Source organism: Natator depressus, chromosome 6 (assembly GCF_965152275.1).
Source record: "Natator depressus isolate rNatDep1 chromosome 6, rNatDep2.hap1, whole genome shotgun sequence".
NCBI lineage: Eukaryota > Metazoa > Chordata > Testudines > Cheloniidae > Natator > Natator depressus.
Genome location: NC_134239.1, coordinates 25441208 through 25574903, shown reverse-complemented (window position 1 = coordinate 25574903; position 133696 = coordinate 25441208). Strand labels below are relative to the sequence as shown.

At 49.3% G+C, this 133696-nt stretch overlaps 2 protein-coding genes across 4 annotated transcripts; both read left to right on the top strand.

Annotated features, from left to right (window-relative positions):
* The first annotated feature begins 4516 nt into the window (after positions 1 to 4516).
* IFITM10 (interferon induced transmembrane protein 10) lies at positions 4517 to 25352 on the top strand. Of its 2 annotated transcripts, XM_074954836.1 has the most exons (5): positions 4517 to 4836; positions 7037 to 7264; positions 11702 to 11873; positions 13232 to 13655; positions 24307 to 25352. In XM_074954836.1, the coding sequence occupies exons 1-5, from the start codon at positions 4701 to 4703 to the stop codon at positions 24454 to 24456; spliced, it is 1110 nt and encodes a 369-aa protein (XP_074810937.1). In that variant the 5' UTR covers positions 4517 to 4700; the 3' UTR covers positions 24457 to 25352. The 2 variants fall into 2 exon arrangements, with proteins under 2 accessions (XP_074810937.1, XP_074810938.1); XM_074954837.1 differs by lacking the exons at positions 4517 to 4836; positions 11702 to 11873 and having other exon boundaries at positions 6517 to 7264; positions 24307 to 25346.
* A 21303-nt stretch (positions 25353 to 46655) lies between these two features.
* On the top strand, positions 46656 to 125119 carry DUSP8 (dual specificity phosphatase 8). 2 transcript variants are annotated; one of them, XM_074956906.1, is made up of 7 exons: positions 46656 to 46984; positions 66146 to 66524; positions 82273 to 82411; positions 118242 to 118408; positions 121758 to 121917; positions 122533 to 122656; positions 123298 to 125110. In XM_074956906.1, the coding sequence occupies exons 2-7, from the start codon at positions 66294 to 66296 to the stop codon at positions 124433 to 124435; spliced, it is 1959 nt and encodes a 652-aa protein (XP_074813007.1). In that variant the 5' UTR covers positions 46656 to 46984; positions 66146 to 66293; the 3' UTR covers positions 124436 to 125110. The 2 variants fall into 2 exon arrangements, with proteins under 2 accessions (XP_074813007.1, XP_074813008.1); XM_074956907.1 differs by lacking the exons at positions 46656 to 46984; positions 66146 to 66524; positions 82273 to 82411 and adding an exon at positions 107385 to 107585 and having other exon boundaries at positions 123298 to 125119.
* The last annotated feature ends 8577 nt before the right edge of the window (positions 125120 to 133696 follow it).

The following is a 133696-nucleotide window of genomic DNA, read 5'->3' as shown; positions in this document are numbered from 1 at the left end:
AGTCCTACTGGCAAACTGATCAAGTGCCCAGAGCTCTTTAAAGTTTGAAGTTAAATCCTTTCTCAGCTGAAGAATTTATCCCATACAGTGACTTAAACGTAGAACTTTTTTTAGATGTCCGTTAATTAGATTTGGTGGAAGGTAAAATCTCTAGCAGGGAATTGACTGCAAGGTTAGATTTTATTAAGGATCTATTTTTAACCCCTTCCAAAACAGGCAGAGTGCATTATATGAAGGAGCCATTACATTAGTTGCTGTTAAACATATAATGCCCTAGGACGTTTATACCTGAGGGAAGAATTTGATCCATAGTGTTGCCCTAAAAGACACATCTTAAGACAGGCTGGGGGGAGTGGTTTATTTGATGTAACACATTTGCAATGCAAAGATCGTGGCGCTTCTGAAATCAGTCTCTTTCCCTTGTTGTTTTACTTGTGTTTTTCAACCGGAGCTTGAAATGCTTTTTGACTTTATTTTTGGGGCAATCTGACGTGCTGTCAGAATTCCTGTCTCTAGATTTATTATAGAAAATTGAAATGAAAACGTCTTTTCTCCCCTTTACCGTGTTGCTGTTTTCTTTCAAGTGGTTTGGAATTGCCAAGGTGTAGTGAACATTTCACTTAGGTCAACAAAAACCCACTCTCCTGTTGGTAATAGCTTTAGATAAGCTATTACCAACAGGAGAGTGGGTTGGGGGGTGGGGGGGGAGAAAACCTGGATTTGTGCTGGAAATGGCCCACCTTGATTATCATACACATTCTAAGGAGAGTGATCACTTTAGATAAGCTGTTACGAGCAGGAGAGTGGGTTGGGGGGAGAGAAAACCTTTTGTAGTGATAAACACCCATTTTTTCATGGTCTGTGTGTATGAAAACATCTTCTGTATTTTCCACAGTATGCATCCGATGAAATGAGCTGTAGCTCACAAAAGCTTATGCTCAGATAAATTGGTTAGTCTCTAAGGTGCCCCAAGTACTCCTTTTCTTTTTGCGAGTACATTGTGTGTATGTTCAAAATATGTTCAGGTGGGCTTCTCCGGCTAGGCTCCCCATGCTGGGGGTTGATTGTCCCACTGGGGTCTTCAGGCGTGGCTGCCCTTTAAAGGTGCTCAGAGGCCCGCCTGGGCTTTGCTCTTCCCCTCTGACCTTCTAGTTCCACAGGTCAGATTGGGGGTGAGGAGTGGGGCAGAGGAAGCTGTGATAACTCCACTTGTGGCACTGCTATGAAATGTCAATCTGAGCAGATTGTGCAGAGCATCGCAATGAGCTCCTTACTCGCGTTCCTTACGTGAGTTCAAGCAGGAGTGAAATATTTAACACTGCTGACATTTATATTATCTTCACTGGGAATCTGAGGTAACACGCTTTTGAGATGCAGGGGCCAGTGCACATCTCAGACCTGTTGGTTCAGGCTCTCTGCAAACAGAGGCAGGCAGAACGGTGTCAGTTACAGAAGGTTTACCTCTCAGCCATTAGGGATAGAACCATACTGTCCTGAATTTTTAAATTATTAAAATGTTAGGTTAAGATTCTGTAGAACAATATGCTAACCTCCTATCGCTGAACCAATACAACCTAGCCCAGGGGTGGCCGAACTACGGCCATGGGGCCTCATCCGGCCCTTCAGATGTTTTAATCTGGCCCTTGAGAGCTCCAGCTGGGGAGCGGGGTTGGGGGCTTGCCCCACTCTGCGCGTGCCGTGACTCCATGCAGCTCCCAGAAGCAGTGGCATATCCATCCTCCGGCTCCTACATGTAGTGGCAGCCAGGGGGCTCCACATGCTGCCTCTGCAGCTCCCATTGGCCATGAACCGTGGCCAATGGGAGCTGTAGGGGCGGTGCCTGCAGATGGGGCAGCGTGTAGAGCTGCCTGGTCATGCCTCTGCGTAGGAGTCAAGGCGGGACGATATGCTGCTGCTTCCGGGAGCTGCTTGAGGTAAGCACCATCCAGAGCCTGCACCCCTAACCCCCTCCCACTCTCTGAACCCCTCGGTCCCAGCCCAGAGAACCCTCCTGTACCCCAAACCCCTCCTCCCCAGCCCCATCCCAGAGTCAGCACCCCCACACACACACCCCAACCCCCTGCCCCAGGCCAGAGCCCCCTCCTGCACCCTGAACGCCTCATTTCTGGCCCAACCCCAGAGCCCTCACCCCCTCCCACACCCCAACCCCCAAATTCATGAGCATTCATGGCCCGCCACACAATTTCCATACCCAGATGTGGCCCTCAAGCCAAAAAGTTTGCCCACCCCGACCTAGCCAAGTTAGAGCTCTGAAACCACCACAGTAGGCACCGTTCTGCTTGACATAATGCCTGCTTTAATTTACATCCGCTCCCCCTGACCATTATAACACTAACAGCTAGCTCTTAGCAGCAGTAGATCTCACGGTGCTTTGCAAAGGATGGCAGTGTGGTTATGTCCATTTTACAGATTGGGAAACTGAGGTGCAGAGTGGCGATGGGCCTAGCCAAGGTCACCCACCAGGCGAGTAGTAGAGCTGGGAACAGAACTGCCATAATCCATTTCTTGAGCCTCTCGGTCACATAACGGTCAAGAGGAAGGGAATGCCCAGGCACCCCGACTGTGTGGTCCTCAGGAAGAGGGGCAGTACAGCAAATATTACACAGGCAGTACACAATGAAGGAGCCACCTACCATAAGATAATCCTCTCGTGACCAGCTGTACCAGCGTTAGGACCTAATTGTGCTGGAGATATGTCATAAAGCAGACCCACACAGACACACACACCCCCAATGGCCACAGATCAGAGCCCAAGTTTATAATTCTGGCTCTATCAATGAAGCACTGTGTGCCTATAGATAAGTCACACACCAACGTCTTTGTGCCTCAGTTGAACGATGTATGAAATGGGGATGACACTAAAGGATTCAGATCTAGGAAGAGCACTATTCATTTTTTCAGCTTTATAGAAAATCCAACCTATGATCTAAGCCTCTTGCCTATATTATTACTTTTTGTATTATGGTGGTGCCTAGACACCCCAACGAAAAATGAAGCTCCTCTGTGCTTGGTGCTCATACAAACAAAATAAGAGTCAATCTCTGCCCTGAAGAGTTTATTATCTAAACAGCCATGACAGACAAAGGGAAGTATTATCCCCATTTTACAGATAAGGAATTGAGGTACAAAGAGATTAAGTGACTTGGCGAAGGTCACATAGGAAGGCTGTGTGCCTTAACCACAAAATCAACTTTTTCCCTAAATTAGCATCTATAGTATGAAAGGAGTCCCCATAAATACCTACCAAACACCCAATGCTCAGCCCAGGAAAAAAGATGTACTCAATTGCCAAATGTTTATTAATATAAATATGAGGGCAAGGTACCTGCCTCAAAGACCTTTTAAAGCCCTAAGCCTAAAAAGAGCTCCTCAGGTGAACTCATGCAGAACTGGGGCCAAAGCAGTTTCATTTTGAAGGAAAGATGGAAGCAAGTGACGGAAGTGATGTTAACATGCCTTATTGGGTCCATGGTTTCGTTTTGATCTTTCTCCTACTGGTCACCCTCTACTTAGTTAACATTAAGGGGAGAGCTAGGATTGCTAGGCCTTGCTGAAGAAAATAACTCACCTAAAAAGGGACTGTCTGGCGAGTACTTTAAGAATAGGCCCAAAATTTAGATTGAAAAAAAAAAGCGGAAACAAAACCTAATGTGACTAGAAATGGTTTCCTGATCTTTTAAGCCTTTGATGAGAGCTAAATTACAAAACTAGCTATAAGCAAGGTTGGAACTGATCCGTTGGGGATTAGTACAGGCACCAGAGCCTGCTTGCATGGATCTAGCTGCAGAATCTGGGCCTAAACTCATTTCAGAGTCTACATGGCGAGAAATGGAAAAAATTAAACACACAGTAAAGGAAATGGGGAATTAGATTTATTTTATTTTTATGGGGATTGGTTCTTGTTTTGGTTGGGTGGTTGGTTTTAATTATTTCTGGTGTAATTAGTGACAAAGGGAATGATGTTTGACTTTTGAAATGGGATTGTCAAGCTGGTGGAGCCCTTTGCTACAAAAGAGATTGTAAACGCTTTGAGGTAGGGACTGTCTGTTTGTACGGCGCTGAGCCTAATGCGGTCGTGGTCCTGGTCCTGGGACTCCAACGTAGTCCCACAACACAAATAAATAACAATAATTGATAAAAAGGATGAGCCAGTGAAAAACAACCTAGCCAAGCAGCACAGCTCCTCCTTTTCCCTTTTTTCTGCCCGGCTCATCTTTACCCCTAGATGCCAGAGTGTATATGAGCTAACAGGCTCCATTTGGTGGCCACTGGGTTTTTGCAGCTGTCCTCTGATCAGGCTGTTTATTCCAGGCAGCTAGGCCTGAAAACACAGGTTTTCCCCACAGCAATTTGCTCATTGTGCCACTAGGAGATGCTGTTTTCACTGCGGTAGCCTCCAGAGGCTGGCAGTAATTACTGCTCCCTGGCTGGTTGTACTGCTCTGAGTGCTTTCTCCATCCTCAGCAGCTAGTGGGATTTCCACTTCCTTCAGGGAAGTGGGAAAGGGCAGAGAAGGAAGGGGAAGAGAAACGCAAGACAGGAAAGGACGAGGGGGGCCACAGCTGGCTGAGGGAGAAGGGAAGGGGAGTCACAACAATGGCCTGATTTTCAAAGGTGCTCAGCTCCCACTGCCATCCCATTTTCAGCCCCTCTGAAAATCAGGCCATTAAAGTGACAGGATGGGGAGAGCAGAGGGGAGGGCTCACAAAGCTATAGGAGAGGAGAACAGGCCTGGCCTCGGATCACCTTGGAAGGGGCCAGAGGGCCGCTGCCTGTCTCACGCTTGCACGCCAGCCTGCCTTCCGGAGACAAGAGGTAAGAAGGAGATGGGGCCTGTTGCGGGAGGAGATGGGAAAGTTGTGCAGCCTGGTGCCCCCCCAGCAGAGGTTTTTGGATGTTTCCTCACCCCACTGGGGTGCTCCCAGTTGTAGTGTTGTGCCAGTGGCATGCTGAGCTCATGCTTTAAAACATGTGTGCAACTTGCATTGGGCCACAGCACCAAGGCAGCGGAGGAGGGTAGGGTTAGTGCAGTTTTGGTCTTGTAGAGGAGCCAGCCTTTAACAATCACTGCAGCCCATCACTGGGAGGCCCTGATCATTCCCATATTCATATCAAAACACCCTGAAATTCACCAGAATGCCCACACAATGTCTGATTCTCCAGTACTCTGCACCTCATTTACACCTGGGGCAAGGTTCTCTACCCTGCTGGCCAGGTGGCTCAGTGCCCACCACCACTCTCAACCTGTGTCCTGCACTGCAACATTATTTCATTAATTTCTGCAATGCAATTTTAACATTAACAACCTGCTTCATTTGCCCTTCCCCTGCCACCTCCCTCCACTTACTGCATTGTCTCTCCACAACTAAATTCATTTGACTTAGTTGATAACTTCATCTGTATTAAAATTTTCCACTTAACACAGAGGAGATAAACAGTACACACAACATGTACAGAACAGCAAATATGATACTCTAGCTCCAAGAGTCCAATTCTCCTCTTGTTGACCCTGCTGCAAAGCAGTGAATTACTAAATACTAAGCAACGAATCAGCTGAAGTCAATGCAATTACACCAGTGTAGAGCTCATGTAAATGAATGGAAGATCTGGCCCCATGGTCATGGAGGCAACACTCTCAGACACTCAGGCAGTATCTAGAAGACAATCTCTTACTTTTAGAAACTCTTTTTACTAAAAACAAATGATGAAGCACTTTTGTCTTGGGGTTAGTTGTTTTCTTTTTCCTCTGATTTTTTTATTTTTATTTTATTTTTAGGTTCCTTTGGGAGGGGAAGAGAAGTGGAATGCAGCTTAAAAGCTAGAGGACAGGAGAGAGATAGCATGGGAGAGGAGGCCTCACCCTTCCAAACGTCAAACAATATTATTGTTCAGCTTGCTTCGCATTCAGTAGGGAGAATTTCAAAGAGTGGGGCTAGGAAAGGGGCGCCATAGGATTGCTGCTGTTTCCTCCCCTGAAAAGTTGAGCAGTTCAGTCCTACATAACTCTCTTGGGCAGAGTTATGAAGGACTGAACTGGTCAAGTTTTCAGGGGAGGAAACACAGCAGTGGCTTCAGTGGGCTTTGGCTCAGGCCTTGTTTACAGGACACACAGCATCGTTGAAAAGCTGCCACCTCTGGCGTGGGATGGTGGCAGCCAGCTGGTGCTAGTGTACTATACAATAGTGACTAGGGTGATTTTTTTGGCCAGGAATCTAGAGCCAATGAGCAGACGTATGTGGTGCTGTGGTACCTAGGCAGAGCAGATAGGACCTTGGTTTTTAAAGTCTCATCTAAAAGAGCCACATGTATGTAGTAAACTCCATTGGACCCCATTCTTAGGTGCACACTGGCAGCATAAAGGGACCTTACAGGGGATGGAAAGAGCCCTCTGAGAATACCCACTGTGCGGCGGGGGGGGGCGCCTGGCATCAGAGTTTTGCTGCTGTCCCACTCCCAGCTCTTAGTGTGGAGGGCAGGGAAGGGGAATGGCCAAGGTGCACTACCCTCTCCGGCTATTCTCTGCTTCTCAAACACCACAGAAGGCCCTGGGAAGCAGCGGTGTAAGTCAAGCAACCCTGAGGCTGCTCTGACTTACGCTGGTGGCCAGGTAGGCCCCAGAATAACCCTAGAGGACCGAGTGTGTGAATACAGCGTAAAGCCGCCCATGCCCCTTCTCCTCCAGCCCTGCCTTAAGCACAGGGACAGGGTAACTGAGAATCAGGCCTATGGAGTCGATGGGAGGCATGAGTTGATGCTGCTGGCAATTGGACCTGTGGTTCCAGAGAGCCTATAGAGCTTTATGCATCTTCTGGCACAATGGCACATTAGGGACTCTTGTAAAATGTGAACGTTCAGTTCCATAGCAATAAGCAATAGATTGTTGAAGGAAACCTAACTCTCTGAGGGAAACATGCAGGCCTTTATATTAGTGCAAGGAGGAAATGAGAGCTGCAGCAGTGACAGAAGAGGAGATTGCAGCTCAGGGGCTGCCATGACTCAGACTCTGCTCCCATAGTTTGTGACGGCATCCACACCTGCTTCGGAACGGAAATACGGCCTGATATTCCATGGCTGCTGTTCGCTGCTTTCTCCTTGTGTGGCTTTCCACATAAATCTCAGAGCATAGGTCAGCTGTCAACTTTATGCAAAAGAAAACCAGGGAGGTGGATAGCAAAGGAATGGAGTCAGATCTGGACAGGCGGTGTCACCCCACTCCTCTGCACACCTTCCCAGCCACACCCAGGTAAACATTCTCTCTTGCTGTTGTCGTAAACAGTCGTGCCATAATGATCCCCTAAGTAGGCTTTCCCAGGCCATGGGACTGAGTCCCCCTGGTGGGGCCTGAATTTCTTGCCTTACTTTTTTGTTAGAATCTGGAAAATAAGAAAATGCAAATGGCTACCTGAGGAATATTTTTTGTCAGATACGAACATACGTATGTATGTACGTACGTGTGTGTGTCTCTGTGTGTGTGTGTTCCAGCTGCAGCTGGTTTCTCGTGCACCCAGTTAGGGCTGCAGGGATCAGGGATTCCCTGGCAGTCACTCCTCCCTGCTAGTGGGGACTGGCCCTGAGGGCAGGGAGACTCTCTCCTCATCTGCCCTCAATGCTTCTCCCACAGGTGCCCACCCAGCCACCAGGGGCAGGCGAAAGCAGTAGTCTCCAAGCCTTGCCCGCAGGCAGCACTGTGGTGAGGAGCTCAAGGGGGAATGGAGGCTATCTCCTTGAGCCTCTTCCTCCCCTGCCACAGCCTGTAGCCACCTGAGCCCCGGGGAGATTGACAGGTCACTGTCCAATCATAGTCTGGCTCAGTCCAGTCTGGATAATCTCTGCAACCACAAACAAGCTCCAGCGTCCCTCTGGAGTGCGCCAGGGTAACGCTGAGCTGCTGTAGCTACGTGCACTTCAGAATTCTCCTTCCTCATCAACAGCTGCTCTGTATGAACGTTGTCTCCAGCGCACGGGAACACTGGGCCTAATCTCCTTTGCTGTGATCACACCTGATAGTGCAACACCTGAGAAGCCCTGCCTGGAGGGGCACTAACTCATTGCCTGCCAGGCAGCATAAGGGTTCAGGCTGTCTGATGAAGGGGTGGTAGCTGTGGTTGTGGAGCGTGGGCGGCTCGCACCCCTGTCTTGCAGACCTCAGCCCTTTCTCCATCTAGGCTTTTCACAGAAATAAACCGGTTTCCTTGATTTACCTTCAACGTCACATCAGACTCGCTTCCTTGGGGGAACCAGCCTCGGCTTCTAACAGTATCCAGCTATGGCCCAGAATATGGGATAACGCAAACAGACCATGATATTTAGACAGGAGATCCTGTCATGTCTCCCTAGCTGTGCTCTTTCCTCTTCTTTCCTTTTATTCTTCCTATTCATTAGGTTTTCTTCTCCATCTCAGGTTTTAATTCAGTAGTTCTCAGTGCCCGTATTTCCGTTAGTTGATTATTTTTGATTAAAGGCCCATCTTTCTCTCCCTCGCTTTCTAACATGTTTGGATCTGGCCTCTCTTCCCCAGTCCATTTTTCACCTTCTGTGTTTTTTTTCTTTCCACCTATTCTCCTTTCTCGGTGCCAGCCTCTTCCCCTCTCCCTCAGCCCCCACACTTTTGAGTCTCTCCTCTCAACTTCTAAAGCAGTCTTGTTGGTCCTGTCTCTGCACCAGTCCCCTCTCCACAGCACTATCATTTCTCTCCAGTTTTCTTGCCTCACCTACTTACTTGTTCCTCAGAACAAGTTCCAGGTTTCACAGGATGAGTTGGTGATGGAGTAATTTTTGCTGTGTTGCACTCCAAATGCAGGTGAACTGATGGCCCTGTCTGTATAGAAACATAAGGACTACGTCACCAGATCAGAGCAGTGTTTCATCTAGTCTAGCACCCTGCCTCCAACAACTGCAAGTACCAGCTGCTTCAGAGCAAGGTGCAAATAATGCTATAAAGGACAATTATGAAATGGGAAGTTTCATTTTAAGCCTTGCCAATTTATATCCCGTATAATTTTTCCCCATCTAACGTGTCTGTAGATGTTCTCATTAGCCATATAAATGTCTAATCCTTTTATGAATCCTGCCTCAATAACATCTTGTGGCAGTGAGTTCCGCAGTTCAATTGTACATAATATGAAAAAGTATTTCCTTTGATCAATTTATTCTGTATACTTTTAAACTATCCTAGTCTTTCCAGTATTTTCTCCTACTGAAGTCTCCCCATATGGCAAATAATTTTCCTTGCCTGTATTTCGTCCCCTTCTATTTATACTTTTTGAGATGGATTGACCAGAATTGAGCACAGTATTCAAAATGAGGACATCCCACTCATGTATATAATGGCACTATAATATTGTTGCCCTTGGCCCAGTATTTGGGACTTTGCAGGTGGTTTTCTATTAGGGGGAGAAATTGATGATAGGACTCGGGTATCGATGGAGCAATCCTGTTTATTTACAAAGAGTGTGCACAAAAGTCCTGTTCCCCTGAATACAGAAGGAGCAACCCCCAATTCACATGGCTTAGCTCTGACCTGCCTAGTGCCTTGGGTGATTCCACCCCTAATAGTCTGCAGTAGTTTTTAGTACATAAAGCGGCTTGATTGCTCCTTCTGTTGAGAGTACTTGGCACACCCATTGGCTTTAATGAGGTCTGTGATTGCCTTTGGATCTAAGGCTATGGCTATACTAGAGAGCTTACTGAGCTGCAGCTGTACCTCTGCAGTTCTGCCACTATAAGGTCTCCCGTGTAGCCACTCTATGCCGATGGGAGAGAGTTCTCCTGCCAGCATAATTAAACCACCCCCAACAAGCAGCAGTAGCTATGTCGGTGGGAGAGCGTCTCCTGTTGATGTGGCACTGTCTACACCAGTGCTTTTGTTGGTGAAACTTATGTTGGTCAGGGGAGTGTTTTTTCCACACACACACCCCCCCGATCGGCAAGAGTTTGGCCGATAAAAGTGTTGGTGTAGACAGAGCCTGAGACTCACATGGTGGCAGCCATTAGCACCTTTCAACATAACAATAGCTTGAATATTATTTTTCACTCCTTTCCTTATACATCACAACATTTTGTTTCCACTCTACGTTGAGCAGAGGTTTTGATTCAACTGTCCAGTTACCCGCAGGTATTTTTCCAGGTGTCACGTTAATTTAGAACCCAGCAATGTGTATGAGTACTTCAGAGTATCCCTTTCTATGTACAGAGTTTCCCTTTCTATGTACATTACGTTGCATTGAGAGACAAGGTGGGTGAGGGAATATTTGACCAACTTCTGTCAGGGAAAGAGAAGCTTTTGAGCTTACACGGAGCACTTCTTCAGACCTGAAAAATCATGGGACCAACATAGTTACAACATCGCAAAGTACATGACATTGGTCAATAGTGGTAATCATCTGCCCATTTTCCTCGCTTTCTAGGTCTCAAGTACCTTCTCTCGTCTTGACTTACCTAAATAATTGCGTGTCACTGCAATATTTTCCCACCTTATTGTTCATTCCCTTTCCCACATCATAAATGATAATATTAAAGGCACAAATCCTTACATGGAAAATTGTGGCTCCCTGCTGTTAATTTTTCACCATTTTGAAAATAGACTATTCTTTCTCTTTGTTTTCTCTCTGTTAGCCATTATGTTATCCTCAGGAGAACTTTACCTCAGAAGCCGTGCTGGTGAACCACTCTCATAACCTATGACAGGTTTCAGAGTAGCAGCCGTGTTAGTCTGTATCCGCAAAAAGAAAAGGAGGACTTGTGGCACCTTAGAGACTAACAAATTTATTTGAGCATAAGCTTTTGTGAGCTACAGCTCATTTATATACACAGAGAATATGAAACAATGGGTGTTACCATACACACTGTTTCATGTTCTCTATGTATATAAATCTCCCCACTGTATTTTCCACTGAATGCATCCGATGAAGTGAGCTGTAGCTCACGAAAGCTTATGCTCAAATAAATTTGTTAGTCTCTAAGGTGCCACAAGTCCTCCTTTTCTTTTCTCATAACCTAGCCACTCATGTGTCTTACAGTCCTTTCTTTAATTATCATTTCAACACAAGCATCCCCTCGTTTTTACTGCTTTCCCTACCCTACCCAGTGCCACAAATTGGAGCCACCAGCCTTCCAGCCAAAGAAGACCGGATGCAATCTGTCTTCATCATGATCCACCACTGCAGGGGGCCGTTAGTGGCCTTGTTGGGCACCACCTTTAGGTTTGTCCCCTCTGGGACAATCTGAAAATTGTTTCCTTGCTGCATTGGCCACCCCACAAAGTGAGGTCGTTAGGTTGTGAAGTTGGGTGAGCTGGGTTGTTTCAATGTAGCTTTTGGGTTAGGTAGAAAGCAGAGATGGGAACCGTTTAATTGAACCCCTGCCAAAAACAGGGATGCGCAGAAAACCAGACCCAGATCCCAACCCTTCCTGGCTTTTCCCACCCTTAATGACGTCCATCCATCTCATCCTCTCTGCAGCTGAGCGTACTGTTTCCTGTGTGCTTCCAGCCGCTGTTGGCCTGGGGGTGCTTCTCTCTTGTTTTGATTGTGTGTGCATGTGTCTCTCCCTGCATGCAGAATCTCTCCATTCCCCGTGACTGGAGCGCAAAAGCCGCTGAACACCCTCCCCGCATTAGACTTGTGCTCCCAGCGTTTGGTTGACCAGACAGCCCTGTACGGCGTGTATATGTTTGGTCTAGGTTACCAAGGCCTCGGCAGCGACTCCATAGTTAAGGCTGCATTGAAATCTCTCCTTCGGTATCTCGATGGGGGTTGTGGATGGCATCTGTCTGAGGTGATCTTCCCAGCGAGCGCGGGCACCAATGCCCACGCCCTTGAGCCATGCACCTGGGAGATGTGCCTTCCTGGCAGGTAGGTGCAAGGAAACGTGAACCAGAAGGTCATGCTCCTGGGCCGGGAGGGAAAAGAGCATCGGTGACTGAGATTACGTGGTGCTCTCCTGCCCAAAGGCTGTAATGAGCATGTGCGCCTTGAACTGTTTGTTTCAGGGGGACGCTAGTTGACCTCTTTCCTCCCCAGCCCCCCCCCACTGTCCACCCCCTGCTTCCCCTCCTTCACCAACTCCAGTTATTAAGAAAGAAGAGCCGGAGGCAGTCCTGAGCCAGAGATGCAGCAACTCCCTGCGTTCCTCCTTGTGAGTATCCCTCGCTCTCTCCTCTTGCGCCTTTCCCAAGGAGACGGATGGATGGACAGGCGGGTGGCTAGAGGCAGATGGTTCCTGCTAATTACACAGCTAATGGGGTGGGGAGCAGCAGACAGCCTCTTCCCAGCCCACCCTCTGTCCTCGCCCGTTCTTCCGCCTCTCGCCTCGGGGTTGGCCAAGCAGGAAAAACTGCTGACAGACGAAAGGAAATGGGAAATTCAGTTACATCAGGAATCCCAGGGAGATGAGGACTCAGCAAAAAAAAAGAAAGAGAGAGAAAAGCAGAGAGAGAAGCTCTGCTGCGGCTGAACGGCCAGCTGGATTGACAATCATTTAACCTCCCCCCAGCAACCAGCTTCGATCCTGGAATGGGACAGAGAGCAGCAGGGCCCGGATAGATGGATGGATGGACGGACAGGGCTGGGAGGGAGGGAAACGCTGGAACGGCATCTGTTTGGAAACTCTCTTCGGAACCTCCCCTCCCCTTTCTTCGGACGTGTTGTTCTTTCTTTCTTTCTTTTCTTTCTTATAAAGAGACGAAAGCAGCCACTGTCTCCCATTCCAGCTGATGGGGGGGAGTTTGGGGGCCAAGTGAGGCAAGAGCCACATACGTTATTGCTGGGGGTTTTGGCGGCGATAATGTAGGACAGTGGGAGCAGAGGAAGAGGGTGACAGATGTCAGAAGCTCCTCGACCTCTCCGGCTATTCTGCAAGGGGGGGAGACGGAGCATGCTGCAGGAGCTGGGACACCCAGCTGCATGGAGAGCAGGGACTATTCCACTGCTGCATTCATTACAGACTGCTCAGTGTGCAGGAGAATGCTCCTTTGTGGTACACGAGTGTAAATACTACTCTCTGTCTCCTCCCCCTCCTCTACCCTGCCCTCCTCCCTCCCCTCCACCTACTCCCTCTCTCTTCTCCCCAATCTCTCCTCTATCCCTCTGTCTCTCCTCTCTCTCTCTTCTCCCTCTCCTCCATTTCGCCCCCTCTGTCTCCTCCGTCCCCCCCTGCTTTATTCCATCCCCGTCATTCACCGTCTCCCCTCCCCACCCCCAATCTTTCACAGGGGATTTCACTTTGCCAGGATACAATCTGGTAAATTTGCAACAGCCACCACGGAGAGAACACAGGAACCCCCGTTGGGCCCACCGTGTCCCTTTGACGGAGCATTCTGGATTCAGAGACCCCCCCAGCAGGGTTGCTTTGCTGGCATTCCCAAGCCCCCCGCCATCCCGCAAGCTTCACCTGCCCTATCTCCCTCTTCTGCTGTTTGCTTCATGGAGAACAAGAGCTGCAAAGGGGACAGCCTGCGGCCAGCTGTCCAGTGCAAACACTCTGTCGAGAAGAAGACAATGACTAACCCTACGACGGTGATTGAGATCTACCCAGACACCACCGAGGTGAACGATTACTATCTCTGGTCCATCTTCAACTTTGTATACCTCAACTTCTGCTGTCTCGGCTTCATCGCCTTGGCCTATTCTTTGAAAGTAAGTACTGATTGCAAGCCACCCTGTGGGGAACGCACTGAGCCAGAGCCATAGCTGGGGTAAATCGGTGTCGTGGCTGTTGAAGTCAGCAGAGCAATGCCAGTTTACCCCTGCGGAGGATCGGGCCCTGTCATGTTAATACGCATTGTCAGGGGAGATCTTGGGAATGGAAATGTTGTTTTGTGCGTGGTGTGGGTATCCATGGCACTCAGATACCAAGGTAATGGGCACCACAGAAGAACTGAGATAGAGAGATGAGAGGAATCAGTGACAATGGCTCTGAATTGGCTTTTATTGTGACTGGAGATTGACAATTCTCACTCATCTGGGGGTTGGTTATAGCGTAATTCTGAGAATTAGAAACAGTTGAATTTTCTAACAGGAGGACAAACAACTTCCTCCCCAGGTAGCCAGAATCCCTCAGCATCTGGAGACCTGCGTGGGGCAACCCCCATCGCCATAGGAGAGGGCTTCAACTGGTGCTGGGGAATCCTGAATGCATAGGCTACTGAGGGCTCCCAGGTGTATGATGATGATAAGCACTTTACATCCTCCCCGTACTTTACAAATCAAACTTAATTCAGCCTGGCAATGTTTCTGCGGGGGGGTAAGGGGGAGATAGTATTCTCCCCATCTTGCAGACAGGAACACTGTGGCGACTTGGTGATGGTCCCAGAAGAAGTCCATGTGAGAGCTTGGAATAGACTCCTGGAAATCCTGGCTGGCAGTCCTGTGTTCAGCGCACTAAAGCCTCTCACATCAGTCTGGTACCAGCATGCTGAGGCTCTACGTAAGGTGGTTTAGCTAAAGGCACTAGGCCAGATCCTCAAATGGTGTAAATCAGTGACTCCACTGACTGCGGTGGAGCTCTGGTGACTTATGCTAAGTCAAAGATCTGGCCCAATACTGGAAAAGGAAGTCAGTCTTTTAAGAAGTCCTTAGGGGCCTGATTAAATCTGGACTCAGTGGGAGTCCTTCCGTTGATTTCAGCAGACTTTGGATCAGGTCCTTAGTGAGTGCTTTCTGGAGTATGGGGATAGTGAGGGCTCCAAAGAGAAGGAGGGAAAAAGAGCAACTGTGCAAACTGGAGGACCTGAGAGACTGATGGGACTGGCTTTAAGCACAAACACACCAAGCAGCCACTTGTGTCCCAGCTCTTTTTGTGTCTCCCCCCATCCCATCCTCTACAAGTTCTGCCACTCAGAGCACGGCCCCACCTCCTCTTCTAGCAGTGGGATCAGAAAGTCATGAAACAACTTGTTTCCTTCCTTGGCTCTGGCTAAAGCAGCAGTGAGGAAAGCAGCTCATGGCCTGATTCTCCCCAGGGTCCCCTAAATCATAAGGCCAGCCTTGGAGACCTGCCAGGAATGTGAAAATAAGGTCTGCTAACTAAGGTGAGGGAAGACCGTGGAGGGCTTCATAAGGGAGGAATGGAAATAGATGCATGAATGAACTGGGAGCCAGCATGTAGTGTGTGCAGCTCATGGAGAATGGGACCTGTGTAGTTCAAGGGTGTCCAGCCTGTATCCTGCTCTCTGTTTTCTGGATCACCCTCGAAATGGAGTCAGTCTGATTCTAAGAGGCCAGTTGCCCCTGTCTGCTACTCTTCTCTGAGGGCTCCAGACCTCTGCGTGTCTGTAAGGTAACACTCTCATAAGGTAACGCTATCCTTTGAGTCCATGAAACCTTCCGTAATTATTCCCTGTAACTGCCGATCAGAACAGACCAGCTGGGCTGCAGGATTTCATTGCTGGTGAACTGAGCCAGCAAGCAGTATCCAATCATCTGTCAAGGAAGAGAGGGTCTGAGGGTTTGGAGGGGTTTTTTTGTTGTTGTTGTTTTTCATAAAAGCAATTAGATAATTATATATGTAAATGAGACCAAGCCCCAGGCTCCTGGGTGGCCCTGAATGTGTCATCGTTTGGGTTGCCTCAGGGACAGGAATCTAGTGGATGTGTTTTGGCAGGCAGCATTTACAGGAAGGCCAGTGTACAGAGGGATTTCATCACAGAAACAGATCAATTAACCCCATCTAACTCCAGTGACTGTGATTTCCACAAGAAAACAAGGAGGCTGTTTCTGAACCAGCCAGGCCCTGGGGCTCTGTTATAGCAGAGGTAGTGTGGCCTAGACCACTGAGCACAGGGACTCTGATTGCCACTCACTGGGTGACCTTGGGAAGTCCCTTACCTTCTCTATGCCTCAGTTTCCCCATCCACGAAATGGGGATGAGAATGCTCACTCACCTTCCTTGCAGGGGTGTCAGGAGGCTTAACTCACTGCTGTTTGTGAAGTGCATTGAATGTAAAGGACTATGCAAGTGCTGAGCATTACCATTGCCAGGGCTGTCCCAAGGACATTTAGGGCCACTGCCAACATCAAGGATGGTATGGAAGGCTCGCTTACCACATAACACTCCGTGGGATGGGCATACCAGCATAGGGCAAGAAATAGGCTTTTCCCCTCTCCCCTGCCCCCCCCCATGTGTTCATTAGCTTAAATTTGCTTTAATAACATGGATGCTTCTCCCCAACAAGGGAAACATTGGTGGGGCGGGGAGGAGTGACTAAGAGAATTAGGCTGAACTCAGGAAAAGGAAAATATAAGCTGAAGATCAGGAGACGGCACTCTCTATTGGAATCCATGGTCTATCAGTCTGTGGAACAGTCTCCTGCTGGAAGTGGGGTAATCCCCATCACTTAAGAAATATACAACTAAACTGAACCAGACAGTAGTGAATTAGCTGTAGGGCACAGTCCTGCTCCGGCAGGGGATGGACTAGACCAGGGTTTCTCAACCTTTTTGATACCAAGAACCAGCTTGCTGCCTTCCTAAACTGTGTCAGGGAGATCTTGGAGACTGGCGCCAGTCCATGGACCAGTCATTGAGAAACACTGGACTAGATGACCCAACAGGTCTTTCCTATCTCTGCTAGCTTCAGTTCTTTGGCAGAATAAAAACGGCAAACATAACGTTCCTCAGAGATACAGGACAGAGTCAGGGAATGGCAAGGAGAGAGTGACCACGATATTTCAGGCCATGATGGGGAGGACAGCATACGAGAGAAAATGGGGGAATATCTGGATATAGCAAAAGAACTCCCCTAGGAAAGGCCTGTAGAATGGAAGAGAAAATGTGTTCATTTCTGTCGTCTTAACCATCCTATAGAATTTAATAGAGAATTATATCCCTGCTGTGGAATTATTTTGAGTGTGTGTGTGTGTGTGTGTGTGTACGCACGAGTGCGTAAAAGACCTACACTCTTTATTAGTTGCTGTAGGATGTTAGTCATTTCTACAGAGCCCTATTGGTTTCATCTCTATCTCTGTTACATTTTGTAGGGCTTTCCCATAAGGTAAGAAAAGACTGGAATGAGGAAAATATCTGGGAAAAATGTCCTGTTAGTTAGACCTTCTTCTTGTCCCCTGAAACAAAGTTTAGCAACGCAGATTTAGGCCCCAGTCCTTCAAGGAGCACCATGCTGAGTAGAGACCCAGTGGAGTCAATGAGGCTGCGGGACCAGGGCTGCTATTATGAATAAAACCAAGGTGTTTCTTCATTGGGAACCGCAGCTGTGTGATTTCCTGGCTAGGATGCAGCCAATGCACTAAAGGCTTTAGGGTCCCCAGATTTTGTTCTTTAAACTTACTTCAAATAGTGTAAACATTTTTAAAACCCTAAGAAACATTGTTTTAAATAACAAAAATGCAGCGTCCCATTGGCTTCATTAAGACTACTTGTCCTGAAAGCTAAGCCCATGTTTAAGTACCTTGATGAATCAGGGCCTTTAGTGTGCTTTAATATTGCCTTTAAAAATGTTTCGAAAATAATACACTCACTTCTGATCTTTCTTTGTCTTCATGCCTCCCAGGGTGCATGTGGAGAGAGAGCTCTATAGATCTCTCGCTGTGTGTAGATTGTTAGACTGCAATAGCAACAAAATGTGTATTGGTCCCTGCACCAAAGAGCTTACATTTTCAGTCAGAGAAACGTACCAAGTGGGGAGGGGGCACGGGCTACAACGTACAAGCCAAGTATTTGATAAAAGCTTTGTATCTGCACACCTGGTCTTTACTTATACCCCCTCCTTCTAACCCATAGGGGGCCAGATCCTCAGCTGGTGTACTTCGGTCTAGCTTTGTTGACCGCAATGAAGCTGCACCAGTTTACACCAGCTGAGGATTTGGCCTCAGCACTCCTTGGTCTGTAGGATCAGCGAGATGGAAAGGGAAACCTGTGCCTCGCTGTGAATGGACGTGTGTGTTTGGAGGAGGGTGGAGGGAATGATTAGACATGGGTGCAGAGAGATTTGAAAGCCCATGTCAGCACTAGCGTTAGTACAAGTCCAGCACCGATGCCAACACCACCTGATAAACTTGGCGAGGAAGACGAGTTTTGTTTTGTTTTTTCAAAAGCAAATTTTGTGGCCTTGACTTTTGCCCAGGATATTCAGCTTGCTTCCCCCCTCTCTCCTATTTCCCAGCTCTAAGCACTAATAAATGATGCATCAGCACTTACTGTTAAGAGATCAATCACCAGCAGTTTTATCACAAGAGACCTTTGGGGAAAGCCAAATCCTTCAATGTACCAATTACACAAAAAGGCAGTAGATCAGGGAGGCCGGGATCACAGTCCATTTTTATTCTAGAAGTCTAATTTCAGGATGCATATATGGACATCAGGAAAATGAGGAACCTAGACTCCTTTCTGTGTCAACCCGTAGTTCCAGGGTTTTACTGATTTAAAAAAATATCTTCCCATGTGTGTGTTCCATCAGGTGATCCTATGCTACCGCCAAAAGATGCATCACACCGAGCATGTGGGAGCTACAGGGCATCTGAGATCCTTGCATTTATATAGCCTGTTTTCCATTTTAAATGAACATAAGTTCTGCATATGAGTAATGTATGTGTTGGAGCCATATTGATTGTACCTTTTACTGCTCCAACTCTACTAATGGCAGTTTAAAGTGGAAAGGCAAATGAATAGAACAACAGTGGTGCAGCAACACCTGTGTCTGACAAAGAGCTTACTTTGTGGAGCCTCTTTCCTTCCCAGTGGAGATCAGGTCTTAGTGCACATCTAAGCATAGGGAGGCAGTGAGGTGTAGTGAGTAGGTACAAGGCTGGGAATCAGGAAACCTAGGTCTTATTCCTGGCTCTGCCCCGGTGGGTGATTTGGGGCACTTCCTTTCTCTGTCTCCCCTCCCACATTTTGTCAGTCTTGTCTATTTAGAGCGTAAGCAGCTGGGGATGGGGGTGTGACTGTTGCGTCTTTGCATTTGAGGGAAAGGCATTAGAATGGCCGAAGAGGTCTAGCTCCTGGGATTCTGTGGAATGAGGGAGGTTGCAGCTCCTGAGTTCTCAGGCAGGTGTATGGAAGTACCGACTCCAGGAGAAAAGACATCAGCCTCTCTTATTCTCTTAGAACAGTGTTTCTCAACCTTTTTGACACCAGGGACCGGCTTGCTGCCTGCCTAAACGGTGTCAGGGAGATCTCAGGGACCAGTGCCTGCCGGTCCCGAAGATCTCAGGGATTGGTCGTTGAGAAAAACTGTCTTAGAAGACCAACAGCTTTCAGGAATTAAAATTAAATCCAGCTGCTTCCCAAGCAGTACCGTGACAGAGTGAGCCAATGAGACAAGATCCTAGTGTTAGTCCATGAGGAAAGTCTGTACCAGAAGTGCTCATGAGCTGGAAGTCTTACAACCAATTTGTAGAGCAATCCAAGACTCTCCCTCCTTTCCTACATGGGAAGTTATTTGTGTGCAGAGAAGCAGAAATTGATGTACTATATGGAGGAGATGGGTCTACAGGCCCCCCAGCCAGTGCACACAGCCTAGATGCAACCAGCAGCAGGTTGGATAGCAAAGCCCAAGCAGCATTAGATACAGTCATATCAGAATTATTATTATTAAAATGCATGTATCTGCATGATATGCTAACACAGTACTTGACAGCCGTACAATGTGACTTGTCCCCTGCTCCTGAGGATCTGAGGGGGACAAGGCCTGGCCTAAAATCAGGGAAGGGAGTTTGTGGAGAGAGTGTTGCTGAGGAAACCAAGGCAGGAAAGATCCCTGGAAGAAAGGGAGTGTCAAAAGGAGAAGATAGTGGACACTAAGCAAAGAAGTAGACAAGAGACTTCCAAGTCCAGAACACATGAAGGTGCAAAGCCTGAGTGCAAGAAAGAGACAAAGGGGAGAGATGAGGAGAGAGGATTGGGAGGCACATAGGAGAAAGTTGGGCAGTAGGAGAAAATGAGATCAGAGATATTGGAGCTTGGAGCTGATGAACTATGAGACAGGAAGCCAGGAACAGGAGTGGAAGAGGACAGATGGTGATGTGGTCAGAACAGCAGAAGAGGAAAATGATTAGTGCTGGCATTCTGGATATGCTGAAGGGAGAGAGGTGAGCAGCTGCCTGGGAAGGCGGTGACAACTGTCCGGGGGGAAGTTGGCCAAGGCAGGTACAAGTTCCATTAGTGGAGCTGAAGAGGAGAACCTGGATCTGGTGAAGTTAAAGTGCAAGACTGGATTTAACAAAAGGCTGGCTATGGAGGTGTGGGGAGGAAGGAGAGAGAAACGTAGGAATTGACATATTGGATCAGATCTAAGGCCCATCTAGTGCAGTATCCCATCTCTAACAGTGCTAGCCACCAGATGCTTCAAAGGAAGGAATAGGGACCTCGCAGCAGGTAGATGTGGGATAATCTGCCCCCCACATTAGGTCTTATCCGAATCTCCAATAATTAGAGGTTGGTTTAAGGCCTGTGGTAGAATCCCTTCTAGAATTGCTGTTATCATTCATAAAGTGACATGGAGAAGGGATGGACTTGTGATTAGGGAACTGGATGGGAACAAAAGAGCTCTGACTTTAATTCCTGTCTCTACCCCCAGCCTTCCTATGTGGTCTTGGGCAAGTCACTTAGCATCTCTGTGCCTCCGAGATGCTGTTCTTCTGCCTTCCAGAGGGGTTGTGAGGATACAAGCTTTAATGTTTGTGGAGCACTGAAATATCATCATAGTAATGGTCATGTGAGTATTGAGAGAGACAGTGGTGAGGCTGGGATACAAGGAGGCTGGGCAACTCCTTACTGGTGACAGAGAAGGGAAGGGGAGGAAATGTCCATCTACTCTTAGAGAGCCTGACTTTGATGTGCTGCCAGGGGCCATGGCCAAGTGGGCATTGGAGATGTGAGCCCAGACAGAAGAGGAGAGGCCAGGACAGAAAGCTGTAGGAAGCTTAATCAGACTATAAACAATTTGGGGCAGAGACTGTCTTTTCATTATATGTGAATATAGTGCCCATCCCAGTGGGGCCCTGACTGTTGGTTGGAGCCTCTCGGCTTTACCATAATATAAATGATAATGAATAACAATGAATCGTTTGAATAGAGGTGCTAGCTGATGCCACAAGAGCATATGGGAAAAGAGGAGGGGACCAAGGACAGAACCCTGAAGGAGTCCAACAGACAGAGGGAGAGGGGAGGATGAGGTGCCAACAAAGGGGAGGCCAAAGCAGCCATCAAAGAAGTCAGAAGAGAACTTGGGGAGAAAGCAGAAGGCAAAAGAAAGCTCAGATATTTCGAAGGCGGGAGCGAGCTCAAGCAAAGTATGGCTAGAGAAGACTCCCTGTGAATTTGCTCGGAGAAGGTAGGTCATATTATGCCACCCCTCAAGACATTTTTGGTGGAGCAGAGAGGGCACAAGCCAGAGTGGAGAGAGCAAGATCATGGGGCACGCTGGCGGAGTTTTCAGGAGAAGGTGGACATTAGAGAAGCAGCTGGGACTGTAGAATCAATAGTACTCTGGGGGAAGGAGACAGAGGGGAGAGTGTGATAAGGGAGGGAATCAGAGACGTAACCAGGGTGAAGAGGACTAGATGGGGACAGGAGGACAGGCTGTGATCAAAGGCACACTGAGGGTTAGACATCAGAGTCAGAAACAAGGGTGAAGGAGGAGAGTGTGGGACGGGTGGTGGAAGGGTTGGGGAAGGTGGCAGAAGAGAGTCCTTGATGGATATTCTCACTCGGAACACATGTGCAAGCTGGTAAGATCCGGGGCTGAGGATGAAGTGGAGGAGGGAAGGTGCTGGGAAGAGGGGTCCAGGAGGGCGTTCCTGGTACAGGGGAGTGTGAGGAGAGGGGCTGGGAGCACAGAAATTGACAAGGGAGAAGAAGCAGATCTTGTGAGCTGGGAGGAGGGCAGAGGTGGAAGAAGAGCTGTAATCTGTGCAGTCATGGGACTCTTTGTGAAAGTGCTCAGCGGTGCAAGAACTGGAGTGGAAGGAGCGAAAGCAGGGAAGAGCCAAGGGTGGGGAAGAGAGGAAAGGGCAGCTCTGGGTGAGGGGGGAGATGGGAGCTGAATGAAGGAGAGAAGTTAGAAGGTGAGGCAGGGGGGAGGGAAGGGCAGGAAGAAAAGGAGGAAAGAAAAAATGGGGAAAGGGAGGGGAGGGAGAGGAGACTAGTGGGAAGCATCTGAATGGGGATAGGGGGGTGAAGAGGAAGGAGACAGAGGCCTGGAGAGAAATAGAGAAGAATGGTGAGGGGAGGCCAGTAGGAGGGAGGTGGAGGAGCACAAGTGTCCCTGGAAGAGTTTGTCTCAAGCAATGAATACTTGTCCCCTCTCCCCTTTGGCCTCTCAGGAATGTAGCTCTGCCTGGGACCTTCCTTGAATGATTTTCATTCTGGTGAGCGGGGCTGACCCCGTGGGATACTGCCCAGCTCCCTTCATAATGGGGAGATCCCTGCTGGCAGCTTTGCCAACAGATTAGGATTGTCTCCGTGGCGGGCTCTGGTGCTCACTACATGGTGTTTTGGGGCTTGATTCCCACACCTACTCCCTTCTGCCCAAGATAATGAAACCTGTATTCTTAACCTGCACAATTCTCCCTCCCCAGACCTCAGGTGTGCAGCGACTAGGGCTTGTCTGCCTTAAGCCCCACACCCTGATTTTGCATAGGGCCCTGCACTGAAAAGGAGGAGCTTTCTTGTGCTTACTGTGCTCTGCACGGAGAGCAACAGGCCCCATGAGAGAGTGGCTCACTTCCCAGCTCTGGCTGCACCGTTCTCCATCTGGCTGCTGCTGTTCTCAGTTGTTGCTGCTGGGTGTGGGCGACAGTCCGGTCGTGGCACTGGACGCTCTCCAGGTCTAGATGCACCATGGGGGGTGGGGGAGTAAGGTACAGAAACTTACCATACATGTGCCACGTGTTTGACTGACCGCCGCGGTAGGTTCTCGCATGCACCCTTATGTCAGCGAAAGACTCCTTCCCAGAAGCCCGGGGAAGCGTTATAAAAGCAGGGAGTGCGTTCGCAAAGGACCCTCCCCTCCAGGGCAACAGAGTGGAAGCGTCCACATATTAGAATGCATGGGACGTTACTCCAAGGTCTGGAATGAGCTTCAGGCCTCCGTGAGCTGGAATCACACAGCAATTTGCTGGGACTGAGGAGGCCGTTACCGCCTTGTGTCCAGTGAGTCGTGTCAAGCTCCCAGGACAGCGTCGGGTTGTAAGTGCTGCAAGCGTTACAGAGCAAATCACTGAAAAATGACTTAAATCAATCCTGGTATATTTTTGGAAAACTCTTGGTCGATAAAGGCATTAGATTCTTTCTAGGTAGGACTGTGGTGCAGGCTCAGGGGTTTATGTGGCTTGCCAGCGACATCTGGTGTTCAGACAGGAGCACCGTAACCGTGTTCACATTTCTGAGAGCAAATTTAGGGTCTGCCGGAAACAGCAGGCACTGGAGGCTGAAATCCTCCATCCACAGAACAGGTGCAACAAGGACAGCGTTCCCATGCTGCCCCGCTCTGACCACCTCTGGGAGTGAAGAGGTAAATCTCCAGGCCCATTCTGTCCCTATCCTGTTTGCTGAGACTGCCGGCCAGGGTCTAATCAGTGTCAATTGTGGTGGTGGTTTTGTGGTGCGGACACGCATCTGCTACAAACTGGACTGAGAGCACCAGCATATTATAAACTACTGACCAGCTGCTGGGCGATAACACCATTCGGTCACTATCAGCGTGGACTGTTGTCAAACTCAGGAGTGTACAAGGTCATTACCAATCTTCAGAGCCATCCTGTCCTCCCCCAACATGGACATGTTTAAAGTCACGACCTCTGAAATAGGGTGCACATCAGACCATGACATTACAGCTGAAAACTGCCAGTTGTAGCCTTGGTAGGTGTAAACTGCAGAGGACCTGCCAAAGGAGAGCGTTAACCCAGCCATATTAATAGGCTGTAGGATTGTGCATGGCTTTTAACTGCAGTGGGAGCCAATGCCAGATTTCACACTCCCAGCTTCTGAATGCAGTAGAAAGCACATTCACAACGGAACAAGTGCCAGCGTTCCCACTCTAAAGGCAGTGGGACCCGAACCTCAGCACATCAGTGTTGGGATTCACACTCCCACCTTCGGAATACAATAGGAAGCATGCACTAGTGCTAGAATTCACCCTATAGTGCACCCAGGATCCATACCTGAATGCACGATAGTGCCAGGAATTACACTCAAGCTCTGAATGCAGTAGAAACAGGTACAAAGTGTCCACATGCACTAACCCCTGTTTATATCACTTTTAAGCTGGTTAGTTTGCTTGTCTTTTTTTCTTATATATATATGTCTCTCCAAATTCTTTTTGTCTCAGGTCCGGGATAAGAAACTCCTCAATGACCTGAACGGAGCTGTCGAAGATGCCAAGACAGCCCGGCTTTTTAACATCACCAGCTCGGCACTCGCCACTTTCTGCATCATCCTCGTCTTCATCTTCCTGCGCTACCCGCTCACTGACTATTAGAGCAAGGCCAGCAGCCGCTGCCGAAATGCCTCAGTGCCAGAAGTGTCCACCGAATTTCCTCCAGCAAGGATATGAAACAACAATCCATCTTGATTGCAAAAAAATAAATACAAAATAGACCCCACCGAGCAACCCCCACCCCTCCAACCCTGACTGGTATTTGAACTTCTGTAGAAAAAGAAATTACTTTTACATTTTTTACAGAAAAATATTTATTTTCATGATAAACAAAAGTATGTGATAACATGCAAAGCTTAGAACTAACCACAACCTGAGCCAATAGCTGCGTAGCTAGACACGGCAATCACGGTGGCGGCCGAGGAGTCAGAGAGAACGTTGTGTCATCGACGAGCCGCTGATGAAAGTTACATAAGCAGCCCAAGCGCTGAGCTGTGTTTTAGATGGAAAACAGCAAATAGCCCTATTGGGAGAGGTGAACTGCAGATCTACCAGGAAGCATGTGCACTGATTTAGAGCTCAAGAGAGGGAGGAAAAATGCCTGCTTCTGCGAGATAAAACTGAGGAGTAATGCAGGGCAGATTCAGGACATATCAAATGTGTTCAGGCTGCTACCACGTCCTCTCTCTCTCTCTCTCTCTTTTCCCCTTCCCCTCACTCCCATGGATATTTTGTTCTTTTCCTCTTTTTATACATTTTTTTTCATTGAATTTCATTTGAAGGCCAGAATAGCTTACCATTCCCCGTCCCCAGAGAGCTTTATCCTTGGGAGTTCATAGTGGAGAATCCTGAAGCCTCCCGATAAACCCCAAAGATTTAAAACAAAACAAAACTCCTCCATGGAATCTCCTGCAAATGCTGAGAACGTAGGCAACCTTTGGAGAACTTGCATATATCCTGTATACCGACTCCTACCGTATTTCTGTAAACTTTCAATAAAGATGATAATCTTTATTCTTAATCTTAATCTTTCAATAAAGATGATATCTCTGCCCATCCGATGCCATTCTGGTTACTTTCACAGATTGCCACAGATTAGGGAGTTTTCCCCCTTCGGTCCCATATTAATCCAATGAGGGGCAGAGAAGAGAATTAAGACTCCTGCTGGACACTATAACTTGCCTCTACAGCCATAATCCCCTACCTTTGACGGCTACGTGGATGGGCCTGGAGTAATGGGCAGCCTCACTTAAAGTGAAAGAAAGTTAAATAACAGGCAGGGAGCAGCTCGACAGGCAGAGCAATAGGGGACTGATACACAAGCAGCAACCTCAGTGGCAGGCATGGGAGGGGATGGTGCCGGTTAGAACCCAGTGGAGGTAAGAATTCCCACCTTGTGTATCAGCAAAATGTCGGGACTGGAGTTGGGAGAGGGGAGGAAAGAGGTGCCAGGAGCTAGGGGAAATCTGGGGGCTTCTAAATCCCCTGACCAGGCCCATGTGAAGTTCATCGCCATCCTAGTGAGGACACGCCGCTCCGGAGTACATGGACTGGAACATGTCGTCATACCAGTGATGGTGATACGCTGCTGAGAGTTTAACAAAGGAGCTCCCTTAAGAACATTCCACCTTGCTCAGCTGGAAATGTTACATTCCCTGGGTCAAATGTGCTTTCCACTGAAAATCATCCACCTCTCCGAACCCATCAGTCCTTCCACCGCCCACCCCTTTTGACCCGTGCCCTTCCAGCACGTCATAGAAACACGAGCACCACCAAGTGGCATCTCGGACTAGCAGCTGTTCCACACAGCAGCAGCCGAGGCAGGCAGCTGTCTTGCCATCTCTGCCTGGAGTGGAGATGGCGGGTGAATTATCCTGTGGGCATGCAATGATTGGCTGGATGCACAGTGGGTTCCCTGGGTGGGAATGGATCCTCTTTGTTGAGAACTATTCGAGCCCTGAATTGAGACCTAAAGTTGCGGGAGGGGGAGGAGATTATCCCACATCTGCCTACTGCAGGGCTCTTACACCTTCCTCTGAAGTATCTGGTGCTGACCGCAGTCTGAGACAGGCTACTGGACTAGATGGACTTTGGAACACAGGAATTTCTATATTGGATCAGACCCAATGTCTCCCCTGTTTGTTTCCAGTCTCCGCTAGCCAGTGTGGAATTGGAGGGAGTTTCCCCATGATGCTTGTGGTGGGGCTCAGGATGGGGTTCCCAGCTCCAGGCTGCCCCCCCAGTACCAGCTCTTCAAACTTCAGACAGGGACATGTGCTGCTGGGGAGATGCAGCCTGCAAGGCTCCCACTCAATGCTGCCACTCCTCAGTCCTGTCTCCTCTGCCTCGTGCAGTGGCTGGTGGAGGGGACCCATGTGATAAACCCCCATGGACTGGTGGGAGGATGCAGGAGGGGTATTCCTTTACCAGCAGCTGCCCCGGCAATCGTGGCTATGCCCATGGCACTGCCCCAGCCTTGGAGAGAGCTGATCATTTTAACAAGCAGAGCCAGTCTTAACATTCTAACTACTGTACATTCCAGCAGTGCAAAAATCCCTAATGGAGACAAGATGCTGATTCAAGCTGGGAACTAAGGACCCATGGGCATCTGGGTCAGACTCATCATCGCCAGGAGCAGGAAATCAAGGTACAACACGAATTCACGCCTGCACGCTAGGTGCCCAAGCCACTAATGGGATGGGTCTTTCTTTTCTAATTGTTCAATCATATCAGCACAATGCCGCTGCTGTGCTATTAAGACTGAAATGGCCAAACCAATAGACCACGAAAGGGCACCTCGCTGAAAACTTAATTAGACCACCTTCATTAGCCTTCCTCAGCAAGAGTGCTCTGTTATGCTCGTAACAATGCCGTGTACAATTGCTATCAAATGCATTCTGGCAGAATCCAGTCAGATTACCCATAGTCTTTGCATGAATGATCACACCAGAGCCCCTTCCGTGCAGCTTCTTCTCAGACAATTCCGGGTTCTGGTCTAAACTGACTGTATCACTCTTTTAAAGGCACCAGATTGACCAAACTGGAGAATAAAGTCTAGTTACAGCTCAGCTCTTCCAGCTTCTCTCTAATGTCCTGCCAGTATGCCCCAGCTCTAGCCTGGGCAGCATTTGAATGGATAACCTAGAGATGGAAGTCCATTAGTAACCTGAGCCATCTACCTTCCTGCTTGACAAGAAGAAATTGGTGATACTGACTTAGCCCACAGGTCCATCAACACTGTTATCCTGTCTCTGAGAGAACTTGGTGAACTTTTTCAACCCAAAACCCTTTTTCACCAAAAAAAAATGCAGATTGAGGTGAACCGAAACATTTCACTGATTCCTGTCAAATCTGCCAAATTGTTTCACACACACACACACACACATCTGAAAACGACAGCGCATTTCATTTCAACATTTTCCAAACAAACCGTTTGATTTTTTTTCTATTTGAAATGGCTTTTTATGTCAATATTTACTTCAGGTGGTTTTTTAAATTTATTTTAAACCCTTTAAAAAAAGCTCAAAAACAAAACAAGACGTTTCACTTTGGGTCGAACAAAGTGTTGCCTTGGACCCAATATTGATTCTTTTTTCCTTTTTGGCTTGCCAAAATATTGTCTTTAAAAAGCATTTGGGGTTGACTGGAGACAAAACAATATTCAAAACAGCCAGAAAAACTGAAAAATGTGTTAGGCTTGGGTTACACTCAAACAGGGGTTCTCCAGCTTCATTGCACTGCCATCCCCTTCTGACAACAAAAATTACTACACGACCCCAGGAGGGGGGACCAAAGCCTGAGCTCAGCTGCCCCGGGTGGCAGGGCCATAGCCTGAGCCCCACCATCCCAGGCGGGGGGGTGGGGGCAAAGCTGAAGCCCAAGGGCTTCAGCCCCAAGCAGGGGGCCTGTAACCTGAGCCCCTGAAGCCCTTGGGCTTTGGCTTTGGCCCCATCCCCAACAAGTCTGAGCCAGCCCTGGCGACCCCAGGGATCCGACCCACAGTTTGAGAACCACTGCACTAGAAAATTAAGTCGGCTTAACTACATCTCTCAAGGGTGTGAAAAATTCATTCTCCTGAGTGGTTTAGTTAAGCCCACCTAACCCTGGGTGTAAACAGTGCTAGCTACCTCCTCTCAGGGAGTACTCCTCCCATCAGCACAGGTAGCATCTACACTGAAGTACGACACCAATACAGCTGTGCCACTGTTAACATTTCACGTGTAAAGTCCTTATTCACACAGCTCTGGTCTCTGACAGCCCAAGGCAGCACGAGATGCCTCAGAGGAAGGTGTAAGAATCCCTGTAGTGAACAGTTATGGAACAATCTGCCCAGAGCTGATGTTGCTTCCCTGACCTCTGTCATTTCCTAGTTGGCTCATTCCCTGAAGCAAAGCCTGGGGGTTTATAGCCTTCATCCTTTTTATCCTGTCTAATGTAGTCACGTGTTTCTGGTGTCCTTGGAGTAGGGAGCATTCTGAGGGCATGACAAGGATCAGCTGGGAGTGTGGTGAGAGTGACTTGCACTCTAACTATCCTAGGCTGCAATCGAGTGGGCTGTTACCAGCCAGTGTAAATTAAAGCAGCCCTGAAGCTGTTCCAGCTTAAGCCAGGGTATGAACTGGCTCCCCCTCATCTTTGCCTAGGCTCAGGGGAGCAAAGAGGTGGAGGAACATCACCTTTACTCTCCTCCTGGAGCCCTGCACCAAGCTCAGCTCAGCTGGACTCAAGGTTCTAACCCAATATTCTTTATCCAGCCAGGGCAGAACTATACCCCTCTGACTGCCAAGGCCCAAACATAGAACGCAGTGTGTGACAAAGATCCAAAATGAGGCGCATAAATAAATCATTCATGCAGGACACTGACGGCTGTGTCCTGCATGAATCCCTTCCTTTAATATGAATGACTATAACCTCGGAGTTCTGCATTTCTGATGTAATCCATTTACCACAACAAAAGTGAGGAGACACCAAGTTGGTCTGGAATGTAGGTAACTGTGGGATTGACTGGAAGGAGGGACAGTTGAGAGGAACACTACTAGCAGATACGTGCTTTTGTGCTTTGGGACTTGTAGTGCCACAGATTGTACTGCAGGATGCTTTCCATTCAGAAATCATATTGCATTACAGTCTATGAACTCTTGCAGGAATACCGCTACCTCCGCAGCTGTCTTCATCTTTAGGTTTGGGCTTTAAGCACCGGGTGACAGGCATACTTTGTATAGGGAATGAATGAAACAGTTCAGATAAAATAAAAGCTGACACAACATTGGAACTAACCCAAACCAAGCTTTTCCTTCCATTTAACAAGTGCACCAAATGAGTTATGATCGTCTCTTTCTGCGACGGATCGTCTTGTCTGAAAGACAAAGGATGGTGTTTTAATGAACTACAGGGAATAGTGAACTGGCTTCTCATCTTTTCTCTATGCATAAACTGTTGGGGCCTGAGAGGGTGGATTAGTAGTAGTGGTAATAATAGTCATCAGATTTGTTATTTGTTTGCAGTAACATCTACACTGCGTTTGGTGTTTTCCATACGAAGGATTTGCCAGCCTGGATCAGACCTGAGGTCCAGGCTCCAGCCATGCCAGTATCCTTTCTCAGACAGATGCTTCAGAGGAAGGTGTAAGAATCACAAAGGAGGCAGAGCTAGAATAACCTTCCCCACAGTTTAGGTCTTACCCTAGAGATCAGGTGAGCTAATCACAATGGTCCCTTCTGGGCTTGAAATCTGTGACTGCTGAGCTCTACTAGTTCTGGATTAACTTTAGCCTGGAAAAATTAGGTTTAATTAATATCCCTTCTAACATTTTTGTTAGCATTAATTACAACTCTGGTGTAACAGGGTGGTCAGCCCTTTAATGGCCAGGCAAAGGGGGTAAGGGGGCCTGGGGCCAGCCAACCCTGGTCAATTATCAGACCCAGCTGGGCAGGGATGGAATGATTACAAAAGCCAGCACACCTTAGCAAGTGGCTCTGTTGGAGAGGAGCTACAGAAAACAGGTGGGTTGTGCTGAAGTTGGTGCCTTCCCTGCAGCACTGAGAGAAGTCAGGGGGAAAATCATCTGGGAGCTATAGCACACAGTGAGTAGAGGGACTGGTCTGCGTTTGAGTTAGTGACCTGTGCCCAGAGGGAAGTGCCTGAGAAGTGAGCACCCCTCCCAGACCTTAGGAAGAGCTCTATGTGGCTTGAAAGCTTGTCTCTCTCACCCACAGAAACTGGTCTAATCAAATCTGTTACCTCACCTGCCTGGCCTATCTCATATACAGGCTTGCCAGTGGCAGGCAAGGCCCTGTTACTTCAGTCACAATGTGCCCTTGCCACACTGATTGCCCAAAGCGGTGTTCTAATGTCCCAGTTGAACCTCTTGTGATGTTCCAGCCCTGCACCAAACTCCTAAGAATACGCAGTTGAGACCTCACCACTAATAGGATGCGTCAGTGAATTCTACCCCAGTCTAACAGCCAGCAGGACAGCTGCCTCTTCCTGCAGCTACCTTCTGTAGGGTGGCTTGACTCACTTTACACAACAAAGAAGAGCTCAGGGACTACCTGCTATCCACCAAGTTACTCTGTGTCTTCTTTCACAGTTTCATAGAATATCAGGGTTGGAAGGGACCTCAGGAGGTCATCTAGTCCAACCCCCTGCTCAAAGCAGGACCGATCCCCAATTAAATCATCCCAGCCAGGGCTTTGTCAAGCCTGACCTTAAAAACTTCTAGGGAAGAAAATTCCACCACCTCCCTAGGTAACGCATTCCAGTGTTTCACCACCCTCCTAGTGAAAAAGTTTTTCCTAATATCCAACCTAAATCTCCCCCACTGCAATTTGACACCATTACTCCTTGTTCTGTCATCTGCTACCACTGAGAACAGTCTAGAGCCATCCTCTTTGGAACCCCCTTTCAGGTAGTTGAAAGCAGCCATCAAATCCCCCCTCATTCTTCTCTTCTGCAGACTAAACATCCCCAGTTCCCTCAGCCTCTCCTCATAACTCATGTGTTCCAGTCCCCTAATCATTTTTGTTGCCCTCCGCTGGACTCTTTCCAATTTTTCCACATCCTTCTTGTAGTGTGGGGCCCAAAACTGGACACAGTACTCCAGATGAGGCCTCACCAGTGTCGAATAGAGGGGAATGATCACATCCCTCGATCTGCTGGCAATGCCCCTACTTATACATCCCAAAATGCCATTGGCCTTCTTGGCAACAAGGTCACACTGTTGACTCATATCCAGTTTCTCGTCCACTGTAACCCCTAGGTCCTTTTCTGCAGAACTGCTGGCGAGCCATTCGGTCCCTAGTCTGTAGCGGTGCATTGGGTTCTTCCGTCCTAAGTGCAGGACTCTGCACTTGTCCTTGTTGAACCTCATCAGATTTCTTTTGGCCCAATCCTCCAAGTTGTCTAGGTCCCTCTGTATCCTATTCCCTACCCTCCAGCGTATCTACCTCTCCTCCCAGTTTAGTGTCATCAGCAAACTTGCTGACGGTGCAATCCACACCATCCTCCAGATCATTTAGGAAGATATTGAACAAAACCGGCCCCAGGACCGACCCTTGGGTCACTCCACTTGATAGCGGCTGCAAACTAGACATGGAGCCATTGATCACTACCCATTGAGCCCGACAATCTAGCCAGCTTTCTATCCACCTTATAGTCCATTCATCCAGCCCATACTTCTTTAACTTGCTGGCAAGAATACTGTGGGAGACAGTGTCAAAAGCTTTGCTAAAGTCAAGGAACAACACGTCCACTGCTTTCCCTTCATCCACAGAACCAGTTATCTCGTCATAGAAGGCAATTAGATTAGTCAGGCATGACTTGCCCTTGGTGAATCCATGCTGACTGTTCCTGATCACTTTCCTCTCCTCTAAGTGCTTCAGAATTGATTCCTTGAGGACCTGCTCCATGATTTTTCCAGGGACTGAGGTGAGGCTGACTGGCCTGTAGTTCCCAGGATCCTCCTTCTTCCCTTTTTTAAAGATGGGCACTACATTAGCCTTTTTCCAGTCGTCCGGGACTTCCCCCCGATCGCAATGAGTTTTCAGAGATAATGGCCAATGGCTCTGCAATCACATCCACCAACTCCTTTAGCACTCTCGGATGCAACGCATCCAGCCCCATGGACTTATGCACATGACTTCTTCCCTCAGATTCTAGTTTGTTTGGTTGCTTCAGGAACAATCCCCTTGTCTGGTGTAATTGCTCATGGGAGTGCTAGTTGGGGGAAGAGGTTTACGGGGGTGGAGGGGTGGGAACTACCAAATATATCAATGCTGCAAACCTTTTTTTTTTTTTCTTTTTTTCATTTTATTCTGTTCTAACCGCACAATAAGCTGCACTAAGGTGTGTGTTACTAGGCCTAATATAGACTGTGAGTAAGATCCACCAGTGGAAATCACAGCTTTCCTTGTCTACTCCATGCATCTGCATGGGTGTGATGTTGTCCACCAGTTGCTGGAATCTGGACAAATCCCCAGTATAGACATAGTCCTAGGGCCACTTCCTGATGGGCTGAAAGGCCTCAGACTTTGCCCTTGTGCCTCCTGTGGCACCCGAGCCTAGTTATGCTCCCCTCCAACAGTGCCTCAAATGTCTATGTTTAGAAAAACCAAACAAACCTAAAATGAATGAGAAACCGAACCCCATAGTGCCCAGGTAGCCAGGAGCTGCTTCTCCCAATGCTTTTATTACTGATCGCAGCAGCAATTGCCAGGCTTTGCAATTGTTGAGCACAGTGAGGGCAAAAGGACCATTTTGAATTGTTTCGTACTCTTTGGGCTTCTGCAGAAGGAGGGAAGTTTTGCTTTATCCAGAGAGCCAAAGTCTAAAAGACCCAAATTGCCCCTGCCCCCAGAGGAAGAATGCAGATCAGAGGGGAAAGTGAGGCCAAGACACGCCTGATGACAGAAAAGTAGAACCCATTATAAGTCTGTAGGTGATCTGTGGCTGATGGAACAGACTGTGGCTCTTAAAGCCAGAGCCACGCAGGGGTGCGGAGTGGTTTGAGGACATCTCATTTGTAATAGTAACTTGAGTCATTCTATCCAAGGTATTTATGTGCTCCTCGATAGCACAGTATCTGAGCACTTCATAATTCTTACTGTATTTATCCTCCCAACATGCCTGTGCTGTAGGCAAGTGCTTTTTATCCCCATTTTACAGATGGGAAACTGAGGCACAGGGAGCATACACCCAAATCCTCAAAAGTATTTAGGCACCTAAATGCCATTGAAGATCTGGGCCTAAATGACTTGCCCAAGAGCACAGAACTCAACCTGGGTTTCTCAGGCCAGGCCAGTAACAGCTGGACCATTCCTTCTTCTGGTTGTAGAGTACTGGGTCAGGCAAAATGCCTCTGTAGGAGCAATTCCATCACTTTCATTTTGAATGTTCAGCATGCCCCACTCCATCCTCACCTTTGGATCTCCAGCTGGTGTGTTGAGACGCATGAGGCTCTGGCCATACCATGGCCTAGCCGGGTACCTTTGCTGTGTGACCAATTCATATTCAAGGGGTGACATTGGCACAGAGGGTCAAAACAAGACCTATGTATCCCTTCAGCCTTCACAATGGGGTTTAAGTGAGAGGGAAGTAGTGCATAGGCCTCTAGGGTCCTGGCTGCCCTATACACAGACGTGTGAGGGTTGGAAAGGACTTGCTACACACAGATCTCTGGTGGAAAGTGTGCCACTAGGGAGATCTGGAGCACAGATTATCTGCCCTGGAACAGCTACATGACATATGCATACATGTGTCCGTTGTGGATTCCAGTATCTCTGTTCACAGGTCCATATCTTTAGTGAGAAAAGTGATGTGGTGTTAATGCAAAGGATCCCTCAGTGTAGAATTCATGTGTTTTGCATTAACCACATGTCCCTGTCTGGGGGGACCCTAAATTAAGGTCATGCCCCTTAAACTGGCAGCACTACACTGCCTGAGTGTGCTGTTAAGAGAAGTACAGAAGAGAGGTTGCTCTCCAGAGCTGTTTACAGGGCTTCATCAGTGGTCTAAGTGTGAGGTAGGGGTGGTTAGGCCCCCACCTCTCAGTGGAGGTGCTCAAGGTGGTTCCCTTCAATTTAAATGAGAGGCCTGCTAACAGGGCATTCCCAATAAAGCCATCTTGCCTTTGGAACTTGCTTCTGACCCTTGGTCTGCCAGACCCTAGATTTGCTAACCTTCCCAGATTTGCTCTATCTCTTAGCAGGCCTGCTGCAGGAGATTCCCATTATGTCTGGAGTGGAACTGTGTGGCTATTGTATCTTAAACTGTATCAAAGTGCCCAGAACTAAGGCAGAGGGGGAGGGAAAATCTATGCATTGAAAGAAATAATAATTTAAGCCCTTGTGCTTAAAAGGCAGTGTGGTCTAGTAAACAGGGCCTTAGACCAAGGGTCTTGGGTTTTATTCCAGGTTCTGTCATTAACCTGCTATGTGAAAGGGCAAGTCACTTAACCACTCTGTGCTGCTTTCCCCCTTTGTCAGCTTAGATAGTAACTTCTTTGGGGCAGGGACTGTCTCTTACAACGTGTTTACACAATGCCTAGCATAGTGGGGTCTGATGTCTGCTGAGGCCTCTAGGTGCTACCCTTATAAATAATATGAACAGGCCTTATCGTTTGTTTAGTACAGATGAAAATTGCTACCCAGTTATTAGAGCTTGTTGGAAATTCCTTTTTAGGCCACAAAAAAAGTCAACCAAACATCTTTTTTCAACTTCTGTTTGTTTGCTGGGTCTCTGGGGTTTTTATCTTTATCTTTCGCTAACTGGAGTTAAACACCTAGCAAAAACAAAGTGGGTGAGGAAATATCTTTTATTGCACCAGCTTCTGTTGGTGAAAGAGACAAGCTTTTGAGCTACATAGACCACAGACCTGAAGAAGAGCACTGTGTGGCTTGAAAGCTTGTCTCTCTCACGGACAGAAGTTGGTCCAATGAAAGATATTACCTCACCCGCTTTGTCCGTAATATCCTAGGACCGACATGGCTACGACACTTCTAGCAAAAACAAGACATTTTTAATTTATCTTAACCTGCTAACGCTTGTGAGAGCTACAAAATGCCTTGTCCTTGCTAGGATTTTAACTTACTTTTTTCCTAGTGAAGACAAGCCCACTCTGGCTATGTCTTCGCTGCCGAAAAAGGTGTGTTTTACAGCAAGATAGATAATGCAAGTTAACTATCTTGCTGTAAAATCCTAGAGGAAACAAGACACAGGTAGTTCTTACCTTGATGTAGCTAGTCAAGGTCAACAGTATGCTCCCTCCACCTGGGGTTTATCTCAACTACCAGCACCAAGATAAGAGCTGACTCAAGTTAGTGATCTCTGTAAAAACCTGCCTTATTTGGCAGTGAAGACATGGCCTCTATTGCACTCAGTGGCACAGATAATAGGGAGAGACACAGAATTTCAAACCTTTGAAAGGCTTTTGGTTTTTTATGTACATTGTTTTGAAATTACCTGGAGGGGGGTGGAGCCACCTCAGAAGCACTTTGGCTGAGAAACTTTGGCCAGTTCCACCAGTTAAAAATGATGTTCCGTTCCTGTTTTCAGTGGAGTGTTTTCTACTGTCAGCTGATTTCCACTGAGTTTCTGTGTGGACCTACTCCACTCTCACTGGCTGTACGGTGCCACAGAATGACCTGCATGTTTCTCTGCAGAGACTCTGTCCTGGAGGGAGGATGAGATTAAAACTCCAGTGTGGGCTTCTCACTGGTGGAGAAGCACCAACCAGACAGCTGTTCTCTGTTGAACAGACAGAGGGCCCCCTCAGCCTGCTCAATGTGCACACGAGGAACAGAACCTGCTCTGGATTTCTGTGCACACCTTGAAAGGCCGCCAGCCTTGAAGAGCTCAGGGAAGAACGTGACATTGATTTTTGCTCACCTGGCACAGACTCAGAGTATAGCCCCAGCCTCCAGCATTTAACATCCTTCCCATCATTGTTTACATTATGCTGAGGAGCCCACACCCCCTTGTGCTGTTCACATGTGATTCCTCCTCTTGTTCTGGCACCTGTGTGTGCAGGGAAAGCACATACCCTGGGCCAGAGAACAGGGAAAGCTTGTTGGCTGAGCGAAAGGCTTGTGTAACTGGCAGCTATTGGAATGGGGCGGTTCTCATGTTGTGCAAACATCCAGGAGTTGGCTAATATGTGACAACTGCAGCCCCCTCCAACGACACTGACTTCACATGTTTGTACTGAACACATACATGTATGTATTGATGTCGTCATGCACCCACTAGGACAGTGTGTGGAGTTACATATTAACCCCTTCGGGGTGGGGACCGCAGTCTCCAAGGCCAACTAGAGCACAGGGTATGTCAGGCATGTGCACAAAAACACATACCACTGTTATGCAATGCTTGGCTTGGCCACTTCCCTGCTGGCTCTCTGCCTTCCTCCTCCCTCAAATGCTCAGTTCTTGATGATGCCATGGTTGCTGCAAATGCGGTCAAGCCAGCTTCAGACCCTGGGCCAAATTCTCTCAGCTAATGCAAACTGGTTGAGCATGGTTGGAGTCAATTACAGTCTGTGAATCTGGCCCATCGAGTCTAGGTCCCATAGTGGGAGGGCAGTGCCTACCCTGGAGCTGGTCAGAGGCCGCAGGTGTGCTGTAGTGCCAGGGAAAAGCTTGGTGAGTCAAGGGACGGGCAGCAGCAGACTTAACCCTCAACGGCCTGAACTCTGCACTAGTTGAGGCTGGCCTGTCTCGGTAACATAACGTGTGCATCTAATTCCTGTTTTCTGGGTAGTCAATAAACAACGCAACCATCCCCCGGCATCGTAACCGTACGGCCTCTCACTAAAAACATTCCCCACTGTGCCATCAGCTCCACCATTGCTCGGTGAAGGATGTTCTGAGAGACCCTTAGGCAGCAGCACTTAGAGGCCGTGTGGTTGGATAGGCAGGGCTGGGGCCTGGGATACAGGAGCCCTAGATGCTATTCCTGACTCTGCTACTGCCCTGCTGTGTGACCTTGGGTAAGTCACTTCACCTCAGTTTCTCCTCCCCCACTTTGTCTTGTCAGATGACACTGTAGGTTTCCTGGGGCAGGGGCTCTTTCTTTAGAGGTCTGTACAACTCCTACCACTGGGCCCTTATCTTAGTTGGGGACTTTCAGTGCGAGTGCAAAACGAATAATTGGAAATCAGTGCAAGCGTTGCAGCCAGCAACAATACAAGTATTGGCGGAAGCTGCTTCTGCCTATGCCTGGGCAATGCAGGGTGAGATTTTTGTATCCATTTTAGTGGCGTTTTGCAAATCCATCAGTATGGGCTGAGGACCAGGGCACCGTGCTGCATTTCCGTGGCTATCTTGGAGAACGCAGAGCAGAGACGGGACAGGCTGGAGGGTGGCAGACACTTTCAGCATTGAAAATGACAAATCTGAGATTTGAGGGGGGAGAAAGGCCAATAACTTGGCTATTGAGGTTCACCCAGGGGTACAAATGGGCAAGGAGATTTAAAGCCATTCTCAGACATGCACATGGTTAAACTGATTGCTCTTTTGTGGGGGTGAGAGAGAAGCTTCCCCACCCCCAACTTGTATGTGGGCAGAGACCCTGGTGAGTGGAGGGAGGAAGGATTTGCTTTGCTCTGCAACAGTGAGCAGGGGGAATCCTATATTATGATTTGGGCATGGGGATCCCAAGGTTTTAGGGTCTCTTCCCCCTCCCCAACTTAATTAACAGATAAAAATGTTCTCAGGTGGCCTTTATTTACAGGGGAAATAAATCGCTCCTCTGATCCCCCAACTTTCTCAGGCAAAGCTACCAAACTGACAACTGGCCCTTAAGCTAGGGCTAGGTACCCTTGAAGGATGAGGCTAGCATGGGCAGTCTAGCAAGCGAATTACTGCCATTGGATTAGAGTGGTGCCTCTGCGTTGCATACAAAGGGTTTGGACCGGCATTCTGCAGATCAGCTGTGTGGCACATTCTCTTTCAGCCTGAAAGTTGCCTTGCAATGGTACGGGTGGCTTGTCACTTGCCTCCAGCATGGTGAAGCTCTTATATAGCCTTGTGATTCCATTCCAAGGCCTGCTGCTAGGCTGGAAAAGTGAGCCCCCCGCCTGTATCTGTAGACTGAAGTACACTGAAAACCTCCAGGTAAACAGGGAGTCAGTTAACTGGGAGAGTTGGCTCTTCTAGGGCCTGATTCAAAGTCCATTGTAGTCAAGGAGGGTCTTTTCCCCTGACTTCAATGAGCTCTGTTGTGGGCCCTTAAAGGGTGCCAGCCAGCCAGCCTTAAAGAGAACTGCACTCCAGTGGGGCCATTCCTGGCTGATCTGCCATGTGAGCTAGCATTCGCTGAGCTACAGGAAGAGGAAACCCAGAGCACTGCTTACGCTGACACCTCCCCATGCTGGGCTGGCCTGCTCTTCTAGGACTCTACATTACATCTATTCAAGTCAATGGCAACACTTCCTATTGACTGAAACGGTGCAAGACCGGGCCCTTATTTTGGAGACTTCAGAGCACAATGAAGACTAGAGAACAACTTCAGGGGAACTGATGGAACTTTCTTTAACTTTGTTTGCCCTAATTTCAGCCCTAGTATAGCTGCAGTGGCACAAACTAGTGTAGCTAAAGTACGGTGCTATAAGCCCCAAATAGTGCTGTTTGCCAGCTGATGTAGGCAACAGCTCTGCTGACAATTCTAAGTCCTTGCACTGCTGGCTGCAACTGGGCCACTCTCCTGTAGTTCAGGGTAACTACAGTTCAGGTTGAGAAGTAATTCCTTTAAATCAGGGGTCTCAAACACGCAGGCCGCATGTGGCCCGCGGAGTTATTTCTTGAGGTCCACCATAGCTCCTCTCACCCGCACCCCTACCCCCACAAGCGTACTGCATCCCCGGTCCTCTGCCTACATCCCAGCGCTTCCTGCCGCCAAACAGCTGTTTGGCAGCGCTTAGGACTTTCCAGGGAGGGGGCATGAGTGGGGACGTGGCGCGCTCAGGGGAGGAGGCGGAGAAGAGGCGGGGCTGGGGTGGGGATTTGGGGAGGGGGCGGAGTTGGGGCGGGGACTTTGGGGAAGGGGTTGGAATGGGGGCGGGGCCAGGGGCAGAGGTGGGGGCTTTTGTATCTTTGTATGAAAAGGTGTCAGTGATGCGGCCATCGGACCAATGTACTAGTCCTCATGTGGCCCTTGTGGTGGTTTGAGTTTGAGATCCCTACTTTAAATGGATGAGGAATTCCTGGCAAATCAGCTTTCTTTACCTAGCTTTCCAAATGATCAGGTTGAGGTTTTTATTAAATGTAAAAATAATAGGTGACCCACATTTCAAGTTGTACATTTGAATTGAGATTAAATTGATAAAATGTCTGGAATCATTGGAAGAAAAGGATCGCACACATAAGTGCATAACCTGTATTCCAGACATACAGTTCACATGTAGTCAATATTCAGACATGCCTGAAATTCGGGCAAGAGGAAAAATGGGGGTGGGGGAACGGAAAAGTAAGGTGGGGTGCTGTTTGCTTTGGGGGGGGGGGGAGTTGTGTGTTTGTGTCTGTCTGAAACAAAACCCTGCCCCTGCTCTCAAGTAACAAACAATCCGCCTCATAAACAGTTTTGAATAATCTCCATATGAGTATGCTGGGGGAAATGGAGTGAGGCTGGCATTGTGATTAAGATAATAGACAATGATTTGAGAGTTCTGGGATCACCTTATGACACTGCTCCCTCATTCTTGTGGGACGTTGGCAATGTCACTTATTCTCTCTCTGCTTCCGTTCCCCATACTTGTCTATTTAGATAGCAAGAGACAAAAGGGGCCTACGTTTGTATGCACAGTGCCGAGTGCAAGAGGGCCCTGCTGTAGTTAGGACCTTAGCTACTAATGTAATACAAATAGTAACTATTACAGTCACTGTCCTGTAACATGCCCGAGTCAGAGCCATGGGTCCAGGGCCAGCCTTATGGGTGGGCCACCTGAGTGACTGCCCGGGGCACCATGGTCAAGGGGGCGCCGTGCAGCAGTGCAGAGGTGCACGCTGCTGGTGTAGAGGTAGAAACTGCTCCCAGGTGGCAGGACAGGGCCACAGGGAGGGGCACCCAGATTTCTCTCTGCTTCCTCCTGGAGGAGGAACATGTGGAGGGAGGGGTGAGCGGTGACGCACAGATACTGCTCACCCTCCCAACATTCCTCATTGCCCCCTTAGGAGCTGTAAGGGGGGGAGCAAGGAGCAACACCAAGTGCTCCGAGCATCCAAGTCATTTCCCCCACCTGGGCTGCTGCTCTCCTGTCCTCCCCTTACACAGCCCAGGTAGGGTTGCCAACTGTCTAATCACACAAACCCAAACACCCTTGCCCTGCCCCCCTCCCTCCATCGCTCACTCTCCCCCACCCTCAGTCACTTTTACCGGGCTGGGGCAGGGGGTTGAGGTGCAGGATGGGGTGCGGGCTCTGGGCTGAGCCTTGGGGTGCAGGAGTAGCTGCGGGGTGCAAGCTCTGGGAGGGAGTTTGGGTGCAGGAGGGGGCTCAGGGCTGGGGCAGGAGGTTGGGGGGAGGGCTCTGGCCGGGAGGCACTTACCTCAGGCGGCTCCCGGTCGGCGGTGCAGCAGGGCTAAGACAGGCTCCCTGTCTGCCCTGGCCCTGTGCTGCTCCCAGAAGTGGCCAGCATGTCCCTGCAGCCCCGGGGTGGGTGGGACTACACGTGCTGTCCCTGCCTGCAGGCACTGCCCCCACAGCTCCCCTTGGCTGCAGTTCCTGGACAATGGGAGCTGTGGAGTTGGCTCTGGGGGCGGGGGCAGTGCACGGAGTCCCCAGGCTCCCCCTCAGGGACCGCACGAATGTGCCGGCCGCTTCTGGGAGCGGTGCAGGGCCATGGCAGGCAGGGAGCCTGCCTTAGCCCTGCTGTGCCATTGGCCTGTTAGTTCCTAAAATCTCCCGGCGTGGCTTCAGTAGCCTCTGGGAGATAGAGCCCGATTCTGGGAGACTCCCAGAGAAACTGGGAGGGTTGGCAACCCTAATCCCAGGTAGGGAAAGTCATCTGGATGCAGGGAGCCCTGACACTGCTCCTCATTCCCCTCCCTCACAACCCCCTAGTGGGATGCGGAGGAGCAGTGTTGGGGGGTGGGGCGGGGGGAGCGAGCAGCAATGCCAGCTGCTCCATGCATCCAGATCAGTTTCCCCATGTGGGTGCAGGAGGGGGGGCAGGGGTTAGGAGTGAAGGAGGGTGCAGGGATTAGGGGCACAGGAGGGGAGTGTAGGGATTGGGGCAAAGGGAGCACAGTGCAGGGGTTAGGAGTGAAGGGGGTGGGGAACCTGAGGAGCCCATGGAGGCCAGGGAAAAACGGGGGGTGCCACACCCACAGGGGCCAGGAGCACCAAAATACAAATTCGCTCAGGATGCCATTTTCCCTAAGGCTGACCCTGCATAGGTCCAAATCTCCTGAACACAGAAGGTTCCGCTCTAGGGTGTCAAACCCTCAACTCGATTGACCAGGTTTTACAAGCCCATGTCACCATCTGGCTGTTACTTCAGATGTCCTGAGAACAGGTTAATGTCTGTGAATCATTTGTTTTGGACTCTCCCAAGGGTGTTTTTTGCTGCGGTGAAGTGGGCGGGATCGTGGACCTCATTCTCCAATGCCTTGTGTGACAGCCCTATTGCCACTAAGGAGCTTCCCCGCCATTGCTCTGGCACTGGCCAGGCATGCTAATGCAGAGCATTGGCATGAAACTTTGGGAAAAGTATCTGTGATTGCTCTCTTCTGCTCCACCCCCTGCTAGCACCAACTGAGCCCCAGCGCTAGGCGAATCTCGTCTCCCAAGCGTTTGTCCTCTCTAGTGATTTAGCATGAGCTGAAGCATGAGTGTCCCTGTTACTCTGACCCCCCTCCAGACGTGCCCACCAGTCATTTATGTGCAGGGATGGCATCACCTGAGAGAGCTAACACATCTGGAGGCAGAGGGAAGACATTGAGTTACTCCCTCTCACGACGTCCAGTGCAGATGTAGCAAGCCAGTACCACAACAGAGGGCCACTAGCCCTGCAATGCCTTCTCACAATCCCCTAGGACCCTTGCCCCATTGGACTTTTCTTACCATCTCCCTATTCCTTCTTTTCTGACCCAAAGCCACCTACCACTGCAAATAGGATGCCCAGCGTCCTCATCCCCAGCTCACGCAACTCTGGTTCAGATCAGAGTGCCTGCCATGATGTCCTCATCTCAGCCAGCTGTATGGAGAATTCTGATCTGGATAGCGTCGTGCTAGAACTGATTGGAAATCATGGTTTAATTTTTTTCTATAACATTTTTGAAATCATCTTCCTCAGATTTCAGAAGTCAATGACTTTTCATCTAGTTGAATTTTTCACACTTTTTAAATCCAAACTCTTTGATTCAAACATTTTCAGATTGTTCTTCCTTCCCCTGCCCCCCTGCTGCCTTTTTTTGGTTTTGGTTTTTTTAAAATTTACCGCTGGAAAAAGGTGTGGAAGAAGGAAAAAAAGTGGGGGGGGGGGGGGGAGGAAACCCAACCCAACCCAACCCAACCCAACCCATTTTATGACAAACTCATTTGGTTTAAATTTTCTGAGAACAACCTAAAAAACCTTCATGAATTTTCATTGACGAGAGAAGGCCATTGTTGGTTTGAAACGTTCGACTCGCAGTGTGCTGCGTGGACTTTAACCAGGTATAAAGGGCTGCCTTCACAATTGCAAGGCAGTACAGAATTAAACCCCATCACTTTGCTGCTGGAACGTGCTACAAGGCTGAAACTAGGCGGACGGGGAGAGAGGATATATATAAATTCAGCTTGAAATGAGGGCGTTGGCTATACTGGGGATTTTAGTTACCAGTATAACTACACCAGGGCAAACCCCTAGTGCAGACAGTCAGGAGTGTTGCCAGCCATGATTTGCACCTTAATAGCAGCTCTGCCTATTGGTGCTAGGGGTTCATACCAGAAGTGTGACTACAATGGTCTGGCCTGCAATGATTGTGATGCCTGGTGTAATCAAAGCTGTAACTAGCACAGTTATGCATCTTCGGTTCATATAAAATGAACTTTCCTCCATAACTTTGCCCCTGCTACTCCCAGTGATGGTTTCTCTGTAAAAGTGCCCTGGACGTATCTCCCATGATCAACTTCTTGTGGCTGTAAAGGGGGACCTCAGTCCTTCCCAGCTGGTGGTGGTGGTGGTTTGCAGCATGGAAGCACCTAAAGGCCAGGACTGCGCAAATGTATAAACAAAATACGATCCCCTGCAATCTAAGTAACTGTAATAGTCTGAAATCCTGATTTGGCCAGCTGATCAGTACATGTTTGGAGAGGAAAAAGTTAAAAAAAAAAAAAAATCCTTCCCTGTCCTTGTAAGGAGGCAGGAAAGGGGAGGGAGTCTTTCCTTGATTTCATAAGTATTAGCAAAACCTCAGCTTTTAAAATGTAATCCCTCTTTAAGCTGGAGTCTGTCAGGCCACATCCAACGGCACAAAGGAAATGACTGCTATTTTTGCAGATCTCTTGGCTGGCTGGTGGTTCTGTGCCCACTACGGTGGCATGGGGGTGGGGCCTTCCATCACAGCATGACACTCCCTCTGCAACATCACATGATGATGTTAGCTCTCCAAGGGGCCCATATGTATGCTGACTCTGAGGGCTGGCTTTTGGGTTTGGTGGGCCCTCACAGAGGGCCTTGAGAACGGATATCTTGACTCTCATCTCTCTCCCAGCCTTGCCTTCGTTTTCTCTTTCCCCGTCCCTTCTAAATCGATGCAGTCAAATGACAACAGGCCCCAGAGTCTGTTCCCCTCACATGCTGGTTTCATGGCTCCTGTGTGGTGCGTTCACTATTTACATAAAGAAAGTAATTCATGGCATAAAAATAGTAATTTGCCCCTGAATCACATAGGGCCCAATCCTGCCCTCACTTGAATAGGGTTGACTCTGATGGACTTCCATGGAAGTTGCACCAGTGTAACTGAAGGCAGAATTTGGGCCCACAGGGCCAGATCCTGTCCTGAGCTCCCTCCCATTCACACAAACAAGGCAGCTGGGGATTGCATTTCTGCCTCTGCACCCCTCCTACCCAGGAGTAGGAGGCATTCCTGAGTTGGTCAGAAGCATGGCTGATGGTGGCAGGGGTCATGGCCAGAGCATGCTGCACTTTAGTAATTCATATGGAACTTTTCTTAGAGATGTAATTTAGAGCAGCCAGGGGGCTGCTCTAAATTAATCTAAGTGGTGGTTCAGATTCAAGATCAGCAAAGCAGAAAGGTAACGAGTAGAATTGATCAAAAAATGGAAATTCTGTCTTGTGGGAAAATTTGAGATTTTGAATTTTGGTTTTGTGCCAGATTTGTCAATCTCAGAAATATGTACAAAACACCCCAAAACATGTCAACCTTATCAAAACATTTTTCAACTTTATTTATTTAACTCATGTTATAAATTATAAAATGGAAAAATCAAAGCAATCAAGCTGAAACAAAACGTTTCAGTTTTATCAATTTTTATGGAGAGACTGTTCTGTTGGAAAATTCTCAAATAGCTGTAATTGACAGCCGCCTTCCTCTCTCAACCCTAATTCCTACAACAAGCACATCTTGGCCAGGCCTGGGAAGTTGGTCTAGAGTCTTCAGTGCTTGTAATTAGAGGTTTGTATGGGCATATCTCCAGATTTCGGGGGAGTTCAGATCCAAACCTGAACGTTGCAGCTTGGACCAATCTCTTTGATGAATGTTCATTCTATATGGTAGTACCTAAAAGTCCCAATTAGGGAACAAAGCCTCATTGTCTAGGCACTATTGCACGCATATGAGGAAAAAAACAGTCCCTGCCCCCAAATAACTTTAAATCAAAGTATATGATGAGAGAAAGCAAGTGGATCAAATAAATAGGGGGAGTAGAAGGTAGATGAGACAGTTTGTTCACTACACCAACCATAATGTGGTCACAGCACCCCAGCTGCCCAGGCACTGTACTGTGTGTTTTAGGCATGCAGTACAGGAGAGATTTAAAGGAGGCAACGTAGTGGCTTTGCGGAGAGTCACTCCTGTGCATTTGGAACAGCATGGGAGGAAGGTGAAGGTGCTTACTGGAAATTTCCCACAGCTGCAGATGGGGGAGTGATCGGTGCTATCCTGTGCTTAGGGTGAGATGGAAATAGCATGCTCTGCTCGGCCAGCATGTTGCTTGATGTGGGGGAAAGCCTCTGAGGCGTGGGGGACAGAAATGCTGTAAAGAAGGGGAGTTGGGGAAGCAAACACCAAATTGTCCTCTTGTCTTTTTAACACTGCCCAGTGTTCCCAAGGCTGAACCATGGCGGGTAGGAGAGCAGGGTACCTGAGCTGAAGGGAGTCCCCATCCCATAGTGAGCGCTTCAACAGGCACACTAGTGTTATAGCAGCACCACCGAAAGAATGAAACCTTCTAGCTCCCTGCTGCGTGTAGCTGAGCCGTTTAGTGGGCAATAAAAATAAATGCCCAGGAGAAAAACACCCCCGCCCTACGGGAAATAAATTAGATTGTAAGGGAAACTTTAAAAAAAAAATAAAAATCAGGCCTTTGTTTCAGAGGAACTCCAGGAGGCAGAAGTCTGGAATTCCTGTACAGAAAGGGATGGATAATCTCAGCTTCTGAATTACATTCCACCCACAAAGCAGGGTCTCCTTGCTCCCCTTTCCTTTGCTATTTTAAGGGCTTATCATTTAACTGTACTTTTTCTTTCTCCCAGAGCACCATAAACTGAGCAGGCAGCTTTGGGTCACTCCCTGCATGCAAAAAGGAAGGCTCTGGGGGTGGTGGGATTTTTTTAGGGTAAAATCCCCTAGGAGGACACTAGGTGCATCGTTCCAAAATGAAATCTGATTTGAAAATGTAAGGCTGCTGCATGGAAGGTCTAGTCAATAATATACTCCCCTCCCTTTGGCATTGGAAAATGTTTCCCAGTTCCTCTTTGTGAGCAGCAGGGCATATCTGTGTGCTGATGAAACACGCTTCCCTTCTAACAATAAATGCCAACCTGATTTTAGCATGAGTGGCTTGCGCTACACCGCTGCCTAGAACTCCCTGCACCGCTCTCCCATCTCCTTCAGTGGATGGTAAGACAGTGCATTCCCCTTTTAAGAGCTTACAGCCTCGGAAGGAATAAATAAAAGGAAAAGAAAAAAAAAACTAGGCCATTACCCCTTTTAAACTGCAGCTCTGCCTGCCTGTCTCCCTTTAATCTGCACCCAAAGCTCCAGGATCAGAGGCTGACGTCACCCTGCCCCTGAGCCTCCCTCTCTGATTGGCTGGGGGTGACGTCAGGTGCTTTTTTTTCAAGGCATGACCTCATCCTCAGTTCATTTTTAGTTCTAAAGTGCAACCTTCTGTCTTCCTGGATCCCTTCAGCCCTGTTAATGCTTATCTGTGCCATCCACCCCCACCGTACAGGGACATGCCTGCCCCTCACTTACTGGACTAGTATTATGTCTACATTTCAGTGTGGGTGCCTGCATGTGTTTGCAAGAGGCTAGAACTTGCATCATCAGCACTGGCACCAGCCTTGCAGGGCTTCTCATTTGATCATCCTGTAATTGCGTTTAATTATCCTGACGAATGTGCAGAAATTTGCAATCAGCTGGAGAACCTCAGGAGCTCTGATTCCCCCGGCTGCAGAGGAAGTACGGGAGGGTAAGTGTTTATAATGTAAGGAAAGAAGAAGGGGGTGGCCTAGGGCTTTTAATCATGCTTTGTATTTGAGTGACCTGCAGATTTCTGCAATAGATCCTAGGGGCTGGAGCTGGGGAGAGAAGTCTGTTGCAGAGGTGTATTTTCATATAGCTGCGTACTGCATCTTCCTGAGCCTGACACCAATTATCTATAATGCAACACAGAGATACGCTGTGCGTTTGTATTTACATGCGGGGTAGGATCCCGAAGATGCAGTAAGGGGTGCATGAATTGGTGATTACAAGGCATGCGTTGGAGGGAATGGTTGGAGATGTAACTGAGTGTGTGGTGTTATTAGCCAGAGCTGATAGACGTTTTAAAACCATTGTTATTTTGCAAAACGGGCTGGAAACTCACCTTGCGCACGTACACACACACATAAAAACCAAATCCCGTGCTGGGTGATATAATGCATGCAGCTGCTGACAGGGAACTGCATGCTTATTACAGCGTGCTTATTTAGACAGGAGTTTAAACGAAATCCTGCTCATGCTGGGTGCAAAGAAAATGACATGATCCTCCCGCGTGAACTAAAGGCATGTGTGTGGCGGGGGCGGCTGCAGAGTGGGGGGACCATATGTTTGCGGTTTGCTATTCTAACGCCGTGGGGTGTGAGGGAAGATCTGGGAAATAGCCGGGCTCCAATTTGGCTGGGCTTTGCAGGCAGTGTCTTACCAGCGTTCTCCGTCCTGGGCTCAGGCTCAACGTTTGGGAGGCTGCTGGTGTTAACAGCCCTGCGGTTTCCCAACGGTGCAAGAGTTTGGTGTGTCGCCTTATGCTCTTGGCGTTTCAAGGAACCCAAGACCAGGGGCGTGTGGTCAGCAGGAGGGGGGGGTTTGCAGTGCTTCCCTGCCATTGCTCGAAGGTAGCTGCTAGTGATCAAGGAGTTAAGCTTGCCACTTGAAATGATTCCCCCGCATTAGCACGGATGGAGCATAAGCTTGCAAGCATGGGGGTGTTTGTGCAGTGATTCAGCACTGCAATGTCCCGAAGAGTTTAGATGAAAGATTCTTGGGTTTTTTGCTTATTGGTTAATAAAACCCCTTTAATGCTTGGTCAATACTTAAAAGCTGACGTCAGGGCTTCAGCCTACATGAGGGGAGATGCAGGGCTGTAATTTGTGGTTTTTGTTGTAAGGAAGGAGGTGCTGCAGCACTGTTTTCTGTTAAGGACGTTTGGATTTGCTGGGTGCGGATGATGATGCATGTTTATTATTTGTATTGCGGTAGGGCCTAAGTGGGATCCGGGCCCCATTGTCCTAGGGGGTGTGAACATACAGGACAAAAATAAGATGTTCCCCGTCCCAAAGAGCTTACAATCAGAAATACACTGCAGGCTTGTAGCCGGCGAAGAGGTTTCGGGCAGGTAGACAGAGTGATAAATGAATGAGGCTTTGTTAGGCACATAAAACAAGTGAGGTCTTAAGTTCAGAATGCTAAAGATTTTGATTGGCCTTGTGATGCACTTTTGCCCCTGAATAACAGGTGAGGTCACTCCTGCAATGAGTTTCAGTATCAGTTGACTTACTTTGGCCTTAGTTACTTTCATATAAGGCAAAAGCTTAGGCTGTCTACAAATTAAAACAAGCCCTGCTGGTAAACGCAGTAGCTCCCACTTAAAAGCTTGGCCTTGTCAACACCAGAAAGGGTTTCTTGTTGCAGCTGTAGTCCTCCTAGTGCAGATGCAGCTTACGCCAGCAAAGGAGTTTTTGCTGGTATGGGTTATGCAGGGTACGGTATAAAATAAGCTGTACTGGCAAACTTAGACTGGAAGCCCTTTGGAGTAGAGACTGCCTTTTTTTGTGCTGTGTTAGTACAGGTACTATGTTAATACAAGTAATTAATAGGACTTTTTTTGCCAGTGTAACTGCATCTAGGGCTTTTGCTGGTATGGTTATGTTGGTTGGGGGTGTGATTATTTTTTCACACCCCTACAGACGCAACCTATGTTGGTAAAACTTTCTAGCATACACCTGGCTTCAGTCTACACTTGAATTTTGACCTAAAGTTAACTCAGGGTGGCTAATGTTTGTAAAGTGTAGTCTGGACACTCCACCGGATGTTTGTTCTAAGACACCAACACTGAACCCTGGTAGACTTTAACCCCCTGCACTTATCACATCTGACGGGCTTGTCTACACTGGCACTTTACAGCGCTGCAACTTTCTGGCTCAGCAGTGTGAAAAAACACCCCTCTCCCCCGAGCGCGGCAAGTTTCAGCACTGTAAAGTGCCAGTGTAGACAGTGCACCCGCCCTGGGAGCCGCGCTCCCAGCGCTGGGAGCTATTCCCCTCATGGAGGTGGGGTTTTTTGTGCTGTGCCACGACTACACAAGCCGTGGCAGTGCTTTAACGTTGCTGGTGAAGACGTGCCCTTAGATTGCTTTGTCTTTGCTAGCCTGCTAACTAACTATAGTCAACACTAACATCATGCCTTTAAATCCTAGCCTACACAAGGCCTTAGGTATGTACATAAGTAGCCAGATTTTTCAAAAGCACTCAGCAAAGGGAGCTGCTGGGTGCTGAGCACACCTGAAAATATGGCCCTTAATACTTACTTACACAGCACCCAAGAAAGGGTGCTAGGTACCCTGCAGACAAATAAAGCTTGGTGCTTGCCTTGAGAGAGTTTATAATCTACCTTTAGACACCCCACACAGCTACTGATAATAAAATGCAATCAGCGTTAGGGTGAGACTTCTTAGTCATCCATCTCCCTTATTCCCAAGCTACCTCTCAATAAATTTGAGAGTCCTAGATCTAAAAACCAAACAAACCCCTGGGAGACTGAACGTATTCCTCCCCGCAAACTGAAGAAGCTTGTCTTGGTATGAGTGGGAAGGAGCAATGTTCCACCTCATTTCCACCCCATCAACAGACTGTACACATATGGCTTGGTTATAGGTGGCACCCTCTGGGTTTTTTAGAAGGCTGTTTGAGCCAGATCCTCAGCTGCTGTAAAGCTGGGTAGCACCATTGAAGTCTGGTTTCAAAAGTGGGGAGTGGGCAGTGTTAAGGTGCATGTGATAAAGGAGCAGATCTGTAAGGAACTAAAGATCCTGAATGAAACTTGGAAAAAGGCAGTAGTATTCTGGCTCTCGGTGCCTTTGATTTATGACATCCACTCCTAGGGCACCTGTCACTATTGTATTTGAACAGCTATTGGAAACTGAAACCTATTGAGAAGGAGGAGGTGACTGAGTAAGGGAGCTAGTAAATAATAGCTTATGCTGATGAGGGGTGTGGCGGTGGTGGATGAAAATAGTCTAAAGCCTTTGTAGATCTTTTATCCTTGGCTGTGAGTTTAATGGCCACAGTAAAAGGTGATAGCAAGAATCAACAGCAATGAGAGGTTTTCTCGCTTCCTTTCTGTTTAGCAAAATGCTGCACACGAAATGCCCAGGTGTATTAATGGCTTTGAAACTGCTGAGTGTAAAACCTTTGTAGTGATTGCCTTTAATTTTGGGAAGAAGTATGCATTGATTGAAAATGCTTTTTGCATCCTAATGGCTGCTGGGTTTTAAAACCTGTTTTTCAAGCTCTGAATTTCTTCTAAGATGCACCTGTCACGCCTGATGCAAAGTGGGAAGAGATGCCTGATCTAATCAAGCAGCGTGGGGAAGGGAGGTGAACAGGCCAAGATAATTCATCTGATAAGAAACTAAATTAGCTCTTCCTTAGAGATTTTCTCAGGCAGGCGTGGGAAGTGCCATGTATTTAGGAATGTGGTAGTAATTTATTTTATAACAGTGGTTTTCAACCTGTAGATCACAGACCCCTCGGGGTCCACAGACTATGCCTAAGATTTCCAAAAGGGGTCCCTCCATTTGAAATTGTTTAGGAGCCCACAAATGAAAAAAGGTTGAAAACCACAGGCTTACAGAGCATCTACATTGCAAAAGACAGAGTACCCAGGCACTGTGTGATGATACGGTAACATCACGTCTCTGTCCTAACACAGCTTGTTCCTCCATGGGTGGACAGAGCTAGAGTTGGGGTTGGGTTGCGTAACATAGTTATAACCTAGTGCAGCAGTGCCACGCATGCAGGCGAGACCAGATGCTCAGGCCCAATTGTACTGTAATAACATAGCACACCGGCATAGTAAACATTATGGTACTAATGGTCACGGAAGCTAGAATGCTTTTCTGAGTGCGCTTCTAACATGGCTTTGTCCTGTCCACATGCTCGAACCACATTAGACGCTAGTTTGGCTGCAGTGCAATGTAACCTTGGCTTTTTTGTTTAAACCTGGCTGGCAAAGCCATTATAGAGCATGGGGGGGGCATTATTGAGCCATGGCTGAAGCACACAGTTTTGTCACCAATTCTTTTATTTAACATACAGTTTTGCAAGGGCCAACAGCTTATCCCGTTCTGCTCCAGGAGCTGTGTATAGGAGTTCACCTCCTGTGGAAAGTGCTGCCAATGAGGGTTCTCAGGCTTTCAAACCTCCAAGCCCCATGTGGATGAGAAGGACCTAAACCAAATATAAGGACTTGTCTACTTGGAGAAATTGATCAGCATGGCTATAGCAGAATAAGTGATTCTGGTATAGCTATGCCACAATGTCTCTGCCTAGACAATCCCTAAGAGAAGAAGTAGTCTGAACTAATGTGAGGTTCCCTGCTTTATCGCATATGAAGTTTTCTACAATCTCACTTGCAAGACTTTGCATTTGTGAGTCACAGTTGTCAAAAGTGACCAGAGGCTTTGGGTGCCCAACTTGAGATGTCTTGAAGGGGCCTGATATTTCAGAAAGTGTGAGTACTGGTTCTTTCAAACTCTGGTCCTATGAAGGTTCCCCAAATTGGGTTAGGGGGTCCAGAACCACTAGTCAGTTCTGAAAATCTTGCCCCATTATGTCAACAGTCTTACAAAAATAAACAGCAAGAGATGAAGTTAGGGTTAATACTAGGGTTGTGTGGCATGGAAGTGAAATTGGGTCTGAAACAAGTAACAGAGGCTTTATCGACCCTAGCACTTTTGTCGGTCGGGGGTGTTTGAAAAAAACACACCCCCGACCGATATAAGTTACACCAACAAAAGCGCCGGTGTGGACAGTGCTATGTCAGCAGGAGAGCGTCTCCCGCTGGCACAGACCGGCTACACAGGAGACCTTACAATGACTCAGCAGCACCGGTACAGCTGTGCCACTGTAAGGTCCATAGCGTAGACGTAGCCATAATGTATTAGTTACTGGGCTGATGCTGGAAGCATTTCCTTGACACCCTCTTTGTTTCCTGTTCCCACTCCCGTTGCATGTCTTCTTTCAAGTGCTCCCTAGGCACAAAATGCCCAGATGGTTCCTGTTTGCCAAGCCACTACCCTCTCCACACTCACATCCTTGCTATGCATTCGCTTCCTCCAGGTTACCTACCAGGAGAAGTTTGGGTCATACCCAGCCCATACTTACGTGGCCATCAAAATGTGCACATGCCTAACCTAGGGATGCTGGGCTCTGATTGTAACTCATCTTTCCTCACCTTAGTGTGTGTGTGTGTGTTCGCTCATCTCATCTAAAATAAACCTATCCATTCCTTGGGGCTGGGACCTTTTGTTCTTTTGGAACGCCTGTAGAGCACTTTGGGGTCCTGTAACAGTAATTGGCAGGAGGAATTCTCTCCATTTCCAAGTGATGAGCTCAAGGGATTTACATCCTGAGTTCTAAAAGTAAAAAGGAAGTTGCTGAAGTTGTGGAAAGACTATAAACTCTCATGTTCGGGCATAAGCAATCTCCAGCTGGAGGTTAGAAGGCAACTTTAGTGTAGGAACAGATTATTCCACAATTGCCTACTGCAGCGTTTCTTGTACCCTCCCCCGAAGCACCTGGTCTTGGCCAGTGTCAGTGATAGGGTACTGGATTAGATAAACCACTGATCTGATCCTATAAGAGCGCCCTACTGGAACTCTTGACATCCGCCCTCCTTCCCAGCACTTGCCCCTGAGCCTTGCTGGTGACCTTACCAAATCTTTCCTTTTAACCTGTGGTAGCAGTGAGAGTCATCTGGCTTGTAGGGTTGTGGCATGCCTACATCCACTGTTTATAATAAATCTTTTAAAAAACGAATTCTTTGAGGAATATTGCTGCTGCAAAAAGTTAGCAAATTATATTTCAACTGCGGTTACAGAGGCTCTGGCAGAAATTGTGGTGAAACTTATACCAAGCTTTCAATCTGTTTATCCAAGGGCTTGTGGTCCCTGTGTCAAGGCGAGTGAAACAAGAATGCATGTAAGTCTGGGATTTCATAAGCTGCTCAACTCCCATTGACTTCCAAACCCTCTTAGATAGCTCTTATACTTTACAGCTGAAGTGAAGAGGGTCTACTGGTCTCCAGAGCAGTCAAATAAATAAATAAATAAATAAAGGAGGGAAAATCAGTGGATGGGCTGGATTTGAGTAGTCCTTGTTTCTGAACTTCTTATTAATATGACTTGTTTTCTTTGAGTTGTAGCTGGAGTGTGTATTTAGTCCAACTTCATTTGTCTTGGCCAGCAGCCCTCCTTGGAATACAGTTGTCCGCATGCTGAACCCCCAAGCTGTTGGGTCAAGAGATGATTCAGAGATGGTGCCAGCACTGCTGACTTCAGGCCACTAAACTAATGCGTGAAAATTATACGTACGTGGAAACCCAAAACGCTTTGCTTGTTTTTCTTTGTTCAACTTTCCCCACCTCGATTGTGAGGACGGGGTTGCACTCACCTGGCCAATGCCTAGCAAAGTTCAGGCACATGCTGTGGACCTGGTCTTGTTTCCATTGACTTCAGCGGGGCCACGACTGAGTCCTATACAGTAGCCTCCCACAGCTCTGCCAGTCCACCTTGGCTGAGACCCAGACCTTGAGCACAATCTCTGTTATGCCAAAAGGGACTGAGTTCTCCTTTACTTGTTGCCTGCACACGGATGCTGTGCTGATCCTGGTGGAATGCAGCTGCACAGCCAAATGGTCAAAAGGCGCTTGGGACTCTGGTGTTGACCTGTTTAGGCCCAAAAATTGTTATACATTGTTGAGTGGAAGGCAGGAAAAGGGCAGAATAACTGCCGAATCCTAAGTTACGCTGAATATCCCACAAAACTGATACATCCCGTTAGATGGCTGCATCTGGTTGCAGATTGTGCAGAACCTCACTGAATGTACATTCTCACAAAGCAGTTGTGCTGTACCATTAAATGCAGGTGCAGGTGGGTTTTCTGTTCGCTCACTAAACAGTGACACATGTAATTTCATGTCTCTTTGTATTTTGGCTGCCTTTGTTTTCTTTCTCAATTTCCATGTGTCTGGTGCCAGCGCAATCCTTCCCTAGTCAGTAACTGACACAAAGGTGGGCTTGAGCTATGGCTAAATTCGGAAGGACTCTGGTAGAGAAGTGGGGAGGAGAGAGAACTGATCTTATTGGGGCGGCAGCAACAGGTCCGAAAGGACAAAACTTCGTAAATGCTTTTCATTACGCTGAAGCACTGATGTTGGAACTGGCCAGATCATGATGTAGAATCAGGTCACTCTTCTATTGCTCACCTTGTTATCTGAAACAATATGGCAAATCATGTGTGCCTTGAAAAGTAAACACCCCCTGGAATTGGGAGGGGATAATAGAGGTGTGTAGCCCCCTCCTTTTTTTGCAGGTGAACTGGTTAATGAATGAAACACATTTTGCCAGTTATTACACTAATGGCTCCTCAGGAGATGGTCTGTCCTGGAAAATGTGCAATATCTAGCCCCCCTTTCAATGGGGCAAACGATGAGATTTCTTATTCAGGAAAGAGAGCCTGCATGACAACAGCAAGTCCTGACTGTGTGTGGCCACTGCCCATAAATTGGTCTGGGTTGGACAGGAGAGATGGAAGAGATGAGAAGTCACTTGGTTTGATCTCATGACTTGAGTCACCAAACAAAACCACCCTATAATAAATTACAAGCCCTAAGCAAAAAGGTGAGAGCAGGATATCGTTGCATACCAGATGTTCCTCGTCCTACCTGGTGTATTCTTCTAGATATAGATGAGCCACTCAAAATCTAGGAGTGGTGGCTTCCTTTTGTGGCTCTAATAGGAGGGTAGAGCCTGAAATGACAAGTACTAGATTGTTCCCCTGCATTGGGGTAAACTTTCTTTTGGTCTACAAGGAGTTGGGCAGGATGTAAACAGAGCCAAACTTCTTACATGTGACTAGGTTTGTGGATCTGCAATCCCTTGGAAGGTTAGTAGAGCATCTTTATTGGAGTTGAGTTTAACTTCTAGATTTTATGATGCCTAGAAATGGAGGGCCAGATCCTCAGATGACATAAAATGGTGAAACTCCCTTGACTTCTGTGCTGACTTACACTAGCAGAGAACCCAAGCTGAAGTCCATTCATATGCCAGAGTTTGCAATGGGTGTCATTAGAAACTGTGTAAGGGAGCAAGGCTGTTAAACTGTTGCTTCTGCTAAACAATGGATTCAATTTTTATCTTTTTCCTCATAAACTTGAGGAGCTAATGACGCTGTACAGTGCAAATGGGCTACATGTATCACTGCACCTCGGTCTTAACCTGCTGCACTCCCCTCTCTTTTTTTCCAGTCCCCAGGTTCGCCAGTGACTGTCACTCATTCTGAATAGCTCTGATTTAGACAACGTACATTTGGGACTTGGCGGAGACCCCCAAACTCAACTCACCTGTTCTTCTGTGGTGAAATTGCTGAGGCATTTACTCACCTACATCACCCAACCCTGAAGAGCTTCCATCTTCGACTCCTGCAGCTCAATCTTGTGCATCACCACCTCTCGTACAATAACATTGTGGGGAATATTCTTAGGAACAGCTATGAACAGAACTTTGTGCTTTTTTTCCCCAGGAGGCAGAAAATTTATCCAGTGTATGTTGAGGGTGTCCAGGACCCCTGAACAAAGAGAAGTAGGCCAGTCCCATCACAATACATCAAACCATTCCCATTGTGACATGGTGATCAAGCCACTGAAACCCTCCAAGATGAACCCTCTGGTAACATGTAACCCAAAGAAGATGCAGGGAGCTTGTTAAATATCAAGCAACGGGAGCCAGTACAGTAGAAGTGACGAAGTATGAGTCTGAATGACTTTTGTCCCTCACAGTGCTATGTACAGGCACAGAACAAATACTGCAGCGTGGCCCATTCCCTCACCGCAGCTAAGGTGTGTGACTAGTGGGTTGGACTAGGAAGTGCTTGCAGCTCTGAGACATGGGAGCTCACTGTTCTGAGTGCGGGGAGAACCTTGTGTTAGAAAACATGGAAACTAGCACAGTGTTCTAGGAAGCTTTGCCCTGAGCCTGGGCAAAGACAATTGTGGTTAAAACATGGCGGCTGGTCATGGCAAACCCTAGGGTCTCTGCTGTCACATGTTTTAAACATGAGTGTCCTGTTCACACGAAGGGCTTTTTCCATTCTAGACAGTGCAAGATCATGACTTCTTTTATGGCCACATGTGGGAAGGGGTATGTTATCTAGGCCCCCACTAAATACCCTGTTCTCCCTGCAGCAGCTGATCCCGCACCCTTCTGATTTCAGTGTGAACTCCACATTGGCCACTAAGGGGCACACATGGAAGATGTTCTTATAGCCTGGCTAGAGAGGGTTCATCCTCCTCCTGTTGCTCCCCTTGTCTGCTCAGTGGTATCTGACAATTATGACTGTCTGCAGTTGAGCTGATCTTGAGGTGCTTGAGGCAAGCCTGCGATAGTCCATAAAACCCCCAGTCTCAGACCAAAAGCCTGCACCTATGTAAGTATGTGCCAGAGTTTTTGGCAGGCCTCTGTGCCACTTCTTTATGGTACTTGATGCACCATTCATCGCATTGAGCAGATTAGGACTCCTTAGTGCATGTAACATCCTATGACGAGAAATACCTTTGTGCCTGTGGACTTAGGGGCTCAATTAGACTCTTACAGAAAACCCAGTGTCCAAGAATGCAAATGTGTGTGGTTCTTGGTGCACAATTCAAACCTTAGAAGTACAGATGTAGATGGACCATGATCCATTTGCAGCATAGAGTGGCATACGTAAAGCCTAGGAGGTTTCTGTTTCCCACCATGAGTTCCTGCCAGCATTAAAACACCAGAAAGAAATCATTATAAGACTTGGGGGTGGGAATTAAACTATAAAGCAAGAAGAAATGCAGCAGCATAGAGGGGAGGTTGGGGGCGGGGGGGGGGGAAGAGATCCAGCCAGCAGCTGGGCCTGTGTACGTTCAAGAGATGCGCCAACTGCCACTGAGCTGCCGTGCTGGGCCAAAAAAGGGAGCTCCCCTTCCAGACTTCTTAAGGTGTTCTGAGATTTGTTTGCACAGGTGGTGTGCTGCAGTGAGAGCACTACAACTTGTGCTTGGCCTTGGTCTTAAGGTGGGGGAGGTCAGGCAGTACAAAAGACCAAGTGAGAGAGAGTCTCAAGTGAGAGATAGTGTGGTGGTTTCTCCTTTCTTTATTGGTTCCTCTGCCCCTCTGTGTATCTGTCTGTCTCCTGGGAGAATCCTCTCCAAGGTTAGGTAGGGCATTGGACTGTGAGACAGATCTCTCTCTTCTTTCCCCAGATCTCTCTCTGATCTGCAGTGTGACCTTGGGCAGGTTGCCTTACCCCCACCCTTTGTCTGATCTGATCTATTTTGATTGTAAGCTCTTGTGTTATATATATTGTACAGTGCTTAGCACTATGAGGCCCTGAGCTGGGCTGGGGTCTCTAGGTCCCACTGTAGTACCTACATATTCCTGTATGGGGATTTGCTCTCTGGTAGATATCCTAATTTTTGAGGTGGAAAGGCAATTCCCGGCCGTCAGGCTTCTTTTTGGTTTTGTTTTTTTGAGGGATCTGTCCCTTATGCAACCTTGAGGCAAGTCATTTTATCTTGTTGGGAAAATTAGAAACCCACAGATGATATTTTATGGCCATTTGTTTTCATTACCCACCTTTCCCTTGAAGAGGCTAAGAGGATTTTTGTGCCTGAGCTGACAGATCTTGGTGAGAGTGTTTCAAGGTTCCGCTAACGAGGATCCTCGCCAGGGATATGTTAACTAAAATGCCTCTCCCCTTCTGAGGGGAGATTCCCTGAAGTGATGCTGAATCCCTTTTTAAAGGGCATCGCAAGTTGGCTGCTGACAAATCTCCAAGGGCCATCCTAGCAGTGGCACTTGATGCTGCCTCCTCCGATCACCACCCCATAGTCCTAACATGCCCCATCCTAGCTGCGCGTTTGGGTGTCTTTCTCGGAAGCCGCAGCTGCCATTTAACCTAGGTTGTACGTGTTTAGCCTCGGTAGCAAAAAGGGAAACTGCAGATAGGCAAAGGCTGTAGGCTGGTGTGTGACAAAGGGGGTGGAAGCAGCCTGTAGTCCTCTCTGTGAGTTCAAGTCTGAGTCATGGCATTCCTTTCTCTTTCGCTCCCCCCTGACCCAAGCAGATTGTTAGACTGGTTGGAGTCGCCCAGGCAGTGCCAGTGCAGTTAAGACAGGGCCAAGGCTCCTGCTGCTTGCTGGGTGCCTTCACTGCAGAGAAACCCAGTTAATGTCTCCGTGGGGCTTGAGATGCAGCTGTTGCCTGGCAGCTACATGGTTGCTGTGGAAACCAGAGGTGCTAACTTGTTAATGAGCCCCATATCTCTGATTGCTGCTGCAAAATACTAATAATTAGTAACAGTCCCATGATTTAGGGATCCCTCATGTAGTGTGAGCTAGCAGAGGGGGTTTTCTAAGTGCCTAAGTACTAGGAGGGATGGGGGGGGGGCGATTCTTGGCAACCGTGCCAGAATTTACATCTTAATAAGCACCTGGAGAGCTCTGAAGCTTAAACGCTCCTGCCAGTGTTTCAGGCCATAAGCTGACAGTTACTTTCTCAGCAATCCTTCCGGCAGATAATCTCCTGCCTTCCCCAATGGCTGAGCCAAGAATTACTGACAAGTTCTGTGAACACCTGCCCTGTGTGCACCTTGAGAGGCTGCGTAGCCCAGTGGGTGGGCGCGGTGCTGGCCAGAGGGTGAAAAGACCTGAGTTCTGCCACTGTGTGATAGGCAAATTGCTTGAGATCTCGGTGCTTCAGCTTTCCCAACAGGGATAATGATGCTTTCCTTTCATTGTAAAGCACTTTGAGGTCATGGATGGAAAGAACTAGGTGGTATTCTCCTTGCCCCTTTGCTTCTTTGCGTCAAGATGTGCACTGACCGTGTTTGATGGGGAAAACTATTCGCTCCATCACTTGTTTTCTGTCTAGTCCACCCAGTGCAGGGCTGTCCCCTATAGTATATTCTCCAGTATTCACTCAGCACTATATCCAGGCTGGAGTTATCTGCTTTTGCTGCTTATGCCCAAGCTAACCACTTTAAAGTCATGTCCAATGTTTAGGCTTGATCCTGCCCCTTTCAAAGTCAATGTGAGTTTTGCTTTTGATGGGAGTACAGTCGGACCCTGGGTTGTCAACAGTCTCTGGCATTTCAGTATGGTTCTCTAGCAAGGGAGATCTCTGGTAGAAGGTAGAAAGCAGCGTGTGGATGAGCCCTTTCCATTGATGGCCCTTGTGCTTGCTACTGGCTGGGAAGGGGGAAGAGAAAATAGAGGGAGAAACACGAGCTAGTCGTTGGCCTTGCGAGGGAAAAGTTAACCTTCTATCAGATTGTTTCCGTTTCTCTGAGCCTTGGCTGCTTCCATCTATATTTAGGACTTACGGGAAAAACAAAGGGGAGCAGAAAACACCAGGGAAGGGAGCAGGAGTAGATGGGGAGAGCAGGAACAAAAGGGCCAGAAACAGGCTGAGGCATGAACAGTGTTGAACCCACCACTACTTGCAGCGCAGTTGACTTGCCAAAGGTAGCAAGAGGGGCAGTTCCTGAGTTAGACCAGTGTACTGAAGGGAAGAGCCATCACAGAGGCACAAGTGCTAGCGCAAAGCAATGTGGTGACCTGAAACTGGCTACCTGCGGCCTGGTTAATGGTTGCTACACCAGCACATCTGCAGAGGTCCCTTCATTAACACCCCCCCAGCGTGAGATCCTCTGCAGGAGCCAGCTCAGCACCCTTCCTAGGCACACATCCCCAGTAGGAGACCTAGTGCAGGGAGCATTCTGAGGCAGCCAAGGGGGGTGAAGTATTGAGGGCAGGAGCGGGGGTGGCCAGGACATTGCTATACCGAGTAGGTTCTTTTTTGTGCTGCTGCAATTGCCCATTGGTGCCTAATTGCAGCCAGGGTGCAAGGTAGGGCGGACCTGAGAGGCTGAGCTCTGTCTCTGCAATGGCACAGGGATGAATTCAGGCTCTGTTCTTCTCCAGAACTTCCTATGTGCTTTCCTAGCCTGCCAAAACAGGTGCACATCTGGGGCGCATGAACCTTTGCCTGGCTTCTCTAAGTGTGTAGAACTGTGTGTGTGGAACAGGTGCTGTGCTATATTATACGCAGGGGGGCATGAGATGTTGATTACTCCCATTGTGGGGAAATAATCTGATTTGGATGTTGGGGCGGGGGCCAATACTGTCTGAATGGAGCTGGGTGTTGCTAATATTAAATACCTGCCCATGCATTCCCCCTCCTTGAAGAAATGCCTGTGGGCCCTTTATGGGGGGAGAAGGATTAGGACAGATGGCTGCCTGTTGGCCGTTGATCCTCACCCAACTCCACGTTCGGAAGGCCAGGTACCGCCACCTCTGGCATTCTTCAGGATTTCCCACAGCTCTCATCTTGAAGCTTCCTGGCTGGGTGCCTCCCCCAAGAAACCACCTGTAATCTGTGAAAGGTGTTCTCGGGAGGGTCCTGCACCAGCAGCAGGAAAAAGAAGCATTCTGAGCCCTAAGATAATAGAGGGGATATGAGGGCTGATGGGGGAGTTGGAGACCTGAATGGGCAGTGAAAAACCCTGGGCCTGATTCTCCATCCCCCCCCCCCCCCCCACCGGATATGGCCATTTGTGCACCTGAGCAAATGAGCACCCAAGGTTCAGGGCAGCACAGTTCAGGCCCAGGGAGCTGAGTGTTTCCAAGTTATTGCATAGAAATGTTTGGCCCCCACTTTGGGCTTACATTGAAGGACACGCCCTACTGCGTGTGGTTTAACTCCTGGTGCTGACCCCTGTGCAATTCTGCTGATGTGTATTTCAATGGAGTTGCATGCCAGGGACGAATCTGCCCCACTGTCTTGAGATGGGGATGCGTGGGGAGCGTAATGCACACACCAAGCTGTCATTCTGTCCCTGAGTGGCAGCATGGTGCCTCCTGCTTTGCTGTCCCCATTCAGCTAAACTTGTGGCCCATCTCCTCATTACAGGCACTCCAGGGAGAGGTGGGATTAAAGGATTATGGTAATGTTCTTCAGGAATGCTCAAGAAGATTAAGGCAGCTTTAATAAACTGATAAGAGAGGGACACAGCTTTGTTTCTGAAACCCAAATTTAGGTTTCAGGTTAACCTTTTCCCCTCCTTTTGGAGCTTGTGGTCTCTTGTCATGGTGGTGAGGTAATGGGAGACCTCTCTGGATCTTGCTCAGCAGCATCCGCCATCTGTTCCTGATTCTTCACTTTGACCCAGTTGGCAAGAAGGAAGAAGACACTTCCCTTATTTCTCCTCTCTGGGTATCTCCCCAGTTAACTTCATGTTAAAGTTGGTTTGTGCTCTTAAGATTATCTCTAAAACACAGCACTGCAGGGTGTCAGGTTCAGTGTCTTTCAGTGACTGTAGACCAAATAGCCTTCATTTACAAATAAAAATGTTTCTCTTCTAGCTGCCAGCCCTGCAAGCCAAGCCCAGCCTGTGATGTGAGAGTCAAGCTGGGCTCTGTTGACCTTACCTCCACTAGCTTTCCCTGCATCTCTCCCTCACAATTTCCTCCAATTGCTGTCCCCACTGGTTTTGGCAAGGTTGGGAGCAATAGCATCGAGCAGATAGCAGCAGCCATTGGTGTTTTTACCACCATGTCACCAGGACACGCTCTCACTGTGGCTGCATAGTGTAGTGATAAAAGCACTGACCGCCCTTTCTGCTGCTTCCTGGTTGACTCCTGGAGCAGGAACTCTGTTCTTTGTGTGTACAGTGCCTAGTACAACGGGGCCTTGCTTGCTGATCAGGGTTCCTGGGTGTTTCTGTAAGGTGAATAACTAGTGCCAGCAGCTTATGTCTGTGCGAGCGCTACTGCTGCTGTTACCATCCGTACAGCTGAACCAGGTGGTAGCAATGGTGGGAAGCTTGGGGTTGGGGGAGACTAGTGAAGAGATGCAGCATTTTCTGGTTCCTGCATCCCCAGCAATAAAGATTCTGCAAGTGGAACTTAGTCTGATGTTCCAGCAGGACCAGACTTTAGCTCGCTCTCCCTTAGCAGACCGCTGCCTCGTATGATGCTGGCTGGGGTGGGAGTGCACTAGAATAAACAACTCTCTTGGTGTCAAGGGATCGTGGATTGTCTGGACTGAGCTGCTGGGCTATCCTTGCAGCCTTCATTTTGGAAGAACTAGTGTGTGGGGAGAGCACACCACCTGAGTACACCAAAGTCCTCTCTGGGGTAGTGGGGGTTATAGGTTGGGCCTGGCTGCCTTTCTCTGCGTCACCTTCCCCACCATCTCTGGCTTTGTCCATCTAAATGCTTGCTTGCCTGTCAGAATTGAACACTGCACAACCTCTTCCAAACAGGCTTTTCTTTGAGCAATTAGGAGATAAAGGGGCTGTTGTCTTCCCCAGGCCCCTCTGATTGTGTTTGAAAACCCCAAAGCCACCCCTTGTGCACAGTCTGGAGAGTGAGGGGAATGGATCCTATTATCTCCCTGGATAACAAGCTATCTTTCTCCCCCTTTCCCGTCTCTGTTGTATCACCCTTCCATCCCACTCCAGCATTTCATACTTATCCCTCAGTCTGAACCTTCTCTCCACCTCTTTGTCTGTCTCTCTCTTCCAATTCCTATTTTTCCTGGCTGGAGTTTGGGGAATCAGGAGGGGAATTGGCAGCTTGTATTCCCTGATGGAGAGGGGACAGGAGCAGAGAGAGAGAAACATAGCAAAAGCCAGCTAATTTGCATCCTTTCTGATTGCCCATGCTCTATAGCCCAAGTGCAGTGGGGGGTCTCAGGCGAGGCTGTTACTGCATAATGAGGTGTGTCATATCACAGCAGGAGCCAGCCTTCCCTCCTCCTCCCCGCTCCCTCCAGGCCTCTTAATTAGAACTGTTTCAATTTTTGAAACCCTCCCTAGAAGAAAAAAATATCAGGAGGGAGGAGAGTGCGAATAGCAGTGGTGGGGAGGGACTGGGAGCTGACCACAGGAAGGGGTAGCTGAGCTCCGATTGGAATCCTTGTGCTGAGATATAAAGCGATACCAGCACACAATGGGGCGGGGAATGTACAGGGGACGATTGCACAAAGCTGTGAGAAGCTATCTGTGCTGTAAGGGGGCCACAATCAGTTCCTGGTGGGTTTTAAGCTAAATTTAATATGGTGATGGGTGGTAGGGGTAGCTGTGGGTATGTGGCTTTTTGGTGTATTGTTTCTATTATGTCCCGAGGCTGGGAGCATGAATCTTGGCACTGGAGGTTTGGGTGTATAGATTCTAGTGCTTTGAGGTGTGGATCTTTCTGTGTCCAGAAGAGGGGATTTATTATTGTAGGGTTGCTCATCAGCAGGGCTAACGGAAGCCTTCCGATGCTGAATAAAGCCCCATGTTCTGAGGATTTATGTCCTCCTGGATGTTCGCTGTGTTCTCTAGAATCACTTACCTTTCAAAGAGCAGGATTTCTCGCTCCCCCTGGCTGAGGAAGGGCCTTCGCCATATAAATGGATGTGATATTGAGCTTGCACCCTTTGTCCTGTCTACTGAGATGGAAAGCTCCTTGGGGCAGAGATGCTCTCGCCATATGTTTTTAGTACAGTGCCTCGCACAATGGGGCCCTGTTCTCGCTTGGGACAACTGGAAGCTACAGCTAACATGATACAAATAAACAGTAAAGACTGAAATAGCAGCAGCAGAATGATTTTTTTCCCCCTCCTTTTGGCTTTAAGTGGGAGTTGACATCAAAGCTGGTTATTACTATTAAAATGATGGCAGAGTTAATGATTTGGCTGCCGGGACTTAGATTGGAAGTCTACATGCTTCTCTTTGTGTGTCTGGACTCACGTACCAGTTGTCATTTGAAAGGCTCCTCTCTTGGAGTAATGCTATGCATGGGGAAAATGTGAATAGTCTGATGCTTTATGGATTTCCAGCTTGGGGCGTGCGGGAGAACATAACAACCCTTGCTCTGCCCTTTCTGAATTGCTACATGAGTGTGTGTGTGTGTGTTTGTGTGTGTGTGGGATCAGAATATGGAAATGGCTGAGAATGACCGGCATCCTTTGAGTGATTGAGATGCCTGCTACTGTCTCTGCAACAAATCCTGACTCCAAGGAAGTCAGTAGGTATATTTTTTCAGAGTAGCAGCCGTGTTAGTTTGTATTCACAAAAAGAAAAGGAGGACTTGTGGTACCTTAGAGACTAACCAATTTATTTGAGCATATGCTTTCGTGAGCTACAGCTCACTTCATCGGATGCATGTATCTTGACATTGCCTGAACTGGCCCCTCTAGAAGTGGTGTTCAATTTTCCCAGCTCAGACACATTGGGCTGCCCTGGTACGGCCAGTGGGTTTTCTATACAGTGTGGTCGGCACTGTAATAACCTGGTTACTATTTCTAAATGGCTCTCCTTGTGTCCTACAGTGATGCCTGGCATTAAAACTGAAGAGGCCTGACCCTCTCCCCTGTGCCTGCCAGGCAGACATCCTGCAGATGTGAGCAGAATGCTCCCAGATGCTGAGTTCTGGGGCTTTGTATAGCACTTAGCAGTTCTACAGACGCTTCCATGGAGGATCTCTGGGCACGTCACTAACACAAATGAGCCCCTTTCCAAGACAGCCCTCGGGGAGAGTGAAGTATTATTCCCATTTTGCAAATGGGGAAACTGAAACACAGAGCAGCTAAGTGACCTGCCCAAGGTTACACAGCACATCAGAGCCAGGAATAATGTTCAGAGTCCAATATATTTGGAAGCTTCTAGTTATTTGTGGGTGCACAGAGTTTAGACACCTGAAAGGGCCCCATTTTTCAGCAGATGTTGAGCGCCTACCTTCTAAAAAGGAGGCCCCTTTTAAGGCACCCAGAATAGCTAATCACTCTGGCGCAAATGCTGGGTTCAAACCCCCTTGATCTCCCCAGTTAACTTTGTGTTAAAGTTTTCTGGACTGCTGCTTCTTCCAACCCAAGGGCCTCAGGGCTTAGGTAATGCAAAAGCTGCTCCTGCTGTGTGCTGGCCTTCGGCTTATGCTGGCTGGTCACTGCAGGGGTGCTCCTGATGAGAGCTGGGCTGAATAACTTCATTTCCTTGGAGGAAGGGAGAGCACTTGCTGAGAACCCAGCACGCCCTGGCAGCCAGGTACAGGGTGGGGACGAGGGGGTCATGAGCTAGGCTTTACCAGTCCACGTCCCTGTAACTTCTTCGTTACTCTCACGGTGGTGGGGGCCCCGCGGCTGCTGCCCTTCACGTGGCACGGGCCCTGCCTCTGACAGTGTGCTTCAGTGAGCTGGCCTGGGGGGGACCACCGCCAGACTATCAGTGATCGGGAGAGCAGAAAGATTCTGGTTACGGCACTTAACGAGACTGCCCCCCAATATGCTGAACCCTGCTCCTTTGAGCCACCTCCTTCCATACCCTCGACTGGTGGGGGAGGGGGGGTGTGTGTGTGTGAGAGAGGGATTGAGGAGGAAGTTGTGTGTGTTTGTGAGGGGAGAAGCTGTTGTGTGGTGGTAAGGCGGGCTGTGAGAGGGAACGGGCCCTGAGGAGGGATATACTCAGGTAGGGAGGGGATGCAGCAGGTATGGCAGAGACCTAGAAGACCAGCACTCTTGGCTCCATTCTGCAGTCTCCATTTTCACCTTTGTGCCCAGCTGGCCGATCTGACAGGTAAATGTACCTTGACATTCCATGTAGAAAGTGCCACCGTCCACACCAGGTTCTGTCCTTGGCTACCCTGGTGTAAATCAAGAGTAATCCCATTGGACTCAGCTTTTGGCCCATGTGGCTGAGATAGGACTTGGCTCTTGGAAACTTGTTTCCAGGTGAATTCCCAGGGCTGCCTGTGCTGTCATAACACCTGACTCTGGGTTTCCCCTCTCCTCATTTCTCAACAGGTTCAGCATGATGACTTGGCATCCTGGGCTTTAGCGGCGCGGCAAGATCAGGACAGGTACTGCCCTGCTCGTGCTGTATCCTGCTCCCTCTTTCCTCTGGGAGATTGGTGCTGGCTTCCCTGCCCCTGGCCTTCCCTCCGGGCCTGTTATGGCCGGGGATAGACTCCCACGCAAAGTGATGGATGCAAAGAAGCTGGCCAGTCTCCTGAGGAACGGGGCCAAGGGCACCTTGGTCATTGACAGCCGCTCCTTTGTGGAGTATAACTCCTGGCACATCCTCAGCTCTGTCAACATCTGCTGCTCCAAGCTGGTGAAGAGGCGGCTTCAGCAGGACAAAGTCTGCATCACGGAGCTCATCCAGCCAGCCTCCAAGATGAAGGTACTTAATCCGGCCCTTGCCTGCCTTTCCACTAGGGCTCCTCACCTACCAGATAGGGGCCTGGCCTGAGAGGGCACATGACCGTCATATGGAGCAACAGGGTGGAAGTGCCTGCTGCTGGCTCGCTCTTCTGCTGCTCATTCCGGTCCCTTTGGTGGAACCCAGCCGCTGCCCTCCGGCCCTGCCATCTCACGGAGGCAGAGCAGTTATGTTCCTGCCCCGCTCGCAGTGTCCACAGCCCACAGAGGTGTTGCCAAATAATGTGGCAAGGAGGGGGGTTGAGCCATTAAGGGAGGCTGCCCTTTCGTGTTGCTCTACTGTCCCCTCGCCTGAGGTTGCCACGGTGTGTCAGCCTTGGGCAAGGGGCATTGCATTAGAAAACCAGCCCCCAGAGTCCTCTCATAGCTAGTACTTAATCCCCACTAAAAACTCCTCCCTCCCCTCTTCCATCGCTAGCCCTCTTCGGGGACCAGTAATCTTCCCATCTTGGGACGCCGGTGCTCCTATCCAGTGGCATTGCTTTTTCTTCACTTATCCCCCTTGTTGGGCTGAGCCCCAGAGTTTGGATCAGGCTCTGATTGCCCCCAGCTGTGTGGGTGCAGGCCCGCCTCAATTTAAAATGGCACTGGTGCCCTGATGGTTGCTTAAGTGCTGGCAGGAGCAAGTCCTGCCCCCACCTGGGTGGACTTTGCCAATAGGCTTGGAAGCACTGCTGCACGCAATCTCTGTTCATCTCCTCGCTCCCCTGCAGCCGGTCAGCTGGCTGCTGCACTTACCCTTCTGTTTGTTGTTCTCTTTGTTACATGGCTCTAATTTCTCGTGCACTCAATGGTGCAAACCTCATTTGTTTCTCTTAGCTCCTTGCCTGATGGAACCGCCCCTGCAAAAGCAGCTGTGCAAAACCCACCTGCTAGCAGCTGTCCCTCTGGGAGTCCAGGGGCTAAGCGGGGGATAATCCTTTCAAGTGGGATTCGTGTCAATGAGAGCTAATTGCCTGTAGGGTAAACGGCAGGGCTGGGCTGCTGATGGGGCGCCATGCCAGTCTTCCGCTCCTTTTGTGTGCCCTGCCATCGGGCTAAGGGGCAGGAGTGAGCCTCACCTCTGCCCACAGGGAGGTGGTCCCTCCCACACTGGCTCTGTTGGTGGGGTTTAGTGCTGATCTTCCCCCTTCCACCCACAGAGGCATTCTGGGGCTTGGGGAAAATCCAAACTGATTGGGCCCCATTTGTTGCCTATTTACCCCTGATGCTAATATGCCCATTTCTAAAGGGGGTGCCCTGGCCCCTTCCACCAGGGCCTGTTTCTGAGATCCGCAGTCTCTCCCAGCTGCTGCTTGCCGTGTCTGTGCTTCATGGGATCGGCTCCTTGCTCTGCCAGGCGTGGGGCTTATTGGACTGGGACCTCCAAGGCAGAGTTCACGCTGATGCAGCTCCTCAGGAGTAACGTGCCAGAGGCCCCCCCTAGGGGTACATCCTCCTGCAGGGTGGCCCTGGCATTGGCTTAAACCAACATGCAGCTGGAAACCTGCCCGCACTGGGGGCACGTGATACCCTAGCAGCAGCAACTGCTCAGCCACCTGGTGCATCCCCTGTTCTCTCGCCCTCTGTCTGCAGGCCTGCTCCCTCCCCATGCTTTGCATTAACCCAGGTGTATGCTGGGGCGTTTTAACAATAAGCTCTCTCCTGAGGCCTCTCCGTTTGTGGCTTGCTCCCTGCAGTTGCTCCTGCTTTTACTGTTCATTCTTCTCCTCCCCCCCCCCCTTTTTATGGCAAAGTGAGGGTAATTCAGGCGATTAATCAAATGCTAGACCCAGCTGGAGCCATCTGTGGCGTCCTCACACCCCCTCTCCATGCACGCGCACACACGGGCTTCCTGATTGGCTGCCGGTGACATCACCCTGCCTGGATCAAGGAGGTTTGCACTGCGGGGTGGGGTGGGGGAGCCTTGCCTCCAATCTGCTTTACTGATGTTTCAGGCCAGAGGATTGGAGGGGATTGCCGAGCATTCCTCCTGCACAGATTTAGCTGTTCTTAAATCCGCTGGTGAATAAGGCAGAATAAGCAGGTTTTACAAACTGGGAAAGAGAGAGAGACGTATCCACCCTCCCCTGGGCTGGGGTTACCTCTGCAGTGGGCGTGGTCACGTGCAGCAGCAGCAAGGCAGGACGGATGCTCTGCATGTGTGCATGGGGGCGGTGACCAGTGCTAGTCTGGGAAGAGCCTAACCTGGTGATTATCCGGTGCCTTCTGCTGGCAAACCTGCAGGGCTTCAGGAGCACAGCATCCCTGCAGCTGGGCCAAGGAAATCCCCACAGCAGCAGCCAAAGGGAGCTGGGCCAGCACTCCCCATTGCTCCTCTCTTCCCATCCTCACCCCCCACATGGACACTTTTAAAGTCACCGATGGCACCCAAACTTCAGACTGGTGCAGGGCATGCATGGCCCTTTATTGCTGGCCAGCTCGCACCAATAATCCACCTAGCCCAGTATCCCAACTCTAACAGGGGCTGCTTCAAAGGAGGGTGCAGAAGACCCCCCCATAGTGGGTAATTACATAGCGATGCGGGCATTGACCAGAGACAGAATTATAATCCCCTGGGAATGACACTGCGGTGCTGGGAGAGGAGACACTCATTGGTTTAGCTTCTCTTCTTACCTTCTTTAAGGCTGAAATTTTTCATGGTTCTTCCCAAGCCAGACGCGAACATTCTTCCGCTGTACTTCCGAGCGAGCCATTCGTTAATATCCTCTGGCATGCTGTACCTCCATAGCACTGGAGGTAATCCTCAAGGCACCCTCGGGGAGTTAAGCAACTTGTCCCAGGAAGCCAAGGGTACCTGTCAGAGCTAGGACGAGAGATCCAGGGGCCAGATCCTCCACTGGTATAAATCCAGTGTAAAGCTCTGTTGGCTCTATTTGTGCACGAGCAGCAGATGTGGCCATGGTTTTCCTGATTCCAAGTCCTGTGATCAGGCCTCTGAACTGCACCTCTCCTAAGGAAGTGCACTTTGGGCTGATGAAAACAGCCCGACTGCAGTAACTGATGAGTCAAGAATGCACTTTGCTCCCAGTAGTTTCAGTCAAAGTGATGTTTGCCATTGATTTCAGTAGGAGCAGGACTGGGCCTTGTAGCCTGCTGATGTCCCTTTTAAAAGCATATTTTAGACCCCAAATCTAAAATTCTTCTCCCCCCTGCCAATTTTTATTGGGCGTCTCGGTTTTGTTGCTTGGTTTGGGAGCTGGGGAGTGCTGAATATTCCACCTAGTGGTTTATTGCACCACAAGAGGAGTGGGGCCTTATGGGATTTGTGGTTCTTAATAACTGGCCTCTTGGGGAAAGGAGGAATTTCTGTGTCTGCTTCCAGTGGGGCAGAAGAGGAGGTGATGATGACTGCTCCTTCAGGGCGAAGGATGACGATTCCGGAGTCCCCCAGAGCAGGGCTGAGGGGAAGAGCTGCCAGTGTCCCTCTTTGTTCCTCCCCATCAAAGCTGTTGGGATGATGAGAGGAGCTGGGGATAGAGCACTTGTCAGGTGGATGGGATGGGATAGCAGGGGACCTTTAAGAGGAGGTTTTTGAGGCAGGGAATGGGACTTGGATCAGGATCTTGGGGTTGCAAGGAAGGTGTAGGGACTGGCTGCTGGCACGGATGGGCAGAACGGGCCGCAGAAATTGAATGTGGCTGCAAATTAGAAGCGTAAAGCTAGAACAGGAAACATACATACTCTTAAAAAAATAAATAAATCAACGCTCTTGCCAGCTCTAATTCCCTACAAAAGAGCATTATGCATTTAAGGTCAGTTCTCCTAAGGCCTCCGCACCCAGCAGCTCTCATTGAGAACAATAGGAGCTGCTGAGCACTTGTGAAAATCTAGCCATTACTCCCTTCCCCATCTCACTCCACAGGAGCAGGAACAGAGCAAACACCGAGGAGGACAAACAACCCACCTTCACTTCCAGAGGAGAAACTGTTGCCCATCTGCGTATGCAGTAGTCCTGCTCACTGTTCCTACAGTGGTTTGACAGCCTAGCTAGTGTTAAGACTGAGCTTGATACATTTATGATCAGGAGTATAAGACAGGGTTGCCTATGATAGCTGGGGATTGGACCCCATGACTCAGGAGGTCCCTTCCTGTTCTATGTCCTATGTACGAGCCAGTGGTCCAGCCTGCTGGGTTAATGGTCCATGGGGGGGAGGGATAGCTCAGTGGTTTGAGCGTTGGCCTGCTAAACCCAGGGTTGTGAGTTCAATCCTTGAGGGGGCCATTTAGGGATCTGGGGCAAAAACTGGGGATTGGTCCTGAGCAGGGGGTTGGACTAGATGACCTCCTGAGGTCCCTTCCAACCCTCATATTCTATGAAAGCTGACTGCATGGTGGAGCAGCCGGGAATCTGTCCGAGGAAGCTGGCATTGGAATGTAACGCCAGAACGAAGTGGCTGGTTTGGGCTAAGGAGTGGGAAGGGGTTGTTGCCTGACTAGGTTCAGAGATATCACCGCTAAGTTCAGCTCTGAATTCCGGATCTTCTCTAGGGTGACCAGATGTCCTGATTTTATAGGGACGGTCCCAACTTTTTCTTATATAGGCTCCTATTACACCCCCCCCATCCCGATTTTTCACACTTGATGTCTGGTCACCCCAGGCTTTTCTCATGGGTCAAACTCCGCTCCTAGAGCTGAACCTCCTGTGCTGAGCGAGGTTTGGAAATCCCAGTTTGAATTCCCAGCTGGTAGGTTGTCCGTCACAGAGAGGCTTGAGCTATGACCAGGGCCAGCTCTACCATTTTTGCCACCCCAAGCAGGACGTCTGAAGACAAGCTGCTGCCGAATTGCTGCCACGGCGCAGCCTGCAGAGTAAAGCTGCCGCCGAATTGCCACGGCCGCGGAAAGACGAGACGCCGCCCTGACGGCACACAGACTGCCGCCCCTTTCACAGTGCCGCCCCAAGCACCGGCTTGGAAGGCTGGTGCCTGGAGCCGGCCCTGGCTATGACCTCTGACCCGAAGCTGGGTTTACTGCCAAGGATTTGGATAGGGTCGGGTTGGCTTGTCCTCCCCTGTTGTCTGCAGCCACAGAATTACACCAGCTGCTGGGCCTTGGTGGAACAGCAGCTCCCTCTGGTGGCTAGTTCAGGTAATGCACAGTGTGTGCTCCCTCTGGATCTCTGTTCAACCCAGGTCCCCCTCTTTGTCTGTTTCAAGGTATGGGCTGCTGGTGGGTGTCGTTCCCCCCCCCCCCCCCCCCCACTGATGCAGCACCATCCCTGGCACTTTGAACAATATCAGCCCAGTGTGTTAAATACATGCTCCCTCCCCCATCACCACTATTTCTTGGTTCCTGGAGTGGGAGCGCCAGCTGAGTGGCTCACCCTCACGTGATCCTGTGGGGGTGTGTTTGGTGGGGGAGGGGGCTAGGGCCAGGGAAGCTGCTGCTGAGTAGCAGATGGCAGGAAGGGTGACATCATAGGCTTGATTGTCCTACCCCATTATTTTTCCTGACAAGCCTCCCGCCTTCCTCGTTGGTTTCCTGCTGACAGAGTTGGGGCTGGAGAGACAAAGGCAGCCAGGGATCCACACCAATTCTCCCCTGTACTTTTCTGGGTTTGGGGGTGGGGGTGTCCCTGACACCTTCCCCCACCATCCTGCCTTGTCCTCTCTTGCTGTCCGGCTCATTGAGGGAGGAGGGGGGTTGCTGTGCTACCTGTGTGGTTCCCTGATTGATGTGGCCTTTGCCCTGCCTCGTTGGGCGGTAGGGGGAGGCACGGACTCCAAGAACAGCAGCCCCTGCCGTGCCATGCTCTCCCATCTACTGCAGAACCCAGGGGGTAGGGCAAGTTCACTGTGGAAGCCACCTGCCACTCCTCTTTTAGGTAGGCATGGCTGCTGGTGAGAGAGGGGAGCTGGTGGAGAGGGGTATGTATCCCCTTCCGGCTCTGCCGGCCGTTCTCCTGCATTCAAACACCTGGTCCCCTCTTCAGTGTTTAGTGTAGCTGCCCTGATGTTCCCACTCTGCTCTTGCCACACCCTCTTTCCGTCCCTCCCTCCCTGCAGCAAGAGGGGTAATAATCTCTGCCATGTTATCTTGGCATCAGGAACATTTCCTCCTCCTCCCCCTCCGCCCCCCACCCCCCCGTACAAACCCTTTCAGATGCCCTGCTTTGGATCGTTGCCAGGGATGAGTAATACTGACACCTGGCTTCCCTTGTTAAAATGTCAGACAAAGGGGCATGTTGGCTGGACAGCAGGTACTTGAAAATTAAAATAGTTTTTTCTGGGGCTTGTATTGAAATGTGCATATGCTTCTCCTGACCTGCCTGAGTGAGTGCAAGAAGAAAGACCATATCTAAGCCATAGGTTCCTAACCCCATGTGCTCAGCGGACCCACCAACAAGGCAGGATCCTCTTGCCCAGGAAATAGGAGAAATATCAAAGATCTGCAACCCCTGTGGCCTCTTAGCCAACATCAAGCTCTGCTACTAGAGCTGTTTGCAAAATTGGGGCTGGAACCCTTTTTTCCAGTTAACAAATGGCCTTTACACTAAATTAAAAGGTTACCAAAATTTTGAACTTTTACAGCTTTTTCAACAACAAACAGCATTTTATGGTTGTATTTTTGTTTGTTTTTTTAAAGGAAAATATCTGCTAATTATTTTTCTTGTGCCGGGGGGGAGGAGGAATAAGAATGTAATTGCTTTTGGAATATTTCACAGGAAATGCTTAGTATTTTGCAGCCAGCTCCACCTGCTACCCAGTTCGGAAACACGGCTGCCTCTGGGGTGGAACTGCATTAGCGGTTAAACAATGGCCACTCTTGTGTAATGTTGCCGTCATCTTTTTTGAAGGGCTGCTGAGGAAGTAACTATTGTGTTAGGGGTGATGTGTATAGGGAAAGCGGGGGATCGTTTTATTTGCGCTGCCTGCACGTCATGAAGTGATACGGAGCTGCTGTTTACTTTGGTACAATGAGTCACTGTGTTTTGAAATATTATGAGGTCTCTAACGTGTTTGGATGATAGCTTTCATGTAGCCCTTTTCATTTGTAGATCTCGGAGCACTTCACGAGAGGGATAAGTATAATTATCCCCTTTTACAGATGGAAAAACCAAGGCAGAGAGAAATGAAGTGGCTTGTCCAAGGTCCCCCATCAGGCCGGTGGCTGAGTTGGGAACAGCGCCCAGGTCTGAAGCCCCAGTCCAGTGTCATTCTGTAATCTAAACCAGTGAATATGTAAAATTACTCAACTGCTTGGGCTAGGAGCTGTACCCAACTGAAACTTCAGGGGGGGGTTAGATTAGCAAGAATTTGGCTAAAGCTCTTGGACTCGCATCCTGACTCCTACGATTCTTTCCATGCTCCATCTTATCTGAAATCCCCATTGCCTCCTGCCATGATACTGTGGCACTGGCTCAGTACTGACTTATAGGGAAGTCCCAGTAGCACCTGGGTGTTGTGTGGAAGTCTACTATCTAAGCAAGTGGTCTGACCGCCCTCCGGGCAGCATGTGAGAGCTGGCAGGATCATGCCAAAAGTGGCTGCAAGAATCTATGCACCTTGGCAGCATTTGAAAAAGCTTCAGCCTCCTGCTCGGGTGTGGAGTGCTATGAAAATCAAAAACACTTCTGAGAGAATGGTGTTTAGACTTTTTTAATGGGGTGGGGATAAACAGGCTATTGCCTAGCTAAGGTACTTATATGGCCCCTATCTGCATCGGATCTGCGTTCTATACAGTCTTTTAACTTTAACAGATTTATGCTCACAACACCCCAGAGAGAGAGGCCGATGCTGTTATCCTATCTCTCTGGGGTGTTGGGAGCATAAATCCATTAAAGGTCACACAGGGAGTCTGTGGCAGAGCAGAAAATGGAACCCCAGGTCTCCCAAGTCTTAAGCTGGTGCCCCAACTTCTGGACAATTCATTCTCTTACCTGAGTACTGACTCTATAAGAGCTGGGTGAGGAGGGAAGTGAGGATTTCTGATGGGGCGCTTCTGCGCCGTTCTGTGCTCCCTCCCTCTCCCCTTTCCAAAGGCCCAGATTATTATATTGTGGGTTTAAATAATAATAATCTCTAGACACGGATGTCCCCAGGTGCCCTCCAAAGGCTTTATTCTCCCTCCTGCAAAGCACTGATCAGCATCCTGTCAGCTGGTTGAGGGAACTCTCCGAAGCCAGGCTGCAGCAGGCAGAATAGCCTGTAGGGAAAAGCCCTGCAAGAGTCCCCATCCTCAGCACCAACAAGTGGGAAGGAGGTGGGGGGGGGGGATCAGTTTTATTGCAGTGAACTGTTTGACGCAGGGCAGTGTCTGAGTCTTCATGCTGAGGAAAGGGGGCTTGAGCACAAGAAGTTTGAAAAGTGTTGTCCTCACCGCCGTGGCTTTATCCTCTGCTGATCTGCACCTGGACTCTGAACGGATGGGTTCATTTAAAGCTGGAACGAAAAGGGATGTGAACTCTTCTTTGAACCAAAGCTACCGAGCTGGAGACCTTTTGAGTCACGCTCAGAAATGCAGCTGGTTGAGGGGGCGTTGGCTTTGTTTTGTTTTTGTTTTCCCCCTCCTCAAAGGCTTCAGTACAGGAAGCTGAATGAGATTATGGGACTGTGGGTGGAAGGTGTCTGGCTGCAAACGTCCATCAGTCCTGGTTCACTGAGAAGGTTCCAGCCTGGATCGTTTAAAAGTCCTTCCCTGCCCCGTTGCAGGGCACCCTGTAGATACAGTAGAGCAGTCATGTGATCCTGAATGCCCACAACATCCTTCTCGTGAGGACGTGGGTTGCTGAGGCAATCATGACATAAATAAGCGTAGCTCGTATCAATTGTGTAGCAAAAGGAAACTCCCTGTCTTCATGTCCCGTCTGACTGGTTGGCCGATGACTATCCTTTTGTGTCTGGAAATGTCAGCGTGGCTGCCTGTGATGTGTGGAACTGCGTTAAATGGCTGGCTGTGCCAAATGTCTCCCAAACTCTGGGAAGTCTCCATTACCTGGGATTCCTCAGGCAGTTAAGACATGGTCTTGGGAGAGAGAAATAGATTCCTCCTCCAGTTGAAAGGGGGCTTCCCTTTGTCTTGAGCCAAGGCATGTTGGGGAAGACTGTAGACTACAGTCTGAGCTACTGAGGAAGCTCACTTAGTAGAGGACAGGTGTCCAGTGGTGATCACCTGTTCGCTGCCACAACGGGTACCTTGGACAGGATGTCTTGTCTGGTATCCGGCAATGACCCCTAAACAAAAAGAAGCACCTATTGGAATCAGCAGTTGGAGTGGGGTGGGAAGGTTTGAAATACCAGCTCTTGTTTGCAAGCTGGCTCTAGTCCTGGTCTTCCCACGGTAATTCAGGATGCACTTGGGGTGTGATCTCTTAACCCCTTTTGACAGTGTCAAACGGGGTACTTTCTGGCAGTGGATTACCATGGTGATGGGCATTTCAGAATCCTAGGGGTAGAGCGTCCTTCCATTCGGATGATAACTTCAGGCAGTCCGGACCCAGCTAGATGAAGATTGGCCCTTGGGAGAGTAAGGTGTGTCACTTGGTGTGAAATGGTTAATTAGCCCCAGTGCCTCCTGATCCCTCCGCAGCACTGGGTCACCTCCCAGGCAGCTGCAGCTTTCCCTGGAGAATGTGCGAGGAGGAGTCACCTCCTCTTTCACTCTCTTGTAGGGTTTCCTCCAGGCTTTTGCTTGCTCGAATAGTATCCATATAGACACAGATCCTGGCTTCAACACCTGGCTCCCCTGTCAACTTTCCCCTCTGTATGGTTAGGCCCAAAGATGGCCTAGCCTGCCACAGTGTCAGAAGCGTGTTTTGCTGTAGACAGCACTCATGCCCTGTTATGGCTAGGGATGGCCAAGACAGTCTACTAGGACTCACCTGTCCCAGACTCTTCAGACCGGAGTCCAGTGCTTCTCCGCTGAACGCTTGCACGATGCCAGCTAAGGCTCCGGCCTTGTGTTCTTCCTTATAGCTATGCTAGGAGAGGTTCTGCCAGCATTGTGAGCTTCCCCACAGCACTGCCGTGAGAGGCTTTAAAATTCCAGCGGCATGACCCAGCTTGGTATATCAGTCCAGCCCTGTCCCCTGTCCCATTGCAGCAGGGGACAGAACAAAGACGGAGGTGGACCTGTCCCCCAGCAGTTCTGTAACCCTGCAAAGCCCTTTTGGGTCAGGCAGTTAAGGCAGCAGTGAGGCTTGCTTGAGGGAGTACTAGAGCCTGCAGCTGCTGGTCAGGGCAGGCCCAACCTGTCTGTCCTCTGTTCCGTCAAAGCACCAGCTCAGGGTTGAATTTGTCCCTTGTTGTTTGCCACAAAGGAAAATGCGGGAGGGGATTTTTAATACATTTAAGAAAGCCGGCCCTCCTGTCAACCTGTTTCCGAGCTCTCACCAGCAAACGCAGTGTTTGTTTATTGCAGCTAGGCCATGCGAGGCCAAGGCTTGTTTGGCATTTATATTGCCTGAAAGCTTATAACTTTAATAAGATGTAAACCGTGTCACATCTATCTGCCGTTGCCCAGCAACCCTTCAGTAATGGGCAAAACAAAGCCTCCCGGTGTGGAGGAACACTAAATCCTATTGTGGGATAATTCGGCCGGCAAGCGGTTCTCTCCCCTGGGGGCCCCCTGCATTTGAGTGGACACCCTGGTGTGCGAGGCTAAGGTATATGTTCTATGGCAGGGTTTGTCCCCACCCTATTGGGAAAGGATCATTTGGAGCATTTCGATGCCGTGGTGTGTAGGGTTGATGGGCTCCTGACAAGATCAGGGTTATTGACTTCTTTGGGAGTAGAGGACACTTAGTGTCTATCCAGGATGCGACGGGGAGGCTTTAGGAAATGTGTACAAAGCCAAGCAGCTGCATTGTCCCATGCTGTGCTTTTGTTTGCCCCTTCCCCCCTCCAAATGTTTTGGTCCACATTTATTCCTCCTCCCTATGTCATGGAGCACTGGGAGTTGACCAGGCTCTGAACAGGAGGTTCCACCCGCATGGGTTGTAATGTTGTTGTTAGTGTTACAGTAGCGGCATGAGACCCTCAGTGAAATTGGGGCCCTGTTGTGCTAGGTGCTGTACAGATATTGAGCAAGAAACAGTCCCTGCCCCTATTTACCATCTAAATAGACAAGACAGACAAAGGAACTAAGGCACAGAGGGACTAAGAAGTTTGCCCAGGGTCACACTGTGACTGAGCTGGGGATTAACTGAACCCACAGCTCCTGAGTCCCAGTTCAGTGTGACTACGAGACCATTCCTTTCTTTCACTGCTGGCTATGCCAGACTGTTGATTGTCCAACAGCCAGGGAAAGTGGGCAGCCTACAAGTCTGAGGTGGGACCTGAGAGTTGGGTGCCTGAGGTTCTAATCCCTGGCTCTGCCCCATACTTACTGTGTGACCCTTAGAAAGTCACATATCCTCTCTTTGCCTCTGTTTTCCCATCTGTGAAATGGGACAGTACTTCCCTACCTGAGCTCGATGTTATGAGGCTTCATTAGCCTCTCTCCAATGCTTTGAGCTCCACAGATGAGACACACTATAGGGAGCGCTGAGTATTACTGAGGCTGGAAGTTCTCCCTTTAAACCATTCCTGAAGGAGCTTGGAGGGTACTATTGTCTCAGCCCCGTGAGAGGCTGAGCTGCGGATATTGCAGATGGCTCAGCAACACTTGGGCCCTGTTTGGATTTGGATTATTAAACAGTGCCATAAAGGGATGTAGTTAATGGTTTAAAAAAAAAATCAAATAAAATCCTGGGCCAGATCCTTTGGTGGTGTAAATCATTGTAGCTCCCTGGAAATCACTGGAGCTATTCCAAACAATGTCAGCTGAGGATCTGACCCTGTCGTATGAAACTCTGAACCTATATTAACAGTAGCTCCTTAAATTATTAAAAGTGCAGGGGACATCTGCCCTGAGGTTGGCAGACACCCTAAACTGGTGATAAATTCTATAATTAGATTTCACCAATCCACTAACAAATGTGAACTCCTGGATCACTGCAACAGTCTTACCATAGAATCACAGATAGACTGGAGAGCCCAAAGGGACTAGCCTCCCACCCAGGCAAGCTGGACTTAGTGATAAATAGTCACACCAAAAATCACAAAATATTCAGGTTGCTCCCCGTTCTAAGAGACCAGTCACTTACCCTAGATCCATTTGTGCCTTAGATCTCATACCAAAACCAATCCTATAGTAAACTAACTAAGGCTTTATTAATTAGGAAAAGGAAATGAGAGAGTTATTTACAGGTTAAAGCAGGCAACATATTTACACAAATGAGTTCAGTCCGTGGTTCCAAAAGGTGACTGAGATGTAGTAATCTGTTCGCACTGAATGTCTTTTTAGGGCTGACCCTGGGGAATCTCTGCTTTTTGTTTCTTAGCTCCAGCCCTTGGAAATCCAAACTGAACAGGAAAGTGATGAATAATTTTCATGCCCGCTATCTTTATTTCTCTCTCCTAGAATTCAAACTGATGGGATGTGCTTTCTCACACTAGCTCCTTCATGTGTGTGAGGGGACCCTTAAACCAGCTTTTGTGCTGTGATGTTCCCGGATGGCCCACTCAGTCTTGATAGCCCTTCTGTGTGAGCGGGGGAACCACTGGTCCTCAGTTCAGAAGTTCACAAGCTGGCCTCCAGAGACCTCCCGCCTCTCCTGTTCTTGCAGGCCTGGAGCCTAGCAATGTAGGCAGCTGTGGATCTCTTTGCTGTTCAGGACACTGGAGAGCAACAGTGCTCACCTCCCTGTGCTGCAGAGCAGAGCTGAAGAAGCTGGGAGTGGGGTGGAGGCTGAGTGCTATGCTATGCCCTGGGGGAGTTTGCGTCACTCAGCAGCTCAGGGTGAGATGGGTTGGAGGGCACCAGACAGGGTGGCAGGGGAGGTGCTGAGGTGGAGTATGCCTGCGACACTGAAGGCAGTGGTCATTTGGCACCAAGCCCTGCATGTGGCACCAAAGACCTGTGGAGTGGGGGCAGGAGTGCAGAAGTCACTGCGAGCACAGTGGCGAGAGCTACCACCCATCAGGCTCTGCTCTCAGCCCAGGTGGCCGTTGGGGGTGGTGGGCAGGGCCGGGGCAAGGTCACGGACGTCTCTGATGGCTGAGGATAGGATGGAGCAGGAAGTGCTTGGCGGGCCAGGGAAAGGCAGCTCGTACGTTTGTCTGCAGGGCAGTCAGTAGGTTGTCAGGCGATGCTGCTGGCCAGGGATTTCTGGTAAGCGTGTCGTTCTGTGGCGGTTACTGCCGAATCAAAGCTCTGAAGGGTTCATGAGTGTGGCACAATGGCAGGCACCTCCCCACGCTTGCCCCGAAACCGGATTGGAGCAGGTGAGTGACAGCCCCAGCTCTCAATACGTGCGGAACTGAGATCGCCAACGCAAATACAAGCCTGCATTGCAGGGCACAGCAAACTCGCTACACAGACAGCCCTAGACTGTAAACTCCTTGCCCAGCTGCACAGTATCTGCGCTAAACTGCTCTTTGGGATATAATGGAAAGGGCTGTTCATTCCCTGCCTCTCTCCCTCCGCCCCCCAAGTCCTGCTGGCAGGTTTCATGCTGGCTCTGCTTCACAGCTGCTGCCTCCCACCTACCGCAGAATGATAAATGTGCCTCACCCCAAAGAGCGGGAGGCTGCTAGCTCGCAAGGCGGGCGTATGCCACCCATCAGCCTATTCAGCAGGTGCACTGGGCCGTGGCATCGCAAGGATTTGATCAGCCTTTAAGGCGTTAACTTTTCATTAGACACAGCAGCCCCTGGCCGTGCCTCCCGCTCTCTCTGTAATCCTGCCTTGGACTGGGCACCATGGAACCTCTTATCAGAGAGCGATCTCTTCCTCTCTCAGCCCTCCCTCCTGAGAATGGCTGAAACCCCAGGCGCAAGCCCTGAGAGCTGGCATGTCTCACTGGTGCGCCTGAAGTCACCAAGTCTTGGGGTGGGTTCCTGAGGATCTGGGAACAGCAGCTAGGTCTGTACACTGCTCGCTGCACAGAAAGGTGCATGGGAGGGTCAGGCTGATGATCTCCTACCCCCTCCACCCCCCACAGTGCTCTCTGTGTGCCGTCCCTGTTGTTAGGAATGCCTAGGGAAAGGGGGAAATGAGAGGCCACATGGCAAACAGCTGATGTGGGGATGTTCCCACAACTTCTAGTACTAGGGCTAAGCTTGGTCTGCAGGAGACTTTGACTTGGTTTAAGCTCTCCTAACAGAGGAGACTCAGAGAACTGGTGAGAGCAGATGGCAAATTGTAATTGATTTGCGTTGTGGTAACACCTGGGCGGGAGTCCTATTGTGCTAGGTGCTGTACATGCACAAAGTGAGAGAGACCCTGCCCCAATGAGCTTAACGTCGACATGGGCAAGACAGACAGAGGATGGGAGGGGGGGAAATAACTTGCCCAAGGTGGCAGAGATGAAGTGACTTACCTCTGGTCACACAGTTGGTCAGTAGCAGAGCCAGGAATAAAACCTAGGGCTCCTGAGTCCCAATCCAGTGCCCAATCCACGAGACCACACTGTTTCGCGTATGAGCTGATGTGCTATCAAAACAAACCAATGTGATTCTTGAGTTGGCCGTGCAGAGAGATTATAAGGTGGCAATTACAACCCATGCCTCCCTCTCTCTGGCTGTCCCTGAGAGCATCCCTGCTGTGCAGGGTTCAGTCACAGCTACCTTGGCACCAGAAAGAGACCAGCAGATTGGAGAAGACCAGGACAAGGGAAATGGGGACTGGAGGGTTTGCTTGTGAGGAATTACCGAAAGAGCTGGACAGTTGAAAGCTGGCTAAACAGGGAAGTGAGTGTTTGTCCTGTGGAGCTGCAGGGGAGGAATGGTTTGTGTGTGGGTGTAACTGGAGGATGGGGATGAAGTGAAGGAATGGAAAATTTAGGCAGGGTATTGGGGTGGGAGGGGGGGCTTGAGAGTGGGATTCTCAGAAGTGCTCACAATTGGCCTGATCGCTCCCACTGGAATCCATGGCAAAACACTCAGTGACCGAGCTGGGAGTGAAGTGAGGCCAATGCTGAGCATGTCAGAACACCCCACCCTTCCTGTCTGTAAGAGCTGCTAGCCTGGGGAGTGGTGAGTGAAGCCTCCTCACTTGAGATAGGACAGAGTCCTGCACGGACTGAGGTGGCAGGGGCAGGGCTGAAGTAAATGTCATCGTCGTCTGATTCCTCTGCTTCATGTAGACAATGGTTCCCATCTCTCATCTGAATTATAATGGGGGCCAGGGGGCTTCCCTCTCCATGTCCATTCAGGACAGGCCTTCTCCATCCAACTGCCTCAGTAGATCCTGAGACCTGACCTACAGGAACCATCTTCTCCTGGGGAGTTCAGTTTCCATGTCCATTCAGCTCTTAGTTTCTGCCAGTAGACCCCAGACCTGTTCTGGCAGAGCCGCCATCCTCGGGCGTTAGTGGGGGAGCCAAGACTTCATGCTCCTTCAGTTTGGAGGAGCAGAGTTAATCAGCTCCATAACCTTACTGTGGCCACCAGCTCCTCTTCTCCCTCCCTTTCTAGCTCCCCTGCTTGTTTCTTGCTCCATCCCTGAGCTGGAGGGACTGTTGTCTCCTTGGGTGTGGGCAGCAGGAGGATTCACTCCATCCTACCTCCGTCTGGGGATTCTTCTCCAGCACTGAAGTAGGAAAGCCTTGGCAACACAGAGCCTAAGTGGAGAGCAACAGAACTACCCATATCCAATCCCTGGCCCGTCTGCTATCTGACCCCTACATGCTGTAATGCTCTGTTGTGGTGGTTCCCCCCCCCCAGGTGGAGGCGGAAGAACACCAGGACGTGGTGGTCTATGACCAGAGCACACGGGACGTGAGTGGCTTGGCTGCCGACAGTTTCCTCTCCATCCTCCTGGGCAAGCTGGACAGCTGCTTCCACAGCGTCTCCATCCTCACAGGTAGGATCTGGCTGGGATGCCATGGAGAAGTGGGAGCTCTGCCCCTGAACGGGGACGGGGAGGATGTCTCCCTTGAGTATGAGTGGTTGCGACTAGTGTTTCTATCTCCGGGCCAGGCACTGGGTCACCAGCACCTTGGAGTGCCTCCATGCCTTTAGGTGACACTCCTGGATGAACTGTGCCATCTCGCAGAGATGGGACATCCTTAGAGGGTGTCGTGGCACCAAGAAGGCAGACTGGCTGCAGCATCTATCTGGTTCATCACCAGTCCTGCTCATCCGTTCCCCTGTCTAAGCCGGCCTTGGGTTCCGCAACCTGTAGGCAGGTGCTACAATGGGGGGCTGAGACATCTGTAGAGTCTCTCATCCCAACGCACTTCTCAGTTTACCTATGAGAGTCCGTCTTTTCACCTGCCACTGGAAGGCAACGACTTCTGGGGTGGAACCCAGCAGCTGTTTAATAACACACTGAAAAATACCACAGTGCTTCTAAGACAGGAAGTGAGGAATTCTAGGGTAGGGAATGAAGACTAACATCACCACAGTTGAAAATGTAGAGGAAGTTTGCGTTAGGCAGGATGTAATTACTTGAGCTGGAATGTGGCCTGGGCACCAGGATTAACACCCTTTCTCTTGCGCCATGGGATCTGCAACAAGTGCTCAGCATGCCCGCTTTAGATCCGCTCTTAAAGAGAGCGCTTGGGTTCAATGCTGGGAGCTCAGCAGCCTGAGAGAGGGAAGAAATGTGGTGTGTTCCCCATGGAACCCAGCCACACCCAGTGCTGCGCATATCTGAAAGAGGGACCCTTGTGCCATGGTGCGGATCTGCTGCCCGGGGTCTCACTAACACACCCCACAATTAGCAACGCAGGGCTGTCAGATGTTCAAGGGGGCTGTCTCCACTCTTGGCTCAGGAATGGAGGGTGAATAAGGACAGTCTTCCGTGTCTTGAGGTGCTGAGTGTTAATGGTGTGTATGTTCCTTGATACCTTACAGTGCTGGCCCATGTCAAACCTACTACGGGGATCATGGCCTCTGCATAGTGCCCAGGCATTGGTAATGTGGCCCTAAAGAGGGGACTGTCTAAAGGTCTTATTGAGATACAGTTGGCAAGGGAAGGTGGGTGTGAGTGAGAGGAGGGAGCTGGGGGTGGCCCCAAAGGACCAAATTTACTTGGAACAAAACTCCTTGGGTATGTTTAGTGCCTGCATTTTGCTCCACACAGACAGAGGCCCCATCCAGAGTGGGATCTGAACAATGCTAGGCCCAGCATTGTTCATCCATGACTGTTTCTGCTATGGTTTTAGCATGATTTCTCCAGAGAGACCTTGGTACTCAAAATAGAATACATCATAATGGTAGACATTGGGGGAGTGGGAGGGTTCTTTTTCTTTTCTTTTTCTTCCCAAACTTTGTTCTAGGTAAACCATGTTGCACACTTTCCTGGTAAGCATTCTGTCCAGGCCATTGCTATATGTCCTGGTTCCAGCACAGCACAGCCCTTGCCCACATTGCTCTGGGGAAAAAACACTAGCACCCTGCTGGGAGTGAGCGTGTCGAGGCATGGGCGTAGCCAGCCCGGTTCTGCTCCCACAGAGAACCTTGCAGTCTTTGCAGCTGTGTTTCCTGGGCCATTTGTGAGCTTGCCAGATGTCTCCAGTCTCTCTTGTAAATGGGCTTCAGGGCCATGCACCCTCTTGAGGTATTTGCCAGCGCTGCTCAGTTGTGCCCTTTTTCACTTGTTCCCTCTGCATTAAGCTGGGCTGCCACCCGAGCTTGCGTTTCCCCAGGGACCTGTCACTTGGGAACAGGTATGGGCCAAAGGCTGTGCTAGTTTGGCTTGGCTGGTGGCACGGTGTGCGACCGCAGGGGAGATTTGAGTTTAAGGCTGACTTTGGCGGGGGGGTGCACGGCACATCCAGCCCGTAGGCTGGTGATATTGTTCCCTGTGGAAGGGCAGCATGGCAGCTTGTCATGTTTCCTGGGCACACACAGACATGGATGATGCAGTCTTTCTCTAGACTACGTGGGGATTAGTCTGCATGGCTGTTGTCTATTGAGCTCAAGGAACAGCTCCCCGAGCTCAGTCAGTAAAGGAAACTCATTGATTAAACATTGGTGTCTGTTCTATGTGTTCCCCCCAGTAGAGGGCGGTGTTGTCCATCAACACCAAACAGCTCCATCCACGCTCCCACAAGAAGAAGCGCAAGGCTTCTGGACATCAGGGTGGCTGTAGGGATAGGGGTTTGTTTGCTCTTCGGGCTCTTTTTCCTCTTGTACCTTCTAGCTCCCGGTGTTTTTAGGGGACATTCTCCACCTGTCTCCTGCTTGGAGCCAGTCCCACAGTCGGAGCAGCCAGCAGGGCTGTTGTGTAACAGAATAGCTTTGCTGAGGAGAGAGCATGGATGGGAGGATGTGGGTGGAGAGGGCAGGGAGGTTGTTGAAAGTATCCAGTTACTCTCTCCCAGATGAAATCATCCACCCCATGCTGCTTAATATTTAAAAAGTGAATGAATTACCAGGACCCCTTCCAGAGCACCGCTCATTCTCGCGCCTATTAAAAAAAAAAAAACACGAGGGGGGGGATTCTTCATTCAGAAAAGGAGGAGTGGAGGTGGAGGAGTTATCGCTGGAATGAATCGGGGTCCCCTGGGTGTTATCCAAGAAGACAGAGCACATGAGAGCGAGTGAGCATGATGTTCTAATTATAGCCTTGCTGCAGAGCAAGTGTGGTTCTCCCGGTGCCGGGACAAAGCTCACGAAAAGCAGCATAGGGAACGAATGAATGAAACGCGCTCTCTCTGGCAGGACAAAGAAGGGGATAAAGAGATGGTGAGCGGGTGTTGAGCGGGTGAAAGCTCCTGTTCGTTCTGGCAGCTAGGAAGGCAGGGCCGCCTGGCTTCTTTCCCATCCTGTAGCCATCCTGTGCATTCTTTGCTGCATTGGACTCCGGCAGCCTGCTCTTGCCCTTGGACGCAAGGCACATGTAGGCACGTGCAGCGACTCAAGCTGTGTTAGCGCTGGTAGGCGCCACCATAGCACTGGCTCCTTCAAGGTCACACTCTGGAGGTTAAAGCAGGGGACCCCTGGCTTCTGTTCCTTACTCTGCCAGTGGTGTGCTTGGGTGTTTTTTTTTTTGTTTTTTTTTGGGGGGGGGGTTTGGCAACAGCTGTTTTTTTGCCCTCTGTGAAATGTGGATGAAATTTGTTAGCACCTGTGGAAGAGTCTGGCTCAGTTCCGTGCTGGCCAGGTACAAAGGCTGCATCTAGTTGTGGAAACAACATAGCAAGCATAGGCTTTTGTCACAAAGGACAAGTCTGTGATGAATGTATGACCTTAGTAATCTGAACTGCTCTGAGATTCATGGGGCTGTGTTTGTACAGTGCCTAGCACAAGGGGGGCCTTGATTTTAGTTGGGCCCTCAAGGTGCTACTGTCGTATGCAGAAGAAATGCTCAAGGAGAAGGCTTTGACTGTACCCAGGGCTTTAAAAACCAGCAAAGACAACTTTAAAATCCCCCTCATCACTTCAGAGGCAGCCAGCGAAGTAGGGCACAGGGTGGGAGTGATGTGAAAGAGGACCTCAGGCCAACGAGCAAGCATACTGCTGTGTCTTGAACAATCCACCAGTGCAGTGAAGCCTGGTTGAGAGGAGATAGCAGTAATCCAGGCTTGTGGTCGGCAGGGCCTGTTCTGCAGCTCCAAGGTCACTGTGGCATCAATCAGTGCAGAGCCCTGCATAAATTGCACAGCGAGGTGAAAAGAAACCTCTTTACCAACCTCTGCAGGAGCCAGCTCAGTCAATGGGGATGTGTCAGGAGCATCCTCCTTGCCATGACCCCTAATGCACCAGCAACACTTCTGCTTTCCCAGGGTCGAAGAAGAGGAAGTTCCAGTGCATTTAGCTGGCAAACTCGCCCAAGCCCTCCCTCCAGAGCAAAGACCCAGCTCCAGGCGTGGAGCAGTAATTATTGCTAATGCTGCCCCATTCCCAGATGTGTAGCGATTTGCATGCCACTGGCTAGGCAATGAGAAACCCACGTGAGAGCAGAAAGGTGTGAGTCACCCTCCTCGTACTGGATTGCATGACCAGGTAGTACAGTGGCACAGAGCCTCAAAGGTGTCTGGGAACCTAACTCCCATTGCAAATAATAGGAGATGGGTGTCTCAGCCCCTCTGAGGATCTGTGCTAATGTGCGCATCTCCTCTCTTTAGCTCACACATTCCATAAGGTGAAGTACAAAATGCAAACTCTCCTGTGCTGTATGGGTGCCTAGGGAATGGCTAACTGGGGGCAGAGTACTTCTCACCGTACTCTTTGCTGTCTGGCTGGCAGAGCTCGTGTCATGTCTTCTCAGCTACGGGACAGCATTTAGAACTTTTATGGGTCTCCCCTTTTTACCTCTACACAGAACTACCTATTACCTCCCCCCCCCCCCCCAGTGCCACACGCTAGGGGTACATCAGCACTGGCGCTGGTAGGTATCCTTTCCAGCTTGAGGAGATATGCCAGCACTGGCTCTGATCCAGCTAGCGCACTAAAAAAAGAGCAGTGTAGCTGGGGCTGCAGGGGTGGCGGGAAGGGGTAGCTGCCCTGCGTACGCCCCTAGGGTGTCAGGCAGGATTAGCAGCAGGGCCATTAGCCAGTGCAGCCATGGCTACACTGTTATTTTTAGCACAGTAGTTCCATCTAGCACAAGCGCGGGTATCTCTGCCCAAGCTGGAAATTTACATCTTTAGCTCCAGCGCAGACCTAACCTCTGTGAGTGACCGCTTGGTTGGCTGGGAGGAGGATGGAGCAAAGAAATAATGGAAATAAAATTAAGCTTTGTGCTGATGGGCCTCTTCCGTTATTCTGGGTCTTGTTTGTGAATCGTAAAGCTGGCCTGTTCCCTCACCCTCCGTCCAGTGCCTGTTACTTGTGCGTGTCTCACTCTTTTTTTTTCCCCCCCTCACTACAGCTGCTCCTTTTGCCCACTCTGTCTGTAAATTAAAACTTGCCCTACTCGTTGACAGCAAGCATTAGGTTCTGTGCCGCGATCGGTCTGTTCGGTAGCATGGGCCAAGTCTAGCCCTCTGCATTTCCAGCTCCAAAACAATAGTTGTGTACAAGAAACCCTGGAAGAGAAGTTCCGGCCGGCCGGCGGGGGGGTGGAGGGGAACATGTTCCCAGAAGTAGCTGGTAATTGCCTTGCTGAGGTTTTGGCAAAGCCTCTCACGTTCCTTTTGCTGTGGCATCACGAGCTGCACACCCTGGAGCCTGCCAGTTCACTAATGGGAAGCACAGACCACTAATGTGTGGAAAAAAGGAACCAAAATGTAGAACACTGGGTCATTGCTGCTGAGTTTTATATGGAAATCGTGACTCAGAAATACTGCCGAAAACATTCGGGAGGTGGAGGGGGGCTAAGCGCGCGCACACACATGCAGTTTTCTCCTTCCTGTAATGTGGGCAGCAGCCAGTTATTTTAGATGCCCGTTAGCAGTGCTTGGGAGGTCTGAGGGGGATGTGCGTGCTGGGACTGATGCTGATCTCATGCCAATGGCAAGGCACTTCACCAAAAGCAGTGGCATCACCCACCTGCAAATCTAGCGTAAAGGGGACCAGAATGAAGCCCCGTCTCCTGCTTGTATATAAGGTTTCGGGGGTTGCTCAGAAATGTAGCCTCCAATGGAGATTTGGAGCCAGATTCTCATCTTGTTTATGCCAGTGTCAATCCAAAATAACCCCGCTGACTTCAGTGGTTGGACTCTGGATTTACACCCGAATGAGTGAAATTGGAGACAAGCCCTTAGTCTCTCCAGTGGAAGTGTCTTAGGGGCATGCTTTGCTGCCCATGACTAACCCTTTGCCCACATCCTATTGCTCGTTCTCAGTGAAGGTTTTGGGGTGTCTGCTCCTAGAGGTTTTAGACTGAACCTCTTCCTGCAAAGGCTGGCCTCGTTGCTAAGGTACTGGACTTGGACTCAGGAAATCTGTGTTTCAGTTCTGCCACACACGTCCTGTGTTTGACCATGGACAAGTCACTTCATCCTCTGCCTCCGTTCTCCATCTGTAAAATGGGGATAGTCGTCCTGTTTTGTCTGTTTGGATTGAAAGCTTGTTAGCACAGGGATAGTGTCTGACTGTGTCTCTATACAGTGCTTAGCACAGTGGGATCCTGATCCTAGTTGAGGCCACTTGGCAGTGCTGTAATATTAATAATAATGATGTCCCATCTCTGGCCAGCCAATCTCACTTGCCAAAACACCCGCCTTCAAGAAACTGCCCTAGAAGAACGCCAGAGAGGCTGAAGAGAGAGAGGGGGAGAGAGAAAAACGAAAGCATCCTCTGATCCCTTCTCGCAACAGGTGTTCTTGGTCCTGGCTTCTTGTTGTCTAGTGCCATAGCGGCCCTGGGTCTTCCCAGAAGGGTAAAGACATGGGCCAAGATTTTCCAAAGTGACTCGTGGTTCTGGATGCCTCCATTTTGGGGTGGGCGAGACACCTTTTAAAGGGGCCTGGTTTTCGGAGGGTGGACGCTCCGCACTTCCTGGAAATTGGACCCCTTTAAGGTGTCTCAACGAAGGGAGTCACCAAAATGACTAGTCACTCTTGAAAAATGGTGGCTCGGGGACCTGCTCAGCAGCACTCCCAGTCAAAGTCAAAAAGGGCCCGGAGAATGCCAGTGCTGTGATTTTTAGCTTAGGGGCTGCAGTATTTTTCCGCTGCTGGGGTGAAAGGAGGAACAGTCCCCCTTTCCCAGGGCCCCTCAATAGCACGTTGTGCTAGGGTGCAGAGGGGGTATCTGCTGTGTTTCAGAGTGCGGCTCTGAGCCGTTATATAATGATGGCTAAACTGAGCGCGCGTTGACACTGACAGAAGCTCTGTGACCTGAGCCAGACCTTTCCATCTGTTTATCAAAGCCGCCGCCGCCGCTGCTCTTCCAAGGCAGGCGAAATCATTGTTTAAAATGGAGGAAAGAAAGCAAATCTCATCCCAGACATTTGGTCAAATGCAGGGGAACCCAACCTAAGTCCCAGCTGCAGGACCCCAGTGGGGAAGACTCACCCAGATGGTCTGACTCGTGCTTTGCATTTAGATCAAAACTACAAATTCTGATATTAAAAACCAATTCCGCCCCCCCCCACACACACACACACACACACACTCCCAATCTCAGCTTCGGTCCCTTCCTGTATGTGGTGTATTAACGCCTGCATCATGCTGGGGTGTTCTCCTGCATCTCCTTGGCGCGTAAAGGTGCGTTTTCCCCCACTGCTTTTTGGAGATGATGGGAGCTTTGGGCTTCAGTTTCCAAAGAATGACACTTCAGTCTGTGCTGAGGCCTTATCTACACTGTGGATGTTGATTGGTGGCTGGACCCAGCATAGCTGCATGGGTATAAGCCCTGAGTGCAGCTTGCCCTGGTTTCAAGCAGATTAGCTCCACCAGTACAAATGGCAGCTTTGCCCATCTGCTTTAGGAGTTTGTACCGGTGCAGCTACGCTGGAGACTGTAGGCAGGGTAAATTTCAGTGTAGACAAGGCCTCTACCTCGTGCAATCTTACAGGCTCAGGACTGCTGAGGTGAAACAGAAAACCTAAGTCAAATTGCATCTGGTTTATTTTCTGGTTCAAGGGGCATGGATGAGACCTCTAAACTCATTGCACTTGTGACCTTCATGGCAAAGGTGTATTGAGAGCAATTCTTGATGAGGACTAAATCTGTGTGTCCCGTTCTCCCACCAATGACTTACTCCCACTGGCAGCAGTATCGGGCTGGAATTTCCCTGTGGCTGACACTAGTGAAACATGGTGGCTAATGAAACTTGCAGTAGTGTCCTGGACAGACAGGAATTCCCCTGTTATAGATAAAGGCCTTTTGCTTTCCCAGCACGGTCTAGTAACTTGAGCAAGGTTGGAGATGCCTGGCTTCTATTCCTCATTGTGATGTGTTGGGCAAGTCACTTCCCCTCTCTGTGCCTGGGAGTATGTCTACACTGCAATCAAAAACCTGCGGCACCAAGTCTCGGAACCCAGGTTAGGTAACTCAGGCTTGCATGGCTTGGGCACGGGTTAAAAATTGCAGTGTAGATGTTTGGGATGGGATGAAGCCCGAGCTCTGAGAGCCTCTTCCCTCATGAGTCTTAGACCCCGGGCTCCACCCCAACCCTGAACATTTTCTAGTTCCTCCGCCGGAGCCCTGGGATTGCAAGTCAACTGACCTGGGCCAGGTGTGCCGCAGGTCTTTTGTTGCGGTGTAGACATACAGTTTACATTCAGTTTACATGTAAATTCAGAGCCCTGCCCTCTTCTCGTTATCCCTGTAGCGAGGTGATGACTCACTGGTGCGGTGCCTCCTGCAGGTCATCTGGGAATTAGCTCTTTTCCAGCATACGGCGCACCCTCTGCAGGCCGGTGTTGCGCCTGCCGCTGGCCCCGTGTCCCTCCCGGACCCCGGTGCCCCTTTACCTCAGGGTTCTGCCCCCAGCAGTATCCCCTTACTCTGGGTTTCCCCTTCCCAGGGAACCCCCTACCCTCTAAGCCCACCTTGCCTCAGTGGCTACCGCCAGCCATCATCCCTGGGGCAGACTGTCCCTGGGGCAAACTGCAGTCTGTAATGGCCACGCATCATTGGCAAGGGGGTAGGATCTGCTGCCTTTGCCTGTTCCCAGGCTGTATCTCTGCAGCCCCAGTACCTTTTTTAGGCCTTAACAAGGCCTGCAGCCTGGGGTTTTACCAGGCTGGAGCTCCCCAGCTCCCCTTGCTTTTCCCCAGCACTGCTCTACTTCTTGTACCCTGCTCCCAGGCAGCTAGGTCCTTCTCTCTCCACTGCTAGAGAGAGAGACTCCTCCAGCTTCTGGCCCACAGCCCTCTTATCAGGGCCAGCTGGGCCCTAATTGAGCTGGCCACAGCTGTGGCTGCTTCCCCAATCAGGCTAGCTTGGTGGCTTTTAACCCCCTGCTTATTGGAGTGGGGCATGCAATCCCACATGACTCCTCAGCACCAGTCTTCTGCATTGAAGTGCCATGCTGTGCGTGAAAGCAGCAGCAGCTGCAGATGGGCCTGAAAGGAAGAGGAGGGGGGTAATGGGATAGAGGGCGGGAGCCCCTAAAGAGTTAACAAACCAGAAGGCATGATGATTCCAAAGAGGCTGGGGGGTGGAACCTTAGAGTCCATTATTCCCAGTCTTGGAAATCATCTCCTTGTTGCTTTCTTTTCCTTTTTTTAAACGTATAAATAGTGCTGCTTGCTGCCCTCCATCCGTGGGAGCAGAAAGCCTGTTGATTTATATGGTTTTCCTGACATCACATGAAGTGGTGGAAAACTGAATGGAGCCAGCATTTTTCCTGCATTACGTAATGCCCCCTTTTCCTCCCCTCCGAACTGTGCTATTCCAGCAGGAGCCTGACTGTTCTTTAACCTCTGTTTAGTTCAGCACAAACTCTTGCTTTTTTGCAAACTCCGTCTTTGTTTTTTATTGACGGCTGTTTGTTTGTTCAGCAACAGCTCTTGATGGCCTCTGACTGCAGGCTCTGGTATTGGAGGACTTGACACCAGCCAGGGTATTATTCGGAGCTGAGCCACCACTGCGTGTCACCTGCTCTTCTCCTCCCTTTGCGTTCGCCTGGGAAGGATGGGTGGGACTCGGGGGGTCCATCGCAGGCTCCCATGTCAGTGTTCTCCCATTTTACAATTTCCATCTGCAGCCCAGTGCTTGGGAAGCTTCCCCAGCTGGTTGCATCTGCATGGCACTTTGCATGCTTGGGCCCACGCTGCCATACAGCCTATACCGGTTTGTTATAGCCCCTCCCTTTCCGCAAAGCCCAGAGCTAAGAGCTTTGTTCCTAGCTGGCCTCGGACATCCCTCTGAAAATCAAATCTGAAGCCACTGTGCTGACTGATAAGGCAGGTGCACAGCCAGTTGGGCAACACGGTGACCCCTTCCAATTACCACTTAAAGGGGACCTTATTGATTTACTCCGAGGCTGCTGCACCAGCGTAAAACCCCTAGCATGGACGTGCTGCTTACAAAGCGAGCTGTATCTCCATGGTTTACACTAGGTGCAAAAGAGAGAACAGCCCCCCCAGCTTAACAGATCATGGAGTCAGGGAAGTTACTCCAGATGTACGTGGGATGACTGAGAGCCTTGCCCCTGTAGGGTAGAAGAGGGAAAGAGCCGGGGCAGAGGCGTGATTTTTAATTTTGGGGAGGTGTTTGGGTCCTATGAAGATGTATCTAGGCCTTGTCTATGCTGAGGGGTTGCCCTACTTCAAGCTGCTGGTGTATGTGCTGGTACAAACCCCTGTAACCATCATAAGCTATAACTGGTGCCAGCATTAAGCAAAGGGGACTCTGTGCCCATTCAAATAGTGTCTTTGCTTGCCTGCACTAGGGATATGGAGTGATGGCTGTCCCTGGGGCCCTCTGCCACGGTAGACCGGGTAGAACTGGGACCCACTAGGATTATAGGCATTAGATTTTTAAGAGGGGGGAGCTGTTCTTTCCCATCTTGTGCACTAACCTGAAACAGGCCCCTCACTTGCTTTCTGAAGTCCAGTCATGAGCTTTTCATCTGGCTCTGATGTATGTGTGAGATCATCCCCAGTCCCCAACTCCCTCAGTTTGTCCCAGGTCTGCAAGGAATGTTTTAAAATTTTCCAGTCCTGTTCTTTCTAAATTTGGAGCGTCTGTTTACTCCCAGGATTCGTAAAGAATGTGACAATATCAGCGGTGAGAAATCTCCCCTCCTCCTCCCCCTTTGGCAAGCAGATTGGCCCTGACAGAGCTGGCGAGGGGCCCAGATCATGTACAGCCTAATGGTACAGGAGCAAGCCTGCATCTTCCACAGGAGCAGCTTAAATGTCGACTCACCCTCTCATTTGCTTCCTGCAAGAAGATAAATACTAGGGGAAGGCTGCAGGCGTCCACGTGGTGTGTTAAGAGCCTTGGAGATGCCTCTCATGCTGGTTTGACGAGCTAGGTGCCAGTATTTGGGTTGGTCTATTTAATTGTTCCCTTTTTAGCCAGAGTGCTCAGCAGGAGTCTGCCCTCCAGCTTGGTGTAAAAACAAGCTGTCTGGGCCCTATTTTTGTTGAGTAGGTGTCAGTGAAATAGTGGATGTGGGAGAAATAGTCAGTATGATTTATTGGGACTTTCCAAATGCCTTTTTGATGAAGCCCCTCCCAAGAGGCTATTAAGGAAGCTAAGTAGCCATGGGGTGAGAGCTGAAGTTCTGTACTGGACTAAGACGTGGCTCAGAGACAGGAAACAATATAGGAATGAAGGGCCAATCCTCATCATGGCAGCAGGTTAACACTGTGGAGTGGTCTCAAGGTTGTGATGGTGCTTAATATGCTTATCAGTGATCTGAAAAATGGGATGAACAGGGAAGATTTGGCCACATTTGCAGAAAGCACACAATTGTGTAGGATAGTCAAGACTAAAGAGGACTGAAGAACTCCAGAGGGACCAGGGTGGATTTTATTTAAATCATGATTTAAATCAGTAGTCAGGAAGACTTGATTTTAATCATGGATTTCTACATAAAAGTGCATTCTTGTTGGTTGTTATAACCTTAATACATATTCTTCAGAACTCGGAGATAGATGCAGGTTTCATTTTCAGAAGGTACACAGTATACATTTTTAAATTTTTGAAAACTTTTCAGATTAGTTTTACAGCTATATCAGAAAACGAATGATTGTTTGGTTATTTCATTTACCAAAGGTAATTGAAGCAGATGGTTCATCTCCCAATGACTTCATAAATATCTTCAATTCAACAGGTTTATCATTAATATTTGGAGGATTTTCTTGCCATGCTGTATTAGGAGGAGAACATCACCAAACAGACATTAAAATTGTTTGTTTTAACTAAAACAACACCGTTATGTATTCTGGATTTTTTTCTTCAACAGCAAACTTACAATATTTTAACAAAACAAGCATGAATTTTTGAATTTAGTTAAAAGAAAAGGAGTACTTGTGGCACCTTAGAGACTAACGAATTTATTTGAGCATAAGCTTTTGTGAGCTACAGCTCACTTCAGTGGATTTTCCACTGAATGCATCTGATGAAGTGAGCTGTAGCTCACGAAAGCTTATGCTCAAATAAATTCGTTAGTCTCTAAGGTGCCACAAGTCCTCCTTTTCTTTTTGCGAATACAGACTAACACGGCTGCTACTCTGAAGCCTGAATTTAATTAAACATTCAAATTTTTTTAAATTTGTTTTTGTTAAAAATGTTTCACTAAAATAGTTAAATGAAATATTTTTAAAGAAAAACAAAAATTAAATGGGCTATGTCAGCCAAGTCAACATGAGAAACTTAAAATATTGGCTTCTGCAGCTAACTCAGTCGTCTTCACCTTCATTTTCCTGTTTGTTCATAATCTGGAAAAGAAGAACAAGCTTTCTTGCTTTTTCAGGTCCCAAACTATTTCTTAATTTGGAATGAATTAGTCCAAAGGAAAAAAATATTCTTTCTACACCGGCAGAAGAAGCTACTTCTGTTAAAAGTGAGATTATCACTTCCAACAGTATCTGAATCCAAGTGCTTAAGTGACTTCCACCAGTTCACTGGTGTGACTTTCTTTAAAACATCATTAGCAAACATATTTCTTGAATGGTTCTTATTCCCAAACTGGGTCTCTCTTATGGCCTGCTGCCATTATAGGTTTTCCCTTCTAGTGAAAGAATGGTATGGTAGATCTCAAATCAATGAAGGCTACACTCAGAAAGACCTCAAGACTTCTGGAATATGCTGCTCAAGCAGTTTCACTTTTGTTTCTACTGTCTGTCCCTCCCTTCTCAAATTTATCTCCAGACTTCGTCTCCTTGTACCGATCTATTCTGCCCCCAGCAATCTTCTCTTCATTGAACTTTTTGAAACTTTGCACTTTTAGAGAGAGGTAAGGGATTGACTCTGTGTACACAAATTTGCAGAGTGACAATAGGGTTGAGGTCTGTTATTTCTCACCTCTTATTTATTTATTTATTTTATTTATTTTATTTAAAAACATTTTTTGTTGTTAACAAGCATGTTATCTCTGGAGACACAAATCCACAGTTTGAGAACTGCAAAACTAAGCATCTCTGATGGTATCTTCTAGACTGAGCACCATTGGGTAGATAGAAAGATTAACCTAAAAAATCTAAACAGAAGCCCCTGGAACCCCAAAAGATTGGGTCCCTAATCCATGAAATATTGGAACTCATTTACAAAAATTTTCTTAAACATTATATGAATATATTGTCTCACACTATGGCATTATAATTTATAATCCCTATTTCATGATGAGATACCTTTGAGCTATAATGTATCTTAATTAAAACTCTTTAGATAGGTTTTTTCCTCAAAAAGCATTTTATCAAAAAAATCCCATTTAAATAAAAAAATCCGATTTTTATTTTTATTTTTTTAATCATTGATTTTTATCCACCCTGAGAGGGACCCAACCAAGCTAGGTGTATGGGCAATGCGCTGGCAGATGAAATTCACCAGTGACGGATAAAAGGGAGTTTGAACTGCCCATACATTTGCTGGGTTCTAAGTTAACTGTGCACACTCAGGGGGAATGAGCTGTGTGTCACTGTGAACAGCTCCATGAAAACCTCCACTCAGTGAGTGTGGATGGGCAAAAAGGCAAACAAGCCTTTATGCTAACTGAAGACTTGCTTGTGACTAATATACTGAAAGTATTATCGTGCTGTTATATAAATCAATGGTATGCCCTCGGTTGGCATATAGTGTTCTGTGCTGGTCACCACCCTGTTTCAAAAAAGATGGGGCCAGGGTAGGAGTCCAGAAACAGGCAACGGAGATGGGGAAAGGCTACCATGTGAGGAGAGGCTGGAACTGTGTAGTTCAGAGGGGAGATGGATAAGGGACATGCCCGGTGGGGTAGAGATGGGAAATCAGGTGCATCTATTTCTCTCAGAACAAGAAGAAGGGTGCAGCCACTGAATTTGAAAGGCAGCAAGTTTAAAACTGAAAAATACACTTTTTCACACACAACTTAGGCAAGCTGTGGAACGCACTGTGATAGGTATCATTGAAGCTAAGAGCCTAGCAGGATTGAAAACCAGGGTCAGGGCACTTCTGTGAATAATGAGAGCATCCACACTGACATTAGATAAGATGAAAAAATATAAACCCTCCTGCTTCAAGTCATAAATCAGAAAATAACTAATGGGGGGTGGGGGCACTGCGGAGGAAACTGCCCTCTGGACAGGTTGTTCCATCATTGTCCATTGTGGAGATTCTAGCACTTTCCTCTGAAGCGTTCGGTATTTGCCACCGAGAGAGCCAGGATTCCAGACTAGTTGGCGCCCTAGTGGTCGGATCTGGTATGGCAGTGTCTAGGCATAGCAGCCTGAGTTCTTTTTTTTCATTCTGTGAGCCCAAGCATGCACTAAGCAGGGTCTGTCTAGTCTGTGCCAGGTTGTTGGTCAAAGAAAAGGGGCGGGGAGATTTCCCCCACAAACTCTTTCTTAAAATATCAGATTTTCATCACATTTTTAAACATGTTGCCCAGTTATATTTGCAGATTGTCTGTGAGGTGAGTGAAGGACTGCTCTGGAAGGCATGTCTGGTTCTTAGCTCTGTGCATAGGCGCCGACCCCACCCCGCCCCTCCTCCCCAGCTCACCTCCGCCGCCTCCTCCCCTGAGCGTGCCACGTCCCTGCTTCTCCTCCCAGGCTTGCCGCCGCAAAACAGCTGTTTTGTGGCAAAACAAGCTGTGGGACGGAGGGGGGAGGACCGGGAATGCGGCGCACTCAGGGGAGGAGGCGGGGGCGGGAATTTGGGGAAGGGGTTGGAATGGGGGTGGGGCAGGGGTGGAGTCGGGGCAGGGCCAGGGGCATGCGAGCACCCACTGGTGCCAGGAGAAGTTGGCGCCTTTGGCTCTGTTGGTGCAGAGACTCATTGCCTGATATCTAGTGGCAGGGAGTTCCACAGCTGAGAGTCTACTGCAGGGAACACTTTCTGTCCTGAGCTCACAAGAGTGTTCTCTGAGCTCTTTTAGTTGTTCCCATTGATGGCTGTTGCAGGAGGCCATAGAGAGTGGTGGTGTCTGGGAGCAGCAGGATGTATCCTGTCCAAGGCTCTGTAGATGCAGCACTAGGGAGCTGCCAGAGAAAAGACAACAATAAGAGTTGTCAGGAGCCCACAGGGCTCTGCTGGTTTATTTAATGAAACGCTCTGGACACAGAATAACTTTGCCCAATATTTATTATTGTCTCGTCCGCCTTGAAGGGGGAAGTGTGAGCAGTTTGACTGAATGGAGACTGCCAGCACTGTGCTAAGCGGATTGAGAGGTCACCTAATTCCAGGGTAGCTTCTGTAAATATCTTTATATCCTCTGCTGAAATGTCCTTGTGTAACTAGCTACTGTTGTGCTCCTGCAGGAATCACAACAGATATTCCTGCACCTCCTGCACAGGGACTGTATTTCCTTTCTCTAGCATTTATGATCCTTTCTACGATCATAAATGCTGTTAAATCAGGGCAGTGGCCCTCCTCTGATACAAATAGGGCCTGCACTTAATATATGGACCTGAAAATACATGGCCACATGCTAACATGTTAAGCCTAGTCCTGATGATTTAATACCCCACGGTGCAATTACTGTAGGGTATGTTTGCTGTCCAAGTCATTTACAGTTACTGGGCCAAATTCTGCCCTCTGTTTCACCCATGCAGCCCCGTTTCAAGTCCAACTAGTGCCTCTGAACCTGTTCAGAAATGTGCCTCCCTCTCATTTCAGTACATCTGTACAGCTCTTTTTATGGATAATTACTGGAGGACCCCTAGCCCAACTAATTTGCTTGCACCAGCCTTAGGACACTGCTCTTCAGCTTTGTGTAAAAAAGAGAGCAAGAATATACCACTCAATACAGCAAGAAGTTCAGCTTTCGATCAGACACCTTAACAGAACATCTAGCTCCCACCTTAGGATGCCCGCATGGGTGTTTGTCAATGCAGGTGCCAGTTTTAGACCCCCTTGTACCTACATAGGTGTCTAGATGTAGAGTGTTACTGGCCAGGGCAACTGCACCAGTATTTCCCCTGAGTGGTCCAGCAAAGGCACACACGCTCACACTTCGCCACCCACTGTTCTTGGGTGAAGAAGACCCGCACCTCTCGCCCTTCTGACGGGGGTATTTCCAGGCTGCCAGTTCCCTCCCTTCAGTGTGTATTTCCCAGGACAAACAGGCTGCCCAGGACACTGGTTGCTGTCTGTTCAGAGTCAGGTAGCAGGTGTAATTGCTGCACTCAAGGTTCCATACAGCATTTCCTATGCAAACCTACTTCATTCTTAAGGTAAAAAACATTACAGATAAAACTCATTAAAAACAATAAAAGAAACTGCATGCATGCTAATAAGCTCAGCAGACTTCACCCTACCCTTAACATGGATTCTGGCAGGAACAGTCCTTCAGATCCCCACCCAAGGGTGATTCCTTGTGGTGACAAATTCATCACAACTTCAGGCTCAGAGCAAGCACCCATTCTTATGTTGCCTCCGGAGGCCCAGTCCTTCCAATCCTACCCTAAAGCTGGGGTCCTCTCTGGCCCAGGGATCTTGTCCACTTGCTGAATCAGAAAGAAGGCCCTGAGCCTATTTAAAACCAGACTATTTCTCCAAAAAACCCTTTCTTTGTCTGCTGGTCCCTGGAGAGTCTAGTTTGAACCAGTATATGTGCACCTCTCCACCTCAGTAGTTTACCCTTCCTATGGAAATACATAGTACCCCAATAACAAATATACAATTGTCTTTTTAATGCAATAGACCCCAAAGGTATTAACCTAATTCAATAAAGTTCATGCAGGAGATATTGCAGGAAATTGTCGTCTGTCCTATGACGATGCCTATGGTTGGTGGAGTGGTAATTGTCTGCAGTGTGTTTTTCCTCTTGGTTCTCCCCAAGCCCCTGATTTTCAGAGGGAGCGGGCATCCAGAATAACAGTTGAACACCGTATGAGATGCTGGGAGCCTGGCACTTAAAAAAAAAAAAAGAAAGAAAAGAAAAAAAATCAAATCACTAGTTTGTGTCTAAATATGGTCTTAGAATCCTAACTGTGGGCACTAGTGTTTTTTTATGTGTGTGTGTTTTTTTTTTTAACAATCGTGGCCCCATTGACTGACTAACTCTATCACATGGCTGTTCTCAGTTTCAAAATAACAGAGGAGCTGCTTTCTTTACTGCAGCAAAGTCCTGTAAAACTGCCTAGGTTGAGCCAGGGCAGAGATGCTATGGCCCTGAATACTCTGCTTGCTTGGTGAGCTCAGGCTGTTTGGAAATGGAACCTTTCTAGGGTAGTGTTCATGGAGGTTTCTACCTTACGGTACCTCACAACCACTGCTCTGGTAGGGACCTAAATCCAGCTATGGTCACTTGTTATCAAAGCAAAGTGAGTGGGGATTGGAGCGTAATATCCAAATCCCCTTTTGGGTGCTAGGAAGGAGTGGTTTCTCCAGGCTGAGGTGTAGCATCCTGGTAAGCTCTCACCCCTTCCCATCACACCCCACCCTTGCATTTGAACTCATGGATATCTTTGCCTGTTTTCTTCCCGGGGGAGCAGTGGCTGCATTGCTGGAATGGGTTAAGCTAGGTCACATATGTATGAGCTGATTGTATTCCTGGCCTATGTTCTAAACATCCCTGTTTAGTAACACTGTCGTCAGAGGACTTGTTTTCCTGATTCTATAATTACTCCTTGGAGCTACAACCCCCTTGCTCCCCCCCTCCCCCCAACGGCTGCATGTTTAACAATTGGACGAAGAAGGGGAGACAAGGATGTGAGGGGAGGAAAAAGGGGGGGGACGGGAGTGGGAGAACAAGTTGCCAAGAGTTACAAAACCATCATGTCATTTCATATCTCATTTCTGGAAAGCTACAAGGGGAGGAAGGAAACTTTTCCCAGTAAGGGATCCTGACAGACAGGAACCTGTGCCCAGTTATGATTTCCTTCCTTTTGAGCAACCTAGTGCCCCCTCCCTTCCCCCGCGCCCACCCTCCCCCCCCCCCCCATCATCCCCTTTTCCTGAGGCCCATGTGAAAGGTTTGAAATTGTGATGATTATAAGCTCCCTGTGATGGAAGGGGGAGGGAAACGCTGGACACTAACCAGTTGGGTTATCGCCAATCCTTGCATATGTGTGTAAGTGCTGAAGACCGACTCTTTGCTCCTTGGTGTTGCAGACGCTTCATGCCAGTTTCCTCCCAAGTATAATGCTGCCAACTTCAGTGGAGTTACACCAAGGATGACTCTGACCCTCATTAGCATTTATGATAATATATGCTGCAGGAGTACTAGGTGACCCAATTGGGGTAGGCAGTGGGCACACACCTAGGGAGAGACTGTTCCTGTCCCAAACAGTCTAAATAGACAAGAAGGAAGCATTGTCCCCATTTTACAGATGAGGGAACTGAGGCACAGAGAGACTTACCCAAGGTCACACAGGAAGTTTGGAGCAGAGGTAGGACCTGAACCCGGATCTTCTGAGTCCCAGCGGCTTACCTACAAGACCATGCTTTCTCTCTGATCATCATTTTAGTGTGTGTTACCTCCTTTGTAAATGGTTCATTTGATCTTTCCTCCTTCTCTTCTTGAAGAGCCCCCTTATCCCAATGTTGCGTTACTGCCCTTGCCATTATATATTTAACAAACAGGAGAGCCCTGTGTGTAAGAAGTCCTATTCCTGGAGCCACTAAAAACTAGATGGAACCACCTGCTGAGGCAGACATCAGAGGGGCCAGTCCTGCAGTGGCCACCTCGAGAGAGCGCCTCGGGCAGGCTGAGGGACTCTTTTCATCTCTCGTGTCTATGCAGAATGATCTAAAAGGAACGGTAAATATGAGAAAGGGTGTCTCTGGCACTGAGGAAATCTCTCTTCCTCCCCCATATTAGCCCCCAAACAAGGGTCACACCTGGTGAAGGAAAGGGGTGGAGCTTCAGGAGCAGAGCAGGGGAGAAGCAACTCTAAAGGAATGTCGACACTGCCGCTGGAAGCATGCTTCCCGGCTGGGGTAGACAAATGCCTCAGCCACCACCCACCTTATCCCATTTACACTGCTATTTTTAGCACACTAGCTCTGCTGGAGGGTAGCACATATCTATCGACCCGCATCTCCCAGCTGCAGTGTAGATCCACTCTAAGGAGGGAGGGCTAGAGATGTTATTTCTAGGGAGGAATTTTCAGTTGGAATTGGATTCATTACTGCTCCCCGTGAAGATGGGTTCTGTTGCCTGTGGGCGCATTTGTCTTTTACAAGGGTGAGCGGGGATGCAGAGCATAGGCCAGCCTTTCTTATGAAGGGCTCTGATAAAGCATCCTGCATTACAGATCTCAGCCAGAGATGCCCCAGCCATGCTGGGCAGAGCCAAAAAGCAGGTCCAAACTCTTCCTGAAGGAACCCACAGCCCAAAAATAACAGCTTTAGCATCTCTCAGCCATGAGGGAGTTAGTCCCTCCTGTTACTAAAGGGTAGTAAATGAAGACAATATATTCATAGATTCAAGGCCCACAGGGACAATTATGATCATGTATCATGATCATAATATATCATCATGATCATAATGATCATGCTTGGCTTAATGGTGAAATCCTAGCGGATCTTAAACATAAAAAAGAAGCTTACAAAAAGTGGAAGGTTGGACATATGACCAGGGAAGAGTATAAAAATATTGCTCGGGCATGTAGGAAAGATATCAGGAGGGCCAAATCGCACCTGGAGCTGCAGCTAGCAAGAGATGTCAAGAGTAACAAGAAGGGTTTCTTCAGGTATGTTGGCAACAAGAAGAAAGCCAAGGAAAGTGTGGGCCCCTTACTGAATGAGGGAGGCAACCTAGTGACAGAGGATGTGGAAAAAGCTAATGTACTCAATGCTTTTTTTGCCTCTGTTTTCACTAACAAGGTCAGCTCCCAGACTGCTGCGCTGGGCATCACAAAATGGGGAAGAGATGGCCAGCGCTCTGTGGAGATAGAGGTGGTTAGGGACTATTTAGAAAAGCTGGACGTGCACAAGTCCATGGGGCCGGACGAGTTGCATCCGAGAGTGCTGAAGGAATTGGCGGCTGTGATTGCAGAGCCCTTGGCCATTATCTTTGAAAACTCGTGGCGAACGGGGGAAGTCCCGGATGACTGGAAAAAGGCTAATGTAGTGCCAATCTTTAAAAAAGGGAAGAAGGAGGATCCTGGGAACTACAGGCCAGTCAGCCTCACCTCAGTCCCTGGAAAAATCATGGAGCAGGTCCTCAAAGAATCAATCCTGAAGCACTTACACGAGAGGAAAGTGATCAGGAACAGTCAGCATGGATTCACCAAGGGAAGGTCATGCCTGACTAATCTAATCGCCTTTTATGATGAGATTACTGGTTCTGTGGATGAAGGGAAAGCAGTGGATGTATTGTTTCTTGACTTTAGCAAAGCTTTTGACACGGTCTCCCACAGTATTCTTGTCAGCAAGTTAAGGAAGTATGGGCTGGATGAATGCACTATAAGGTGGGTAGAAAGCTGGCTAGATTGTCGGGCTCAACGGGTAGTGATCAATGGCTCCATGTCTAGTTGGCAGCCGGTGTCAAGTGGAGTGCCCCAGGGGTCGGTCCTGGGGCCGGTTTTGTTCAATATCTTCATAAATGATCTGGAGGATGGTGTGGATTGCACTCTCAGCAAATTTGCGGATGATAGTAAACTGGGAGGAGTGGTAGATACGCTGGAGGGGAGGGGTAGGATACAGAAGGACCTAGACAAATTGGAGGATTGGGCCAAAAGAAATCTGATGAGGTTCAATAAGGATAAGTGCAGGGTCCTGCACTTAGGATGGAAGAATCCAATGCACCGCTACAGACTAGGGACCGAATGGCTAGGCAGCAGTTCTGCGGAAAAGGACCTAGGGGTGACAGTGGACGAGAAGCTGGATATGAGTCAGCAGTGTGCCCTTGTTGCCAAGAAGGCCAATGGCATTTTGGGATGTATAAGTAGGGGCATAGCGAGCAGATCGAGGGATGTGATCGTTCCCCTCTATTCGACACTGGTGAGGCCTCATCTGGAGTACTGTGTCCAGTTTTGGGCCCCACACTACAAGAAGGATGTGGATAAATTGGAGAGAGTCCAGCGAAGGGCAACAAAAATGATTAGGGGTCTAGAGCACATGACTTATGAGGAGAGGCTGAGGGGGCTGGGATTGTTTAGTCTGCAGAAGAGAAGAATGAGGGGGGATTTGATAGCTGCTTTCAACTACCTGAAAGGGGGTTCCAAAGAGGATGGCTCTAGACTGTTCTCAATGGTAGCAGATGACAGAACGAGGAGTAATGGTCTCAAGTTGCAATGGGGGAGGTTTAGATTGGATATTAGGAAAAACTTTTTCACTAAGAGGGTGGTGAAACACTGGAATGCGTTACCTAGGGAGGTGGTAGAATCTCCTTCCTTAGAGGTTTTTAAGGTCAGGCTTGACAAAGCCCTGGCTGGGATGATTTAACTGGGAATTGGTCCTGCTTCGCGCAGGGGGTTGGACTAGATGACCTTCTGGGGTCCCTTCCAATCCTGATATTCTATGATTCTATGATCATAGGACAGACCATAGGATTTCACGCAGTAATTCCTGCATGGAGTCCATAATTAGACCAGTATCAGAAGGGTAGCCATGTTAGTCTGGATCTGTAAAAGCGGCAAAGAGTCCTGTGGCACCTTGTAGACTAACAGACGTATTGGAGCATAAGCTTTCATGGGTGAATACCCACTTCGTCAGATGCAGCCGACGAAGTAATTAGACCATTTCATGGAAAATGGGATTTAACCAGCCATTGCCCGTGCTGCCATCTGGGTATAATTTCACTCCCATCCACACTGCAAATGCAAGTGTGTTGGAAGAACTGGTTGCAGCAGAGTTGTCCTCCAACATGGTTGCAGCATAGATGAGTCCATGCAATGTAGACAGGACTATTAAATTTCCCCATGATTCAGCTGCCCGCCCGGGTAGACAGTGAGAATCTGCATTACGTGACGGAAGCATGTTTTACACTTCCCCCATCACCGTTTCAAGTGTAGCATGGACAGGACCACTACGAAGTGCAACAGCATCTGTTGTCCCCGTCTTCTTTGCTAGTCAATGTTGTGCTTGGTGGGAAGAGACCCCGTCTTGTGGGAACAATTTCCCAGCTTCCCAAGTGTTGCTTTTGGTCTAACACTGATCATTTTTTCCAACCTGGTTTGAATGTGCTTTGAGTGTTATCCAACCTGAGGCTCTGACCCACATCTGACAATAATAAAACTCACAATAACAAGCCTCATTAAAACACTGGCTCCACGAGCTGGGGGGTGGGGTGGGGGGAAGGGGAGTTCATTTCGTGCTGGTGACCTCATCTCACGTGATGTCACTTAAAGGAAAAACATTGACGTCTCCCATGTATAACTCAGCCTTGTGTTTCTCCGCCTGTAAATCTTCAGAGTTCAAAGATACAATGTGTCCCATCTGCCTAGTCTAATCCTGAGCAATTTCCTGGAGGTTTGGGAAGAATTCAGAACAAGAAACCTTTAAAGAACCGTGATGAGATGTTTAAAGAGTTCCAAGAGTTTGTGGGAGCCAGGGAAGGGGAACGAATACTCCTCTCCCAAAAGAGGAAGAGGGTCTGCTCATGAGGTCACAGTTTATGAATCAAGCCGCATTATGAATGGGAACAGACCATTCATGTAAAATACAGTGAAAAGTTACATACACCTGAAAAGAAGCCTAGGCAATGCGTGCGTCTCCTCCAGTAGACTGTAGGGTGTACGTATGGAGGAGTGTCTCAAATAGAGAAGAGGCTGTGGCTTAGGAGAATGCAGATGGGATAGGGAGCCGTTTGCATCTAGCCTGCAGGTTTGACTCCACTTCAGGTTGGGAGTTATTGGAAGTTGTCTTCTCATGAGTGTTTGGCCCGTGTGAGTTCTGAGGTTTCAGTCCAGGTCTTAATGAACGCTTGACCATGTCACAAAATCGACCACTGTAACTGGGCTGCATTGGTGCCTTTGTGTGGATGGCCTGCGTCACCACTCAGTATAGAGACCAAGAAGCAGAGGGGGAGAGAGTAAAGATGGCCTAATAGTTAGAGCACTAGCCTAGGGCTTGGGAGAGTGGGTTCAAGTCCTTGCCCCACCACAGACCTCCTGTGTGACCCTGGGCAAGTCATTCAGAGCAGGTCTACAAGTAAAACGCTGCGCCCGTGCAGCCGTGCCACTGAAGCACTTCAGTGAAGATGCTCTTACGCCACCCCACCGGGAGAGCTCCCATCGGTGTCCTTAATCCACCTGTGTGAGAGTCAGTAGCTATGTCAACAGGAGGGCTTCTCCTGTTAACATCACACCGTCTGCACTGGGGATTAGGTTGGTATAATTGTGTCACTCAGGGGTGTGAAAAATCCACGCCCTGGAGCAATGGCGTTATACCAATGTAAGTTTATAGTGTAGGTCTGGCTTTTGAGCTCCACAGAGCTCTTCTTCAGGTCTGGGAAACGTACTCAGCGTCCCAGCTAAATACAAGATGGAACAGATTGTTGAGCATAAGCAGTTAACACGCTTTTTAAGAGGCCATTCAAAGTGAAGTGGCTCATTAACACCAATAAAAGATATTCCCTCATCAGCGGTGTCTCTTATTTCCTGGGACCAGTACAGCTACAGCAACACTGCCCACAGAATCATTTCGAATTTGTTCCTGTTGATTTCTCTGAACCCCCCACAGGATTTTCTGACAGAGGAAGCAAGCAGAACTCTGTGTCTAGTGGTAAGCAGTTACACCAGGTGCTGAGGTTAGGGGTGTGGTAAGACTGAACAGGACTCAGATCCACCAAATCCTCAAACTCCAGCCCCACCTCTGCAAAATCAGTCAGGGTGTCCTGATTTGCCACTTAAATCCAGTGTAGCCACTAATCCCAGATCAACCCCTTCTTCTTGCTCTTTCTATGGTACTTATATGGCCCACCGCACTGCAGTATTTGAGCACCTCCCAATCTTTCTTGGATATATCCTCATAATGCCCCTGTGAAGTAGGGTTGTGTTGTTATCCCCATTTTACAGATGAGGAGCTGAGGCACGGAGACACTAAGTGACTCCTCCAAGGTCACACAGTCCATGGCAGAGCAGGGACTCAAACCCGGGTCTCCCAAATCCCAGGTGAGTGCCCTAACTGCTGGACCATTCTTCCCTTCTCATCATTGATGGGCCTCCAAGCAACCCTCACCTGCAGCCTACATCTCTGCCAGATTATTCCTCCCATCCCCCAAATTCCTTTTCTCAAGAAAAACCTTCTGCTCTCAGGCTTCAGTGAAAAAGAACATCAAAGAGTTAAAAAGAAACAAGCCAGTCTTCTCATTGTATCTACCACTGAGAACACGGGGTGATGGGGAAAGGTTTGCTGCGCTCCATCCAGAACCATAAAAACACTGTGCTTAGCATTTGTGTTGGTGCTTAGGTTCCATGGCGATGGACCCTGGACAATTGCATTAGATAGACAGTACAGAGCTTTCTACCTTCAACTCACTGTAGGACTATTAACTCATCAAAGTAAATCACACTCACTTCAAATGGAACAAAGGTCTGTTTGCTGCAGCTCCTCTTGGCTTCAGGGAGCTGGCCGTCCCCTGCAGGCATTCAGGGAGCAATTATTTCCGAGAGCAAGCAAGGTCAATGGGGAAAAAAGGGATGTTGCCCCTTTAAGCAGTTGAGTGAAGCATGTGTCAGTGGTGTAGCCTATGAGTTAAACTGCGTGTCTGTGTGCTGAGTAAGGAATGCGGTTGCATGCCTGACCCCTTAGCTGTGATCAGCAGGGTTGTTGCTCATGTGCTGAGCTCATTCGGGCTCGCTGGAGCTGGAGGTGCGCGCACACACGCAGGGAGAGAAGGGAGAGAAAAGAAGCTGTAGTGCGGGAAAAGGGTGTTAGGGTCTCTCTCTTCCCCCCCCCCCCTTTATTTTAATTCCTCCTGGACGCTGGATTTTGGGGGGAGTTCAGGCTTTTTTTTATTATTATTTTTGCCTGTCAGCTGTTGTTTTGCTAGGGCAAGCAGTGCCTCTGTGAGACGCAGCCCAGCTGCCTGGATGCCTCTGGATGTTATGATTGTGCCCTCCGAGGACCAGTTCTGGATGGACATGCATGAGGGGCAGATGAAGCTGAAAATCAGGGTGCGGAGGATGAAGGAGAGCAGGGACATGCGAGGTTTGTTGGCTAGCTCCTTTCCTTTGGGGGCTGGGGGGGGCTGTTTGCTGAGCCTGACCCATGCTGTAAGAGGCTGTCTTTGCAGAGCAGCTTATGTGCAGGCAATGTAAAGGTGTCAGGCAGCTGGCATCTTGCAGGCATGAGGTTAGAGGGATCCAGGGGACATTTTTGGATGGGGGTGGAATACCAGGAATTTTCAACCTTTGCAATTTCAGGAAGCTTTTTGGAGGGCATCTGGCCTGTCCCTCCAGGGGATTCAGGGGGTGGCAAAAGAAGAAATGAGATCTTTTGCTGCAGAGTATGGCAGGTGAGGTTCTGCTGTTGACTGCAAGGGGAGAGGGAAGGATGCGACTGGCATTAGGAGGTGGTGTCAGCTGAGTTTCCCCGTGTGACTTGCTTGGGCTCCCATCTAGAAACCAGGAGTGCTGCTTGTTTGGTGGAACTAGCTAAGTTGGGACTAAATCCTGCAAATTTGGAGTGGCTAAGCAGGGGTGGAAGAGAACACTCCCAGGAGGAGGGTGTGGGGGGGGGGCTCCGTCCTTATGTACCCCGACTTGCACTCCTCCAGGACGGGAGGACACAGAGGAGATGGTGCATTCATGTAGGCAACTCCAAGCATTGAGCAGCATCGTGCACTAGTTGCTGGGCTGCAAGGGGCCAGTGAAGCAATCGTCATCTGTCCCCCGTGGGGCGGGGGCCAAAGGGAGCAATTCCCCCAGACGAAAGTGATGATTGCGGACAGGGTGTTCATAGAAACAATATTCAGAAAATGACACTGCTTCACCCTGCCTCCAACCAACCAACCAAATAGCCCCTGCTGCCCGTTTCACTTCTCCCCCACTGAGACAATCACTGAATTCCCCTCTTGCAAGTGCCTTTTCAAAAAAGGGATTTTACAGTGTCTTAGCTCCACAGCACTAGGGTGAGAGGAGGAAAGGGGGAAATGAAATAGAGCGGCTTAAAATATGCCTAGCCTCGAATGACCTAGTTTGCCAAATGGGTTAATCAAGCAACTCCCCACCCCCCCAACCATCGTCATCCCTTAAAATGGGAATCTGCTAAATGAGCTTGGCATGTTTTTGTGGTGTGAGCCACATAACCCAGTGATGGTGTAATTAGTAATAGGTCAGTCGTGGAAATGACACATTCTTCTTTACTTAGAACAAGTAAAGCTGGTCCAGAGCAGGCACGGTCACCAGGGGAAAATCAGGAAGAGCAACTTTGGGGGCTGGAGCTTTCTTTTTTAAGGACGTACCAAAAACCCAGTTGGCAAGACGAGGGGAGGAGCAGGCAACAAGGCTTACCTGGTCTTTAGGCTCATAGGATGAATCTACGAGGTCAACAACTGCTGGCATAAAATCAAGAATAAGTATTGGCCAGGACAGCCAAAGCAAGCTCAAGGTTGGTGGGTGGCAGCAGTTTGGGAGGGAAGGAAGTGGACAAGTGGGGAACGTACGTGGATCAATAATGGGGCGCTCGTTCATCTGCTTCTCATACCAACTGGCTGGAAGAAAGATCCTGCAATGGGGTGTTGAAATCTGCTGATGGTGCCAAACTAAGGGAGAGGGAGGGTATAAAGAGAGAGGTCAGTCGATACAACACTGTGAGATTCAGCGTGACTAGGAGCAGAGAGGATAGATGTATGTTTCCCTCCACTGTGATAAGGTTGGAGGGAGTGGAAGACCCTGAATAGAGAATATATGCTCGTAGGCCATAAAACACAGAGCAGAAGGAGGGTCTGGGGAGCCAGCAAACACAGCTGAGGGGGCCTTCTAGTCTAGCCCCTGTGTAAGGAATCAGTGAGGCCACATCTGGAATGCTCTAAGGAGTTCTGGCCATGTCTTCTACAAAAAGGAATATTGGAGACGTATGTAGGCATTGTCCAGCACAGGGCGAGTTGACCTGACTGAGCGGAGGGCAGGATCTTTAGTTAGTTGGGAAGAAGGGAAACCAGAACTCATTTCTTAATTATGGAGAAGACGACAGAAAGCCACAAATTTCCCACGCAGGTGCCCATACAACTCAGTCCTGACCTGCAGCCACCCCTGCTCTTGCAGTGCTGGGTCCTGACAAGCCGTGATACTTGCTCCCCCAGCCCTTGAGACCCAGCCGTGGCTGTCACACTTATTTCAGCAGGAAGCTTGGTGGGGTGGGAGTCGTTCTTGTGCATTGAGACAGTCATTGTGCAAAAACAAAAGGGCCAAACATGGGACCTCGTCCAATGGAGAAATGATGAGGATGGTGGGGCGGAGGGGAAATCTAAAACTTCCCAGAGAGCAGAAAGCCCTGACCCACACCAAGAAACTTTCCAAAGGGTGATGAGTAAGGGTGTTAGTAAATGCCCTTTCATCATCTCACTCAGCAGCTGGCATGACTGGGCCGCCACCAAGCAAAAGAATGAGGTAGGAGCCAGGGGAGGTAATGCTTCAGTGAGGGATTTTCCCAGAGGCCGAGAAAATGATGCTACTTTGGTATCTGAAGGCAGCTGTCCTTGTCCAGCCCCTCTGCTCTACGTGCTTTTCTCCCTTTCTCTGTCCTGCTTCGAAGGAATCTTGGCCAGCATGTTCAGTCATGTCACTGACTAGGAGAACAGGGTGGGTTTAACTGAAACTGAATAAGAGACAAAGGGCTGGTATTTTTTAGGGGCCAGATCCTGCCGTTCTCAGGTCTTTACTCAGACTGAACTCTCATTGACTCGCTGCCCAAGCAAGGACTATAGGGTCTGTGCCCCAATTCAGCAAGGTACTTAAGCACATGCCTAACTTTAAACACCTCTCATTGACTTAAGTGGGACTTGTCCTTTCACTTAGGCATGTGTTTAAATACCTTGCTGAATTGAGGCCTTGACCCTTAAGGAGGAAAGTGACATCTCTGTTTCTCAAAGACGAGCGCTTAATGCGTCCGGCTGATTAAAAGCCTGTAATGACTATCCCCGGGCACATCGGAGGCTGTGGATTCACTGCTGGCACTGCCAAGCAGCTTGGGAAGCCCAGCCACAGTTATGAGCACTGAGGTTTTAAATGGCGGTATCACAGGGGGACGAGCATGAAGAGCTGTTTCCAGTCGACGGGCAGGAGATCTGGAAGCAGATGGCTTTATGTAATCCTGGAGTGAGAGCCAGCCCTGGCAGGGCTGTGCGGGAGCAACATGAGACTAATTGTTCATAAGGCTGTACCTGACTTGCATGGGCAACTGCATGCACTGCTGCACCTTTTCCACGTGCTCATCAGGGAGCATCTCCGAATCACGAGCCCGCTGCCTGCATTGACCGACACCAATGCCCAGCGAGGGAGGAGCCTACGGTGACTCTCCCACTCAAAGGCACAGCGCTGTTGGGGGGACAGAGACTGTCTCACCCTAGAGCGGATGTGCGTTAGCACCTCCAGGTGCAGGCAGCTTTTATCTCCCGGGAGTAGGTCCTTTGCCGCTCTGGGTCATACCAGAAGGCGGGGTTTCAGGCTGCAGTGCCGGCTCAGGTACCCGACATCACAGCCATACCAGGAAGCAGCCGCTGCGGTTAAACAGCAGTTATTGGAAAGATGGGGACCAGCCATAACCTGTCCCTAGAACAAACCTCCAGTGTCTACTGGCTGCTCCCGGAGAGAGAGGAAGATGGGGCAGAATGGCCCGTGAGCCAGCTAGCTCAAACAGAGGCTGCCGCTCTGGGGCTGTGCCCCCGTCCCCCTCCTCTTCTCTGCTAAGGACAGCTCTGCTCTTGCTGGTGTGAAAGTGCAGCCCTCCTTCCCTGTTGCATGCACAAAAGAAAGGGAGGGGTGAGGACATGGGACACTTTTCTGCTGTCCAATATGGCTTACCACAGACAGCCCTTATGCCCTAAGGGTAGAGGGGTGTTTGTGGAAAGCACGTGCACCAGTGCGTCAGAGGCACCCATGGGAGCTGGAGAGTGCCAGAGAGCACCTCCAGGAGCAAAGCACTGTCTCTGTGTTAGAGCATCGCTTTGGCGCTTGTTACTGGGGGGGGGGGTTGTTTGTATATATAAAGCCTAATCCTTCCCAGTTGAAGTCAGTGGGAGTTTTCCCTTTTATTCCGATGGGAGCAGGACCGAGGCCCCAGTGGCACAGATAAGCATGGTGTTTCAGTGGAGACTTGGAGGGGTGAGCCCATGCGGCGGGAAATAAACGGGGAGCCTGAGGCCCTCAAAACAACAGGGGTAACAGGTTTTCAAGCCAAGATGACCCTGTTACACTCTCTGGGCCCTCCATGGCGTCAGGTGTTGTTTCCAGCCTGCAAGGAAACCTGTCTGGGAGCAGCAAAGCATCACGGCTAACGAGGCCCAACACACGCCCATAAGCTCGAGTGGAATGTCCCCCTGGTTCTAACAGTGGGGAATGTGGATGGCCCTGTTTAATGTGCCACACGTCCCTTTTTATCTCACTTCAGCACTTCCCCGCATTTCTCTGCCTTGCCTTCATATCTCAAAGGGTTTTCCAAGCCCTTTAATCCTTAGAGGAGAATGAGGATCACGTTTCCCTCTCTCCCCATCCTCCCTTGGGATGGCAAACACTGGTATCTTTTGATTCTGAGTGCATACCTTTTATCAAAGTCCCCTTCCCCCTGCCCTTGCAGCTGCTTTCACAACTGCAGGCTTTTCCTGTGATCGTAGTGAGAGCGGCGATGGAGTGAGTCTGTGCTGCCTGGCTGAGTGTGAATAAGGACAGCAGGGGATGTCTCTTGTTCTGCTGCACCTGAGTCTATTACTGTTCTTAATACTCTACAATACTCTTCCCTTTATGGATGTATGTATCCACAAAGCTGGGGTTTACCACCCAGGAGCCGAAACAATAGGACTCTGCTCCTACCTTCACCTAGAACTTGTTACAGTTTGCACAGGTTCATATGGAACACACCATCGGGAGCAGTCCTGCACGGGCAGAGAGATGGATTGGATGGCCCACTAGGTTTGTACTATCCCCAAATTCTTCGACATGGTCTAGAACACCATGGGCGTTGTTGATGTGTGGGGGTGTCTAGAAAAAAGTCCTTCGACTGTTATTTCTATGACTGTCCAAATCATGGGCCAGATCTTCAGCTGGTGTAAATCAACTCCATTGACTTCAGTAGAGCAACACCAGTTTGTGCCAGCTGAGGACAGTGGCTAGGCCACATGTGGAGCTTGTCTCCTAGCGCAGGCAATGGAGGCAGCTTCTTTTAAACCCTGAGATCCCAGGTTTGATAATTATTCAGCAGTGATTATGGAGACCCTCACCTATATTTCTCTCTTTCCTAGGCTATGTCTGTGAATGTATTTTCTTCCCCTGTGTTGGTGGCACAAAGCAGCTAAGCACCATTACGAGTGTGCATCTATTTTTGTCTTGGTGTTTGCTGAGATGTGCTTTGTACATTGGCTCTTAATTATCCAGGCATGTAGTGAGATGATTGTACTGTTCTCCTTATTCTCTCTGTAACCCTCTGACTGTTGTATTTATCACCCGCCTGTCGTCCCAGGGGGGAAGCTCTCCTGATTCTCCGCGATCTACCAGCGGGCCAGATGGTATATGAAGATGTTACAACTCAAAGAGAACGGCAGCTGCTTTCTCTGACAAATGTCTGGGCTTTTAAAGAACTCCAAGGCCCACTGCCCTCACCCTTGAACTGTCACAGTTTTCCCAGTGAAATTTGTTTTCAATGGGCAGTTGTCACTGATATCCTCTGTGAAAATCTGGGGCTGGAGGAAGTGGCAGGGGGAGGGGGATGAGAGTCTGGGATGTGGGGTAGGGGAAGAGGAGAAGGGCTGGAAGTAAGAAATAGCTTCTTTCCTTTCAGTGTACAGTAGGCAAGAACTCCATGCTGTGCTCCTGGGCGAGCACGACTCCTGCCACCAGCAGCAAACTGTTTAGAGCATTGAGAAAAGCCTCTTACAGGGACGCTTGGGTAGTTTTACAAAGGGAGGGAGGCAGCAGGGCCTAGTAGTGAAAGCACAGGACTGGGAGGCAGGAGACCAGGGTTCTGTTCCCAGTCACTTAGGCACTCTGTGCCTCTGTTTCCCCATCTGCTAAATGGGAACAATAACAATTCCTTATGTCCCAGGAGTGCTAAGTTCCTTACTGTCTGTAAAGTTCTTTGAGAGCCTCAGCTAGAAGGATTTTTCTTTCTTCAGAGAGACTGACTGATCCATGAAGCTTGGGGATAAGTTGGGAGTCCCAACAGCGTCTTGATCCTGTGATGCGCTCACCTCCTGTAATTTTCTCTCCTCCGCTTCAGTGGGAGTAGCAGGTATCAGCACTTCTCCTAGCCTCAGGCCCCACATCCACACACATCCTTCTGTTCGCTTGGGCTCCACCCTCGCATGATGTAGGTAACTCTAGAAGCCAGGAAAACATTGGATTTAATAGGGAATGTTTTCTAAAGCCCTCAGGAATGCTGGAGTCCAGGCCAAGGATAAGGTTCTGTGCATTGCAAGGGACCAGCTCCTTATCCAAAAGCCTCAGCCAGTGCTCCTGCTTGAGGGAGCATCTATAGGAAACCTGAGATCTCTTTCCACCCACTCCACCCCAAATACAGATTCTCACCCCCACTCTTAGTTCCATGCGTGCCAGGAGAATCCCACTGCCAGCCCCAGGGAGGTGTTAGCATTACAAATAAAAGACTAGAACTGCCCCCTCTTGTTCTGAATTAATGCTAAAACATGGAGTATTGTGTAGGTAAGGGAAAGCCCAAGTATTGCTTGGAATGCTGCCAGGAACAGTTCCTGCCTTTGGGGTGATTTTAAGAAGCCGCTTTGCTTTCCAAAAATTAAAGACTTGCTGTAGCTGCACGTTCTAGGGCTGGGTTTTGTATCCCTGAAAGTTTGGAGGCCTGGTGTCCTCAGCTCAAGGCTGTCTCCGCAGTTCCCTTTGAAACCCTGGGATTGGTCAATAGCTGTGAGCAGTGATGTTTGGGAAGGGAAATAAGGACAGCCCTGTAGCGCCAGCAGAATGCTGTGGGACGAGGTTTATGAAGGGACAGAGCAGAAAATGGTAAACGCTTTGCTCAGATAGGTCCCTGTCAAGCAAAGCACAGAAGTGTGATGTTAAAGTGAAGCGCGAGAGTAGTTTAATTGACTTCAACAGGACGACTCACGTGCTTAAAGTTAAGCATGTGCTTAGGTGCTTTGTTGTGGGCCATATAGGGAGCATGTCTCCTCCCTAGGGGTGGTTGGGACGTACAAACTTGAGGCAAGGGTGACTCTGTCCCTTTCAGTGAATCTCCCCGTGCATACTTCCCAGCCCCCTGTGCCACTTGCCTGTGCTTTCCCCAGCAGAGCCAGCAAAGGATCTGCAGGCAGGCAAGTGCTGGCGGGGGCAAAAGGAGGGGGAGCATTGCTAGGAGAGTCACAGCAAGTGCCAGCCTGCTTTAGCTATGATGTCACCTCTAACACGCCTGGCTCCTAAAGAGAGTTTCGAGCTGTATGGGCCAATAATGAACACGAGCAAAGTAGAGGGGCGGGGAGGCAGGCATTCATTCCTAGCCTGTACTCCGGGGAAATGGCGCACACCTTGCTCCAGATAAAAAACACCCTTTTTTGTGCTACTAAGACTTCCTAAGCCTTTTAAGTGGACACAGGACTAGGGGCCCAAGCTTGGCTCTGGTACGGCCATGCATTCATTGCAAGACTATACCTCCCCACACATACACCCTCCAAATGAAAATACAGGAGGCTGGTTGTTTTCCTTCCCTTGGCTCCGATGCACTGATAGAAGGAAAGGTGTCTCTGGGAGGGAGCAACAGGTAGCCCTTCTGCCTGTTGCCCAGAGGGCTGCATGTGTCCACTGAACCTCTACTGCAGCCTCCAGATGTGGGCTATTTGCACTCAAATCGTCATGTGCACACCCCAGTCCGCCTCGTGATTTATGCTTCCTGGTGAGATTGATGTGGCTAGGGAGGGAGCAGGAGTAACCAGAGCTTGTGTGCACCTGTGCCAAGCGTCTTTCTTTCACTCTGATTTAATATCCCAATTGAGGGGGGTGATGTCATGTTGGAGGGAACCAGGGATGAGGAAGTGTTGGAAGGTGCTTTAACTCTTCATATCCCACATCTCCAAAGTCTTGGGAGCTGTCTTTGTGATAACTGCCAGCAACACAGGGCAGCTTACGTGGCCAGAGGAGACATATTGCAGGTTGGAGATCAATTTCTCTTCCAATAAGGTGGCTTCTTTGGGCAAGTACAACTGGGCTGGCTGCTGTGTGGCCGTGTTGGGAAAAGGCATTGTTCTTCAAAGGACTCAAAGTGAGCACCAACGGCAAGGAGGTTGGTGTCCATCCAAAGCAGCTTGGGGGTCCCATGGCCTGGAAGATGAGGCATCTCCCTTGTTTGGAGGACTGAGGACCTCTTCCCCATCTGAGAAGAGACAGGGCCCAGGACTTGCACATTCAGTCTGTGAGGCCTGGCTGCTGCTGCTGCTATCAAACATTGTCTGCATGAGGGTTAAGCATTGCAGAGACCATTGTGTCAGCCCCTCCCCCACTTTACCCCAGAGCACTGGAGATTTGGTTTCAGCACTAGTCAGGGCTCATCAGAGCCCCACACTGGGATCCAATAAGGTAAGAGTGGGGACTCTTGGAGGGGTTTGCTGGGAAGTTGGCAGGACCCTGCTGAGTATGACCTAGGGGAGGGGTTGATGGAAGGTCGTTAAGTGAACTTCAGTAGAAGTTTTAGTACAGTTATGGAGATGGACTGGGTTCAAGGGCAGGGATTCTTATTTTAACTGAACCCATCTCTATAGAAACAGAACCAGTCCCTATCGAAACAATGGCTGGGAGTTTCAATGGGACCTAATGGATTTAGACATCCAGATCTCTATGAAAATCAGTGCGAGTCAGGAACTTTGTTCAGCCTCTGTGAAACTCCCAGTCTGTATTTATCTATAGTCCCAACTATCAAAATCACAGAGTGGGGACTTACACCACTGGGGACCCTTCGTATTGACACCAGCACTCGGCTTGGTAACCTAGACAGATGTAGTTCTCGCTAAGGGTTGCTAGGCCTAACTCTGTGTGTGAAGAAAGGAGTCGGTGGGTGTTAGGAAACTCCCTCAAGAATGCAGGTCTCTTGCATATATAACAAAGTTAAAGCAATGCAAGGAGGGACTGTGTTGTGTGCTCCTCTCGGTAAATCCTGCATTTGGCTATGCTACGGCCTAGCAGAGGTGTGGCAGCAGGAAACCTGAGTTCCCATTCCTGGCTCTGCCACTGGTCTTAGGCAAGTCGCTTCACCTCTCTGAGCCTCAGTGTTCCCATCTGCAAAATGAACTAATGCTGTTACCTAATCGCATGGGGAGGTGAGGATTTGTACAGGTTCATATGGCGCTTGGAGATCCCTGGCTGGAAAGTGCAACAAGATTCCCTGCCCTGTTTCACCCTTCCTGCCGTGTGAGCCTGGCGAGAATTTTCAGCCTCTGAAGAGCTGCTCTGTATTCGGACTAGAGTTCTCAGAATTCTAGCTTCACTTGTCATCCTCTACCTGCTTCTGCTGCCCCACAGCTGTTCCTCTGAATCTGGTGGTTGGGGCCGTCTGAGCAAAACAGACACACGCAGGGCTGCAGCCGGGGCTGGCGCAGTGAATCGGACACTACTTGCTCTCACGTTTAGCAACATCTGACCGTGAAAAACTGCTCAGGAATCTGTTTTAAAAAAAGTCAGATTCCACCCTCTCGGTCCAAATACTTTCTGCATCCCAGCCGCCCACCTCCCGCCTCCTCCTCTGTGTGCGGACTCATTTTTCTAATTAGCACTGTACACAGGGCTGCATAATCAGGCAGCCATTCATTTAGGAAAGAGACAGGAGCTGTGTGTTTGGGGGAAGGGGGGTAAATGCCACTTAAAACACTGCGTGACTCTGACGCTGATCCTGTTCCAGTACAAAGGCCTGCAGCTATTTGTGCTATGATCCCATCAAAACCCACAAGCCAAGCAGGGTCCGACTGATTAGATTGAAGACCTCCAAAGAACACATAAGTACCACAGAGAGCAGTTGCCATGTTCCCTCGCTGACCCTCTTCTCTTGAGCCACTGCCCAGTACAGTGCTAGCAAACCACTGTGCTGCTGGGGTTGCTGTCATTTGGATCAGATCTAAAATCCTGGCGCTGACCACTTGTAGCCACTAAAAATCCCATGGAACTATTTATACGAGGAAGAGGGTTAGCCCTGGGGTCCTGACCAAATTCTAACATAGGTCATTTAGTTCTGCGTTCCCCCGCAGCCCCCTGCAGTTTCAGTATATTTTCTTTATCTGTAAGTTGACACTGATGCCCATCGCTAAGCTACTTGGTTGCCTACAATCAGTTAAATACCAGCAGACTATTACACACCCATCCAACTTGCTAACAACAGTGGGGGTGATCAGCGTATTAGGTAAATATGTGAAGAACAGTTTACCCTGCTGTGACTACATGGGGAGATGGTACTAACTCAAGTTGGAAATAGTGGGGCAACACACATAATACATCAGCTCTCTTACAGGTCTCAATACAGGTCTCTTATGGGGCTGACTTGGTTATAATTGACTGTTGGTATTTTCTTCCAGTTTTATGCTAGCACCAAGAAGCAATAACCATGATCAGGACCCTGTTCTGCCAGGCGCTTTACAGACACACAATGAGAGACCTTCTCTGTCCTGGAGAGTTGTACATAGTCTAAATCTCCTCCTTCTGTCTGCAGGGGGCTTTGCCACCTTCTCATCTTGCTTCCCAGGACTCTGCGAAGGGAAACCAGCTGCCATCTTGCCAATGAGCATCTCCCAGCCATGCTTGCCAGTGGCCAATGTTGGCCCCACCCGCATCCTGCCTCATCTCTACCTGGGCTCCCAGAAAGATGTCCTAAACAAGGTATGGCCTTCCTGGTGGGGTGCCCCATGCTTGTCCCATGCTGCCGTTGTCCCTAATCAATTAGAACAGGCCTATCCAGTTGGGGTGGCACGTGGGGGAAGCTAGCTGTATGTTTCCCATTTGAGGACAATGCTCATGTAACTTTCAGTGGCTTGTCCTGCCCAATTTGGCCGAATAAGGAGCTACGGACATGGCCCATACATACAAAGGCCTGGGGGGGGGGGCTGTGGAGAGCATCCGCAGGAGGAGCCTGGCAGAGTTCTTGGCTGGAAGGGGTGTTGTCCTGCCGTGGTTTGATTCAGTCCTGAAGGGATGTGTGAGGAACGACTGTCCTTCCCTCCGCAACCTGAGGGGAGCTGCCTGATTCCCCTGACTGCCATGCTCGGCCGTGGCAAAGGGTGAGGGAGCAAGGCCAAGAAAATGCACATAGAAAAGTTTTAAGCTCTTTGGGCTTGGTGAGTGGCAATGGCATCCAAACCAGGAAGGGGCAGGGGAGCTGGAAGGGCAGAGAGGAGCAATGGGGAAAGAGACAGAAGGGGCACAATGGAGCTGGGAAGGGGGGAAGAAGAAGAGCTGCCAGGGTGCCTCGCCCCACGGAGCCCCTGCGAGATTCACACAGAGGGAGCCAGCTTCTCCCCACTAATCCCCCCTGCCAGCTGGGCTCCCAACACTGACTTCAGCTGTTCCATGCCCAGCTTGGCAGCCAGAGGGAGAGGGGTTAGGCTGGGATGTTTAATCATGGCGGGGGGAGTGGGGAGGGGACCAGCAGCCACAGTCCAAGGCAAAGAGCTCTTTAAAGAGGCCTGGAAATAGACAAAGATCTGCTTCGGGAAGGGAAGGGCGGAGGGAAAAGAGGGGTACTGTCCTTTTAAAGGTGCCAGAGTGCTTGGGAAGTGATGTCACCTCAGGGAAGGAATTTTGTTTTAAGAGAAGAAAAAAATAAATGAGAGAAGAAAGAAACAGAAATTGTAGTTAAAATTCCGCTGAGCGCCTACCGTGGGCAGGAGAGAGCCAGTCAGACATTATCGCCTGGGGAGAGGGCCAGGGGAGAAGCATCTGAGAGGAGCAGGGGGTGGTCCAGAAAGAGGAGAGAGAAATTTTTAGATACAGGGAGTAGAAGGAAATAAAAGAGAAAAATGCCAAGAATGTGAGCTCAGGAGCTGGGCTGGCTCCTAGGAGCTGAGGTTAGGCTTCTAGGGAGCCTGCTGAGGAAGAGACTCTTATGTAAGCTTAGTTAGGACAGGAACCACAGGGTGAATTAAATGGAATTCAGGGAGGAAATCTTGGCCGTGTCCCCTGAGAGCCCTACATCAGGCGTCGGACTGACTGGGCTTCAACCCTGCCCCCCACCCCATCTCAGCACGACCTTTTGCTCACCCCTTCATTCTGAGAGGTGTTTGCTTCCCTCTCTGCGCCCTGGTGATCGTTACTGAGGACAAGAGACTCTCCCTCCTCGTATCCTAGGGCATTAGAGAGCAGGGCTGGCAGAGAACAACCCTCTGTGATGGGATAGCACGGTCCCTTGTGAGCACGCAGATCTAGGGTGACCATATTTTCCCAAAGGGAAAATGGGACGCCCCCAGCTACTTGTCCAAGGCTGCCCCCACCCCCGCAATGCTGTTGCCGGTCGCTGGAAACCCCCCCACCCGCACGCCAGGCTGTTGCCCGGTTGCTGGAACCCAGCGGGGGGCCCCACATGCTGGAATGCTGCTCCCCTCCTCCCCCCAGCGCTGCCTCCCCCCTCTCTGCTCGCCCCCTCTGCACCACACCCCAGACAAAAGTGGCCATTTGTCCTGTTTGTTCTTGCCAGCTGATCAAGTCAGCAAGAGCAGTCGTGACACATGCCTCCTTTTGGAAAAAAACCGTTGGGATGGCCGGGACAGGGCTTAAAAAAGGGACTGTCCCGGCCAAAATAGGACGTATGGTCACCCTACGCTGCTCTGCACCTCACTGCTGCCATGCTACAGGGCTCAGCCTGTGGCAGGGGAGGTTTCTTTTATCTCTCTATTTTCCTAATCACTGTCTGTTTTATGGCACCTTTACTTCTTTCTCAACTCCTTCCTTCCATTCATTTCTGTGTTCCTCCGCCTCTCCCCGAAATAGCACAGAACAGGCGTTCATAGGACTAGAACTATCAGATCTTTGGTACGGATCGTCTCCCTGGTTTTGGACATAATCTGGCTTGGATTTCCGCTCTCAGGGGGAACAACGGCTCATATTCACCACTACACTCTGGCTGTTTTATGCTGCTCTGGCAATGCATACTGGTGAATCTAGCCTTGTCTCTGGGAAGGATGAGAGGTCATGTACGTGTGCCCAATGAGCAGAACATGGCAAGAAATGATCCATGAACACTCACTTGACATTTTGAACTAGCCCTCTGACTTTTTCATTCACTTTCCGTAAACATGCAGGCGAGTCAGGTTAGTGGCAGGAACGCTGGGAAGAAATGGTGACTAGTAATGAATATGGCAGAACACTCATGGAAAGCTACTTCTCAATTGGTTCGTCCAATGAGTTCACTCCAGAGCCATGATTACATTCATCCCAAAAGGAAATCACATGACCTAAATGTGTCCCAAACAAAACAGCTCACGTTGTGAATTGCCAATCTCCTATGCTGGAAATGATACCAGCAGTAAACAGTTTACAAGTCTCTTATCGACTGAAACTGGTTCTGGTAAATCACGCAGTGGAGAGTTTCAAACAGTGAACAAATCTGTGGGAAATTATGACTTGTTCCCAGGTGATTTGGGAACAGAAAAGAGGGCTACATTCAGTGAATACTAGCTCTGCTAGTAAGATATTCTCTTCCCCTGAACCTGGCCCCTCTAAGCTTTCTTCTACAGTAGATGTAACCCTAAGACTATTCTGTTTTTCATCCTTAAAATTTCCCACCATTGTTCTAGCTCTGGGGTTCTCAGTCTTTCCCCTACCAGGAACGCCCCCCGCCCCCTCAAGCACACTCCCTGCCATCTAGCCAGGACCCACTTCTCTTTACCGGTATGGGAAGGGCAAGGTGGTCAGCACCCCCAACACCTGATCAGGACCCCAAATGTGAGAACCTCATGCTCCAGCACAGTGCGGGAGCAATGGTGGAAGAACTAGTGCAAAGAGACTGCAGGCAGCTTAACCATGCTCAGAGCAGGTCCATATGACACTGGCTTATGCCTCATTGGCTCATCTGTGCTGGTGCTCCCCAGGTTGCTACTTCGAATCACAATAGAGCAACTGTGGGGGAACTGCAAGGCGAGAACACTGGAGTGCATGAGGCCTATGAGAGTGTAGATGGGAAGGTCCCACTTTGTACTGACTGAGCCCACATCACTTGTATCTTCTCTGTCACCAGGACCTGATGACTCAGAATGGAATAAGCTACGTCCTCAATGCCAGCAACTCCTGCCCCAAGCCAGACTTCATCTGTGACAGTCACTTCATGCGCATTCCTGTCAATGACAACTACTGTGAGAAGCTGCTTCCCTGGCTGGACAAGTCCATTGAGTTCATCGGTGAGGCATCTCCCTGGCTCTCTGGGCCTTTCTTTACTTCTTCCCGCTCCAGTCTTGATTTTTGTTGTGGTGGCCCCAGACATTGAGAGCTGGACTCCTCCTCACTCCTTGCCTATCCCAGCCAACAAAACCCAGGCTTTTCTTCCCCCAGCTCCTCTCTTAGTCCAGAGAGACCTTGTCCCTTCACCCACAGTGAAACATGCACACTCAGCCACTAGGAGAAGCGTGTCCTCCCTGAGAAAACCTGGCACCTCGACCAGCGCCAAAGTCATTTGAAAGTGTGACCCTCACTGTGCAAATGATTATACTTTCCACTCCTGTAAGACAGCCTTTTATCTGAGGGTCTCAGTGAGAAACAAGGGCTAGTGTCCTTATGTCCATGTTATGCATGGGGTAATGGGGACACAGAGCGGTGCAGAGACTAGCCCAGGGTCAAGTAACGAGTCACTGACAAAGACAGGGGGCGAACCCAGGAGTCCTGCCTCCCAATCCTCTGTGCTGGCCACTAGACATACGGCTTCACAAAGACGTTCCACAGGGACAGAGGAAGAAATGACTCTGTCCAAACTCTAGGGGCACCCCTCTGAAAGCTGTTCTTTCTGTACCATGCTGCAGACAAGGCCAAGGTATCCAGCTGCCAAGTGATAGTGCACTGCTTGGCAGGGATCTCCCGCTCAGCCACCATTGCCATCGCCTACATCATGAAGACCATGGGCATGTCTTCAGACGACGCCTACAGGTAGGTGCAACTGGCTGAGGGGAATGAGGAAGTACGTGAACGTACCCCTGCTCTAGTAAAGGGAAGCAGGCTGGCGCAGGCGGAGAGAAGCTGTCAGAAAGGGTTTCAAAGCATTGTTTTGAATGAATCTCCTGAGTTCTAGTGAGTTCATTGGTGAGGCTGACACTGGGCCCTGGGTGGGGTATATGCTGTGTGCCCTACCACAGAGCAGTGCCCGTGCACACCCCTCATTGTTGCCCCAGTCAAAGGAAATGAAGGGCTCAGCTTCAAGAACCAAAACCCTTGACTAGGTTGAAATCTGGTGTAGGCTGGCCTAGTAGCTGGTTGGTGCTGCCCTACCTTCACGGGAGGCAGAGGGCTGTCCTTCAGGAGCAGTTTTGAAATATCACAATGGACAGCATGCTATGGGGGGGGCGCCCATGGGAAAGTAGAATGAGGCGATAAATTTCTAGAGCCTAAGCAGTCCTGGCTTTCTCTGCAGATTGCCCTGAGGCACTGTGGATCGCCCATCACCTGTTTCTTTCCGAGCTTTTGGTAGAATGCACTAGCTTCTCCCGCTGAGGAGGCCGGCAGAGCTAAGGTAGCCTAGGTGGTGGGCCAAAGACCAAGTGATGACCCCATCTGTTTGTCTACCCTTGCAGGTTTGTCAAAGACCGGCGCCCATCCATATCGCCCAACTTCAACTTCCTGGGCCAGCTCCTGGAGTACGAGAGGAGCCTGAAGCTCCTCAAGGCCTTGAAGGCCCAAGGTGATAGGAATGAGGTGGATGCCCAGCCAGACCCAGCTGAAGTGCCTGAGAGCAACAGGCACCTGAAGCTTTCTACCTCAGAAAAGTCCGAGGACATATCGAAAAGCACAAGCTTGGCACCCTCCCGCAGTGAGCCCGAGAGGCCAGCAGGAGCTCCCAAAATTGTCTCACCCACAGCACTACAGCAAGGACTCAACGGCCTGCACTTGTCCTCGGAGCGCATCCAAGACACCAACCGGCTAAAGCGCTCCTTCTCCTTGGACATCAAATCAGCCTATTCCCCCAGCCTGAGGCAGGACACCCCAGGCCCCGCTGACACTGGGGAAGCCCCCAAGCTCTGCAAGCTGGACAGCCCTTCTGGACCTAACGGCTTGTGCCAGTTCTCGCCCGTGCCGGACAGTCCCGACTGGCCCAGCGGGCCGGACTTCCTACTGGAAGCCAAGGTGAGGCAGAGGCGGAAACACAGGCATCAGGCGGGCTCCCCTGCCCACGGGATGAGCCTCAATTTCAGTGGGGTGTGTGCCGTGCACAAAAGCACCAGCGTGGAGGACAATCTCAAGCAGACGCTGCGGCTGAGCCTCCCTGGCGTGGGACAGCAGCCCACACAGCCAGCTGCGACACCAAACTCTGCCGGCGGAGGGGGGGTCGGCGCCTGGGGCGTGCATTTGGAATCACCCAGCACCCCGTCGTCAGAGAATCCCTGGTACTTTGGCACAGACTCGGCGGTGGGCAGCGGCAGCGGCGGAGGGAGCGGGGCCTTGTTTGCCAGCGCTGCCTCGTACTCCTCGTTCAGCTGCAGCACCCTGCAGGGCAGCTGCGAGATCAGGTTGAGGGACAAGCAGAGGGCAGAGCAGAGGGACGGGCGGCACAGCTGGCACGAGGATGCCACCACGGAGAAGCAGTTCAAGAGGAGGAGCTGCCAGATGGAGTTCGAGGAGACCATGTCAGAGGGCAGGTCCCGGGAAGACCTGGGCAAAATAGGCAAACAGTCTAGCTTTTCGGGCAGCATGGAGATCATTGAGGTGTCCTGACATTCGTCCTGGGGCACTGGAGAGTGAGGGGTGGATATTTAACTGGGAAGAGGCAAGGTGCGGGTGGGGTGGGGACAGTATTTATACCCGTGTGTGTATTCCCAGGTGCACACACACCAAAACGAAACAAAGATGAATGAATCCAAAGTCAGGAAACATGACCGTGCATGCTTAGTGCCCCTCCCCTTTGGTCTCTCTTTCCCCTCCTCACCCTCCACCCTGGCTGCATTCCCTTCTGGGAGGAAGGAGCCAATTAACTTTTTCACCCCTGGATTCTCTGCCCCTTGGGCAGAAAGCGACTCACTGGGGTGATGGAAGAGCTGATCTTTGACTGAAGTGGGGGAGACATCTGAGCACCCCAGCTGTGTCATTCTCAGCTTAAAATTCTGCGGGGGGGGGTATATTTTCTCCGCAGATGTGCAATCAAAAAGTAGGGGTGCCTTCATTTAGAAGAGAGCATTATCCTGACCAATGGGAAATGGCAGAGGCTTTGCTCACCCCAGCTCTCTGTCCCTTGTATCGGGGTCGGGGACGGAAGGTAGGTGGCTCCCTCTCAAGGGTGGGGCGGGTACATTTGCATTAGCTCCTCCCCCTAAGCCTTTTTTCTCATCCTGGTGCACTAAGCATGTTCTGCCTGTGTTTTTTCTGGCTAAGTATCTTAATAATGCTGCACTACTGCAGCCCTATACATATATAAATATATATTATATATAATATAAAAAAACCACACAAAGAAAAAGGTAAATGGTTTTACTGCAATTTTTATTGAGACGTAAATAATATTTCAATGGTTTTGTTTTAATTTATTGAAGCTGTTCATTCTGGCAATGATTTGCAGACATTGAGGGGCGGTACTTTCAGCTCTGTTTTTACTGTCTATGGTATTTAAATCTGAAACACGAGTTTCTAAGCAATATCCGCGGCCTGTGACTCCTTCTGTAGCGCACGTTGGCGACACAGACTCCCCATTCCCTGCGCACAAAGCAAAAACGGGGCAGGAAAAATCTTTCATGCACTTTTTAAAAATGAAAAAACAAAACAAACATCTTCTTTCAACACAAACTGAGCAGGAAATTCTCTCCTGAAAGCTGCTGCTTTACCTCTTGGTTCCTATTTGATTCTCTCTTGTCTCCATCAAAGCCATAGCATCTTTCCCTCTCCCAGTTGTGGGACAGAAGGGCTGGCATTGGTCTATGGGAAAACCAGGGGGGGGAAGGGTGAGACGATGAAAAAAACGGAGGATGGGTTCTGGGATGTGGGGAATGAGGGAGGAGAGGAGGCTTTTAATTAAAGGGTCAGCAACCCATACTGGGTTGTATTGGAGAATTTGGGGGTTACTGGGTCCTTTTGGAGAAAAAATTACTCCCTAAATAATGCTCGAAGGGTTCTGTGCGGGGTGAACTCCCATCAGCAACTGCCTTGCCCACTAGCTCAGGGTGCTTCTGGGGAGGAGGTGGGGTCCAGGAGAAATAGGGAACACTTCTCACCCTTGTGCATGGGTGAGATTGTGATGAAAAGCCCTCAAGGCCCTGCTTTCACTCTCCCAGTGTTACTCCACATGGCTGTCCAGAGGGGCTGCACCCTGGAGGAAAATACAGACCTCATCCTTAGGAACAAATAGAGTTATTTATTATAGTACCAGAATGAACCCCAGGGGATCCTGAGGACAGCGACAGGTTTCCCACTGCGAGACAGTTAGACAGTTACCTCTGAGTGCTTAGCGTACAATATTGCTCAGTACTCCAGCACCAGTTCTCTGTGTGTGTGGGGGGGGGGTGTGTGTGTGTGTAAGAGAGCATGATAATGGGGCTCCTGTGGGTGTGCAAGTGACATGGGGCAGAGGGAAAACAGTCCAAAGACACAGGTGAAGCCAATCAGGAAAGAAAAGAATGAGAGGAAACACCAGGAAATGCATTGAAAGGCTAAGAACCAAACCCAAGATTTGGGATGTTAGTGTGAGGACATGCCCCTCCCTCCTTACCCCAGCCCAGTCTCCTATCTCCAACCCCCACTCCCTCCTTCCCTCTGCAGCAGCATCCTCCCACACTCAGGTGTGTTGCTAAGAAGATTGGTTTCACTGTTTTTCTTTTCCTGGGATTTTGCTTCGGAGAGTTTCTGTTAATTGACCTTTTCAGAGTGACTGAAGCGAATGATGGTTTGTTCTTACCCAGCAGAAGGTAGGATGCTAGCCTCCAAGGGAATCCCTGCCAAAAACCCGTCTCCCTCTGGGAGTTCGGGTGGGTAAAGGGTGAGGATTTCCTAGGGAAGGCCTCCTGCGTGGGATTCTTCCCTTGATTTATTTTTTTAGAGGTGGCGTAGGGCCCAGGTGGGACCTTTAAGCTAACACAGGTGTTGAGGAAGGGCCAGGTCCTGCTGTTACTGAAGCCAAGGGTGCTAGAGGGAGCCCTCAAGCAGGCCAATGAGCACACAGTGCAGAAAGCTTCCATCACTTAGCAAGCGCAGTCAAGAGAAAAACGACAAAGGGGCACGAGTGGCTTCTGTTCTGATTCTCAGACACATTTGGCTGCTTCTCCCCTTTATGAAAGTCCCTGTTTCAAAGGGGAGCAAAGCCCTCACCCCAAAAACGGTGTTTCTCCCACACATGCTTAGACCTTGCTGCTGAGCTGCTGCTTGGTGTTATGGGCACAGATCTATCTCTGCTGCAAAGCACATTTCGCTCTCTGTAGCTGACTTTGCTTTCCTCCTTTTAGTATCATGCTGGTTTCCAAGCCAATACCTCAGGGGTTTTTGTTCATGTGTGTGTTGTGTGCAATTTTAGATCCCCCCCACCCCCCAATCAGCTCTTTGTTTTTTTTCCCCTTCCCTTCTTTTTCTTTTGTGTTTGTTTGTGTTTATTTTCAAATCAAACTACACAAGACAAAAATAATGATCTCAGGTTTAAAACTTAACCACAGACCGAAGCCGTGAGGAGCTGCAATAATAATTCTAATGTTTTGGTGGCATCAGATTGTCACTTTCCTTCTGACCATTGTCTGTCTCTGCTGATGTGCGCGTGTCCTAGGCGGAAGGGGGAGGGGAATCTCCAAGGAGGCTTATAACTGGCATTAAGCCTCTTGATTTTTTTTTTTAAAGGGGTTAAGTGAGAAGCATGGAAATCTCAAATAATCCCTTCTGGTACCCCAGAATGTTCTGGAGTTGGTAGTGGGGCAGGGGAAAGTTGGGTGATTAAATGCATTTGATTTTCCATGTTGAAGTACTAATAAAATACAAGTTTTGATGGTTGGATCCCTCTGCCTACCCCATTCCTCTTTTTCCTACAGCTGTTTTGAAAGGGGGGTAGATACTTATTTCAACTCTCTCTCCTAAAAAACACAGCATCCATATTTACAGTGAGCACCTCAAATCAGCATCAGTGTTGCCGACTACTATGTTTTAGGAGGTAGGAGGAACCCTTCCCCTTTCTTTCTTGCATCCCCATCTTGTATCTTGTAGAGATAAGGTGTGTGGAGACCATGGGGAGGCGGCAATTCTAAGGGAACTGGTGTATTACGTAGCATCCCAGCTAGATCGGGGGGTTTTCAACAAAGAAAAGCTTCCAAGGGGCTTCTTGAGCTTTTCCCACTCAGCTTTTAACCATTGGGACCCCCAGTAACCATTGGCTGCAATATGACCTGTCTCGTGTTTTAACCCTTTTTGGGCTGCCACTCTTCTCTCTCTCTCTCTCTCTGTGCTGTATTTTCAAGTGAAATTTGAAAAATTCCAACCAGCCCTAGAGCTGGTCACAAAAAAGAGAACAAATGTTTGTCTAAATTTTTTTCCCCCTTTTTAAATTTCAACAGATAAATTCAGAGATTCTCAGCCAAGCCAGGTCAATTGGCTGATCAGTGGTTACACTGTGAAATATGCCAGCAAGACAGTGTTTCCATGTTCACATCTTACCTATGTTCCATGAGCCTAGTACAGGATCATGCACCACAAATGGAGAATCCCCATGTGTATCCTTGTTGCCATCAACCTGACTTGAAAGCAGGGCTGTCATGTACCAAAGCGTCTCCATCGAGAAACAGCTTCTTAGACGATTTCAACAGTATCGATCAGCATTCCTAAAGGATACTTGCCTTATGATGGGGGAAGAGCCATCCAGCTGCTTAGTGGCAGTAAATGACTCACACTTGTTCTGCAAGTCGCACAGGCATCTGTTTATGTAGGGTCTGCCCTTGATCTTCCCAAGGTTGCTGCACCAGAACTGGAGTTAGTACAGAGACCTCTTCAGCTGTGAAGTTCATGATAGTTTCCCCTCCATGACATGTGACCCAGCTGTACTGCAGTGCAGAGGGAGGAGCTAACAAGGGTGCCTCCAGGCAACCCCTCACTCCTATTCACACATTATTGGTTGAAGCTTGGGAGAAGTATGGACCGCAGCAGTTGCAACAGCACCCCAAAGACACAATGCAGAGGCTAGCAGAGATCCAGGGAGGGGACCAAAAGGAGTATTTCCCTTCCACCACAACTGGCATTCCATAGCTGCCAGCACCAGCTCAGCCCAGAGTTGCTGTCTCCCGTCTTTTAACCCGACAGCATTAGAGAGAATTAAGAGTTCCCTTTGCCCGTTGCAGTGGGTCTTACCGCCACAGCATTGGTCCAGCCCTACCCATGAATAGCTATAGTAGAGTTCCAGAGTAGACAAGGCACTGGCATTCTTCACACCATGACCTCAAGACTTGGGTGGGCTCGGATGACACAGTGGTACACAGAATTATGAGCTCCACGTTATTACCCCCCAGCACTAATACCACTGTTAGAGCTGCAATGGTGGGAAATTTGGGGGTTAAAAATCTAGTGTAGACACATCCTAATGACAGACATGACATGAGATATGATGGAGCTCAACCCCTTAGTCCTGCATGAAGTCACTGCAGAGTGTGCTCTAGGACACATCCAGGCCATCCTCCGCCTGACACTGCAATCTCAACCTTTATAACTACAAACAACAAGGAGACAGGGTCAGTGAAGAAGAAGGACATGAGCAGCTGCCTGCTCAGAAATAGCAGCAGGGCTCCGAACAGCTGCCATCTTGTGGCATTTTAGAGACATGGCTATTGTGGTGCATGCAAAAATGGGGGTCTCTTGTTTTTTTGTCTAGGCTCCCCCAAAGAACGCTAGACTGTCAGCAATGCCTTTCGGCAGCGCTGTGTCTGCACACACTGCGGTGACCACCTACTCCGCTGTCCATTCTGCACTTAAGCCAAAGGTTTTAAGGGCCATGGAACGTTTATAATCCATCTTATCAGTGTTGTGAATATGCGAGCATTTGCCCTGCCCTTTCTGATGGTCCTTGTGAGAGGGATTGGCAGCCCCCGCACTTGCATCATTTTAAAGCTAAAACACGAGAAAAATTTCCTCTAAGGGAAGATTCCTCCACTAGCCTCGAGCGGTAGGACTGATCCAAAGCCATTGGACTCAATAAGAGTCTTCCCATTGTCTTCATTGGGCTTTGGATGAAGCCCTACATGGCTTAATAGATCTTTTCTGTCTCTTGTATCAAGGAACAGGTTAGTTACCTTGGAGGATTCTATCTGTTACCTAATTGGTCCCCGTTCCTTACCGCATTTGTTTAATGAACTCTGTCAGCCAGAACCTCTGGTCCACAGAGTCATTGGCCTGATTTTGATCTCACTTGGGCCTGATTCACAATGATGTATCACCCTTGCCTTTAGTGGAGTTACTTCTGATTTACAGCCGTGTAAGTGAGATCAGACTCTGTCCCATTGATTTAAGTTGAAGTAGAATTGGCCCTAAGGAGAGTAAATGAGTCCCCTCATTGGACAATCGAATGAATTTATAAAGCATCTGATTTGTGCCCTGCTGCTTAGATCATCCAATCATTTTCTGCATTAGCTGCATTGCTTGGAGTGCAGGTGTGAACTGATAGATTTTCAGCCTTCTTAAGGGCAGACTGTAAAGCTACCCAGATGACCCTCCTCTAGAGTGCCTCTTATCTCCCAGCTTCTAAAGGAGTGCAAGCCTGAGCCACACTCAGTCAGGCATAACTGGCCAACTCCTTGACCCCCTGCAGCATCCCCATGTCTTTTGTAGCTTCAGGGGACTGGCAAGGGAGGGAGCCTGGGAGGAAAGGAGTCGGCAACACTGAAGCCCAAAGGTATTTTCCTAGCTTGTGCTGTGTTCCCAACCTCTTGTCTCTCTGTGTTTGTTTCTTTTTCTGACAGGTTTCAGAGTAACAGCCGTGTTAGTCTGTATTTGCAAAAAGAAAAGGCGTACTTGTGGCACCTTAGAGACTAACGTGAGCTGTAGCTCACGAAAGCTCATGCTCAAATAAATTGGTTAGTCTCTAAGGTGCCACAAGTCCTCCTTTTCTTTTTTCTGGCCATGCATCCCTTTCATGTCTCTGTTTTAGGAAGCCTACACCCAAAAGAAACCCCTTTTGCCTTCCCTCTTAAACTACCAATAATAAACTATCAGTGTTGTAATTGCAATCTATGAATTATAGATTTAAGTATTTATTAATTATTATTATTATTATTACTATTGTGTAATTTTTTCTTCTTAATCTTTGTATGTTGCTCTTTGGTTCTCTGTTGTGAATAAGTGCAGACCCCACCCCCACCCCCCAACCACCCCTCCATTCCCCACCTGCCTCAACCCTGTACCTGCCCCACCAGTCTGGGGCTGGCTGCGCTATACTGTGCCAGGCCTAGCTCGTTAGCTGCCCTGGAGAAGGCACACACACTGGTAGGCCCATGTGAGTGGATTTGTAAGGGTGAAAACTCCAAAGGTTCTGAAACCAACAAAGCCCAGGGCAATGCCTGTCTCTCCCCAACACCCACACACTCATGCCTTGGAGTCTACTCAAGTTTGCAGGGAGCAGAAATGGAGAATTCAAAGGCACAGGCTTAAAACTAAAGGAAAATTGACCAGGTTTCCAGGAAACAGTCAATGCACACATGCCCTTAGGATCCCCCAGTCTGGTGGCTGAATCCAGGAAGTTCATCTTTACCAGGAATGGTTTAATGGCCTGGCACCACCAGCTATTTTGGCAGCATTCTCCCCACTGCCCAAAGCCACCGTATCTTACTTTAGGGAGCAATCCTGGGCTTTCTTGGGTTCAGTTTCCCAGCCACCCGATGATCTTCCTTTGTCCAAGGAGCAACACCTTCTAGGGAATGAGGATGTTCAGTTTTAGGGCAGCAGAGCTCCAGACTGCCCAGAAGGGGCTTGGTGGAAGACCAGCCCATGGGCAAAGAGAGATCTGATCAGACTGGTCTCTAATAATGATAGGGATGCAAGAAGAGAGGGGGAACAGGCCCATAAGTGCATGTATTGCTGGCAGAAATGACTATGGTTTTCCAGCATTAAGAATTCACAGGGAGCAGGGTTAAGATTTCTGAGTAACCTTGGTGGCCAGTACCTAGCACTTGCTTCCTGTACCCATAGTCTGGACTCGTCCTGAAGCCTACAAGTACCCAATCAACTGGGTGGGGAGGAGCGCTGGGAGAAAGTATCAGTGCAATAGGAAGGGAATCCTCTCTGTACCACAGTATCAAATATTATCTCTTTAACTAGCCAGCCCAGTTAGAAGTCATTTTAAATCAAGGGGATTAATATTGCCCTTCCAAGAGCAGCCATGCAATGGCCTATCGTCTCAAACATGAGTGTGATTTATTCTAGATAGGAATCGTCTTTTCCTTGTGCTGTGTTGAATTTATTTTGTCACTCAAAATCCATTCTAGAGGAGCAGAGAAATCCAGTTCAGGCTTTATCCTCTTCTCAGGAGCCATATGTAGAATCCATTCCAGCTCTTCTAGAAATCCAGTTTGGGCTCCATTCTTCCTCTCTCAAGTGCATTTCCCGGCAGAGATGGCTAGGGGGTTAAATGTGGCTGGGCAGGTGAAGGATCACCTGCCCCCAGACAATGCTGTGCATTTGGGGCCTGATCATGTGAGGGGCTGAGCACTCTGAGCCCCCATTAATGTTGCTCAGGAGGTGTGCAATACCGTACGGGAGAGAACCAGGCCTTTCATTAGCAAACACACAGCGCCTCTCAGCAGAGAGATTGGGTCCAGAACGGACAGGGGCACTTGGAATGCATTGTAAGTGCTAGGTGGGGAGACAGTATCTTGCAACCAGCCCACTGTGTTCCATTCCCTTCTCAGTCACTGAAACCAAACACATCTCCTGCCTGTTACACCAATGCTGAAGTCAGATGGTGCCTGGCAGGACCGAGAGACCAGCTCTGCCCTGCCCTGTCTTTATTTATTTATTACTGGAGGCTGTAAACAGCAGTGCTTTTTTACCCTCTTTCTTTTCCTTTCTTTTGTACTTTGGAACAATGTGTTGTAATAAATGCCCACAAAGATGTTTTAACAGCCGGTGTTGGCTTTGTTCTTTGATGATGAGACCATCATGTGGGGGGTGCCATGGGATCCTATCCTGAACAGTTGCTCTTGGGAGAGCAGGCTCAAATTGTGGCTGTTACACATGGAAATGGGTTTGGGTGGGATCCATCGGCACAGGTAAGCCCTGCTGGAAGATCTGTCCACCTACGGTCCACTGGCTGAAAGCTCAAGCTAGAGAAATTCAAACTGGAAATCGGGGCGCGTTTTTAATAGTGAGGGTGATTAGCCATTGGAACAACTTACCAAGGAATGTGGTTTATTCTCCATCACCTGACATCTTTAAATGAAGACTGAATGTCTTCTGCTAGCTCCAGTGGTGAGCTGGAGCCGGTTCACACCGGTTTGCTAGAACCGGTTGTTAATTTAGAAGCCCTTTTAGAACCAGTTGTTCTGCGAGGGACAACCGGTTCTAAAAGGGCTTCTAAATTTAACCGGCCAAAAGTCGTGCCTTAGGCGCCAACTCCATGGGTGCTCCAGCCCTGGCGCACCCAAGGGGAAAATTTGGTGTGTGCAGAGCACCCACCGGCAGCTCCCCGCCCCACCCCCAGCCGCAGCTCACCTCCGCTCCTCCTCCTCCCCTGAACACGCCACCCCGCTCTGCTTTTCCGCCCCCGCAGGCTTCCCGCAAATCAGCTGTTCGCATGGGAAGCTGAGGCAGGCTGAGAAGCAGGCCGCAGCTTCCCGCTCAGGCCCAGGGAGGCGGAGCAGAGGTGAGCTGGGGCGGGGGGGGGCGCGAGGAGGGCCGCCCATGCTGCAGCAGGTAACCGGGGTGGGGGCATGCAGGAGAACCGCTCCCCGCCCCAGCTCACCTCCGCCACCCTCGGCCTGAGTGTGAAGCTGCCGCCTGCTTCTCAGCCCTCCCGGGCTTCCTGCCGAACAGCTGATT

Bases quoted from the DNA above. Each gene is read 5' to 3' on its own strand.
- DUSP8 (XM_074956906.1), top strand. From the start codon at position 66,294: ATGGCCGGGGATAGACTCCCACGCAAAGTGATGGATGCAAAGAAGCTG. The intron at 118,409-121,757 runs GTATGGCCTTCC...CTCTGTCACCAG, and splicing joins AGAAAGATGTCCTAAACAAG to GACCTGATGACTCAGAATGG. The intron at 122,657-123,297 runs GTAGGTGCAACT...CTACCCTTGCAG, and splicing joins TCTTCAGACGACGCCTACAG to GTTTGTCAAAGACCGGCGCC.
- IFITM10 (XM_074954836.1), top strand. From the start codon at position 4,701: ATGGGGAGAGCAGAGGGGAGGGCTCACAAAGCTATAGGAGAGGAGAAC. The intron at 4,837-7,036 runs GTAAGAAGGAGA...CTGCTCCCATAG, and splicing joins CTGCCTTCCGGAGACAAGAG to TTTGTGACGGCATCCACACC. The intron at 11,874-13,231 runs GTAGGTGCAAGG...AATCTTTCACAG, and splicing joins GAGATGTGCCTTCCTGGCAG to GGGATTTCACTTTGCCAGGA.